The 144,179-nt window shown below is 40.4% G+C and overlaps 1 protein-coding gene across 2 annotated transcripts; it reads right to left on the reverse strand.

Annotated features, from left to right (window-relative positions):
* Window positions 1-390: 390 nt before the first annotated feature.
* Window positions 391-119,033, reverse strand: LOC141131890 (integumentary mucin B.1-like). Of its 2 annotated transcripts, XM_073619679.1 has the most exons (16): window positions 118,943-119,033; window positions 117,980-118,015; window positions 109,332-109,367; window positions 108,246-108,269; window positions 69,092-69,112; window positions 67,185-67,205; window positions 66,056-66,091; window positions 45,491-45,523; window positions 33,366-33,386; window positions 31,532-31,563; window positions 29,860-30,028; window positions 21,251-21,288; window positions 20,603-20,710; window positions 19,794-19,833; window positions 14,249-14,390; window positions 391-1,041 (listed from the first exon to the last, which is right to left on the reverse strand). In XM_073619679.1, exons 1-16 carry the CDS (start codon window positions 119,016-119,018, stop codon window positions 885-887), a joined length of 990 nt encoding a protein of 329 aa, XP_073475780.1. In that variant the 5' UTR covers window positions 119,019-119,033; the 3' UTR covers window positions 391-884. The 2 variants fall into 2 exon arrangements, with proteins under 2 accessions (XP_073475780.1, XP_073475781.1); XM_073619680.1 differs by lacking the exon at window positions 45,491-45,523.
* Between the last annotated feature and the right edge of the window lie 25,146 nt (window positions 119,034-144,179).

Raw genomic sequence — 144,179 nt, forward strand, 5'->3', positions numbered from 1 at the left:
TTCGCAAACAGACAGCAACACACTTGTGTACACTCTGAGAATGTAGTGAGCTTTGAATTGTGGGGATATTGCTGTATCTCCCTATTTTGCCTCATCTTGTGCATTGTCAAGTGTACTTCAGCAACATGCATGGTGGCATCTGCTTCCTCCTGCTCCTTTGAGGTTTCTTGGATCACAGTTGAGCGTCTTCTGAAGACAAATGTGTTCCCAAAAAGTTGACCTGTCAGCTTAGAAAGCTGGAGGTCTCATTTGCCGAGAATACAAAAGGGTTCCTGGCTTATCCTTACTATTTAAAGACATATAATACAAGTTTCAATAAGCCAAGATCAGGCAAATTTAATTATTTTTTAAGTGACCAGAGTTAGGTTTCTATTCATTAAACAGGCTGACTTTTAGCTTGTTAATAACTTATTTATTTTTTCCATAGAACATCAGGGTAAATTATTAATTGGCATTGTTATTGCCATGCTAGCTTAATAATTATCTTTAGATTTTGTTATTTTTAAACTGTACTTATAGCACATAATGGTACTTTGCAAAAAAGTTAATTCAAATGCAGATCTTTTGTTTTGTGTCTAATTGGTAAACCACATGGCCATCTTTTTTCAACTTTCTTTATTGAGAAATTTTTCATAATACAACATATATTGTAAATTAAGCAAATAATGTACTATTAAAACATCATATGTATGAGCAATAATATATTCTTAGTGTACTTTTTTCTAAATACAATCATGCAAACTGCTGGAATTTAATGATAAGCAAGCTTTGTAGATATATGGTAACAAAAGGTTAGTATTACCAGTTACATAGATCATTTTTTTTTAGATCTGAACATGTATTTAAAGACACAGTTAAACTGTTTAGTAGAGTGATACTTAAAATCAGTTACAGCTTTTGCAAGCACAAGATGCTATATCTTTGAAAGTATGTTTTTCTTTGGTTCCATCTGAACAATCCAACTGAATACTCCTCTCTTTATGTTTTTCTTCTTGGCAGCATTTGCAATCAACCCTCACTTCTGTACTTTGGTCGTCATAGCTGAAAAATAAAAAAAATGCATGTTTTTATGGTAGTGAAGGGTGAAGTCTATTACACTACTATCTGCCCTTCCTATCCTGATGGAACATCATAAGATACAGTCATATTTATCTATGTGCCAACTTTAAAGTACCATATTTATCGGCGTATAACACGCATCGGCGTATAACACGCACCCCAAGTTTAAGAGGGAATTTTAAGGAAAAAAAAATTTTTAGGAGGGAAGTTTAAGGGAAAAAAACTTACATTTAAATGCCCATCATTGCAGCCTTCTCAGTGCAGCCTTGCCCCAGTGTAGCCATGTCAGTGCAGCCTTGTCAGTGCAGCATTGTTAGTGCAGCCTTGTCAGTGCAGCCTTCCCCAGTGTCCATTGCAGCCTGATCCCAGTGCAGCCTTGCCCCAGTGCAGCCTTGCCCCAGTGCAGCCTTGCAGCTCGCAGTTTGAAAATCCTGTGATCCCCTGCGATCCTGAGCTTCAAAATCGCCGACCGCGATTTGAAAATGGCGCCGCCGGCACCGAAATACACAGAGCCGGTCCTCGGCTCTTCTCGGCGGCTCTCGTTCACTTTCGGCTCCACTCGTAGTCCCGCCCGGGATGGGTGTGACTGTGAGCGGAGCTATCTGAACCTAGCCGAGTACACTCGGCTAGGTTCGGGCGGCTCTTGAGTGAAGCCGAAAGTGGCCGAGAAGAGCCGAGGACCGGCTCTGTGTATTTCGGCGCCGGCGGCTCCCTTTTCAAAGCTCAGGATCGCTGGGGATCGGCGTATAACACGCACCCGCGATTTTCCCCTGATTTTAAGGGGAAAAAAGTGCGTGTTATACGCCGATAAATACGGTATATCCACAGCCCAAAATTTTACTTCCAGTTTGAATAGAGTTGGGAAAGTTTAAAACCTCTTTTAGATTTTTTTTTCTAATCAATTTCCTAACGGTCTTACTGGTCCACAGACACAGGAAGTGATATCTTTAAAGTAACAGAAAACCCCCACCCCCCTAGATGGTTGTCTCTATTGAAAGAGTTTTCCCCATTAGATGTTTTCCCCCTCTATTTCTGTTTAGGTTTTGTAGTGGTTGAATCTTAGGAGCAGGGACACAGCAATGAAAACCTGACAATGGTTTTAAGCTTTCCTAATCAATACATAGATAAATCATTATTTTGTATAAAAATACTTGACAATGGATTTTATGGGTGGGCCTAATTATGGCTTAAAAGTGAATCTTTATTTTTTGTCTTTACTTTTCTTTACTAGATTTATTATGTTTGGTAATATATATATATATATATATATATATATATATATATATATATATATATATATATATATATGTATGTATAGTATCTCACAAAAGTGAGTACACCCCTCACATTTTTGAAAATATTTTATTATATCTTTTTATGTGACAACACTGAAGAAATGACACTTTGCTACAATGTAAAGCGGTTAATGTACAGCTTGTATAACAGTGTAAATTTTCTGTCTCCTCAAAATAACTCAACACACAGCCATTAATGTCTAAACCACTGGCAACAAAAGTGAGTACACCCCTAAGTGAAAATGTCCAAATTGAGTCCAATTAGCCATTTTCCCTCCCCGGTGTCATGTAACTCGTTAGTGTTACAAGGTTTTAGGTGTGAATGGGGAGCAGGTGTGTTAAATCGCTCCCACTTTCTCATACTGTCACTGGAAGTTCAACATGGCACCTCACGGCAAAGAACTCTCTGAGGATCTGAAAAAAAGAATTGTTGCTCTTCATAAAGATAGCCTAGGCTATAAGAAGATTGCCAAGACCCTGGAACTGAGCTGCAGCACGGTGGCCATACAGCGGTTTAACAGGACAAGTTCCACTCAGAACAGGCCTCATCATGGTCAACCAAAGTAATTGAGTGGACGTGCTCAGCATCATATCCAGAGGTTGTCTTTGGGAAATAGATGTATGAGTGCTGGCAGTATTGCTGCAGAGGTTGAAGGGGTGGGGGTCAGCCTGTCAATGCTCAGGCCATACGCTGCACACTGCATCAAATTGGTCTGCATGTCTCTCATCCCAGAAGGAAGCCTCTTCTAAAGTTGATGCACAAGAAAGCACACAGTTTGCTGAAGACAAGCAGACTAAGGACATGGATTACTGGAACCATGTCCTGTGGTCTGATGAGACCAAGATAAATGTATTTGGTTCAGATGGTGTCAAGCGTGTGTGGTGTCAACCAGGTGAGGAGTACAAAGACAAGTGTGTCTTGCCTACAGTCAAGCATGGTGGTGGAAGTGTCCTGGTCTGGGGCTGCATGAGTGCTATCGGCACTGGGGAGCTACAGTTCATTGAGGGAACCATGAATGCCAACATGTACTGTGACATACTGAAGCAGAGCCTGATCCCCTCCCTTCGGAGACTGGGCCGCAGGGCAGTATTACAACATAATAACGACCCCAAACACACCTCCAAAAGACCACTGCCTTGCTATAGAAGCTGAAGGTGATGGACTAGCCAAGCATGTCTCCAGACACTACTGAGCATCTGTGGGGCATCCTCAAATGGAAGGTGGAGGAGCGCAAGGTCTCTAACATCCACCGGTTCTGTGATGTCATTATGGACTCCAGTGGCCACCTGGAGTGAAAGAGGACTCCAGTGGCCACCTGCGAAGCTCTGGTGAACTCCATGCCCAAGAGGGTTAAGGCAGTGCTGGAAAATAATGGCTACACAAAATATTGACACTTTGGGCCCAATTTGGACATTTTCACGTAGGGGTGTACTTACTTTTGTTGCCAGCGGTTTAGACATCAATGGCTGTGTGTTGAGTTATTTTGAGGGGACAGCAAATTTACACTGTTATACAAGCTGTACACTCACTACTTTACATTGTTGCAAAGTGTAATTTCTTCAGTATTGTCACATGAAATGATAATAAAATTTTACAAAAATGTGAGGGGTGTACTCACTTTTGTGAGATACTGTGTATATATGTACAGTATATACATATATATAGGCCAGTATGGTGGCCTGAAATTATGGGAGGAGCCTGGGGGGTATTTAAGCAGACCACCCACTGTGGTCTTTTGTCGGTTCCAGTGCGTAGTACTACACGTCACTAGGCCGACTCCGCCCAGCTCACCTCATGTCCGTGAGTCTGTGCATTAGATCGGAAGTGCGTTGCGACTTTTCCATTCGTGGTCTTGGTCTGTGGTTCCCGCTCACTGTTGCAGGTAGGATCCAAACCTTTTCGTAACATTCGTTATGCTTCCTATACTGCATCCTTTTCGTAAAAAAACTGGCTCCGAGTTGTTGTTGGTCATGTCCCGACATCATTTGGCACAGGCGTAGTACGTTCATAGGTTTCTTCTGCCTTGTTTGTCATCCCATCTACAAACATACAATTCATTTGTAGATCCAAGCCTCCGAGCCGCAGTCAGTCGTTGTCCGATATCACTCGACATAGGCTTCACTAGTTATAGGATTCACTGTCCATGGGGTTGCCGTCTCATCCATTTGGAGATGAGCATGTATTGTTTGTACGGGTTCTGTGGCTGATTGAGGTGGTAATAGGACCCACCTGGTGCCTTGCCTGCACCTTGATTAGCCTGGGGGGGTTGGGTGGTTAGTATGTGTTCAGTTTCAGAGTAAGAGGTGGCATACACTCTACAACCAATTCATATCAGATCCATTTAATACTACTTACTACCGATTCTAATTGGATTCATTTTATACATTTATAACCGATTCGTATCAGAGTCATCTCTCTTTAAAAACCGATTTGTATCACATACATTGCATACTTTCGAACCATTGTCTATCATGTTCTCCATTTGTAAAACTGTCGTTACTGCATGTCATAAGTTCCTTACCTTATCCCCACTGCTTCATTAACTTACTGTATCGTTGGCATGTATTCGTTCCTAGTCGGTTTCTCAAAAATCACTACCACCCAGTCGTAAAATATTCTACACCCCAAGTCAAGTTGCACCGGCGAAGTAATGACACGTGTCAGCCCACTGCTCAGGCCAATTCGTATCAAGTCGTGTCGGCGGCACGAACGATACAAATGCATGCCACTCGCTCACACTTCAGCCAGTTCCGAATCTAGTCGCACCGAAGACACGTCCCAAATCCTCAGCTCAACATACCACACCATTTCAGCCCGGTCCAAATCTAGTCGCATCGATGGTACAACGCAGCGACACAACAATTTAGATCCTCGGCTCTACACACCACACCCCTCACACTCTCTTCAGCCCGATCCAGCTATGAGTAAGCACTTAGCATAAGTGCGAAAAGCGTTAGCTGATCGCCTGTACTTTCTGCCACAGTGTCCTGTATTTCATATGCTCCTGAATTTACAATAAAAAATATATCTCCTGGAGTGTGGCTGTCCGGATTTTCTCATCTACTTTCAACATGACTCAGCATTAGCCAGCACCTGGGGCTCTTGATTCTTGGAGACAACTCTAGTTTACACCTGGAGTGGATCTATAACAGTGCGGTGAGAACTTTTTCTGCTCCGATCCAAATCTAGTCGCATCGGCGTGACATCGCAGTGGCACAACGATTCGGATCCTCAGCTCTACACACCACATGATTTACTCACTCTTCAGCCTGATTCGAATCTAGTCGCATCGGCGTGACATCGTGGCGGCACAACGATTTGGATCCGCGACTCTACACACCACACCATTTACTCACTCTTCAGCCCGATCTGAATCTAGTCGCATCAGCGTGACATCGCGGTGGCACAACGATTCGGATCCTCAGCTTTACATTACTCAAATCAGGCGCATAACACACATCTCACTCCATCTATTTGTACGTTTGTTGCGGTCGGTCATTCCTACATACTCAATATCCGCTATCTTTGTTCTTGCCTTCCTGATAAGGCTGCTTACTTGCAATCATTGCAAGCACGTCCCCAGTGGCACTAAATTTGGCCACTCATCGTCTCCAGTGGCAAATCGCAATTCACCTATTCTCTGTCATTTCCCCTTTAGGTCAGCAGAGCTCTGGTCCATCTGGTCCAGAACAGCAGAAGTTGGTCCATCCTGCACCAGGTTTGGATGGTATTTCCTCAAAAAAAAAACAAAAAAGGAAAAGTGTGTTTAAAAAAAGAAACAAAAAAAACCACACACACACTGACGATAGGGCTTGCACCTTCACCAGGGGGTCAGTTATGCCCCAAACTGCTCTTTGCAACCCCTTTTTAAATCAAACTCCTATGTCACCTTACTACAGGTTCCCGGTCGAGTAGACTTAGACAGCTTAAAGCGGTTGTATAGTAATTTTTGTAACTTTTACCTACAGGAAAGCCTATAATAAGACTTACCTGTAGGTAAAAAAAAATATCTCCTAAACCTGTACGGTTTAGGAGATATTCCCCTTGCTATGAGCCACTGACTGCAGTGGCGCATGCGCACAGGGGATTCTCGGCTGAAGGCCTGGCAAATGCCGGACCTTGCCGGGAAAGATATCTCCCGCACGCATGCGCAGGAGTGATGACATCGCGGCTCCGGCCACTCACAGCGACGGAGCCGCGATACCCGGAAGACACGCCGAGGCAACATGTCAGCTACCTCGGCGTGGACCAGGTAAGATACGCCTCATTCTAAGGTAAGTATTTCATAATGAGCTAGTATGCGGTGCATACTAGCTCATTATGCCTTTTGCCTTACAGGTGTAGAAAAAAAAATGTCAGTGGGTATACAACCACTTTAAGAGTGGTATATAGTAATTTTAATGTGCCCATAGCAGAGAATAAAGTGGAAAGCCCGGCACAGTCCATCACCTTCTTGGGTGTCACGCTTAACACACGGTCCATGCAGGCCAGCCTGCCTCCCGACAAGTTGACCCGCATCAGCTCGGTCACACCTTTACCCTTACTCAAGGGTGCACCAAGAGACAGATACAATCTTTGCTGGGCATGCTCGATTTCGCCACGAGGATCATCCCTCAGGGGTGGTCCTTCATCTAGCGCCTCTTAGTTTTCCTCTTGCAGGCACAAGATCCCGACCAAATTCCTAGGCTAGACACGGCAGCAATAGCGGATTTGTCAATGTGGGACGACTTTCTCACAAACTGGAATGGCATATCAATGTTCATTCCATCAGCATCCTCTTCTTCACCTCGGGTAGCTATAGATGCTACAGCCTCTACAGGCTTTTTTTGGCCATCATTGCTTGCAGGGCCATGGTCACCAGAAATCCTCCTGATACTCGGGTTTCAGTCAGTCCTTCTCACTATTCGAACTCTTCCCCATTGTGGCTGCAGCTCAAGTCTGGGGCAGCACCTGGGCAGGGTAATCAGTGACGATTGCCAGAGACAATTAGGCCACAGCCAATATCATAAATAAAGGCAGGTCCAAATCGCTAGCCATCATGTCCTTCCAGTGCAGGCTGGTGCAACTATCCCTGCAGCATCAATTCAAAGTGCACTGCATCTATATCCCGGGCAAGTGCAATGTCTCGGCCGACGCACTATGCACTATCCCGCTTTAACTTTGCGTCATTCTTTTTGCAGGTACCTGGAACCGACCTGACCACATCTCTTATCCCACCTTGGTCACAGCTGACACTGGATTAAAGCAACACCTACATGATGCAACCCGCCTTGTAAATCAGTCATTATCCCGCAACACCCTAAAGGCCTATCGTACCACATGGAATTCCTACGACCCAGACTCGGGGGCAGTGTCGGGAAATCTTAAACATATCCTGGCTTTCATATCATACTGCCACACACAGCTGGCTCTATCACATAATACCATCAGACGTTACTTAGCTGGCATCCATCATTTTGTCTCCTTACAGGACCCTACAAAGCCATCCTTGTTCTCTGCCCACACAGTCAAAACCATCCTACGCGATATCCACAGGCAGCAACCCCAAACTAGTAGCAAGCGCCTACCCGGCACTAGCGCCATCTTCAGAGACATGTCTACCATCCTGTCACGTTCCCCCTTTGGGTTACTGCCCAGCCTGGTCATTCAAGCAGCCATCTATCTGGCCTTCTATGGCTTCTTACGTCCAAGCAAGTTCACCGGCCCCAGCTGTCAGGTACTACGTAGATCTGACATCTGACACACCATCAGAATCATGCCATCCTGCACCTCGTAGTGTTCAAAAACGCAACAGTCCGGTCCCGGGGTAGCTATTCCAGACTCACAATGCCTGGTGCCCAGTGGCCATTCTAGACCAGTCGTTATCTCATCTTCCTGACCTGTCGGAGTCTAGCCCATTGCTACCGTTCTTTATCAATCCTCTGAGTGGTAGCCAGTTCACCAGATACGATAGGATCCTCTTGCTTAACTTAGGCCTTGACCCTGGCTGATAATCTGGACATTCCTTCTGGATCGGAGCAGCATCAGCAGCATCACAACCGGTGCCGGACCATGTTATCAAGAAAATGGGCAGGTGGAAATCGGCTTGCTTTGCCCGGGACATTTCGAATCCGCAAGGAGAAATGTTGCAAGCCTCCAGCAAGCTTGCCCAGTAGAACGTTACCAGCTCAATTAAATAATTACCTCTCTATACAAGTGTTTTTGCTCCCTTCTCTTGACATACACCCAGCAGACCAGGACACACTTCAGGTCTATTTTATGTTGTTAGTCTTGTGGCGTGTTTATGTGGACATCTGTCCAATCATAGGGCTCCAACCATAAATATATATATATATATATATATATATATATATATATATATATATATATATATATATATAAAATAAAATATTGCACCAAGATGCTATGCTAACTTGGGTGGAATATCATACTAGAACCAACTTAGACTGTAGCCAATTAATCTACCAGCATGTCTTTGGCGTGTGGGGAAAAAACCCATGCAAGCACATCGAGAACATGCAAACTCCATGCAAATAACATCCTGACTGAGAACCAAGGGACCTATTGCTAAAAGGCAGAAATGCCAACCACTTGGCCACTGTGCTGATTCCTCCAACCTCCACGTATTCCTATTGACTCCTTAGTATAATGGGCTGCCTTGTAATCTAATATAAAATGTTCAGGAGGCAAGAAGAGATGGGCAAACTTCAGCATGAGATAGTACAGGAGCTTTTTATTCAGAATGACCCAATATTCAGCTGTAACTTCAGACTGTTGAAGGTTCAGACACCTCCTTTTGTCACTTTATACCTGCAACACTTTTTTTCCTGACAAATTCCTTTTGCAGAGACTTATGCCCCGTACACACGGTCGGATTTTCCGACAGAAAATATGTGATAGGACCTTGTTGTCGGAAATTCCGACCGTGTGTGGGCTCCATCACACATTTTCCAATGGATTTTCTGACACACAGAGTTTTAGAGCAGGATATAAAATTTTCCAACAACAAAATCCGTTTTCGGAAATTTCGATCGTGTGTACACAAATCTGACGGACAAAGTGCCACGCATGCTCAGAATAAATAAAGAGATGAAAGATATTGGCCACTGCCCCGTTTATAGTCCCAACGTACGTGTTTTACGTCACCGCGTTTAGAATGATCGGATTTTCCGACAACTTTTTGTGACCGTGTGTATGCAAAACAAGTTTGAGCCAACATCCGTCGGAAAAAATCCTAGGATTTTGTTGTCGGAATGTCCGAACAAAGTCCTACCGTGTGTACGGGGCATTATACCTAATACTTTCAGCAGGGCAGGAAAAAAACATGCAATGCTGAGGAATAAGGGCAAGTCAGCACTCCAGGTCTGCATATTTGTCAGGTTACTTAAGCCAAGTACACACGTACCGATAGTTGGCCAGAGAGATCCCTGAAATAAACTGTGTGCACACCCAGCTTTAATCAGAAAATACTAATAATTTTGGATCACCATAGCAGACAGGCAACTAGTAATCTTAAAAGAAAAGCTACGTAAGGGCATCCTTCAAAATGTGTTTAGGCTTTCTTTAGCTAGTCAACTCACAGCGCTTTGCAAATCGAACTTAAGGAAAATGCATTGTATTTATGAACCTAAAAAAAACTGACAAAAAAGTCATAATTTTTAAAATAGAGCTATAGTCGTTAGGACCTCTTTAACCGCTTGCTGACCAGCCGCCGTCATTATACTGCGGCAGGTCGGCATGATCCCGCTTGCCGTCGTAGCTATACATCGGCTCCTTTAAGCGGCATAGCAGGCGCGTGCCCGCTGCACTGCAGGGGTGCTGATGCTCGTGGCCGGCGGTCATTGCGATCGCGGCGCGAGAGGTAGAACAGGGACGTGTGTGTGTAAACAGATTGTGAGTTCCTAATAGCTAGGAACCACAATCTGTTATCCCCTCTAGTCAGTCCCCTCCCTCTACAGTTAGAACACACAATCAGGGAACACAGTTAACCCCTTGATCGCCCCTAGTGTTAACCCCTTCCCTGCCAGTGACATTTATACAGTAATCAGTGCATCTTTATAGCACTGATCGCTGTGTAATTATCAATCGTCCCAAAAATATATCAAAAGTGTCGGATGTGCCCGCCATAATGTCGCAGTCATGATAAAAATCACAGATCACCGCCATTACTAGTAAAAAAATAATAATAATAAAAATGCCATAAATCTATCCCCTATTTTGTAGACGCTATACATTTTGTGCAAACCAATTAATATATACGCTTATTGCGATTTTTTTTTTTAACCAAAAATATGTAGAAGAATACATATCAGCTTAAACTGAGAAAAAAATTATCTTTTTTTAAAAAAAATTAGGGATATTTATTATAGCAAAAAGTAGAAAATATTGTGTTTTTTTCAAAATTGTCGCTCTTTTTTTGTTTATAGCGCAAAAAATAAAAACCGCAGAGATGATCAAATACCACCCAAAGAAAGCTCTATTTGTGGGAAAAAAAAGGACGTCAATTTTGTTTGGATACAGCGCCGTACAGCTGCGCAATTGTCAGTTAAAACAACGCAGTGCCGAATCGCAAAAAATGCTCTGGTCATTGAGCAGCCAAATCTTCCAGGGCTGAAGAGGTTAAAAATGTTTGTAAAGGTTTAGCTTTTTTTCTTTTTAAATATCATATCATATTTACCTGCTCTGTGCAATGGTTTGGACAGGGAAGATAAGTATGACATGTTTGGACACCTCTTCTACGAAGTCCCCCACCGGTGCTCCTGGCTCCTCCCCCTACTGAGTACCCCATAGCAAATTTCTTGCAAATTGTCTGTGCTCTATGAGACACACAGAGCATGGCTCAGCAGCCCGGCCCCCTGCTCACTCCTCACTAGCTGCTACTGACAGCAGAAGGAGCCAGTCCTGCTGCTGTGTCTCAACCAATGAGGAGGTAGAGACCCGGGAAAGCTTCTGATCTTGTGTACATCGCTGGATTGGGATTGGGATTGGGATCAGATGTGTATAAGGGGGGGGCTGAGGGGGAAGCCGCACACTGAAGGTCTTTTACCTCCATGCATATGCATGGAGGTAAAAAACCTTCAGTCTTTACAACCACTTCCACAATCCGCACTCCAGAAGTTGTCTTGTACAACTTACATTGGTCCAGTTTGGTTGATTAATTCCTAATGTCTCAGATTCAGCAGGCCACTGGGTATGCCGAAATTCACTGTAGTAGTCTGTGCTACATACAGTCAGTGCTGGTCTCTTCCAGGTGTTGCTGGAGTAACTTGCAGTCTGAATACTGAATACAGGGAGTTGCTTGCTTGGCACCTTGGCCATTCAGAGATCGTCTGGTATTTTTTTAAATTTATACAAGGTGTTTTCCCGATTGGCCAAGGCAGAGATTGTGACTTTATCTGCTCCTCCTGCCTCGTCCAATAAGAGAACATCTTGTATTCATTGAAGTAATACCAATTTTTCTCTAACTGGCAGAGGTGCCATGTGAGTGGCCTCCCAGTGTTCAGTATACAGAAGCCAAGTCGCTTTAGGAACACTTGGAAGAGACTAACACTTACTGTTTTAGCACAGTGAATTTCTGCTTCCCCAGCAACCCTCCAGATGTCAGATATAAGAAATCAGGCATAATCGAGCTGGACCATGGTTAGGTTTTACACAAAAAATAGTCCAGTTTTAATAAGCCTTGGTTCACACCGGTGCATCTACTTCAGCATGATTTCAAAGCTGCACATTAGTGCGATTTGCACTGCCAATTTCATTGTGGCTTGCATCTTCATTTAACAGAAATCTATGCAAGTTGCAATAAAATTGGTAAAAAGTAGAAAAGGAACCATTTTTTATAATGCTGCGACATGAGTCGCGGCGATGTGAACGGTTTTATTGCTGGCAATGACTTGCCAAGCAATTTGGAACTGTCAAATTACATAAGTCACACTGGTGTGAATGGGAGCTAATACAGCAAAGTAAGCAAAACCTTAAAAATAGGCCCTAAATTATACTTTCAGAACATACCTATATAGGAGACAGACAGGAGACTGTTAACATGTAACAGCAGCACAGAGACACCGGTATTGACATTTTTATTTCCCTCTCCCTCCGTCCTCTCTCACATGGGATGACACAGGACACGCAGCTGATCTGCTCTCCCTTCTCCCCCCTCCACTCTCTCCTCTCCTGTGTGCTCCACGGGAAATGTGAGCTTGTTAGCTTCACACTTGACTGCCCACGGAGCACACAGGAGAGGGGAGGGGGGAGAAGGGGGAGCAGATCAGCTGTGTGTCCTGTGTCATCCCGTGCGAGAGAGGACAGATGGAGAGGGAAATAAAACTGTCAATGCCGGTGTCTCTGTGCTGCTGTTTCATGAGAGACACGCTCTCTGCTCAGAGCCGTGCTGTCCTGAGAAGACAGAGGACTCTGACGGACACTGATAGAAGGCACTGATGGACACTGATATAGGACACTGATGGGCACTGATAGGGGACACTGATAGAAAACACTGATAGGGGGTACTGATAGAAGGCACTGATGAACACTGATAGAGGACATTGATGGGCACTGATAGGGGACACTGATAGAAGGCACTGATGGACACTGATGGGCACTGATAGGGGACACTGATAGAAGACACTGATAGGGGACACTAATAGGGGACACTGATAGGGGCACTGAGAAGACACTAGGAGGCACTGATAGGGGACACTGATAGGGGGCACCGATGGGAGGCACTGGTGGGCACTGATAGGAGGCACTGATAGGATTTACTGATGAGTACTGAAGGGAGGCACTGATAGGGGTACTGATAAGGCACTAGGGGCACTGATAGGGGACACTGATAGGGGGCACTGAGAAGGCACTAGGGGCACTTATAGGTGGCACCAATGGGAGGCACTGGTGGGCACTAATAGGAGGCACTGATTAGCACTGATAGGAGGCACTGATAGGCTGCACTGATAGGATGCACTGATGGGCATTGATGAGCACTGATAGGCAGAACTCATAGGCTAGAGTACTGATAGGTGGCACGGATGGACGCTGTTAGGCGGCATTAATGAGCACTGACAGGTGGTGCTGATTTGATGGGCACTAATAGGCAGCATTAATGAGCACTGATAGGTAACACTTGTAGGTGGCATTGATGGGCATTGATAGGCGGCATTGATGGGCACTGATAGGCAGCATTGATGAGCACTGATAGGCGGCATTAATGGGCACTGATAGATGGCACTGATGATTGTGGCACTGATTATCAGTATAAACTATTTACTGACATTCTTGACAGTTAATGGCAGTCCTTTCCTAACATAGACACAGCGTGGGAGGAAAGGGTTGCGGATAACCGGCAAGTCTGTTTACATGTGATCAGCTGACATCACATTGTAAAGGGCCACTGTGATTGCCCTGGATGCACATTTTGGGAGGATGTCCATGGACACCCTCCCAAAATTTGAAACCCGGGGCTCGGATGGAAGGGGGGCCCATCATGGTTTCTTGCACCGGGGCCCTGAAGGTTCTAGTTACTCCTCTGGGATCATTTACACAGATTCTTTTGTCTCAGGTTCTGTCACAGAGGTTCTGCTTTTTTTTAACATTTATTGTTAACATATACCCCATCCAAAAACTGACATTGCCGTTATAGGTGGACACCAATGAGCTAAATCACAGTGACAGAATTTTCCTATGGCTCCAGGGAAAATAAATTATGTTCCTATTTAGAATTGTAATAGCCTCTGTATTCAGCAGAACTAGGAATTCTGGTAGAAATAGTTCAAGATGGAGGTAGTTAAGTTAGCATGTGATTCAACTTGTTAGTAAACACATATAAAGGAATGATCATTCTTATGTGGCGTTGGCCTTTCACAAAATGATTTTATGACTTTGCAAGTGTGTAAAATCTTACCGAGTGCTTCTTTCGCATTGTCCAGTGCACGTTGAAATGCTCACTTTAGCTTTACATGTTTTGTATATTTGTGTTCTTGCAAAACTTCTAAAAGGTTTTTCTATGAATAATATTGCTGGTGTTGGTCTACAATTAGTGTCACCTGTAATGAAGGAAAACAAATATTAGCATGCTCACACAATTCATTACCAGATATTTTTGTTTTAGCAGTTCTTTAAGGAAGTTATATTGCCTCTCTATTTCCTGTCTTATTTTGGATTAGAAAAATAGGTGTAGATCAATTCAATTAACAATATATATCTGTGGTGATACTGACACGCCATAAAACCCTGTGCAGATATAAAAGTAAAACACGCAATTTACCACGAATTACATTGAAACGGTAATGACACAGATGCTCGTGGTGCGGCTTATGAATCAAGTTTTCAGGCTGCGTCTCCAGGCTGCCTGGCCTACACAGACAGGCCATCAAGCGAAACAAGCAAAATGTTTGAGAGTTGAAGATTTTGAAGGACTGGAGGTAGTCTCCATCTGAACAGACACGTGTGTGTAAGCAAAGCAATTAGTGTTGCCAACCAATCAGATTGAAATTTACTGGCACAGTCAAGTTTTTACTGCCTTGTCCAAAGTTACAAAATTACACTTTTAAGTGCAAATTTGAGTATTTAGGCTACAAACAAGTACAGTATGCAATTAGCAGTGTGATTAAAGGTAGATATTAAGGAAAAAAAACATATTCCTTATTTTATTTTTGATAAAGTAATTAGGTAGCTCAGGGGCAGGACACACATGCACACATGAAATTGACTCTCACAGTGATGGGGCCTAACACAGCAGCAATAGAAGACTCTGCCCAGCCTCAATCACCAACTTTGCCAGCTGCCTCACAATCCAGAGGTGGACTGACAGCTCATGGGGCCCCCAAGTTTAAAGATGGCTGACATGTGGTAGCCATCTTTATGATGCAACATTAATATGGCAAGCCCAAGCAGAGGGGTGCCGAGCTTGGCGACATGCAGAGTGGTAGGAGACTTAAAGGAGTTTTAAAGGAAGAAGGTTTTTTATCTTAATGCATTCTATGCTTTAAGACAAAAAACCTTCTGTGTGTAGCAGCATCCCCAGCACCCCCTAATTACTTACCTGAGACCCATTTCTCTCCAGCGAAATCCACAAGTCCATTTGTTTTCTTTTTCGTTTTTTTTAAAGACGAGACTTTACAATCACTTTAAAGAGGATGACCCAATAAAGGTAATAGGAGCCTTTCATGAGCAGTGGCACCTTAACAGCATTATGGGGTTCTTGGCAAAGCAATACACTGGAACCTCTACCAGGGAGATGGTGACCTGTGGCACTTGTAACATGCCTCAGCACACAGTGAATTCTTTTACACATTTTTTTTTTTCAATTTTAAACTTTTTAAAAATGTTTAAATTAATTTTAATTTAATAATTGTTTTAATTTTTTTCACAACGCTGTTGGGGGGGGGCTGGGTTGGTGAGATATCAGGGCTCTAGACCCAAAGGGCCTGGTAATAGACTGGGGGCATCCCATGCCGTTTTTTTCAATGACTTTTATCTGTGTTCCCGGGACCCGACAATTCATTATAGCTGCAAGTACTTTTAAATGACTTTTTTCCTTTAGAAATGTCATTTTGTGCAGGGACTGTTCTTAACATGGGAAAATGCGCCACTTCACAAGCATACTATAGACACCCCCCAGGTATGAAATTTAAAGGAATATTTCACTATTATTGTTTCACTTTAGGCATTATTAAAATCACTGCTCCCGAAAATGGCCATTTTTAAAACTTTTTTTTGCATTGATACATGTCCCCTGAGACAGGACCCAGGTCCCCAAACACTTTTTATGACAATACCATACATATAAGCCTTTAAAATTAGCACTTTTGATTTCTCCCATAGACTTTTAAAGGGTGTTCCGCGGCTTTCGAATTTGCCGCGAACACCTCAAATTGTTCGCTACTTGGCGAACAGGTGAACACCCGATATTCAAGTCGAACTTACGTTCGACTCGAACATCGGGCTCATCCCTATTATCAAGGATTACCTTAATCACATTATACCAAAGTTAGCTGAAGACATCTGGATTTCAAGGAATAACCGTTCCACCTTTTGTTATCCTTTCTTCATCTGCTAGTTTCTTTGGTACTTTATTTAAGAAGCCAGACAATTTGAATATAATAGTTTTAATATTGTTCTTTTCATGTTTTGAAATTCTTAATGGCCTATGGGTTGAGGAGACAGAAGGGAGTGAGCCTGACATAGGAAATACAGTGCCAGTTCTCTACCCTTCTGCTGACCTGTTCACATAGGTCTTTGTGATTGGGTTAATATCTTATTGAGCTTGAATCATACTGTGTTTATCTGTTTTCACTTAGAGTTGAAAGAGCTTTAAAGCACTATATTGCCTTTTTCATAAATATAGCCACAGTGTTCAAATAAGTGTGTCTTTTTCATATTGCAGTGTTGAAATATACTTATTTCTGTGTTCTCACTAATACAATAAACAGTAAACAAACTGTTTTGTTAATATTGTGTGAGTCTCTCATTATTAGTACAGTTGGTAAGATGACTGCACCCAGAGTATCAGAGGTGATGGAGGATTTGCAGAGTCGAGGCAACCAGTGGGGTACAGAGTCTATTAGCAGCCCTCATGGGGGTACCACTACACAGTGAATTGTATGTGCAGGAGATGAGTGTGAAGGGTATAACAGTGAACTGTATGTGTAGGGGAGGAGTGTGGAGGGTATGACAGTGAACTGTATGTACAGGAGAGGAGTGTGGAGGGTATGAAAGTGGACTTTATGTACAGGAGAGGAGCATGGAGGGTATGACAGTGGCAGAATGGGGAGGGTTTTTTTTAGAAAATAAGGGAAGGAAGGTGACCATTGAATGATGTCCCTCAGCTAGGGGTTAGGAAGCAGTTCCGAGTGATGTCCATCAGCTGGATGTATGAAGTGGCCTGGGGGGGGGCGATGAAAGCAGAAGGAAGTTGGGGGCTGAGAAGTGGTCAAATAGTGATGTCACTAATAAAAAAAACTATAAATAACTAACCAAAAAACTAAAAAAAAACTAAAATAAACTATTGCGCTCATCTACTAATATATAACAAAAAATCATACAATAGTATTACTAAATGAAAACAACCTCCAGTTATAAGATGTAAATATGTATCTTTACAAGCCAGCCCCTAGCACTCTGTATGTCCAGATGATGTGAAGTTAATTTATGACCATGCATTTAACCCTGTGTTATCCAAGCTTTGAGTCTGTACAATCAAAAGTGTAAACTCACCACATTAACACAAGGTTAAATAAATGGCCATAAATTACTTCAAATTCACATATAGTTATGTGTAGCAGCAGACTCCCCCCCCCCCCCCCAAACACACACACACACTCGCTGTCTCTTACAATTCTCCTTTTCAACGTAACCCTTCACTGCAATACCTGCAAAACAAATCCTCCTGAAATTTTGGTAGCTTTCCACCCAAGGAGACTTTCCTCAGGAAAAACTCAGCTCACCTCCTCCCTGCCTGTAGTATGAGCAGCAGCCAAGGGGGGGTGGGGGGGATTGACAGAAAGGAGCTTCAGAGATCCCAATACATACACTGCAGCACAGCAGTGCCGCTGACTGCCAGAAATGAACAGCATGGTGTCCCTGCTCTGTTGCTGGCTGCATATGGCACCCGTAACAAGCAGCACAGCAGGGACACCATGGAGTTGATTTTCAACAGGATGCTCTGGGGGGGGTTTGAACACCCCTGGCCCTCCCCCCTATCTACATCCCTGCTCAAAGTAAAAGTGAATGGACGTAGCGGCACAGAGTTCTGCTTATTAACATACAACAGGGAAACCAAGTCACCAAGAGCTCTTTGTCACTTTGCTAGGACAGACAGTGTAAAACCTAATTTTTGGAGTCTTCAGAAAAAAAGCAAGTAAAATGTAAAAAAATATTTTTAGATATTTTTTTAAATTATGTTATGGGAATGGAAGCATTCAACAAATATAACAGATGTTATCTCAATTTGGCTGAAAATTAAATTAAACTCAACACTACACTCTGGCTTTTAAATTAAGTGGATTTCAACATTGTAATCTGTATCTTATAAGAGAATTAATCTTTTAAAATGTAATCCATTAGAGTATTTTTTGAGTAAATGTATCTAATGTACATCAAAAGAAAATATATTGGAAAGGAATAACATTCATGGGAATGTTCACTAAGATTTCAACAAAAATTTTGAGAAAATACTTCACATAAGAGATTAGACTGAGTATAAAAAAATCAAAATCAATATTTGATTGGTCTGCTTAAAGTGAATTTCCACTTGTATAGCCAAATTGGGATAACACCTATTTTGTATTTGTCGCATATTCCTAGCATTACAAAAAAACAACAATTAAACATTGCAGTTTACCATTACCTTTACAGTTTATCATTACTCTATTAAGCAATCAAACAATCTGCGATTAATTAGTAGATCATTATATGAAACTCTTTGTAAATACATAATACGGTTCAGTCTTGGAACAAAATGATCAACAGGTGTATCAATGTTCCCACACCGCAAAGAATATGTCAGTCATGAACCCTTTACAGTTGATATAGGGTTAATTTATATAGGATCTACTAATTAATCGATTCCAGATTGTTTGATTGTTTAATAGATTATTTATGAGCTATATATTCTACCATGTATGTGGTCATTTGTAGGCATGAGGTTTTGAAGAAGGGCGTTATCTGTACTAGCCCGAAACTGTTAACCGCAACTGCCTTAAATTTTTTATGTTATTCATATTTCTTTATTAAAACATTTTTATGCTATATATATATATATATCTATATATATTAGATATATATAGATATATATATATATATATATATAGATATATATATAGATATATATATATATATATATCTATATATATATCTATATATATATATATATAGATATATATATATATATATAGATATATATATATATATATATATATATATATATATATATATATATATAGATAGATAGATAGATATAGATATACATATATACATATATATATAGATAGATAGATAGATAGATATAGATATAGATGTATATCTATATCTATATCTATCTATCTATCTATCTATCTATATATATATATATATATATATATATATATATATATATATATATATATATATATATATAATTTTTATCATATTTGACTGCAAAATGAAAATACACTTTCAGGCAAACTACTGTAAATAGTAATATAAATGTCTTATTGCATTCCTCTCTATGTGCATTAGAATCACACTGAAGTTATTTAATGAGCAGCTAAAAGACTAGTGGAGCTTAAAGCTATATGGTATGTGCAGGGAATGCAAGATGCTGATACCATGTCAAATTCAGGTATCCGCACTGCTTTCATTTAACAATATAAATTTTAAGATATAATAATGGTTAGAAAGCTGCATCGACAGACTTCTGACACAACAAGCTTCTGACACATAAATTGTGCCATGATAACATCACTTACATTTATAGCAGCATCCATCTGCATCATAAGTTCTCCTTTCCTATAAAGACAAATGGTTATACGGTATAGTTAGGAATCAAACATTTAAATAAATAAAAAAGCAACGTAACGAAACACAAAAAGTAATTGTATCTCTAAACCACAAAGTGCATCATTACCGATATGAACAGTCCACCTGGATTGGATAGTTTGTCTGTCTATTTAATTTATTTGTATGGCAAATTGTATTATACTGGAGTAATCTAGAAGATCTGGATCATGGAAAATTTCTTCTGAAATGTACATTGATATCCAAAAATGCTAACTAATTTCAATGATTTTGTAAATGAATTCTATTTTATTTAGTTGGAATGTAATGTAATGTAACTTAGGTATGTTAATGTAAAAAAAACGGAGCAGATTCACGTAGCTGCATTATGAGTTCACACACAGGAGGAGGTGTAGGAAGACCACCATGAACACAAATGATGGCTTTGACACTTTTTCCTTCAAACTACAATATGGGTACAAACAGTAAGAACTAAATATGATGCAGTCTCTCATAGTTCCACAGAACAAATCAGATGGATAGTGGGTCTTTTGCCTACTTCTTTAAAAGGGATCTACCTGAAGGGGTAATATAACTGTCCCTAAGCACAGAAGGGTTGCCATTCTCACAAACAGCTATGTTGTCAACCTTTGTATCTGACTTTAACTCAGAAAGAACATTATAAGGGTTATGTAGTGTCTCGCTCATGTACAAGACCCCACTACTTGCTTTGTCCTTTATTATTTGATTGTAATTTGATTTGATAAAATGCGCATATTACCGGTGTGCACGCTTGTGGAGGACATCTTTTGGCTTCTGCAGTCAAGCCAGCTTCACTGCAAGTGTAAACCAGACACTGATCATTCGGGTCTCTAAAGGATTCATTTATCTAGAATAATAACAGAAAAGTACCTTTCAATTGCATAACTAACACCAAGCTATAAAATGCAATCTAATACATAAAATGAAAGTACATAAGTAGAGTAAATATCTCAGAATTAGTGTATGAAAAATTACTTTAACTCCACAACCACAATGTAACATCTGTTTATTCTTTATTAAAGTGGTTATAAAGCCTAAACATTTTTTACTTTAATGCATTCCTTACATTAAGGTAAAAATTATTTAGGTAGTAGTATCCCCCCTTTTACTTACCTGAGCCCAGGGCTGCTCCTGTCTGCAGCTCTTCTCTCCCCTCAAGCTGTTTGTGTCAATAGACAGCAGACTAGCCAGAGGGGAGGGGCCAGGAGCACCAGCAGGGGACCTGAGAAGAGGAGGTTTGGGCCATTCTGTCCAATTCCATTGCACAAAGCAGGTAAGCATAAACCGCTATTTATTTTTTTATTACATTTACAACCGCTTTAAGAATACTATACACCTTACTTAAATCCTTATTTTTTTTTAAATAAAGCTACTTTATTGACTTTACCTGATAGTATGTTCCATTGTGTTTGCAAGTCAGTGGTGCTGTAAGAAAAGAAGAAAAAATCCTTGCAATTTATAGTGAATCATGATACATGACCCGTATCCATAAAATAATGCAGGCAAATACTGTATGTTAAAAAAAAAACAGAAAAAATACGGAGCTGATTATCACAGAAAAAAATGTGATCCACATTTCCATTTAGTGGTCATAATGCAGTATTTCACTATTCACATTATTTTATTTAAAAAAAAATTATAAACAACATCAGAATATAGCCTAGGAACTTTCAATTTTGCCCCATTCAAAGAGAATGAATTCACTTGCAGCTTTGATGGACAAACAGCTATGCATTTTGTTTTTATATAAATGCTCTGCTTAGTGTTCTGTGACCCTACTCTCTGTAGCAAACTTCCATCCATGTGTGCAATATTTTTAACCACTTCAGCCCCGGAAGGATTTACCCCCTTCCTGACCAGAGCACTTTTTACAATTTGGCACTGCGTCGCTTTAACTGCTAATTGCGCGGTCATGCAATGCTGTAACCAAACGAAATTTGCGTCCTTTTCTTCCCACAAATAGAGCTTTCTTTTGATGGTATTTGATCACCTCTGCCGTTTTTATTTTTTGCGCTATACACGGAAAAAGACCGAAAATTTTGAAAAAAAATGATATTTTCTACTTTTTGTTCTAAAAAAAATCCAATAAACTCAATTTTAGTCATACATTTAGGCCAAAATGTATTTGGCCACATGTCTTTGGTAAAAAAAATGTCAATAAGTGTATATTTATTGGTTTGCGCAAAAGTTATAGCGCCTACAATCTAGGGTACATTTTCTGGAATTTACACAGCCTTTAATTTATGACTGCCTATGTCGTTTCTTGAGGTGCTAAAATGGCAGGGCAGTACAAAACCCCCCCAAATGACCCCATTTTGGAAAGTAGACACCCCAAGGAAATTGCTGAGAGGCATGTTGAGCCCATTGAATATTCATTTTTTTTGTCCCAAGTGATTGAATAATGACGAAAAAAAAAAAAAATTACAAAAAGTTGTCACTAAATGATATATTGCTCACACAGGCCATGGGCATATGTGGAATTGCACCCCAAAATACATTTAGCTGCTTCTCCTGAGTATGGGGATACCACATGTGTGGGACTTTTTGGGAGCCTAGCCGCATACGGGGCCCCGAAAACCAATCACTGCCTTCAGGATTTCTAAGGGCGTACATTTTTGATTTTACTCCTCACTACCTATCACAGTTTTGAAGGCCATAAAATGCCCAGATGGCACAAACCCCCCCCAAATGACCCCATTTTGGAAAGTAGACACCCCAAGCTATTTGCTGAGAGGCATGTTGAGTCCATGGAATATTTTATATTTTGACACAAGTTGCGGGAAAGTGACAATTTATTTATTTATTTATTTATTTTTTTTTTTTTTGCACAAAGTTGTCACTAAATGATATATTGCTCACACAGGTCATGGACATATGTGGAATTGCACCCCAAAATACATTCTGCTGCTTCTCCTGAGTATGGGGATACCACATATGTGGGACTTTTTAGGAGCCTAGCCGCGTACGGGACCCCGAAAACCAATCACCGCCTTCAGGATTTCTAAGGGTGTACATTTTTGATTTCACTCTTCACTGCCTATCACAGTTTCGGAGGTCATGGAATGCCCAGGTGGCACAAACCCCCCCCAAATGACCCCATTTTGGAAAGTAGACACCCCAAGCTATTTGCTGAGAGGCATGGTGAGTATTTTGTAGCTCTCATTTGTTTTTGAAAATGAAGAAAGACAAAAAAAAAATTTTTTTTTCTTTTTTTAATTTTCAAAACTTTGTGACAAAAAGTGAGGTCTGCAAAATACTCACTATACCGCTCAGCAAATAGCTTTGGGTGTCTACTTTCCAAAATGGGGTCATTTGGGGGGGTTTGTGCCACCTGGGCATTCCATGGCCTCCGAGACTGTGATAGGCAGTGAAGAGTGAAATCAAAAATTTACGCCCTTAGAAAGCCTAAAGGCGGTGCTTGGTTTCAGGGGTCCCATACGCGGCTAGGCTCCCAAAAAGTCTCACACATGTGGTATCCCCGTACTCAGGAGAAGCAACAGAATGTATTTTGGGGTGTAATTTCACATATTCCCATGGCATGTTTGAGCAATATATAATTTAGTGACAACTTTGTGCAAAAAAAAAAAAAAAAAATTTGTCTCTTTCCGGCAACTTGTGTCACAATATAAAATATTCCATGGACTCGACATGCCTCTCAGCAAATAGCTTGGGGTGTCTACTTTCCAAAATGGGGTCATTTGGGGGGGGGTTTGAACAGTCCTGGCATTTTATGCACAACATTTAGAAGCTTATGTCACACATCACCCACTCTTCTAACCACTTGAAGACAAAGCCCTTTCTGACACTTTTTGATTACATGAAAAAATTATTTTTTTTTGCAAGAAAATTACTTTGAACCCCCACACATTATATATTTTTTTAAAGCAAATGCCCTACAGATTAAAATGGTGGGTGTTTAATTTTTTTTTTTCACACAGTATTTGCGCAGCGATTTTTCAAACGCATTTTTTGGGGAAAAAACACACTTTTTTACATTTTAATGCACAAAAACACACTATATTGCCCAAATGTTTGATGAAATAAAAAAGATGATCTTAGGCCGAGTACATGGATACCAAACATGACATGCTTTACAATTGCGCACAAACGTGCAGTGGCAACAAAATAAATACATTTTTAAAAGCCTATAAAAGCCTTTACAGGTTACCACTTTAGATTTACAGAGGAGGTCTACTGCTAAAATTACTGCCCTCGATCTGACCGTCGCGGTGATACCTCACATGCATGGTGCAATTGCTGTTTACATTTGACGCCAGACCGACGCTTGTGTTCGCCTTAGCGCGAGAGCAGGGGGGACAGGGGTGCTTTTTTTTTTTTTCTTTATTTTTTTTGCTTTTTTATCTTATTTTAAAACTGTTCCTTTCATTTTTTTTTTTTAATCATTTTTACTGTTATCTCAGGGAATGTAAATATCCCCTATGATAGCAATAGGTAGTGACAGGTACTCTTTTTTGAAAAAATTGGGGTCTATTAGACCCTAGATTTCTCCTCTGCCCTCAAAGCATCTGACCACACCAAGATCGGTGTGATAAAATGCTTCCCCAATTTCCCAATGGCGCTATTTACATCCGGCGAAATCTAAGTCATAAAATGCTCGTAGCTTCCGGTTTCTTAGGCCATAGAGATGTTTGGAGCCACTCTGGTCTCTGATCAGCTCTATGGTCAGCTGGCTGAATCACCGGCTGCATTCTCAGGTTCCCTGTTGAGACAGGAGAGCCAGAGAAAAACACGGAAGACGATGGGGGGGGGCATTCTCTCCCACTGCTTGTAAAAGCAGTCTAGAGGCTAATTAGCCGCTAGGATTGCTTTTACATGAAAGCCGACCGCTGGCTGAAAAGAATGATACCAAGATGATACCTAAACCTGCAAGCATCATTCTGGTATAACCACTCAAAGTCGTGAATGCTGTACCTGAAGACAAAAAAATGGTTAACAATAAAGCACAGTAAACGGTAAAGTATAAAAAATTGCATACCTGAAAAGCAAACATGATAAAACATAATAACAATAAAACATTGCAGAATAGAATACAGTAAAAAAGAGCAGAACAATAGAGAGAATAGAGAGAGAGAGAATAGAGAGAGAACAATAAAACGACAACTATTATTTTTTATTTTATATTTTTGTTTGTGCTTTTTTTTTTTTTTTTTACACTTTTTTTGTAACTGTAACTTTTATAACTGTAACCGGTTCCAGGTTCGGGTCTCTCAAAATGCAATGGCATCTTGGGAGACCCTGTGAAAGTGTGTCCTAGTTTGTGCAATGCTGTACCCTACGCTAATACTCAGCTAGTGAATGGTAGCGTTCAAAACATTCACCAATGCAAAGACCAGGATTGTCAGGACAGGAGGGACAATAATAGCGGGTGTCACGCCTATATCCGCGCTTGCTGCAGACACAACATCTTTTTTGGGGGGGTTCGCTGGGTAGGGGTACTCGGGAGGACATAAAGAAAATGCCTCTCATGCAGCCGACTGCATTTGGTTGGGGATGTGAATGGGGGAAGTACGGGCGCTGCAGAAGTGGTGGGTTCCCAATTAGGATTGGCGAATGCAGCAGGAAGGGCATTATGGGCACGACGGGCCTGTGTTTGTCTTTTTGGTGACAGCGGGACACTATTTGTGCTTGCCACCTCACCAGCTTGAACTGCACTTATGGGACTCGCCACGTCACCAAGTGTTACTGCAGTGCTGGTTTGACTACGACCGGGGTGTACTAGGCCGCTGGCGCTTGCCAGTTCACCAAAACGCTACCAAAAAAACTGTTAACGATCGCAGGGATCAGGCATGACTCTGCGAATGCTGCAGTTATGCATTTAGTGTTTTGTAAGTGACAGTGATCGATCGATACTGCACTTGGGTGGGCTGGGCTGGGCCGGGCGGAGGGGCAAAACGCAGGTGCTAGCAGGTATCTGGGCTGATCCCACTAACACTGCGTTTTTGGGAACCCTAAACTGTTGGGGACGCCAGTATAGATCTGATCGGATCAGATCAGATATTGATCCGTTCAGATACTATACCACTAAGGGAGGTGTACGATACATGCGTGGGTGTTAGCGCTACTGGCACTAACCTGACGCTGCCTGGGGCTGGTGCTTGCCAGTTCACCAAAACACTACCAAAAAAACTGTTAGCGATCGCAGGGATCAGGCCTGACTCTGCGAACGCTGCAGTTATGCGTTTAGTGTTTTGTAAGTGACAGTGATCGATCGATACTGCACTTGGGTGGGCTGGGCTGGGCCGGGCGGAGGGGCAAAACGCAGGTGCTAGCAGGTATCTGGGCTGATCCCGCTAACACTGCGTTTTTGGGAATCCTAAACTGCTGGGGACGCTAGTATAGATCTGATCGGATCAGATATTGATCCGTTCAGATACTATACCACTAAGGGAGGTGTACGGTGCGTGGGTGTTAGCGCTACTGGCACTAACCTGACGCTGCCTGGGGCTGGTGCTTGCCATTTCACCAAAACGCTACCAAAAAAACTGTTAGCGATCGCAGGGATCAGGCCTGACTCTGCGAACGCTGCAGTTATGCGTTTAGTGTTTTGTAAGTGACAGTGATCGATCGATACTGCACTTGGGTGGGCTGGGCCGAGCCGGGCGGAGGGGCAAAACGCAGGTGCTAGCAGGTATCTGGGCTGATCCCGCTAACACTGTGTTTTTGGGAACCCTAAACTGCTGGGGACGCTAGTATAGATCTGATCGGATCAGATATTGATCCGTACAGATACTATACCACTAAGGGAGGCGTATGCTGCGTGCGTGGGTGTTAGCAGTACTGGCGCTAATCTGACGCTGCCTGGGGCGACGCATATCACCGCCGGGCAATCAGGGGGCTAAATCTTTATTCGGTAATAAACGGCGGGTGCCCTGACACTACAAAAAATAAACAAACTAACCAGCGTCACCCGTAACGGTTATACAGTGATCAGTGGTGAAAGGGTTAACTAGGGGGCAATCAAGGGGTTAAAACATTTATTAGGTAGTATATGGGGGTCCCTGTCGCTATAAAACGCTGACGGCGAACCTAAATATTTACCTCACTAACTAGCGTCACCAGCGACACTAATACAGCGATCAGAAAAATGATCGCTTAGCGACACTGGTGACGGGGGGTGATCAAGGGGTTAAAACTTTATTAGGGGGGGTTAGGGGGGTATCCTAGACCTAAAGGGGGCCTAACACTCACTGCCCTAACACTGTAACTGTCACAAACTGACACCAATACAGTAATCAGAAAAAAAAAAACCTGCTTGGTGTCAGTTTGTGACAGGGGGGGGGGTGATTGGGGGGGGGATCGGGGGCGATCGGGGGGGGGGGGGTCGGGGTGTTTTGTGTGCCTGGCATGTTCTACTGTGTGTGTGTGTGTGTTGTGCACTCACATTGCAGTCTTCTCTCCTCGGCCCGGAACGGAAAATACCGAGCCGAGGAGAGATGACATCATTTCCTCTGCCTCTGTGTACAATACAGAGGCAGGGAAATGATCCCATTGGCTGGGAGCGATCGCGAGGGGGGGGCCACGAATGGATGGCCTCCCCCTCACCACCGATCGCCGGGGGAGATTTGCCGACCGCCGCAGGCACCGGGGGGGGGGTCCGATCGGACCCCCCACCCGCGGGCAGGCAAGGACGTACCTGTAAGTCCTTTTGCCTGCCCGTGCCGCTCTGTCGACGTATATAGTCGTGCGGCGGTCGGCAAGTGGTTAAGGAAGAAGTTTGTCAGTGCAGGACATTTTTCCTATTTTCTTGTTATTGCTGTAAATGGTCCTTGCTTTACAACTTTCCGTAATGTACAACAGTACAGGATTGGTCTGGCTGTTTAATCCCCAGGGCTGCTGTTAGAAATCACGGGGGCCGGTACAGCCTACCTGACAGGGCCCCCCTGAAAATATAAAATTATATTTTTACTAAAATGCCACACTATGCTATGCTTTGCAGCCATGGCAAAAATTTAACAAGACCCATTCACGTAAATAGTGCTGTTCTGCAAGTGCCCCGCAACTTTGTGCAAAGCACACTGTTGTGGTGCATTAGCTTGGAGTTAAAGCAGGTGGTGAGGTGGCACATTGCCTCCCTCAGCTGGAGGGAGAAAGCCGGCATTGCTGCAGGGGGATCCACAAGAGTCACAATGCAGTACAGCCAGCCCTCCTGCTTGGCAGGTATCCGAGCCCTCCTTTTGAACTGATGGATTCCGGGCCCAGGAGGGTGAGCTGTACTGCCTTATCAGCAGTCCTGCTGATCTCCTGGAAAAGTCAAAGAAAGTCTTTAGGTACAGAAGGCTGGTATCCCCTCTTTTCTAATTACTGTGCAGCCACGTGCAAGGTCAGTCAGCTTCTGTACTCTAGACGCCTGTGTTCTGGATCCTTAGGAGGTATTCTGTAAATGTTCCAGGAGGATAGAAAAGAGGTCCCCCGGCCAAGCAGTAGCTGGGACGCCACAAAAGGTGCTCGTAGTTCCAGGCAGATTTCCCAGAGATGCCACAGCCCTCATGCTGAGTCTTGCTCCCCCAGAAACAAGAGACCTCTGTTCTGGGTTCCAGCTTATTTATACCCCCTCAGCCCCCCGTTGTTCACCTGTCACATTGACCAGGGATTGGCTGGGGAGATAGTAACATGCAGGGTGGGGTCATGATTGTTCCACTTACTATGTCCTAGGGTCTCCTGGGAGACAAGGGGAAGTAATTGAGCCCATACCAACAGAGCCCAGAGCATACCTAACTAATAAACTTAAGCTCTCCCTACCTACACAGAGGCTAAAAACTAAGTGTCAACAACCGTAGCTACATGGGGCACTGCATGTTATTGCATATTGTTTGTATTGTCTGCACTACATTATTTGTATCACCTACATTATGCAGTGCTACACCTTAAAGTGGTTGTAAACCTATAATAAGGCTTACCTGTAGGATACTGTGAATATCTCCTAAACTCCTAACACTTTTGGAGATATTCAGAGTGCATGCAGCCGATGACATCTTCAGCGCATGTGCTCTGTGGGTCCGGCTTACAGTGCCGGACCCTCTAGAGCCCTTTAGAGCCTGTGCCAGAAACGGTGGCTCCTGCACGCATGCATGGGAGTGACGTCATTGCGGCCCCGGCCACTCACAGCGCCGGAGCCTGTGAACCCAGAAGAAATACTGGGAGAAGATGTCGCCTCAGCAGTGAGCGGGTGCCACTGGAAGGGCTTCATTCTAAAGTAAGTATTTCATAATGTGCTAGTATGCAATGCATACTAGCACATTATATGGTTGTCTTACAGGTTTTAAATTGGCTAACATTCAGACTTTTTATTGGGAGCAACTGATGCTTTTATCTGATGATTTGCTCTGATAGAAAACAAAAGGGATGAAACGCATGTTGACCTTGTCTTTGTGTATATCTGATTATTATGAAATTGTTTATAGTACCCCTGCAGTTCAGTGGTATGATTCAGAAATGACGTGTAGTTGCAAAATTACTGAATCACTAAAATGCTTCCTGTATTTCATATAGAACTGGTTTGAGGGACTTAATTGATACTCAAACACAAGCTAGTAAAATGAGTTTTGTCTGTGTCAGTAGGTGAGATTTCTCATTATTGTCCATCCTGATTAGAAGCAAGGGAACTCTACCAACAGACAGCAGTAAAAATCTAACAGATGTTCTAAACACTTCTCTGCTATATCCGTAACAAAATATAGCATTTGGGCTAGATTATTCTTTACCCTCATAGGTGAGAATTCAAATATCTTTTAAGATCCTATGTTTGCCTAACATCTCTCACCAATGCCAGAGAAAGCCTTGATGGATTTCCCATTTACATTTTGTTATGGAGAATAAAGTAACAGACGTTAGATTCCCCATAGTGTAAAAAAAAAGTGAGCCATTTATGGGAACAGAATTCAGAAGTACAGAAGAATATACATTTTCAAGGGTTAAGAGAAGCTTGTGCATGAATGGATTCAACTTGCAATTTGCATTAACTACAATGGCACTTACCACAGTATCCACAGCATGATTTTCCAGACTGATTTGATGGATCTCCAAATACTTTGACTTCATTTGCACCACAGACTACTTCTTCACATGGATAGGATCCACATTCCATCTGTCCAGTGTTTCCATTACAAGTGCACATAATGCAACCTGTTCCCCAGGAATCTCCATGCTGTTTATACAACAAACATTTAAAGTAGTTGTAAAGTCAGAAGGTCCTTAATTCTTATGCATTAAAAGCCTTCTGTGTGCAGTAACCCCCCTCAGCCCCCCTAATACTTACCAGAGCCCATCTCGATCCAGCGAAGTTGCAGAAATGTCTCGCTGCCCGGGACTCCACTCCTCTTAGGCTGAGACGGCAATACAGTGCCATTGGCTCCTGCTGCTGTCAATCAAAGCCAGTGAGCCAATGAGGAGAGAGAGGGGATGGGGCCGGGCCACTGCTCAGTGTCTGAATGGACACACAGAGCTAAGCTGCTTGCTGTGGGGGTACTCAACAGGAGGGAAGGGCCAGGAGCACCGAAAAGTGACCTGAGACGGGGAGAATCTGAACTTTTCTGTGCAAAATCACTGCACACAGCAGGCAAGTATGACATGTTTGTTATTTTTAACAAAAAAAAACCTGAGACTTTGGTATCACTTTAAGAAATGTGTCTGGCATTTAACCGGTTCCCGAGTGGTACACGCTGATGTACGTCGGCAGAATGGCACGGCTGGGCAAATGGGCGTACCGTACGTCCCTTTAAATTTGGCGCTGTGCCATTGCGTGCGCCCCCCGGCCTGGAGCTCCGTGAGTCAGATTGCAGGTCCCACGGACTCGATCGCTGCAGGGATACCTGTGATCGCCTCACGGAGAGGAAGAATGGGGAGATGCTAATGTAAACAAGCATCTCCCCGTTCTGCCTAGTGACAGTGTCACTGATCTCTGCTCCCTGTGATTGGGAGCAGAGATCAGTGACGTGTCACACGTAGCCACGGCCCCCCACAGTTAGGAACACTCCCCAGGACATACTTAACCCTTACACTGCCCCCTAGTGGTTAACCCCTTCACTGCCAGTGTCATTTACACAGGAATTAGTGCATTTGTATAGCACTGATTGCTGTATAAATGACAATGGTCCCAAAAATGTGTCAAAAATGTCCAATGTGTCCGCCATAATGTTACAGTCATGATAAAAATCGCTGATCTCCGCCATTACTAGTGGAAAAAAATGTATCAATAACAATGCCATAAAACTATCCCCTATTTTGTAGACGCTATACCTTTTGCACAAATCAATCAAACGCTTATTGCTATTTTTTTTACTAAAATATGTAAAAAAATACGTATCAGCCTAAACTGAGGAAAAAAATTTTTTTTTAATATTTTTTGAGGATATTTATTATAGCAAAAAGTAAAAAAAATGCGTTTTTTAAAAAATTGTCGCTATTTTTTTGTTTATAGTGCAAAAAATAAAAACCGCAGAGGTGATCAAATACCACCAAAGGAAAGCTCTATTTGTGGGAAAAAAAGGACGTCAATTTTGTTTGGGAGCCACGTCGCACGACCGCGCAATTGTCAGTTAAAGCGACGCAGTGCCGAATCGCAAAAAACGCACTGGTCAGGAAGGGGGTAAATTCTTCCGGGGCTGAAGTGGTCAAAATTTCTTTCTTATATATATATTATAGGACTTACCCCGAGATGCTCTCCTGAAGGCCCACAGCAGCCTAGAAATTAAATTAGAAAATTAAAACCCAGAAAACCCAAATAAGAATAGGATGCTGCTGGAGTGTTGATAGACCTTGATCACACAGTTATGCCAAAAAACAAAACAAAAACAAAAAAAACCACCATACTAATATAATAGTACAACACTTTGACGGGTGTAACAAGTACAAAAAAGGTGCCTATTTTAGACACATATAATATTTGGTATAACAAATATGGATTATCTATGACTGGGACTTTTCAGGTGCCACAATGATTTACAATTGTCATAAATTCTTTATAGTTAAAATATCTATTTATTTATACAGATTTATTAAAAAAAAAAAAAAACATGACCCCAAAATAGTACAAAACACAGGATAGACTAATGCCCTGTACACATGGTCGGACATTGATCAGACATTCAACAACAAAATCCGTGGATTTTTTCCGACGGATGTTGGCTCAAACTTGTCTTGCATACACACGGTCACACAAAGTTGTCGGAAAATCTGATCGTTCTGAACGCGGTGACGTAAAACACGTACGTTGGGACTATAAACGGGGCAGTAGCCAATAGCTTTTGTCTCTTAATTTATTCTGAGCATGCGTGGCACTTTGTGCGTCGGATTTGTGTACATACGATGGGAATTTCCGACAACGGATTTTGTTGTCGGAAAATTTTATAGCAAGCTCTCAAACTTTGTGTGTCGGAAATTCCTATGGAAAATGTATGATGGAGCCTACACACGGTCGGAATTTCCGACAACAAGGTCCCATCACACATTTTCCATTGGAAAATCCTATCGTGTGTACAGAGCATTAAAGTTTTAATGGAAAATCATCACTGACAAGGCCAATACTGCTTAAAACTCTCAAAACCCCACTATTACTCTTTACTGTATAGATACATTGAAGTGGGTAAGTTACATTAGAATCAATGACGTGGTGGGGGGGGGGGGGTGTGCTGGATTGATTTAACATTTAATCTGCTTCATCAGAAGTTGCTGTAAGCTTGTGTAATTTTGAGTACTTTGTGACTATAGCGATGTGGTGCATGTCCAGACACAGAAAAAAAAAACATATAGAAATATATTTGGTAGCTTACTATATTTTTATATATCTATATTTTTTCTGAGCAGCATCATCAATTTTTGTATATGATTTAATTTAGGTAAGGCTGAACTCCGGGCACAAACACAAGACTGATCACTTTTCACAAAAGTAAAGCGGAACAATTATTTATAACAGGAAACTACTGCACAGTTAAGGCTAATCAGCTGATGAGGCAAAGTGAATCAGTTGTTTCATGCTCTATTACTGCACAAACCCAAAAGAAATGCACCATGGACACCAAGATTTAAACAAGAATGCTGTACATATAGCTCTAGTATTAAGGCCTGGTTCACACCCATGCAGGTTGCAGTTTGTATATTCCAGGTGCATTTTGCGTTTTTCAATACACATTTTTGATCCATTAAAGCCTATGGAACCAAAAACCAGAAAAAAGTCCCTGGCCCTTTCCATAAATTGCACAGATGTGAACGTGACCTGTAGGAAACCATGTGAAATGAACTGTAGTGTGTTTCTGCAAAACTGAAAATGCACTAAAAAATTCCTGGATTTTAACTTTAAAGTTGCCCACTCAAGCTTCAGTATGCTTACTTCTATTATCTGACCCTCAAGAGAAACATCTGTCAACAAGTATTTGGATTTTTTTGTGGGGGTTCTATAAAAGTCTGTGTTGCATGATAGATTCTCCAGTGCACTAGTGTCATATTTCAAATTATAATTTAAGAGTATATTCATTTGAAACACTTACCTTTTTTTGGTGGTTTTGTGGCTATTATGGGGAGAAATGGAAAAAAAGGGAAAGGAAGAAAGTCAATGTAACAAACACAAATGGAACCTGCCCTCTATACACATACACTACACACAAATATACACACACACACTACTGTACAATAGTTTAGGGAAAAAATACAATGCATTCATTGCATACAATGAATGTTTTTTTATATAAATTAAAAACCCAGAAAGTGCATGCATAAACAGGAACAATTAGAATATACAAAATAAATGCAGCGCTAGCAAAATTAGTGATCAATTAAACAAGTGATGAGAAAACTAAAGCAGAGTCCCATTGAAATTAAACAAGTGATGAAAAAACTAAAGCAGAGTCCCATTGGAATTCAAGTCTCTTTTTTTAAATGATGAACACCCATCCATATAGGTAAAGGTGATATTTTGCAGTGGAGAAAAACGTGAAAAGATCCTTCATATAAAGTGAAAAAGAGGGGGGAAGGTTGGGACTTTGAATGAGGTGCGCATGATGCAGCCCAATCACACTCACAGAGGTGCAAACATATGTATGTTTATTAAGGACCAATGATCAACATGGCATAAAAACGCATTGCATACATTAAACATAAAAAAATAGCATATAGAAAATCTATGTATATACAATCATAGGACATGGGTAGGTACAATTATGCATCTTAATCCCACAAGCAATTTTGCTCCACTGTGTCGTGCCTGCGTGACGCTGAGGGGGAGCTGATGTTCAATGCTGGGGCTGCATCTCACTCCCTGCTTCATGAGAATGGCACTGATACAACCTATGCAACCCTGATCCTCTCCCATCTATGTGGCTTCAGACACCACATGTATCTTTCAAGGTAATCTTCCAGGTGCTTTTTTCAATCACCTTGGTGATATCTGCAGCTTATATCATCTCATTTTTTGTTACTTGTATCATCATAGATACATTTTATATATTTCCTACATTATAGAAGTCCCCTCCACTGCAGTGTGTTGGTGTGTGTGGTCTAGTGTTCCTCGTTGAGGTCCCCCTCTCAGCTCCCGGAACAGGCTCCATGGCTCACCCCTGGCTTTGTTTTGTCGCACGGTCCCAGTTTTGGCTATCATGTGAGTAACTTTTTTGGCATGGCCCATTATGCCCAAATTTCCCCCTTTTCTGCTGATCTTGTTAGACCCTGAAACTATATTGCTTTTCATACATTTTTTATAGAATTTAGATGCATCTGGCTCCTGAAGAGTGGATTGAAGTCCATGAAACGCAGCGTCGGGCCTACCTTTGATGCATCAAACACACATTGACCAATTTTCAGATGGTTTTTTTACTTCACATGACTTTTATCTTGCTTGGGGGATTAAGATGCATAATTGTACCTACCCATGTCCTATGATTGTATATACATAGATTTATTGTCTATATGCGATTTTTTTATGTTTAATGTATGCAATGCGTTTTTATGCCATGTTGATCATTGGTCCTTAATAAACATACATATGTTTGCACCTCTGTGAGTGTGATTGGGCTGCATCATGCGCACCTCATTCAAAGTCCCAACCTTCCCTCTCTTTTTCATGATATTAAGGATGGGGGCGCAAACTTTCCCTTGCTTCCCATTTAAAGTCCTAAGTTCGCTTTTCCCCCCCATTGCTTCATATAAAGTGCATCCAACTCCACACCTGCTTACCAGATCGCCGTGACCACTAATCAGTGATCTCACCAAGCTCAGGGATAAAATAGGTCTCCCCAAGACCTTTTAAAAGGTCTGGAACTGCAGCTGGGACCAATGATACACAAAAAACATAAAAAGAAATACTCCCATAGCGTAATACTGAATCGGTTGTTTAACTGATCACTAATTTTACTAGCGCTACATTTATTTTGTATATTCTACTTGTTCGAAGTTTTTGTATTAGACTTTAAAAGGCTGGCATGTGTATATTTTCTACTCGCATATTACAAATATCAATTTACTTTCACAAATTTTCGAGCGCTACGTTGGCCCTTGGTCTTCCTTTTTTTATAAACAGAAACAAAATTAATCAAAATCAATATTTGGTCCACTCTTTGCCTTTAAAACAACATAAAATCTTCTCTGTATACTAGCACTGTGGGTAGGTTGTTTTAGACAACTAGAACTAACCACCGCTCTTCTGTGGATTTAGACTATCGCAGTTGCTTCTGTCTCTTCTATAATCACAGACACTTAATGATGATGAGATCAGGGCTCTGTGGGGGCCATAGAATCTCTTCCAAAACACCTTGTTCTTTATAGTCCAGGTGAATTTATCTACAGATAGGAGATTTTTTTAAAACCACAATGCACTCCATTGCCTTTGAATTCTGGCCAACAGGCTGACAATGGCCAGTGAGGGCTTTTTTCTGTTTTTTTTTGGGGGGGGGGGATAAAACTGCCCATCACTATCAAAGGGGGGTGGCACAGTGCAGTCATAGTGTCAGTGTACTGTGTATTGGATGCTGCTGTAGGAAAATGATAGGGAAGGCTGACAGATTGCATAGAAAGTTATTTTATTTTGTAGTAGTCCGTGGTCACTTTTAGCTGCTGTGCTATCTGTAGCTTTTCTTGGGTTTCTCTTAAAAAAAAAAAAAAGACTTATTTTGGGAAGACGGACATATTTTAAGATTTCCATTTACTTTGGGGGTACATTTTTTTATTTTAACTTCTTTATAAAGGTACAGCGGTACTCTCATAAATTTGAGTACCTACCCTACAGTCAAAAAAAAAACACAGTGTAATCATCTATTGTCAAATAAGGACGCTTGTATGAAAATAAATTATTTAGCCACAATAGACCGCACTTTGCATAATAATAGTATATGGGGTACCTGCCTTTCAGCAGAGGCATTGCACATTAAAATTGCCCTGCTGCTACTGTATTGTCTGTGGTAGTAGTAGTAAATCACCTGCCTATGATCTTTATCGCTAGTATATTTCGGCCACTTCTAACTCATTAAAAATGTTGCTGAAACTATCTGTACAAATCCCACTGCACCATAACACCACAAACAGCTTCACCCCCCAAGCATGTTATTTGCCTTTGAAGCTTTGAGGTCTCATGAAAAGGTCCTCTCCACTCTGTATGTTATTATTTTTTTTTAATAACATGTTACATGTTTTCTATAGCAGTGTCCAGCACTCACTGCATTTTTGACAAAGCTTTGCCTGTTGGTCCAAAAAATGGCGAGAATTTACTAAGCTTTGCCAACCATAGACTTCAGTTTATATTTATTTATTTATTTATTTATTAAAATGCTTAACCTATGCAGTCTTACCCGAAGGCCTTGATGCACAAAAACAAAAGGACATTGACATTAAAAGACCTTTAAAAAAAAAACCAACAAAAAAAACCAACAAGCCAACGTAGCAAGATACAGAATAAAAGCCAGAGACTCTGTCCATCACACCCCAATTAAAAATTAGGTGACTCCGAAAGCTTGTACAAAAAGTACGGTTTTCAATTTCTTTTGAAATTTCAAAAAATCATTCTCAAGTCTCAGTTTCAGAGGCAAGGAGTTCCAAAATTCAGCTCCTTGTACTTCACTCGTTCTCCTATGTTTTCTTTTTAAATTTTGGAATCTTCAGTATGGCCAAGTTCACCGATATCAAGGATCGGGTAGGCACATACTTGACAAATTTTTCTCTCAGATACTCTGGGCCACATCCATGCAGTGCCTTATGGACAAGACATCCGGTTTTAAACAGAACCCGTTCTTTCATGGGCAGCCAATGCAGGGCTCTAAGGGATGGAGTGATGTGGCCACAGGGACCAACACCTGTCAGTAACCTTGCTGTGGCATTCTGAATCAACTGGAGCTTGTAGATGGTACAAGCAGGCAAACCCAAATACAGGGCATTACAGTAGCCTAATCGACTGCTGATAATGGCATTGACCATGGTGATCTTGTCAGAGTCTGCGATATAGCGAAAAGTCGACCTCAGGAGTCTCAGGTAGAAGTGACATGAACTCACCACCTGATTTACCTGAGGGCGCAGGTTCACCCTAGAGTCAAAGATGACACCCAGGTCCCTGACCTGAGTGACCGGAATCGGAAAAGGTTTGAAAGATTCTGGCCATGACGGAAACAAGTTGGAATACACACCTGGTTACCGAAGATGATACATTCAGTTTTGGTGCCATTTAGCTTTAGATAATTGGCACCCATCCATGATTGGATTTCCCCCAGACAAGAGGCCAGCATGACCAGATCCCCCCCTTTCTTGGATAATTTGAAGTAGATCTGGGTGTCATCAGCATAGACATGGAACGGAGATTGTGATGACGAATGATGTACAGCAGCAGCCTCACATAGATGTTAAAAAGGATCGGAGATAAAGCCGATCCTTGTGGGACCCCGCAAGACAGGGGACTATCGGAGGAATAAAAATGATTCCAACTTTACCCTTTGAACCCTGTCTAGCAGGAACGAGGCTACCCATGCTAGAGCTATACCATCCATTCCTGCCACCATCTTCAACCTATCCACAATTATAGAGTGGTCGATGGTATCAAAAGCTGCCGACAGATCCAGAAGTACCAAGTCTAAATTCTTCATTCTCATCCAAGGCCCAGAGCAAATCGTCCAGGGCTTTTTCCAAACCTCTCCCAGGACGAAATCCTGACTGGAAGTCATCAAAAATTTTATTAGACTCCAGGTGAGGTTGAAGTTGCCATAACGCAGCTCGCTCCATGATTTTTGCCAAAAACGGCAGGGTGGAGATAGGGCAATTGTTGCTCAACACGGTGCGCTCCACGTTAGCTTTCTTTAGCAGGGGTATAACCATCACCTGCTTCAGAATACATGTAATAACACCGGTCGCAAAAGACATGCTGACAATGTCTGCAATGAAAGGCGCCAGGGCATCTGAGGAGTCCTTCACCAACTGCGCAATGCAGGGATCAAGTGATGAGGACGAGGCTCTGAGAGATTTGAGGATGATTTTAATACCTTCTGGAGTCATTGAATAAAATACCGAGAAGCGGGTCCCTACATACGGTGGGCATGTTTCTTCCACCTCCACAAATGAAATGTTTTTTCTGATAATTTCTACTTTGTCTGTAAAATAACAGGATAAAATTTTGCACAATTCAACAGAGTTTTTCTCTTCAGATTGACCACATGTGGGATTAAGCAATCACCTGGCCACACTGAAGAGCTCTGCCGATGAGTTAGACGCATTTTTATTTTGCTTGTAAAAATTTTTTTTTGGGCATTTCTGATGCCTTCCTTATAATTTTTTTAATTAACCATATAATTTTTTGATGATTAATTTGGGGATTTTCTCCATGCTGTTTCAGCAGCCCTACATTGCCATTTTAATTCTCTTGTTTCCTGAGAGAACCAGACCTAGTTTTTCTCAGGTTCCCTTATTATAGAAGTTGGAAATCAAGGGTTTTTATAAAAGCAGCGTTGAAAAAATCAACCGACTCAGATTTAAAAAAACTAGATTATCTATATTTTTCACAAATTGTCTGCCAAAATCATCTGCACTTTGTATATATTCGGTATCATTTTTACAGAGATGTTTCTATTAGGAAAATAGGGCATTAATTAATCCTTCCACTAACCTAAGTATTTTTTTTTTATTTTCAAACTTGTCTGTGCTGCTTTCAGCTGCTTCTAGAGCATTATTAAAAAAATTTAGGCATGTAGGCTCAGAAACTATGGATAAACCAAATTTCTGTAGTTTGTCAGCTACCCTCTGTGAGATCTGACCAGTTGTATTCAACGTCTTTAGCTGATTAGATGAATAAACAATCATGATTAAAAAACTGCCCTCAGAATAGGTTACCTATAATAAAATACTAAGGTGCCCGCCTGCACCACCACATCCTGCCATGGAGGGGCACAGACGGGCTTCCCTCTGGCACGCCTCTGGTGCACCGCCTGCGCCCCGCCTGCACTTGCTGCGCTCCGCGCAGCGGTGTCAGGAGGATATAGCGGCCAAACTCCGCCCAAAGAAGAGTTAAACTGAGTCAGTTGAGTGCGGCTTCCTGCTGGATTGCACTTGTCCAGGAGGGACTCTGAAAGCTCTGAGGTAAGTGCAAAGGTATTGTTGATGTAGATATCAAAAGAGCACAAGGGGATCCTGCAACTGTAAACTGTCCTGTGCTGGTGCGATTTCCTTTAGGTAGTCAAACGTCCTTCTAGCTCCGCGCAGCGGCGTCAGGAGGATATAGCGGTCAGACTCCGCCCAAAGAAGAGTTAAATTGAGTCAGCTGAGTGCGGCTTCCTGCTGGATTGCACTTGTCCAGGAGGGACTCTGAAAGCTCTGAGGTAAGCGCAAAGGTATTGTTGATGTAGATAGCAAAACAGCACAAGGGGATCCTGCAACTGTAAACTGTCCTGTGCAAGTGCGATTTACTTTAGGTAGTCAAATGTCCTTCTAGCTCCACACAGCAGCGTCAAGAGGATATAGCGGGATTCACTGCTAAGTTTAAATTGAGCATGGACAGTTTTGCACTTTCATATCCATGAAAACTACTTCTGACAAGACTACTTTAGACTGTAGATGGGTGTCTCAGGGTCCCACTGGTTTCTCCCAGGGCTGAGCTGATCGTGGCACTGGATATCTTCTGAATGCAAAGAGAAGTCTGCATTACAAGGTTTCTTTGGCCAAGCACTACCTTTTCAGTCTTCAGTAATGCCTGTTTCTTTGCCCTTCTGTAGAATAACATGGACAGCACATCTTCCTTAAGATTCCTGCTAGGAGAGATCTAGTTGGTACAGTAATGCTGCGTACACACGAGCGGAATGTCCGAAAGGAAAAAGTCTGACGGAAGCTTTTCATCGTCTATTCCGATCATGTGTATGCCTCATCGGACTTTTTTTTTCGAAAATTCTGACGGACCTAGAAATAGAACATGTTCTAAATATTTTAGATGGAACCAATTCCTATCGGGAAAACCGATCCTCTGTATGCTGTTCTGAAGGAACAAAAACGACGCATGCTCTGAAGCAAGTACGAGACGGAAGCTATTGGCTACCGTCCTTTTTCTAGTCCCGTCGTAAGTGCTGTATGTCACCTCGTTCTGGACAGTCGGACTTTGGTTGGACTTTGGTTTGACCATGTGTAGGCAAGATCGCTTGAATGGAATTCCGTCGGAGTTCCGTTGGAGAAACCTTCAGAGTTTATTTCGACGACAAACGTGTGTACAGGGCATAAGACTACCCTGTGTCATATTTCTGTGCTCGGTTTTGCCTCTGTTCAAGATTTTTTCATTAAACTTCAGCAACCTCAACTTTTTACTAGAGCATGGCATTTCTTTACACAGTTTTATTCTTCGCATGTAGCTGATTCTGTTTGATTTCAGACTTATTTATACCAGCCTGCTTGGTGAGCGGTAGTGCCTTGCATTTTTACAACAAAAAGCACTGTTTACCTTTTTATAACTATATTGAAGTGTCACAACCTTCACATACTGTACATTCACATCAGTAACCACCCCCAAGGAGCAATCTAATGACACTACTCCGCATCCATACATACAAATAATTAGCCTACCAGAATGTCTTTGGAGTGTAGGAGCATAATTATGCAAGCACAGGGAGAGCATGCAGATTCAATACAAGTAGTGTCCAACTGGCGTTCAAACAGAAAACTCTAGGGCTGCAAGGCAGCAGCACGAACCACAAAGCCACTGTGCAGCTACTTGGTATAATTGTTTAAAGGGTTAGTCCACCTATCAAAAAAAACTTTCTATGCAGATAAGGGGTATCTGTAGATAAAAACAAGCTCTGCAGTTTTGACCAGAGTTTAATAACTTTTATAACGTGTTACTGGATTTGGTGCGGGGATAAATTGGATGCTTTCAGCTTCCATCATGCTCTTGCTGGGTGTCCAATGTGTCCCTGTGCCTTTAAGGAGGAATGCTTTTCCACAGCTATTCCTCCTAGAGACCTTGGAAGTGTGCTAGAACCCCTGAATAGGGCTGGAAGACTAAAAAGCTCTGGATGAGTTGGGTGTTACTGAAGTGGGGATGGGGGTCCTGGAGAGGGCTCTGTAGAGGGTTGGAGGAACTGTTGGAAACCACATCTCTAGAGGAGCTGGGGGTCTTTCAAGTGGACTGGAGGCTTTTGTGAGGGCACCGTGGAAGGCAGTGTGGGGGGTTGGGGGCCCTGTGGCACACTGTTGGGGGTTGAAGCACTATGGGGGTGGTGGGCTGAGGGCCTTGTAGAAGGCTGGGGAGCACTGTGAGAGATTGGGATCACTGTTGGAAGCTATGCAATAGGCAGGCAGACACTATGGTAGGTGGGGCATAATATAGGAGATTGGGGGCACTGTGGGGGCTGTGAGATCTCAGGAGGCCTAGGGGCACTGTGTTGAGGAGCACTGTAGGAGGTTCAGTGATCTGCAGCTGGCTGAGGAGAAGCCAAGGGGCTAATTGCAGAAGATATTGCACCCTCCCTTCCCCAACTTACCTAAGACTTGCTATCAGTGCAGGCACTGCTGGGAAGGAAAACATCTTTCTCTCCCCAGTCATTTAGTCCATTCTGAGTTTGTTTCTTTTTTGCCTTTTAGCTGCCTCTGGTGGTGGCTAGAAACAGCTACTGGAGAGAAGGGGCTATAGGTGAAAAGGGATATAAACCAACTGCTTCTTGGTTGCAGTGCTTATGTTTGAGTTCTTGACTGCTGAGGTGCAATGAGCCCACGTACCATTAACTATAACATCTCTGTTTGCCAACTTTTATTCCTTGCCCCTTCATCCCATCAAATAAAACACTTACAACCATTAAGTTGGAAAGGGCAAGGCCACAGCTTTATTAAATCCAACACATAACATATGAATATTTTCAAACAGTGCCGGTCACAGATGTACTGTGAGCACACAATTCCAAAAGGGGAGGGAGATGACGGAGGGGACTGTCCTTACCAAAAGTGCTGGTCAGGCCGTCTACTTCCCAATTACCATCAAGGGCATATCCCATTACAGCCATTTTATGCTGACAAGGTCAAGAAGACCACAGCAAGCTGTGACATACCAACGAAAAATAGGGTGGGAGGGTGGGCAGCTCTTCCAACCACGCTTCCAGAAAGACCCAGAATCCCCTGGGGCACCACTTTTACCAAGCTCAGGCCCAGCCCGTCCCCCCTAACAACCAATCCTTAGTGACCCCTTGGTCACCTTGACCCGCCCTGGCCATGCTCTATCAGTCAAGGCTCTCTTTCCCTAAAGGGCTCAAGAGGCCTTCATTTGTAGTTGACTTTTCCATTTACAATATCTCACAAAACTATTTTGTGAGATGCTGTAAATGAGATATTTTATTATAACTTTTCATGTGACAACACTGAAGAGATGACACTTCGCTACAATGTAAAGTAGTGAATGCACAGCTTGTATAAAAGTGTAAATTTGCTGTCCCCTCAAAATAACTCAACACACAGCCATTAATGTCTAAACGGCTGGCAACGAAAGTAAGTACACCCCTAAGTGAAAATTTCCAAATTGGACCCAATTAGCAATTTTCCCTCCCCGATGTCATGTGACTTGTTAGTGTTACAAGGTCTCAGGTGTGAATGGGGAGCAGGTGTGTTAAATTTGGTGTTATCTCTCTCACTCTCTCATAGTGATCACTGGAAGTTCAACATGGCACCTCATGGCAAAGAACTCTCTGAGGATCCAAAAAGAAGAATTGTTGCTCTACATAAAGATGGCCTAGGCTATAAGAAGATTGCCAAGACCCTGAAACTGAGTTGCAGCACGGTGGCCAAGGCCATACAGCAGTTTCACAGGACAGGTTCCACACAGAACAGGCCTCGCCATGGTCGACCAAAGAAGTTGAGTGCATGTGCTCAGCGTCAAATCCAGAAGTTGTCTTTGGGAAATAGACGTATGAGTGCTGCCAGCATTGCTGCAGAGGTTGGAGGGGTGGGGGGTCAGCCTGTCAGAGCTCAGCCTATAGGCCACACACTGCATCAAATTGTTCTGCATTGCTGTCATCCCAGAAGGAAGCCTCTTCTAAAAGATGCACAAGAAAGCCTGCAAACAGTTTGCTGAAGACAAGCACACTAAGGACATCCATTACTGGAACCATGTCCTGTGGTCTAATGAGACCAAGATAAACTTATTTGGTTCAGATGGTGTCAAGCATGTTTAGCGGCAACCAGGTGAGGAGTACAAAGACAAGTGTGTCTTGCCTACAGTTAAACATGGTGGTGGGAGTGGCATGGTCTAGGGCTGCATGAGTGCTGCCGGCACTGGGAAGCTACAATTCATTGAGGGAACCATGAATGCCAACATGTACTGTGACATACTGAAGCAGAGCATGATCCCCTCCCTTCAGAGACTGGGCCATAGGGCAGTATTCCAACATAACGACCCCAAACACACCTCCAAGATGATCACTGTCCTGCTAAATAAGCTGAGGGTAAAGGTGATGGACTGGCCAAGCATGTCTCCAGACCTAAACCCTACTGAGCATCTGTGGAGCATCCTCAAATGGAAGGTGGAGGAGCGCAAAGTCTCTAACATCCACCAGCTCCGTGATGTGGAAGAGTGGAAGAGGACACCAGTGACAACCTGTGAAGCTCTGGTGAATTCCATGCCCAAGAGGGTTAAGGCAGTGCTGAAAAATAATGGTGGCCACACAAAATATTGACACTTTGGGCCCAATTTGGACATTTTCACTTAGGGGTGTACTCACTTTTGTTGCCAGCGGTTTAGACATTAGTGGCTGTCTGTTGAGTTATTTTGAGGGGACAGCAAACATACACTCACTACTTTACATTGTAACAAAGTGTAATTTCTTCAGTGTTGGCACATGAAAAGATATAATAAAATATTTACAAAAATGTGAGGGGTGTACTCACTTTTGTGTGATACTGTATATGTTAGTTTATTTCTAAAGTACATATATATGTTTTATTATCTACTGTATATACATCATTTTGGGATTCCCACGTTACTATGGGATAGCAAAACAAACAGCACAGCAGAACAGTCTGTCTTGAGACACCTTGTCAGGTTGAAACTATGAACTGAACAGTAATTCTCAGAACAAAATGAATAAAGAAAATATGGTGGTAAAACAGATGATATGTATGTACTTAAACATCTGTAGTTAGCAGTTTGTATAAAGTACTACTAATACCAGTAATGATTTTATTGCAATTTAGGAAGCCTTCTATCAACTTATTGTTGATCAACAAACACATGGAATTGAATGGTGTACAGAAATCTGTCACCAATGGTTTTGATTGTTTCCCTGTTTCAAATAACCAGTTAAAGAAAAGTAAGTGGCTTTTAACTGGCATTGCAGTTGTGTCAATTGCATTTCACAGCAATTTTAACAATCTTTCCAATTCAAATGTTGTAGAATGCTTCAATGTGATCTTCTTCCACATAAATCATTGATGGTTTACTTACTGGATTCTCCTTTACCACAGGGCTACTGGTTGTGGTGACAAAAGCAGCAATTTATAGTAAAATACCTGAAGATGAACTAGAAGTGCAGGAACAAAAAAGGCGTAGTATATATGTAGACTGCTTTTTCGAGTAGTGAAATGTGGCACTCATAATTACAGCACCACCTAACTCCCATGACACACCAAATCTCATTGGTTGGTCAGGTATGTCTAGAAACACAGTGGTCCACGCCACTGTCCTTCTATAGTAACCTGTGTCAAAACAGGTAATTTTAGGCACTGCCGAGCTAATTTTTAATTTTGTCTACAGTGGAGTTGGGATTTATATTCTACAGGCCTGGTTTTGTTTACAGCGTACTCTGTTCAAGATTAATTTGATTGACATCTAGGTTGTGCTGTCAGATATTATGGTGTATGAACAAATAAAACAGGGCTACATACCAGAAGAAGAAATATTAATGTAAACTTTACCAATTATCTGAATTTGCAATACAAAAAACACACTTCATGTGCATCTTATAGGAAAAGTCAATGTACAATTCTATCACATGTCCTGGCACAAATCAGTGTTGATAGAAATATTTGCCTATTACTGTACGATTTAGGTTCACATTGATACAGCCATTGCTCTTTTACTAATTACCCTTGTTTAGATCCTTTATTATTAGAGAAAGAGCTGTATTTTAGCACCTGGCACTTCAATTTGAAGCCTCTTAGCAAAAACATGAAAACTATTATAATGTACCTGATGGAATCGGTGTTATATAGTGACTTAAATCTAGTGAACAAATGAAAAAAGAATAGTTACTTTCTTTTAGAATAATTTAGATTTCACAATTATATAACATTTTTTTTTGGCATACTTCAAGAACTATCGGAGATTCTTTTTGCCTCAACGATCAGTGGTACACTGTATTATAGGTTATGTAAAAAAACTGATCTACTTTATAGTAGAACACTAGGCAAAATATTTTTTTCCAGGTTCAAATGAATGTGGATGGGTTATAACTGCTGTCAGGTTTATATTTATGCCTGTTTTGACACTGAATAGATTTCCTCTAACTTCCTGTTTCTACAAATCCTACAAACTGAGGAAAAATCCCAATGTGGACAGTTGACACTAAAACATACAGATACATTTTGAGATTATATTGTACCTTTACTTCTGTGTGGCAGCTATACATTTTTTGGTTCTCTTTTAGTTGAAGCGCACTACCCCCGTAGGAGCTGCTGGGTAGTTGATTCTTTCCTGAAGTGTGTTCCTGTTACCCCCTTTCTCCTCAAAAATTGACACGGCAGACAGTCCATAAACATTTAAACTTTAAACTTTATTTCGCTTCCGGTATTCGTTGCGGTATTGCATTAAAGAGCCACTCTGAATAACTCCCAAAGATTTATGTAATGAGAACACAACGCTCAATCCAGAACATGTAAAGCCTCTTGTGAATAACTTCCATCTTGCACAGGTTCCAAATGTGTAATGCAGCTTTCCTTCCTCCTGTTAGTTACTATTTCCTGACTGCACAGCACTTCCAAGCTAAGCTCTAAGGACGATACTCTGAATAAAGTCCAAAGAGATGACTGATTGGATTCCTCCAGGGTGTTATGTCTTTAAAGTCAACTTCTGTACCTTTTCAGAGGTACAGAGGGTCCTCTCCCAGTCCTGGTATCTGTCAGTAGTAACAACCTTCTCATGAAATCACCTTCTGAAGTCTCCTCTCCATATGGCGTATCCCCTCCCCCGAAGGGAAGAGCACCCGAGCTGCACCAGCCTCTTCTTCTCTAGATCTCCAAACTCCAACCACCCCCCGGAAGCATGTGACCTTGTCTTTAATAGAAGTCCCGCCTCCGCCCAAGCAAACCAATGATTGGCTCAGAGGGGTCTCCAGAAGACTACCTGCCACTCTATTCCTCCCACTTTCCAGATCAGGTCACAGAAAATGAAGGAAATTACACAGGCAGAGTGTAGGTGGCCACACCTTCCTCTACTCTAACCAACCTCCTAAACAAATTAAACCCACCAACTTACACCACAGGGTAAAACACTGGTAATTTGGCCTAGCTTTAAACCTAACTATCTAATCTTAGCACACACCTAAGTAGGTGGGCGCTACATATACCCCCTCCTTAAATCACAACTGTCCCCAGTTGTGGAAAAAAAAAGGATTCCACAGACCAGGAAACAGTCCTACCTACCCAACATTTCCCTACTTTGTGATGATGTGTGCGAAACATGAAGAAAATAAACATAAGTGGATTCACAAAATTTCACAATTACAATGTTGTGCAATTCCTATCTATGAGTCCCTATCACTACAGGTATTAAAAGAAAAATGAATACACCGCTCCCGAAGGAGAAATGCCTTAATTACTTCAGGTCTTCATCTGTATCATCACAGACAGCCGTCTTTTCCCAAAGATACCTGCAAAAGAGAAAACATAGACACACATCCTAATCTATATTCTATCTTCACATCCATAATTCTTATTGGCAAGTGTGATACTACCAGAACTGCTGTTCCCTCAAAAGGAGTCTGAAGACTCCAACAGAACAGAGCCTGAGTAGACACGCCAAACAGAGACATTTAAATCCATAAGCACAAACGCTTTGTGAATGACTCCAAACGGGAGTTCATAACATTTTACTTAAACCAACTAACAAAGGGACAGACAGGGACAGCAGCAGAAGGGTGTCCTTACTGATCAGGTAGGCACTGAGGCTGTTGCCCTGTATAGGCAAAGACTGGGAAAACCCACCCTAGCCCAGCTACACACTTGTAGTCATTGGTTATAACTTTAAACATATTTTATGGCGAGTCTTTACACCAGAGTCCTGCTCACAGATAAAAGCGAGGATTGGGTAGTCTTTTGCGAGAATCCCCTGTTCCTTCACAGATATGGAATAACTGCAGGTGTGTTGTCCAGCCTTAAGGACCAAAACTCTGTCCTTGTAAATAGCCCTCCCCAGTTTCCATTCTTTATAAATGTCTTGAAATCTGACCCACACTTCACTATCTGGGGTGCGTTGAGGCTTAAGCACATGCAAATAGTCCCACACCAAATCTCCTTCCCATTGTTCTCGAGAAGCTTCCACAATATCCATTATTTGTTCAGGAACATAGGGGTAATCAAATCCCCACTCTTGTGCTACCCTCTTCTGGACATCTCTCCGGAATCTGGATAAACGTAGCAGTTCTTTTGGCCTTCCCCGTCCGGGCAGAACATACGAATCCGGGGCCTTGATAGCCTTTTGCTGATTTGAGGATGATACAGAAGAGAGGGTCTTTGTGAATTTAGATGAAAGTCTGATGGAGGGTACGGAAGGTTTTTTGAAGACAGATGTGTTCCCTGTAGCTCCTGTAGAAGCCTCCATCGACGTAGAGCTTTCTAAGAACAATTCGTCCTCCTCACTAGAGTTACCTTCCTCTGGGGATGACCACTCAAAAAGGCGTTCAACGGACCCATACTTGTCCAGCATTTCTGGGGATCCTCAGTCCACAGCCCGGCCCTTATTTGTCCTGTCCGGCTCACCTGAGGGGTCCCCCTCTATTAACTGCGGCTCCTTCCGAACTGGTTTAACAAGGGGCTTATTTAATCTGACCGGTTCTTTAGGGGATACCTCCGGGGATTTCCCAAACACGCTCTCAGTCCCCGGGTCCCTGGCCAAGTCACAGGCTTCCCCAACAGGTCCTACCTGAACCTCCAGCACCTCCGATTCCCTTCAACTAGACTGGAACTCCACTGTTGCAGGTATAGGCGACACTCGGCCCTCTCTGGCCCCTCCGGTCATCTGTACTTGAGGCAGACAAAGTCCGGTTGTAGAACTAGCGAAGTAGTACTGGACCTCCTGCTGCAAAGGTCCCAGGCGTGTTAACTGTGATCTGCAATGTGAACAGCGGGCCCAGGCGCAGACTCCCATTGTAGGCTTCTGACATCCAGGGCACAGCATACAAATCCTCTCCATGCCCTCTACCATTCCAAGCGCCAGTCCTCCAGTGATTTCCAGATGAATGCCGGTGTCCACGAGGACTTGGTCCTGCTGATCAGTTGATCGCTGCATAGTGGGTGTGCTCTGAACACGCGCCGCCGTCTACCTCCGCCTTGTGTATGGCGCGTGGCACGCTGAACGCTGACACTCTTTCCTCCTGGGCGTGGCTCCACCCATCAGCTTGTTGGCTCAGCGCGTGAGGAACTGTAACACAACATTTGTTTGATGCACCATAGCGACACCTGGTGGCAGGCACAGTAGAACTGCAGGTTACAGCAGCAATAACTATTGTCACAGTGCAAATATTATTTGTGATGCCCCAACTGAGAAATGGTCCCTGCATAATCTCCGGCACCACACCACCCCCTGTGTCCATGTTTCCAAGGGCAACAGCAGCACCCACAACTCTCATCACATTCCCAACTGTATAGCAGGACAAATTGTAGCAAACAGCGGTGCTGTACCCACGCCAGGCATCTCTGTACTATGGCAAGGTGCCGCCAGCAATGGTCCTCTGGGACTATCCGGGATACAGTCACTGTATTGCTGGTACCATCTGCAAGGTTGCTAGGGGTAACAGACTTGCAGAAAAGTAAAAAAGTAAAATCTTGGTGGGACCTCCATGAAGCACACTACCCCCATAGGAGCTGCTGGGTAGTTCATTCTTTCCTGAAGTGTATTCCCGTTACCCCCTTTCTCCTCAAAAATTGACATGGCAGACAGTCCATAAACATTTAAATTTTAAACTTTTTCGCTTCCGGTATTCGTTGCGGTATTGCATTAAAGAGCCACTCTGAATAACTCCCAAAGATTTATGCAATGAGAACACAACACTCAATCCAGAACATGTAAAGCCTCTTGTGAATAACTTCAATCTTGCACAGGTTCCAAATGTGTAATGCAGCTTTCCTTCCTCCTGTTAGTTACTATTTCCTGACTGCACAGCACTTCCAAGCTAAGCTCTAAGGACGATACTCTGAATAAAGTCCAAAGAGATGACTGATTGGCTCAGAGGGGTCTCCAGAAGACTACCTGCCACTCTATTCCTTTATTCCTCCCACTTTCCAGATCAGGTCATAGAAAATGAAGGAAATTACACAGGCAGAGTGTAGGTGGCCACACCTTCCTCTACTCTAACCAACCTCCCAAACAATTCAAACCCACCAGCTTACACCACAGGGTAAAACACTGGTAATTTGGCCTAGCTTTAAACCTAACTATCTAATCTTAGCACACACCTAAGTAGGGGGGCGCTACAGTTCTCTTTGCATATCAAGAGTCGCAAAGATAAATAATGCGCATCAATCTTTCTCATTAGGGACACAGATGACAATAAATACCTGAAAGAGGCTTTAATCTTTCCCCACTTTACCCAAAAGCAAAAAATTTTGACAGGAGTTACACTTTAAAGTAGATGTATGACCACATCATACACTTTAATTTTATATCATCAACATTATAAATGCAATACAAAAATAGTTATTTTTGACAATACAATACAAGCTTACTTGAAAAATCTCCTTTCAGGGCGTGTGGTTTGCCATCGCGGAGGGTGGCAGAATAAGCCCTGAGCTCTGCTGAGTCTCCAGCTTTTTTACAGTGAAAGAAAGAGTGATGCTTGCAGTGAAACGGGCCTGCAGGATGCCCGAACCCTGCTCTACCATTAAATTGTATGCTGATCTGTCTAAGGCGAAAATGGTACATCGCAGGCATTTAACCACTATTATCAAGGTGCTACAAAACCACAAGATTGTCTGCAAATGGGGTTTCCCCACTAAACTGACGGTGACTCACCAGGGCAAGTCGCACACCATATATACTCTTGCAGCGGGCCTCCACCTTCTGAAAACCTGGCATATCATACCAGAAGAAGAACCTGTTCCTACTCCTCCTTCTACTTCATACATGGAAACAGAATGGGCCACTCAAGACACCTGAAGGTACTCCTCTTTGCCTTTACACTTCCAGACCCACCAATAATCTGGGTGACTGCAGCATATTATGCAAGTGCCTTAACACCAGCCTTTCTACAGCCTTTCTTAGGATTTCTAGTATTTTTTTGACACATTGCCTCCCTCCAGAGTAATAGCAGTCAGTTTTGCTCATTGTGTTCGTATTCTGCAGGAGCCTCCCTTTTACTTGTTCAAATATTTTATTAAAGTCTTATTACACTTGCCAGGTAGATACAGAAAAGCATAACAAAAGAGATTCAAAGTAAATGCCATCAACAAAAGGTTTGTTATAAAGAGCGAGCCTCCCTTTTTTATCTTGTTTTGCTTTGATTTTTTTTTTCCTCTCTACCGACACTCTTTTAGTTGGTGAACTAGCCTTTTCCGCCTTTAACACACCTTGAGGACTGAAGACTTCTCCCTGCAACTAATTTACGCCAGGAACTTAACCTTGCACAGTAAACTGCTAGACCTATATTACACGCACTTGCTCCTATACAGTGAGTGATTTGCATCATACTCCACATCAAACCACAATATGAACCTTAACCACTTGCCGACCAGCTTACGCAGATATACTGCGGCCAGTCGGCTCTCTTGCGTGAACTGAGGTACCAGTACATTGGTCTGTGCAAGGAGGATACCCACGATCGCTGTGTACAGAGGCAGAACGAGGAACTGCCTATGTAAACCAGTGATCGGGAACAGTGATCTCTGTCATGTCCTAGGCAGCCCAACCCCCCCCTACAGTTAGAATACACCCAGGGAACACGCTTAACCCCTTGATCGCCCCTAGTGTTAACCCCTTCCCTGCCAGTGTCATTTTTACATTGATCAGTACATTTTTATAGCACTGATCAATGTAATAATGTCACTGGTCCCCAAAAAGTGTCATTTGGGGTCAGATTTGTCTGCCGCAATGTCGCAGTCCCGCTAAAAATCGTAGATCACCACCATTACCAGTAAAAACAATGAAAAATAAATAAAAGTCCCTAAATCTATCCCGTAGTTTGTAGACGTGAAAACTTTTACCAAAAATATGTAGAAGAATATATATATGCCTAAACTAATGAATACATTCGTTTTTTTTATATATATTTTTTGGAGATATTATAGCGGAAAGTAATTTTTTTAAAATTGTTGGTCTTTTTTTATCTATAGCGAGAAAAAATAAATAAATCGTAGAGGTGATCAAATACCACCAAAAGAAAGCTCTATTTGTGGGGAAAAAAGTATGTAAATTTTCTTGGGTACAGCATCGCACGACCGCACAATTGTCAGTTAAAGAGACATAGGCCATATTGCAAAAAATGGCCTGGTCATTAAGGGGGCAAATCCTTCCGGGGCTGAAGTGGTTAAGATCGTGTCTATGAATGTCAGGGGTCTTAACAGTCCCCAAAAGAGAGCGGCATTACTGAAAGAAAGTTACAAGCTCCATGCAGATATTGTGCTGGTACAGGAAACACATTTCACTAAACTTAAAAGTCCTGCTCTCACGTTCAAACACTATGACAAGCTTTTTCTAGCTTCTAGTCTTGACGGCCATCCGTGATACCCTCCACTTCAAGCCTCATCAAGAATGTTGGAATGCACTTTGGACACTGTCTCTAGGAAAAATCTTCATCCCCCTGCCCTGATTTTTTTCCTACAAACAAATGACCTGTTTGACGTTTGGCAGTGCCAACATGGAACCTATTTCTCTGCCTCTCAGGCAACCTATTCATGAACTGACTTTTTTGTCGTGGACAAATGGACTTTCCAAAAAACATCCACATCATCTATCGGAGACATTTCATGCTCGGATCACACTCCTGCCCTAACTGAAATATTGCTCCACGTCTCTTACAGGACTAACCCTTTTATCCCCCCACAAGGAGTACACAGGCCTCTTTGACATTTGCTTGAACACTTAATAATTCAGTTACCAGTTGTTCCCTTTTTGTGCAGTAATAGTGATTTTGTTAAGCATATTAATTGATTGTGCTCCTTGATGGACCCACTGTCCTACTGATGTACAGTTCTATTGTACCTACTGTTTGGTATCTATAAAACTCCAATAAAAACAGTAAAAATCTCCTTTTCGTTTTGTGAGTGCTGCCTGTCTGTTGGCCATCTTTTTCCACAACTTTCTGGATTCCCTGCATGCTATATGGTATGATGGTATTCAGGAATGTCGTGTTATGCTGCCCCTTCAGGAGACTGGACGCTAGCAAAGCAAAGCTGGTAGGACAGCCCTGCGTTACCTCTCTTCTCCCAGACAGCCTCAGTTTTTTGCTACTGTCCTTAGGAGACAGACAGATTTTCTTAGTTCTATGAGAAGCAAAACCTTTTTAATTTCAGGAACATGATCCCCAGGGTAAGATTGTCTCTCAATCAACATTCTGAGCTCAGAGCTTATCCCTTTAATGCTGGATGGCATGACTGTGGGGAAATCTGACAAAATTTCAGCAGCGGCTTACATCAGCTACCAACGAGAACCAGAAGTCTTGCAGGCCAAAGTCAGAACAAATTGTGGCTTGGGCATAATATTATGGTACCAGCGCTGTCTGCTGCCTGCATTCCAGGAGTGGAAAATTGGCAGGTGGACATCCTAAGTTGTCAATGTCTAGTCTCTTCATTGGGAAGATCTCGGGGGACCCCAGACATGTACTTCCTGGCTTTCAAGTTAAACAGCAAACTGGAAAGGCTTTTGTCAATTTCCAGGGTATCCACTCTCTCTCTGCTGAGAGAGCCATAATTAGCCAAAGGCAGGGTGCCTTTGGCCAACCATGGCTCACAGGGTCTAAGTCCATGCCCCACACTATATAAGGCTGCCTACACGGCGGCCATGTGTAGTGTTGTTGGCGTAGAGATAGCTTGAGTTAAGCAGGCAGGTTATTCAGTTAGTGGCAGTGTATTTGATATACATATAGTCAGTCTAGTATATATATATATATATATATATATATATATATATATATATATATATATATATATATATATATACCATTATACTCGAGTATAAGTCGATCAGAGTATAAGTCGAGGCCCTAATTTACCACAAAAAAAAATGGGAAAAACTTATTGACTCGAGTATAAGACTAGGGTGGGAAATGCAGCAGCTACCGGTAAATTTCCAACAGCGTGTCCCTTAACATAAAATTTGCCCATGGACACATTTTATATTAAGGGACACTCTGATGGGCAAATTGTATGTTAAGGGGCACCCTGATGTGCACATTTTATATTAGGGGCACTCTGATGGGCACAACAAAATGTGCCCCCTAATGTAAAAACTGCCCATCAAAGTGCCCCTTAATACAAAATGTGTCCATCAGTATTGCTCTTAAAATAAAATATGCCCATCAGAGTGCCCCTTAACATAAAATGTGCCCATCAGCGTGCCCCTTAACATAAAATAAGGGTCACGCTGATGCGCACCTTTTATGTTAAGGAGCACTCTGATGGGCACATTTTATTTTAAGGGGCACGCTGATGGGTATATTTTATATGTGCATGCTGATGGGTACATTTTATGTTAAAGGGCACTCTGATGGGCACAACAAAATGTGTCCATCAGTGTGCCCCTTAAGAAAATATGCCCATCAGTGTGCACATTAAAAATATACACATCAGCGTTCCCCTTAAAATAAAATTTGTCCATCAGAGTGCACCTTAACATAAAAAAGGTGCCCATCAGCGTGACCTTTAACAAAATAAAATATGCCCAGCCATTAGTGATTACTAGTTGGCCCACATACCTTGAATGCAGGAGGGGAGGATTGCGGAAGCTGCACGTGCCTAAGCCGGAACCGCGAGTAGCAGGGGGTGGGGCACGCCCCTACTCACGGCCAGTGAGTGCGAGCTGAGTGTGAGCTCGTCTTCATCTGCGGTGAGGAGCAGGGGGCGGGTGCATGCACGCAGTGTCACTGGTTGCTGGGGAAACCCGCGGTCCCAGCAAACTAGTGACAGCATCGGCGAACCCAGCGGCACAACCCTGCCCCCTTTTCTCCTCCATTACTTGGATTTTTAGTTAAATGACTCGAGGATAAGTCAAAGTGGCTTTTTTCAGCCCAAAAAATGGGCTGAAAAATGCGACTTATACTTGAGTATATACGGTATATATATATATATATATATATATATATATATATATATATACTCTGCATTTAGCATAGACTATATATTCAGTGTTTACTCGATATTCAGTCAGTGCAGGCAGTGTATTAATATACATATACAGTCTTGTGTGTGTGTGTGTATATATATATATACAGTCTTGTGTATGTATATATACATATACATTTTCTTTTTTAATAAATCTGCAAAAATGTCAACAATTCTGTGTTTTTCTGTCAATATGGGGTGCTGTGTGTACATTAATGAGGAAAAAATGAACTTAAATGCATTTACCAAGTGGCTGCAATATAACAAAGAGTGAAAAATTTAAGGGGGTCTGAATACTTTCCATCCCCACTGTGTATATATATATATATATATATATATATACTCTGCATCCAGTGTAGCCTATATATAATACAGTGTGTACAGTTTCTACTATACTTCTGTTGACCTGCACCTACTTCTACTATACTACACAATACAGTGCAGCTGTAGTACAGTTTCTAATAAAGTGCAGGTGGTGTACACAGTATCTAATACAGTATAAATGTAATAGTGATCAGCGCAACTTCCTATAATTTGATAACATACACTGAAATGATTACTGTGACAAAATGCATCAAAAAATGCACAAAAATTATAATGATAACGATCGGTCAATTGCTGTGAAAGAAAGTCCTTTTCAAACAATGTGCCAAAATTTCTGTGATCTACAAATCTTGTGAAAAACAATACTTAATGAATGATTCTTCTATATGTGATCTTCGTGTGAACTTAATGCTCCCAGAACTCTTACCATTAGACACCTCTTACAGTACATCACCTCCTGGTTTGTTACGTATATCCAGCCACTCCCTAGGCCACTCCCCAGGATATACCGAACACCATTTGAGCACCATTACTGCTGTTTTTTACTGCTTTTAATGTAAGAATCCATTTTGGCCTTTAATAAATTGAGTTTAGTTAAACGTTTTTACGCTATGGAAGGCTTTTTCTTTATCCCCTTATAACATCTGACAACATTGGAACCATCATATAATCGGGAACCTGGAAAGTCGGAGACACTGATGGAAAACCTGTAGCCGTGTCCACCATTATCAGAAACCGCAGTGTCCTTGTGGGATCAAGAGATGGAGATTTGATCTGTCCCAGGGAGATCGTTAAGGCGGTTTATATTCCTCATTGAGGTAAGAGCTCTGGGAGCATTAGTTCACACGAAGATCACATATAGAAGAATCATTCATTACAAGAATTGTTTTTCACAAGATTTGTAGATCACAGGAATTTTGGCATATTGTTTGAAAAGGACTTTCTTTTACAGTAATTCACCGATCGTTATTATATTTTTTGTGCATTTTTTGATGGATTTTGTCACAGTAATCATTTCAGTGTATGTTATCCAATTATAGGAAGTTGCGCTGATCACCATTAAATTTATACCCATTTTTTTGTGCACTATGTACACTAAAGGGCTAGCAGCAATTTTCACGTATATTCTATTCACTTATATTTGATTATATTCTATTCACTTATATTTGGTTTTATTTGTTTGAGCAATTTTCATGTATATTCTATTCACTTTTATTTGATTTTATTTGTTCACTTAGTGGCGCGAGGGATTACACTATTTTCTATCTAATACAGTGTATACAGTTTCTACTACAGTTCTGGTGGTGTACACAGTATACAATACACTGCAGCCATTGTACAGCTGCTAATACAGTGCAGGCAATGCACACAGTATCTAATGCAGTGTGTACACTTTCTACTACACTTCTGGGGGTTTACACAATATAGTGTAGCACAGTACAGTTTCCAATACAGTGCAGGCGGTATACAGAGCATCTAATACAGTGTGTACAGTTTCTACTACACTTCTGGTGGTGTATACAGTATACAATACAGTGCAGCTGTTGTACAGTTGCTAATACAGTGCAGGCAGTGTACACAGTATCTAATACAGTGTGTACAGTTTCTACTACACTTCTGATGGTGTACACAGTACACAATACAGTACAGCCATAGTACAGTTTCTACTACTTTTCTAGTGATGTACACAGTATCTAATACAGTGTGTACAGTTTATACTACACTTCTGGTGGTGTACACAGTATACAATACAGTGCAGCCATTGTACAGTTGCTAATACAGTGGAGGCAGTGTACACAATACCTAATACAGTGTGTACAGTTTCTACTACACATCTGGTGGTGTACACAATACAGTGCAGCCATAGTACAGTTTCTAATACAGTGCAGGCTGTGTACACAGTATCTAATACAGTGTGTACAGTTTCTAATTCACTTCAGGCGGTGTATACAGTATCTAATACAGTGTAGTGTGGTGTTGCAAAACAAAAAATACATCATGCCTGGAAGGCCATCAAGGAGAGGCAGACGCTCACAGGCCACTAAAAGAGGGCAAGCAGCCTCTGTGTCTACAATCAACAGTGGTGGTCGTGGACATGGTGCATACTCTGCAAGTGGCCGCGGGGCATGCTTGTCCTTTTTCTCTGCTGCTGGCCATGTTATTGAGCCAGAAAATGCAGAAGAGTTGGTGGAGTGGATAACAAAGCCGTTCTCATCCTCCGCATCCTCTGTCACCCAGGCTCAGAGTAGTTCACCTTCCAACGCAGCTGCGATGGCAGCCTATTCCATCAGCTCCTTGTACACAGTCACTCCTTCCGTAGCCCCACCATCATGCACGGAATTCCCCAGAATTTTTCAACCACAGTGTCGGGTACATGGTACTGGAGGATACATAGCGATTTGAAGGCTCCGATGTTGGTTCCCAGGTTGAGGAAGGGAGTAACGTGAGCCTAGAGAGAGGGGGTGCCCAAGAAGGACAAAAAACTGGCGGTCATGTTCCCCCAGCTGCAGCATACTGCCAAGTTTGCTCCAGTGATGAGGAGGGAGAGGATGAGGAGGTCACTGACTGTACTTGGGTGCCTGAGAGAAGAGAGGAGGAGGCACAACTCCAATGAGGTATGATGTCCTCTGGGGGCAGCTTAAGGGCAGCCACCCTATTGCATCACACCGCAGAGCTCCGCAGGTACAGGGCGCTGCTGACTCCCCACTGACTTTTAAAAGTTCCTTGTGGGCCTTTATCAACACGTGTGCAGCAGATTGCACCATTGCTGTTTGCAACCTATGTCTGAAGCGGCTCAAACGTGGCCAGAACACGCATGGAACCACATGCTTAAACATACATATGACGACCTGCCATGCAGTCCATTGGCAACAGCACTTGAAAGACCCACATCAAAAAAAAGGCAGACTTCTCCTTGCTCCTCATCTGGGATCTCCAACCCTACTATACCTCCAGTCCTCTCAAAAACCTGCTCTGAGAGGCATGAAGGTATAGCAATTGGTGTCCCAAGTACTTGCAGCCAATCTGCTAGCAGTACACCACCATCTGATTTTAGCAGGCAAATTTCCCTACCCCAGTTGCTGAACCGTAAAAAGAAATTCGATCCCAGCCATCCACATGCTCAGTGTCTAAATGCTAGCTTGGCCAATTTGCTAGCACTGCAACTGCTGCCTTTTTAGCTGGTAGACTCTGCCCTCTTTCGTGAATTTGTGGAATGTGCTGTACGTTCCAAAACGCCATTTCTTTTCACGTATGGCCATTCCGGCTCTCTACCGGCATGTGGAAGGCAATGTTTTGGCCTCGCTGAACGGGGCGGTCAGCGGTAAGGTTCATATTACTGCTGACTCATGGTCCAGCAGGCATAGGCAGGGACGTTACCTTTCCTTCACGGCACACTGGGTAACTCTGCTGGCAAGGATACAGGTCAGGGTTCAGTGCTGGAGCTTGTTCCACCACCACTCCTCCAAAATGCTAGTGGTGATTCTGTCACAGCTCTCTCCTCCACCCCCTCCTCCTCTTCTTCCTCTATGGTCTCTTCTGCAGATTTGTCCTCTGAACCAGCGGTGCTCTGTAAGCGTTCAAGGGGCTACGCAAGCAGTCAAGCTAAAAGATGCCATTCTGTGCTAGAATTGGTATTGGAGCCACACTGGGGCAGAGATTCTGTCAGCTCTGCAGGGGCAGGCTCAGAGGTGGTTGATGCCATGCCAGCTTCAGCCAGGAATGGTTGTATGTGACAATGGCACCAACCTTCTCTCCGCCCTCTGACAGGGATACTTGACCCATGTTCCATGTTTAGCACACATCCTGAATTTGGTGGTGCAGCAGTTCTTGAGCAGGTACACAGGCTTACAGGATCTCCTGAGGCAGGCCAGAAAAGTCTGTGGTCATTTCCGCCGGTCATACAATGCCAGTGTTCGGCTGGCTGACATTCAAAGGGAATGCAACCTGCCCCCCAACCGCCTCATTTGTGACTCAATGTTGAACTCAATGTTGGCAATGCTGCAGTGACTGAACATGCAGCAGAGGGCCAACAATGAGTACCCTGGCACCAGGGCAGGGTCAGGGGAGCTTGGTTTCTTTTCACCACGGCAGTGGCGACTGATCAAGGATACATGCAATGTCCTGTCACCATTTGAGGAGGCCACAAGGATGGTGAGCAGCGACACTGCATGCATCAGTGACACTGTCCCTCTAGTCTTCCTGTTGGAGCACACGCTTTGTGGAATCATGGACAGGGCACTTGAGGCAGAACAACAGAAGGAAGAGAAGGACTTTCTTACCTCTCAAGGCCCCCTTTATCCAGATAGCATACCCGCGGGCCCGCCAAACACATAGAAAGAAGAGGAGGAGGATTGTGTCAGCATGGATGTAGAGGATAACACTCAGCAGCAGTCTTTAAGGGATGGTTTTCAGTCCCCAGAAACCCAAAGAGTTGTTCGTGGCTGGGAGGAGGTAGTTACGGATCATGTGATCCCTAGTGACCCAGAGGACTCAGAATCTAATGCTTTTGCAAACTTACACTGCATAGCCTCGCTGATTCTGCAAAGCCTGCGAAAGGACCCTAGGATTCGTGGTATCAAGAAGAGGGATCATTACTGGCTGGCAACCCTACTTGATCCACGTTAGGGTAAGGTTGCAGAACTTATCCTGCCTTTGCAAAGGGAGCAGAGGATGAAACATCTTCAGGAGACCTTGAAGAAAGGTTTGTGCAACACATTTCCAGACTCTGGGAGGTTACCATTTCCTGATGCTGGACAATGTGTTGCTGAGGCTTCGCTCAGTCAGAGGAAGAGCTGTGGATAAGGTGACCGGCTGACCGACGCCTTCAAACAATTTTTCAGTCCTCAGCGCCAAGGTCTGATCAGTTCAAGCAACCATCACCAGCGTCTACATTACATGGTGCAGGAATATCTAGGGGCAAGAGCAGACTTGGAGACCTTTCCAACAGAGCATCCACTGGGTTACTGGGTCTTGAAGATGGACCACTGGGCAGATCTTCCTCAATATGCAATTGAGCTACTGGTCTGTCCTGCATCCAGCATGCTTTCTGAACGCACATTCAGTGCTGCTGGAGGGTTTGTAACGGATCAAACAATTCGCCTGTCCACAGACTCCGTCTATAGGCTCACATTCATAAAAATGAATCAGTCTTGGATCAGCAGCTATCAAGCACCTGATGCTGATGTAACTGATTGAATTTGCTATGGGTGTGGGATCCCTTGAAGACTGCCTATGCTGACTTTCCTATTCCTCCTCAATCTTGATGATGCTAGCTTCCAACAATATTTTTGGTTTAGGGCACCACCACCAAAGGCCCAATTTTAACAGGGGCATATAATTACAATTTTTAATCTAATATTTCACAGCAGGGCCCGTTCCAGCGCCCAACAAGAGTATCTGTGAGGGGTTACAGTGTTGTAGCACCACCACCACCAAAGGCCCAATTTTTCTGCCTCTGTTTAACAGGAGCATGTTATTACAATTTTGATACAATATTTCCCAGCAGGGCCCATTCCTGTGCCTAACAAGAGTAACTGTGAGGGCTTACAATGTTGTGGCACCACCACCACTGCCCAGGGCCCAATTTTTCTGCCCCTGTTTAACAGGGACATGTAATTACAATTTTTGACCTAATATTTCACAGCAGGGCCCATTCCTGCACCCAACAAGAGTAATGCCCCGTACACACGGTCGGATTTTCCGGCGGAAAATGTGCGATCGGAGCATGTTGTCGGAAATTCCAACCGTATGTGGCCATCGAACATTTTCCATCGGATTTTCCGACACACAAAGTTTGAGAGCAGACTATAAAATTTTGCGACAACAAAATACGATCGCGTCAATTCCGACCGTGTGTGGACAATTCCGACGCACAAAGTGCCACGCATGCTCAGACGAAATTCCGAGACTGAACAGCTCGGTCTGGTAAAATTAGTGTTCGAAATGGATAGAGCACTTTTGTCACGCTGCAATGTTTTAAATTGTTTAATACAGCGCACTCTCTTCTTTATAATGCAGGAAGAACGAAGTAGGTTTGCTGCTGATATTCACACAGAGTTCTCACAAACTTCTTCCTTTATTATTTATCATGATTCCTTCAATATATTTTGATTTGTCACATCTGACCAAATTTCTTTTTTTGTTGTTTTATTTTTGTTTTGTATTTTTTTCAAGGCTGATTTTTTTTTAGCTTTGTTTTTTTTTTTTCAAGGCTGATTTTTTTTTGTGGGTTTGTATTTTTTTCAAAGCTGATGTTTTTGGGTTTTTTTTGGGTTTTACGCCATAATATTTTTGTGTGTGTTTTGTGTGTCAAGTTACCACCACACCATTATTATCTTGTATTATTTAATCTCAAGGAGATTGCTTGGTGTTGGTGTCCCTTGTTAATTTCACATTGTATCTTTGAAATGTACCTGCCTACTCACAAACAAACTGTCCTTTTTGAAGGAAAACACACATAGGGGAGTATAATTGAAACAAAAATTCCTTTATTAAGGGCTCAGAACCAAACAAAGAGGGAGGCAACGCTGGAGAAACAGCAGAAATTGGCGAAGCCTTTGACCCCCAGGGCAGACATCAATTCTTTTCCAGCAAAATTGGTGGCCTGAGGAGTCCATATCTAAGGGAGTGCAGTCTGGTCCAGAAGTCCCAGAGATCATGAAAGCAGCAGATGACATCTGTGTCCCCAGGCTGTGGTACTACAAGAGGCTGCATATTTTGCCAGACCAGACTGAACCTAGGGCCATCACTCTCTGGTCTTCCTTCCACGCTTCCTTCCCGGCTGTGGCTCTGGTGTTGGAGATGTGGCAGGAGGAGGAGTAGGACCTGGAGGAGGAGGAGGAGGAGGAGTAGGGCCTGGAGGAGGAGGAGGAGGAGGAGTAGGACCTGGAGGAGGAGAAGGAGGAGGACTATATGTGAGGTCACAAATGTGGGTAGCACATGTTATTTAGCCCCTCAACCCCTTATTGAGAGCTTCCAAAATTAAAGACCCACACAGGAGTCATTGGCCCTCCTCCATCTGCAGCATTTTGCAGGCAGTTATGCCAGTAAAGTCCTCCTCCACACTGTGGAGGGTTCTCAGGGCCTCTGTAGCCTTCCAAAAGAGGCATATGGCAGCCTCCTCCAGGTTACTCCTCTTCCTGCCACTTTGTCTTTGAAGGTGTAGGGGAGGGAACTGGATATCAGGCAGCCTGCTTGGCCCGGCCACCTCCTGGCTGAGACTTCCCTGTGTATGAAAAAGGGACATGGTTTTAGTTTTTGCATCATCAATCACAATCATAAATTAGTACTCCAAACTAACATCTAGTTAGCATCATTGATTGGACAACCATGAAGATTTAGAGGAATGCTATACCTGGCTCAAGCTGGGCTCCTCCACATGTTGCTGCCTGGAAGGCCCAGGTTGAGCGTCAGAAGCCTCAGCTGGGGGGGAAGGAAGCGTGGAAGGAAGATTGGAGAGTGCTGGCCTGGGTTCAGTCTGACCTGCCAGAAAATGCAGTCTGTCATAGTACCACAGCCTGGGGACATAAATGTCATCTGCAGCTCATGATCTCTGGGAATCCTGGACCTTCTTGAGCTCCCTTAGATAAGTGCTCCTCAGGCCACCAATTAGGATCTTCAAATAGGTGATGTCTGCTGTGGGGATCACTGTCTTCACAAATTCCAACAAATTATCCAGCCTGCCTTCCTCTTTGTTTGGTTCTTATATTCCGGGTGGTTTATCTCCCATAGACAGGGCAGCTCCCTGAACATATCAATGAAGATTGGCATAAAGTCCTTATCTTTCAAGATATCCATTTTCACTGCAAGACACAACACAAGACAAACCCTAATGTCAGCCTAAAGTCTTCTAAACTTGTGCAAATACAGGCCTCAATCTAGAAGCAGTATAGGCCCAATGTTAAATCTTACCTTCGCAATCACGATCGGCACCTCCGTTACTCCTTCCTCCGCTCACAGATCGTACGTACTACGCACGCCTGTTACGCTTTATAGACACTGCGCATGCGTGAAACTCCGCCCGCCCCTGATGTTCTTTCTAGTCTATTCCCCAGCCCTTCTCGTTCGACGCAGTGGGGAAGAGCACATGGCGGAGACACAGCAGGTGTCAGATAATTACACCAACGAGGAGGAGGAGGAGGAAAGCCCGGAGCCTGAAACATCTGGATCAAGAAGGAGACGATTTAAGGCATCAAATATGTCCTTTAGGGAGATGTTAGAGATGGTCGACATCCTGAAGAGGGCCGACTATGACGGGAAGTATGGACCTTACCCCAACCCCAATGTCAGAAAGGCCAAGATCATGGCGAAAGTGGTCAAGAGTCTGCACCGGAATTTCGGGGTACAACGATCGAAAGATTAGCTCAGGAAACTGTGGTCAGACCTCAAATTAAGAGAGCACGAGCAGTACAGAAAGATCCGGAGAGTTCTGCAAAAAAGTAAGTAGTTGTGCTGTGTTCATATTCTTTATGTTTATTACGTTCGTGCTGCTCCATGTGCTTTTCTTAACTGTTATCCAGCTTAAAATGTCAACTTTCATGTTCATAGGCACATTATTCGTTCGTATCAAACATTTTTTGTTCGGCCTAGAAAACACCATTGTTTTGGCCATATGCATTTGCTCACATTTTTTAGGGCCTACTTGTCTAAAAATAATTTGGTTGTGTAGATGGGCTTGTTACTAGAATGAAATGCAAACTAGATTCTGTGTAAGGAGAGGACACTGAGCAGCTGTTTACACATCTGGATGCTGGAGCACTAGTGTGGGACACCAGAACACCCTTTTTATTAAGGGGCCCCACACAGGTGCTGCAGTGTATACTATAGAGATGTCTCCATCTGTGAAGCTTGTACAAAACAGGTAAAGTATTGAAGCTTGACAAAGGACAATAAAAATGCAACATCTTGGAACTCTGCCAAAACAGACAATTGTACCCCACTTCCAAGCAATGTTTCATATTTATAGTTCTGCCATCAAATATCTATGTGCTAAGTATACCTATTTTTTTTTACATAGGGGATAAAAGACTCGGAGGACACCCCTCATCCGAGGAGACCAGAGACCCCCCACCTCTGGAAGAAGGGGAAATCCACCCAAGCCAAGCAGAGCAGGAGGAGGAAGACGTGGTGGAAATTGGCAGCACAAAAGGTGAGTGTCTGCGACCACAGGCTCAGGTAAGAGATGGATGGCGGCATATTTATAATACATGATGTTTTTTGGTTTCTATCTTTTTAGGTGATCGTGATGTTGTGGATCCAGATCCTTTCACCTCGGAAAGTGCACAGATCCTGATCGGGAGATCATGGGGTGTAATAGGGACTTGGAAAACATCCAGAAAAACATCAATAATGTTCAACAAAAAATGAAGAACATCATTGATGTTTTAGGGAGAGTTTAAAACCCCTCCAAAATTATTGACATTATTTGAGAAAAGCCAAATTTTGAAGATGTACACAGTGTGTCAACATGTGCTATCAGCCATCACAGGAGATCAATGTAGGCGTTTTGGGGGTGCAGCCCCTACCTCAATAATAAAGTAGCTGTGAGGAAGGGGTTGCACCCCCAAAACACGTCCCTTGATCCCCCGTGATGGCAGGTAGCACATGTTGACATTCGTAAATTTGTGTGCATCTTCAAAATTTGGCTTTTCCTGGGGTGACTTCACCCCATCTGAATGCAATATCAAACACAGTTTGTAAATACTCAGGTCTGATATTGCCTTCAAGTTCTACCAAATGTGAACTTTGTAAGTTCAAGATTTGTGTCTTTCTTGTTGGTTTTAAACATGCCTGTTTTATCTTAAATGGACATTTCTACTTTTTCTAATGTGACCCCAAAAATTGTTATACAACAAACATGTTGGTTTGTTTTAAAAACCTTTTCTAAATGCACATGTAATTGTGCTGGTTTAAAAAAGATTGTTAATTAAGAATGTGTGGATTATTGTTTCAACGCTCCAACACTTTTGTTGTGCTCTAATTGGTGTTTTCTGTGACAATGGGTGTTATTTCCTAAGGACAAATCCACTTTGCACTACAAGAGCAGTTTCAAGGCATTTCCGTTTGCTGTGTTGTCCACTCCTCTGTTTTATTGCTTATGGACATCACTATATTCCTTAATACCATCCTGTGTCCTCTAATGTACAAACACAGTAAAACTAAAAATTAACCTCAAACAGGGTAAAGTCCTGTTTACAATAGTCTGTTGTGATTAAAATTATAACTATTTCTATAGTATTCACTATACATAATTTCTGGAGTTTATTGTTGTCTGTATATAGATAGATATACAGTTTTTCCATTCTAATGCCCCGTACACATGGTCGGATTTTCCGATGGAAAATGTCCGATCGGAACGTGTTGTCGGAAATTCCGACCGTGTGTAGGCTCCATCGGACATTTTCCATCGGATTTTCTGACACACAAAGTTTGAGAGCAGGATATAAAATTTTCCGACAACAAAATCCGTTGTCGGAAATTCCGATCGTGTGTACACAAATCCGACGGACAAAGTGCCACGCATACTCAGAATAAATAAAGAGATGAAAGCTATTGGCCACTGCCCCGTTTATAGTCCCGACGTACATGTTTTACGTCACCGCGTTCAGAATGATCGGATTTTCCGACAACTTTGTGTGACCGTGTGTATGCAAGGCAAGTTTGAGCCAACATCCGTCGGAAAAAATCCTAGGATTTTGTTGTCGGAATGTCCGAACAAAGTTCGACCGTGTGTACGCCCTATAATAAGCAGAATATTAAAGAATCTATTAATATTCTTCGGTTATGATTTGTTAATGCAATGATAAATACGGTCTATGGCATTCACTATGCAAAATTGCTAGAGTTTAGGTGTCTTATATATACATAAAACAACATTTTGTTTTTTTTTTTTATTTCTTTTTACCAATTGTTGGTTGCGCTGGTAGCACTGGGCCAGGTACTACAAAAGAAAACACAAATTTGCATTGTTAGTTAAGAATATCTGGGTAAGATCAATGTGAGTGTGGTTCAGAAATGTGCCTTGTGCACATGCAAACAACATTTTGCTGATTTAAAATAGAAAGTCGGTTTGTAAAATAAGTTTTGTAAAGTTTAAAATTGTTAAAGTGGTAAACTTCCACTTCCACAATCACCACTGTTCCAGTGTCCAGTAAGTCATGATCTCATCAAGGCCCCTGTCATTAAATTATAACTAAATTCAAAACTCTTTTTTTAGTTTTGAACAGAGTGGAGAGGGATTAGAACATCCACTAGGTTTATACTGTTGTCTGTGTCCCCTTCTCTATTTGTCCTGTTTATTATTATTATTGCTTTATCAAATAAATATTGCACCGTAAAGTTTTTCTGCATATACTGTATATTGTGATCCTGTGCTGGAATATGTGGAGGTTATTTCTATAATGCAGTGAATGTGACATTCACCAAACATTCACAAGTGTTGGATGATTTCCTGTAATTTATAAGACATGCACCAGGAAGAATCACCTGCAGTGAATGGCACATTTGATGCTTTATAAATATTCCCCTATTTGTACCCACTCTGTAGATGTGTGCAGAGCATGTAAAAATTACATGGTGTGCCCGCTGTTTTTGTGCAGGCATCCTGTAGTTACCCATACACTTTCTATTGGATCGCCCATTTTTGGCACATTTTCTGAAAGCGCACCAACGATGCTACTTTCAAGAAGTATACCATAAACAAGTGACCTAATTAAAAGTATATAGGAAAGTATGGGTTAACCGCATGAAAACCATGGATACACCCAAAAACATGTCAAAAACATGTGACCTAATAGAAAAACAATGGGAAACCATGGGTTAACGACACGAAAGTCATGGGTACACCCGCACCACACTGCAGCAGTGTGAAACCAGTATTATGGTTGAACTGATTTGACAAAGCTTTGTTATATTAAAAGTCTAAATAAAGATACATTTTTTAGATACATTATAATTCAAATCAAACAAATTCACTGTTTTAATCTGCTATCTTTAATGAGCTGCAGTCATACAAAGTATTCATAACAACTTACATGGAGTTCCAAAGGTAAAGGCTAAAACAGAAAAAAAACAACAGTAGTACCAAATATAATTAAATGATTTAGAAAAAAAATACAATAAATATATAATACACTTCCGGGAGTCTGCGCCCCAGCCCATGACGTCACCGTGGGGCTCCCTCCTCTTCCCCCTGTCGCCGGGCCAGAAAGAGAGAGGAGCAGGGCCTTGCGCATGCGCAGTTGGGTTTCACACATGAAGCCGTATGGCTGCACTGCCTGGTTCCCTCACCCGCAATGGAGACGGCAGCACCCGACAGGTGATGGAAACATCAGCTGCAGTGCCGACATGGCTGGACTCCAGCACAGGTAAGTGTCCTATTATTAAAAGCCAGCAGCTGCAGTATGTGTAGCTGCTGGCTTATATTTTTATTTTTTGGATGGACCTCCGCTTTAAATGTATACAGTATATATACACTATATTGTCAAAAGTATTGGGACACCAGCCTTTACACGTGCACAAACTTTAATGGCATCCCAGTCTTAGTCCGTAGGGTTCAATATTGGGTTGGTCCACCCTTTGCAGCTATAACAGCTTCAACTCCTCTGGGAAGGCTGTCCACAAGGTTTAGGAGTGTGTCTATAGGAATGTTTTACCATTCTTCCAGAAACGCATTTGTGAGGTTAGGCACTGATGTTGGACAAGAAGGCCTGGCTCGCAGTTTCCACTCTAATTCATCCCAAAGGTGTTCTATCAGGTTGAGGTCAGGACTCTGTGCAGGCCAGTCAAGTTCCTCCACCCTAAACTTGCTCATCCATCTCTTTATAGACCTTTCTTTTTACACTGGTCCAAATCATTTGGTGGAGGGGGGATTATGATGCAGGGTTGTTTTTTAGGGGTTGGGCTTGGCCCCTCAGTTTCAGTGAAGGGAACTCTTAAGGCATCAGCAAACCAAGAAATTTTGGACAATTTCACACTCCCAACTTTGTGGGAACAGTTTGGGGATGGCCCCTTCCTGTTCCAACATGACTGGGCCAACTCTATATTAAATCCTACACTGGGGTGCCATTAAAGTTCAAGTGCGTGTAAAGGCAGGCATCCCGAAACTTTTGACAATATCGTGTGTGTGTAAACTCTTTTGCAGCTTTCTCTGGGTTTTGGTATTCCTTCATGGAGCTCTGTAGTTTGGAGATTCCTAGTGTCTTGAGCGGCAGGGAATCTCCAACCTGTGTGCAGGTTTTGTGGAGGACCAGCAGGGTGTGTGCTCAGGTGAGCACAGCCCATATAATGAAGGTATAGGAATACCTCAGGGCTCCCAATTGGAGACTGCTCCACCCAAGGGAGACAGGAGGTCTCCAGGAGTCAGAGAAGATGCAGGTGGCAGCCAGAGCCTGTTTGTCTGCAAGAGATAGTAAATGGCCTGAGGACTGAGGCCAGAGTAGCTGTATGTTTCAGTGTGAAGCTGCCCACACTAGTGGAGCTGAATGCAGTAGTGAGAAGCCACCCGCACTGAAGAACCTGTATTCTGTGTGACCAGCATAAAGAGCAGAGGTACTGCTAAAGAGAGCCAGGTGGGCTAGCATTTTCTGTTTATGTATTTTTACTGGGGAAGAACCCTTGTGTTAGAGACATTTTATGTTGGTGTTTTGCTGTTTCCAATAAACATGGGCTGCCTGGCCCATAAAATATAGTTCCTGACTGATGTGAATCGCTTGAAAATGCATCTACCACTAGTGCTAATGGTCCCTCATGTTACACCTTCTAAAAACAAATTAATTCCCTTCAATGCACTATTTACAAATATCTTCGTATAACATCCCCAGCTCATTAGGGGAGTTTTGTGGACAAAGATAAAAAAAGATTTTTTAATCTACACTCTCCAACAACAAACACTACAAAGGGCTGAGACATTAGTAACTGTCAGTGAAAGTGAAATTATTACCTGGTGTGCTCCATGTGCTTACTAAATAAACGAGACAAAACATGGGAGTTAAAACATGTCAAATATTGCAGAAATCCAATGTTTAGCAGACCTCATAATAGAAAATAAAATACAAATGAAGCTAATAAAGAACCGTCAGTGTAAATATAACTCTTACCAGGTGGGCCAAGTGAGGGTCCTACATTCAAAAATAAAGGGATGGCAATGAAAAGAGTTAAACAATTGCGAGGGGGCGTGGCTTAGCGCTCAGCAGGAATGGCTAGAAGAGTTCCTCACACCCGCGGCTCTTAATCCCCATCCAGCCCGCTCGTTTTGGATGTGGGCAAAAAGGACAAGTACACTACAGGTCCCAGCCAGCAGCGCTCACTTTCAGTGCCCGGAATTCACAGTATAACGGAGTGCTTCGGCTCACAAACCCCACAAACGAGAGGCCACACTAGACCAAAGATGGGATGCTGCAACACGAGGCAAACCCCAGTGAAGACTCCCTGTCAGCTGCGGAGGATCTGGTAAGGGATACAGACTGCACAGAACACCCAGTACAGCTATCAGAGATGACACAGATAGCAGCTGACATCAAAAAATACCTTCTCTTCAGCTATAACTAAACTGAAAGCTGACCTGCTCCCCCCTAATGAGCGGATGGCTAGCACAGAGAAAACAGAAGCTAAAAGGGACAGGGCTATAGAGCACCTGGGATCTGTAGTATATGCCCATCCTAATCACTTTATTCAAGTAAACAGACATATGGAGGACCTTGACAACAGGGGGAGGAGACAAAATATTAGAGTCAGAGGGATCCCTGAAACCATAGAATCTGCCCAGATAAAACCAGCACTACAAGCTGTTTTTAATGAACTCCTGGAACACCCCAAAGATACGGATATAGAATTTATCAGGGCTCACAGGGCACTGAATCCGCGCCCTGCAGACACAGCCCCTCCGAGAGACATTGTATTCTGCTTACAAAGCTTCTCACTTAAGGAGAAAATCCTAAACGAATCCAGAAAAAATGATCACATCTTCTTTAATGATCAGCCTATATCCCTATTCCAGGACCTTTCTCATATTACCCTCAAAAACAGTCCAGCACTGTGTCCTCTGCTGGAGGTCCTGAGAGAGAAGGGTATTCCATATAGATGGAAATTTCCTTTTGCCCTCAATGCCACATATCAAGGCAGACAATATTATCTGCGCTTATCAGAGGACATCGCATTATTCTGTGAGCAATTGCACTTACCTCCCTGGTGGTATCATCATCACATGGCTCAACACCACCTCACTCCCCTCAGGCTTCATCGACAAAGCCACCTTCTTCCAAGAAATCTAAATTTAACAAACGCACAGGCCCAAATCACGGCAAGTTCCCGTATTCGGCCAAAGGATTCAGGTTCCAGGAAGAGACCTGAACAGCGTAACTATGCTTGAAAGTCCACTCCTGCAATACTGCGGAGGCTATCTACGGATGCAGATATGCTCCTTTTGTTTCAACCGTTCATTGAGAAAATTACTTGTTTTTTTTTTTTTTGGATTCAGTTCTTTTTACGGTTAGATACTGTTGATCTCATGACGATCAGATGAACACATCTCATCTTTTCTCTTTCTTTTGTTTTGCACTTATACTCGGAAACTGACATTCTATAATGGATGCCGTTTATGCATTGTAAATACCAGCAGTTGTTCCTAATGGGATGTTCTATCCACTGATGACACCTAGTGACACTTATGGGTAATGCATTCAAAGCTGTTCAATCAAACACAGGAGTTTTTTCTATTACAGCAAATAACTATGCTGCTTGACTGTTTGAAGAATAGTGTCACAAGAGATTGTTTGATATTTAGTCAGGAGGAGATGCTTACTCATAAGCATAGCATGAGGAGCAATATCATATGGAGACATTTCAGGAATTCTCCCAATTTGCAGTTTTTCAATCAGAGTCCTTGGGAAAGGATCAGAGGGGGATTTCAAGTTTGGAATCCAGATGTTCACGGGGTGTAGGACAATGCTCTCACTAACCCATATTGTCGACATTATCTTGTTTCTTTTCACAGGGTGGTGCTGTTGTCATCCTAAGGACTGAACTGCTTAGGTAAATCAATAATAGTGAACGCAAGGAAAGCAGGTATGTGTTAGCTGTGAACATTACAGACAATGTGTATTACTATATAACGCTACCCAGGGCCTAGGTACAAGATTATATGGATTTTGAAATTATAATAAGCTTGGGCTGGCGGAAATCCTTGTTGTCATGTTTTTTCAAAATGTTTTTTGCTATTTTTCAGTTATTACATTTAAAGTGGGGATACTTGTCCATATTATTGTTATTGCTACATTTAGGGCTGGAAGGGGCACATTCGCTCCTTTAAGACACTTTTATATAATGGCCGCGGGAGGTGTTTGGAGAATTTTCGGTTATAGACACATATTCATACTATATAGATTGATATTTAATTCACACTCTTTACATTTACGCTGTAGCACCTCCCACAGCCTCTACCTGAGGATTACATTCGGCAAATTAGCTGAGTGAGTAATCCCCTATTTCTCTCTTTAGGTTGCTAACCAGAGACGTACACTACCACTCGTTTCTTCTTTTCCTACTCTTATTTCTCTTAATAGGAGTTCAAGCTTTCTACCTTCTTTTTCTCTCTCTCACACTATCTACCTGAGATAGCTGGGTCTACCTTCATTCACATACATGAGCATTGCTAGGGGCATTAGAGTTAGATTCAGATAAGCAACTATCAAATCTGTCATGGCCTACTCCAGGCTGGATAAAAGACCATTTCTAGTCCCTCATAATGTGAGAGGCCTAAATACACAGAAAAAACGTACCTCCATACTTAACCTCCCTGGCGGTATGATTATTTCTGATTTTAGGTGCTGAAAGCGGTACAATTATTTTGCACAGAAATTTGGCATTTTATATTGTAGGCCTGTAATTCTTAGGAATAGTTCACTTAAATCTGTCCAAACAAGAGTCTAGTAGACATCCCGGGTATGATAAAGTTTTTGAAAAACGAAATAAAAAATTATAATAATAACTATAAATAATTATAACAAATAATAATATAATAATAATAATAAAAATTATATAATGTAATCAAATCAAAAACACTGAAATTTGCTCAGTTGCAGAATTTTAGCTTTTGTTACTTTTAGTGTTTGATGACGGATCTCCTCACAAATCACTATCGCTCAATTCTGCAAGTGATTATAATTTATTATCGCTTTTTTCTAGCTGCTCTAAAACCACTTTTGATGTAAAGAGACAGTTTTGGTTGCTATGGACAATCTCCAGTTTCCTGGCAGAAAGAACAGTTTTATATATATATATAAAACTGCATGCAGGACACTGGGCAGACCACTAGGGACAAAGGGGATGTGTAGTTATTTGATACAGTACTGTAATCTGTAAGATTACAGTATGCTGTATCTATACTGTGTGTTTCACTTTTGAATTTACCGCCGAACTCCGTCCCCGTGCGTCGCAACGCTCGCAGGGAACGGAGCTCGGCACTGTGAATCGAGCGAGACACAGCGGCTCGCCGATCACAGCGGGGAGACATCGCAGGATCCAGGGGACAAGGTAAGTAAACTCTTCCTGGATCCTGCGATGCAAGCCCGAGTCTGGCTCGGGGATACCGCTTTTGGTATGTAAAATCCAACCCGAGCCAGACTCGGGAATACCGCCAGGGAGGTTAAAGGAATAAAGAAAATCACCCAAAGATAGTTTGCCTGCAAGAAACGCATTTTAAATCAGGGACAATCCAAATAATTGGAGACAAACATTATCCCCAGGTTTTTCACGCCACAAACCCTGACTCTAAGTCCAAGAAGGTTTCTATCATGTTACATAAGACTGCAGGGATAGATATTTCACAACATCATGCAGATGCACATGGGAGATTTCTGTTCCTCAAAGGCCACTGGGCAGGGATTCCCATAACACTGGCGAATGTGTATTTTCTGAATACCGCTCAAGTGTCGTTTTTCCAAACTATGATTGAGGAACTAAAGAGTTTTGCCCAAGGTTGTATTATTCTAGGCGGGGACCTTAATCTACCATTAAATCCATCTCAAGATACGTCAGATGGCACATCCAGTGTACCATATAAAAAAATTAAGAAAATAAAGTTGTTATTGTCTTCCCTCACATTAGTAGATACATGGCGCACAGCCAATCCTACAGGTAGAGATTTCTCATATTTCTCAACCTTACACAATAAACACATGCGCATAGATTATATTTTCTTATCACTAAGAGATCTTCTGTTATTATGATCAGCAAAGATTGGCATCAAATCCCTTTCAGATCATTCACCCATCTCTCTGTCTCTTCACTCCCCAACAAAAGGTACATAAAAAAGTACATGGAGATTGAACCCATCTTTACTCACAGACACACTAGCCCAATACGAAGGTGTCAGAGGCTATCAAAGCATATTTTAATGAAAACACTTCAGAGGAAATATCCCCATTAACCACATGGGCAGCTTATAAGTGTGCGATCAGGGGGGAATTAATTAGATTGGGGGCTAAAAAGAAATGGGAAGCAGAGAAAGAATTAAATGACCCAGTGACTAAGATAAACAATTTAGACGCCCAACATAAACAATCAATAGCCATGAATGTAGCTGTTGAGCTATTGGAGCTATGTAAACAGTTGCAATCTATATTAAACCTGAGAGCACAGAGAATTATTTTTCTTAAAAGAGGCTTTTTCTATGAACATGGTGATAAAACAGGGAAATTTCTAGCGAGAGCATTAAAAGAGACACAACTTTCTACAAGCAGCAATTAGAAACAACAACAATCAATTGATACATGAGACAGACAAGATAGCCCAAGTTTTTCACAATTATTACATAAAACTGTATAATCTACCACATCCACATAAGCCAGCTGAATTGATTGGAACATGTTCCCAATTAGTCAAGCAATTCCTAGTAGAAAGTGGTTTACCTGTCCTGGAAGAGCAGGATACACTACAGCTAGAACGACCAATTACGGAACATGAATTACTACAGGCAGTTAAATCACAGGGAAAAACCCCAGGCCCAGACAGTTTTACTGCACACTACTACAAAGCTTTTCCGTTGCTTTTGCTCCCAAACCTCCTGAAAGCCTTGAATTATCTTAAAGATACCAGAAACACCCCTGATGACTTCTTAAGGGCTCATGTCACGATATTGCCTAAACCTAATAAAGACCCATTATTACATTTATTGATTGGCCCAGAGCAAGTAGGCTTCATGCCTGGGAGAGAAGCTAGGGATAACGTGACAAAAGCCTTAAATCAAATTCACAGGGCGCACTCCGATGGTCTCGAAGGTATACTTCTCTCCACCGATGCGGAGAAAGCCTTCGACCGAGTGTCGTGGGATTATCTGCATGCCACCTGCGAACATATTGGTCTGAAATCTCACATGCTGTTGTGGATCTCGACCTTATATCATAATCCGATGGCAAGAATTAAGGTAAATGGCTCACTATCGGATACAGTGTCAATTAAAAATGGAACACAACAAGGGTTCCCTTTGTCAGCTTTACTGTTCATTCTTACCCTTGAACCGTTAATCCGGACAGTGAATAATTCACCATCAGTTCGGGGTTTTCAGGTGGGAGCAAAAACATATAAATCAGCGACATATGCAGATGATTTGTTGTTTTTTATCACTCAACCACGTATCTCACTACCTAACTTATTTAAAATCTTCACACATTACAATTATCTTTCAAAGTAAACTATAAGAAATCTGAAGCATTAAACCTAACATTATCAGGGAAAAATTTAGTTACCACACAGGACAATTGCACCTTTAAATGGGAAGACAAAGCCATTAAATATCTTGGCATATGGCTCACCCCAAAAACAGACTCAATATACACAACAAATTTTAAACCCCTCTTACAGAATATTAATAAGGATCTGGACAAATGGTCTATGAAATATTTTTCTTGGTTTGGGAGAGCTGTCATAATAAAAATGACACTTTTACCTAGAATCTTAGTCCAGTCCAGCTGCCAATGAGATTTTTCCAAGCATTGATCTCCATGACTCCAAACATCCGCGTATAAATCTTAAATTACTCACCAAAACATGTCGGAGGTATGGGTTTTCCAGATTTTAAAAATTACTATTTAGCCTCACATGTGAACTGTATAATTGATTGGCATTGTGATGTAGACAATAAGGAATGGGTGAGTCTGGAAGATGATACAGGGCCGATTCCGATTAAATATACACCTTGGATTGCATGGGCCGCATGCCCTACGCAACTTTAAAAATCATCCAACAATAGGTGCCACACTAAAAGCAGTGCAGATAATCAGTAAAAACACCAACCTGATCTCCTCACCGGGTCCATTTACCCCAATACATAACAATCCTGAGTTTCCTCCTGGCCTAACAGCACGAACAGAACAGACGGGGTGAAACAAAACCACTATTAGCAATTCATTGCTTTGACAAGCATAAAGTGAAAACATTACAAGAGCTTCAACAGGTTAACGGACAAGAAACATTATCTTACTGGGAATATCGCCAAATTCACAGCTTTGTCTCAAACCCCAATAAATGCACTCACTGTATTAGGCTCTTATCTTCACTAGAGGAGGTTTGTTTAACAGCTGAAAAAATGGAGAAAACTATTTCTCTGGCATACACTTGGTTACAAGCTCCAGGACTTACTGAAGCAAAAGAAACACAAAAGGTTTTGGGAAGATACGTTGAACACCACCTTTAGCGATGACCAATGGCTTCATGCTTATGTTTTCGCACACAAATGCTCGATTAGCACACAACATCAAGATACTTCTGTCAGGGCTGGGCTCAGCCCTTCCTTCTCTGAGATGGCCGCTCAGCTGTCGGCTAATTGCCATCTCCCATCTCTCTCCACAGTTACCCAGCTGTTGTTGATTCTGCTCATCAGTCCTGCCTACTTAAAGTCGTCCAGCTCACTTGATCTCTGACTTTGTGGCCTTCTTTAATAGGGTATTTGACGTTCCCGCATGCTCCGCTTCTGCTGCCAAGTGCCTAATGTCCATCAGAGTACGAGAACTGTTGCCGACTACGCCATTAAAGTCCGTACTCTGGCAGCAGAGGTTGCTTGGAACAATGAGGCCCTCGTGGCTGCTTTTTCTCATGGTCTCTCAGATTCCATCAAGGATGAGATAGCAGCCCGAGATATACCCACTGAGCAGGAGAGGTTGATCACGTTTGCCATCCTCATTGACTCCAGACTCAGACTCTCTTTTAAGAAGCGCTTGCGGAAACCTCCTGTACATTTGCCTCCGAGCTTTGCAGTCCCACCCATGCCTCCTTCACCTCCCATGTCTCCTGGTACTGAGTCGGTCAGTGAAGATGAACCCATGCACTTGAGCTTCACGCGTCTCTCTGCGGATGAGAGAGCCTTTAGGAGGAGAGAGAGATTGTGCCTTTATTGTGGCCAGGCATTTCACTTTTTGACCTGAACGCCCGAACCTTGAGGTTCTGTCATGGAAAGACCTTAGGTGGCGTTGTTTCATCCCCAGTTATCCAGAAGGATAATCCCCTGGTTTCGGTCACCCTTTCTTGGGCTGAGTTGTCCATCGAGATACAGGCTCTAATCAACTCTGGGGCTGCAGGCCTGTTCATTGATACTGCCTTTGTATCACAGCAGTTGATTCCGCTGCAGTTGCGTAACACTCCACTTGCCATTGAGGCTCTTGACGGGAGACCTCTACAGCCTGCCCATGTGACTCATGAGATGGTTCCCGTGTCCAAGGCCGTAGGGGCTCTTCACCATGAGATAATCCAATTCCAAGTTATTTCTTCACCTAGGTTTCCCCTGGTTATTGGTTATCCTTGGTTACAGAGCCACAACCCCTCTTTTGATTGGCTCCATGCTGAGGTTCTCTCCTGGTCACCACAATGCAGTCAGACATGCTTCCAGAAGGTAACCGAGGTCCTGTGCACCTATTCACTCTCCTCCCTGCCGGAGGAGTACCGTGATTTTAGCGTTGTCTTTGAAAAAATAATTAACAAGTTAATTAAACCGTGTTCTCTATAAAGTGCAATTGCAAAAAACAGTTAATCTCTTAACACAAAAAACTGATAATATCTGAAATCATAAATACATTCTCAACTAAAGTCCAAACATGAAACACCAACATAGGTGTTTCGTAGTGTGTGTTCAAAAAATATATATAGATCCAAATCAAAAAGTCAAAATTGTGAAATAGTGTTCAAAATTAGCAAACAAAATCTGGATAACTTCTAGATAAAATGTCTTTTGCGATGTCTTAGCGATGTCTTTGACAAAGGTCAAGCCAGTAGTTTGCCTCCACACCGGCCTTATGATTGTGCTATTGACCTTCAACCTGGTGCCATACCCCCTCGTGGCCGGGTTTACCCTTTGTCGGTCTTGGAGGATAAGGCCATCTAGAAGTATGTTGCAGACGCACTTTCTTGAGGTTTCATTCGCAAATCCTCGTCTCCTGCTGGTGCTGGTTTCTTCTTTGTGAAGAAGAAGAGCGGTGAACTGAGACCTTGTATTAATTTTAGGGGTCTCAATAGTTTCACAATTAACCACTTCAATACCAGGCACTTAGACACCTTCACGCCCAGGCCAATTTTAAGCTTTCAGCGCTGTCGCAATTTGAATGACAATTGCGCGGTCATGCTACACTGTACCCAAACAATTTTTTTTATCATTTTGTTCCCACAAATAGAGCTTTCTTTTGGTGGTATTTGATCACCTTTTGTGGTTTTTATTTTTTGCGCAACAAATAAAAAAAGACCGAAAATTTTGAAAAAAAACACGTTTTTCTTTGTTTCTGTTAAAACTTTTTGTAAATAAGTACGTTTCCTTCTTCAATGATGGGCACTGATATGGCTGCAATGACGGGCACTGATACAGCAGCACTGATGGGCACCGATGAGGTGGCACTGATGATGGGCACTGATAGGTGGCACTGATGGGCACTGATAGGTGGCACTGATATGCGTCACCGATGGGCACTCATAGGCGGCACTGATGGGCACTCATAGGTGGCATTGATGGGCACTGGTAGGTGGCATTGATGGTTACTTATGGGTGGCACTGATAATTGGCACAGGTGGGCATGGATGGGCACTGATAGATGGGCACTGATGGGCACAGATGGGCACTGACAGGTGGCACTGATGGACACTGATGGGTGGCACTGATGACACTGGTTGTTTGCAGTGATGCCCCTAAGGGTGGCATTGCTGGGCACTGATTGGCACAGATTGGGCACATGTGGATGGCCATGGGGTACATACCTGGCCATGCACATGTTGCTCCTTCCCTGGTGGTCCTAGTGGCGATCCCTGGTGGTCCAGTGTGGTGATCTGCGGGGGGGCTGCGCTGATAAACTATCAGCGCAGACCCCCCCCCGCCAGGAGAGCCGCCGATCAGCTCTCCTCTACTCGCGTCTGTCAGACGCGAGTGAGGAAGAGCCGATCAACGGCTCTTCCTATTGACAGCGTGATTGGACACGGCTGATCACGTGGTAACGAGCCTCCACCGGAGGCTCTTTACCAAGATCGGTGTAGCGGTGTGTCAGACTGACACACCGATCCAGCGATCGCCGCGATGCGCGCCCCCGGGGGCGCGCGGCAGCATGTTATCCTGCTGGACATCATATGACGCCCAGTCAGGATAACTGAACCACTTCCCAGACGTCAATCCACTATAGGGCGAGCGGGAAGTGGTTAAGAATGCCTACCCGATTCCGTTGATTACAGAGTTATTTGGCCGCCTCAAGGGAGCAAAGGTTTTCACAAAGCTTGGTCTGAGAGGGGCATACAATCTTGTGCGGATTAAGGAGGGCGACGAGTGGAAAACTGCGTTTAATACCAGAACAGGCCATTATGAGTATCTTGTAATGCCTTTTGGCATTTGTAATGCCCCGGCAGTTTTCCAGGAATTTACTAACGATGTCCTCCGAGATTTCTTGCAGGTATTTTTGGTGGTTTATCTCGATGATATCCTCATATTTTCCAAGTCCCTGGAGAGCCACCACACAGATGTCTGTCGCATGCTTCAGAAACTAAGAGAGAACAATCTCTATTGTAAACTGGAGAAGTGCAAGTTCCATCGTGAACAGGTTAAATTCCTGGGCTATGTCATTTCCACTTTCGGCAGTCCTACAGTGGCGCCGACCCATGGGTTTAAGTCCTCTGCAGTGTTTCCTGGGCTTTGCCAACTATTATCAGAAGTTTATTCGTAACTTCTCGTCTCTGGTCAAGCCCCTGACTGATATGACCAGAAAGGACGGTAACCCACAGAGTTGGTCTCTGGAGTCCATTAAGGCCTTTGAGAGTCTCAAGGCTGCCTTTGTTTCTGCTCCTGTGTTGGCACATCCTGATCCTATGTTGCCTTTTATCCTAGAAGTTGATGCTTCTGAGACTGGAGTTGGCTCCCTTCTGTCTCAACATCCTAACTCTGAGAGCGCTATGCATCCGTGTGGCTACTTTTCCAAGAAATTGTCACCTGCAGAGTGCAATTACGAGATTGGTGACAGAGAGCTGTTGGTGATCATTTTAGCCCTGAAAGAATGGAGACATCTCCTTGAAGTTACCACTGTGGCGGTTCTCATTCTTATTGACCATAAGAATCTCACATTCTTGTCTGAGGCTAAGCGCCTCTCTCCCAGAAGGGCGTGATGGGCTCTTTTCTTGTCGAGTTTTAATTACATTGTCTCATATCCGGTACTAAGAATGTAAGGGCTGACACCTTGTCACGACAATTTTCCTCCACTTCCAAGTAGGAGTCGGTTCCGGTTCCTGTGATTCCTCCAGATCGTATCCTGGCTGCGGTTCGCATCAGTCTTGCTTCTCCTTTGGGTGACAAAATTCTTGCTGCTAAGATCCATGCTCCTCCTGAGAAAACTTGTGACCGCTGCTTTGTCCCAGAGAGTCTCCGTACTGCCATGCTCCAGACTTACCATTCTCCCAAGGCAGCTGACCACCCTGGGAAGAATCAACTCGTTTGGGCCATTTCCCAACAATTCTGGTGGCCTAGGGGCTGATGTAACTGCCTTTTGTAGCTGCCTGTTCCGTGTGTGCTCAGTGTAATAGGGCGTACACACGGTCGGACTTTGTTCGGACATTCCGACAACAAAATCCTAGGATTTTTTCCGACGGATGTTGGCTCAAACTTGTTTTGTCTACACACGGTCGCACAAAGTTGACGGAAAATCTGATCGTTCTAAACGCGGTGACGTAAAACACGTACGTCGGGACTATAAACGGGGCAGTGGCCAATAGCTTTCATCTCTTTATTTATTCTGAGCATGCGTGGCACTTTGTCCATCGGATTTGTGTACACACGATTGGAATTTCCGACAACGGATTTTGTTGTCGGAAAATTTTATCTCCTGCTCTCCAACTTTGTGTGTCGGAAAATCCGATGGAAAATGTCTGATGGAGCCCACACACGGTCGGAATTTCCGACAACACGCTCCGATCGGACATTTTTCATCGGAAAATCCGACCGTGTGTATGGGCATAAGACTCCACAACACCTTCCAGTGGGCCTCCTACAACCCATACCCAATGGAGAGAGGCCCTGGACCCACCTGTCTATGGATTTCATTGTGGAGTTACCCAACTCCCAAGGCAACACTGTTATGCTTATGGTGGTTGACTAGTTCTCAAAGATATGTCATTGTATTCCACTTAAGCTGCCCACTTCTAAGGAACTGGCTTCCATTTTTGCTCAGGAGATCTTTTGCTTACATGGACTACCCAAGGTGATTGTCTTGGACAGGGGTAGTCAGTTTGTCTCCCAGTTCTGGCGAGTCTTTTGTGCACAGTTGGGAATTCAGCTTGCTTTCTCCTCTGCGTATCACCTGCAGTCTAATGGGGCCGCAGAACGAGACAATCAGTCCTATTTCTGACCATCATAACAACTGGTCAGACCTATTACCGTGGGCAGAGTTTGTTCACAACAGCGGCTTGTGTTCATAGTCACAATAGGAAGTCACCAAGCATCTAAGAATTATAAAAGACTCTTGTTTTGTTGGTCTTTGAAGGAGTTTGAATGTTACAACTCGGACTTGGTCGATTTATATCTCACATCTATTTTTTACATATATTGGGACTGGATTCCTTTTTGTTTTTTGTTTTTTTGGGTTTATTTTGAATAATTGTATATGTTTTTGAGTATCACTTTTTCTGGATATAGTTACTTGTATTTATCACTGCCATTATCACTTATGGTTAGTGTATTACACTTCCGTCACATGCTTTTTCTATAATATTAGTAGTGGTATTTATTACCACGGTAGCACATTTCACTACATAGGCGATTTAGGCTTGTCGCCTTTTTACTGCTAGCGATTTTAGCGATTTAGGCTTGTCGCTGATCACTGTTTAGTAGTGGTTACTATTTGTTATCACATTCATTAGTTGCACATTTTTATCGTTTCACTACATAGGCGATTTAGGCTTGTCGCCTTTTTACTGCATAGTGATTCTAGCGATTTAGGCTTGTCGCTGATCACCATTTTCATCGCATTTATTAGTTGCACATTTTTATCTTATCACCTAGTGGTATTTCACACCACATTAATAATATGGGTCTGTTGTTTGTTTATTTTATATAGGTAGCGCCATATTACTCTTAATTTTATTTTTATTAACAGTGCCTTGAATTCTGCTTCCCGATTGTCCCCGTTTATGGCAAATTATGGCTTCCAACCTTCCATGTTGCCTGACTCGTTTGTTTTGCAGAGTATTCCTGCATTAGAGGAGCATCTCTGTGGTCTTCGTTCCACTTGGGCACAAGTTCAGGAGGCTTTGTAACATGCTAATGATAGGTACCGTCTCCATGCTGACCGCAGGTGCCTGCCTGCACCTTCCTACCAGGTTGGGGACAGAGTCTGGCTGTCGTCTCACAACCTCTGACTTCGTGTTCCTTCTTTGAAGTTTGCACCTCATTTTATTGGGCCTTTCCTTATCCTTGGCAGGATTAACCCAGTGGCCTACGCCTTGGACATTCCTCCTAGTATGCGCATCTAAAATGTGTTTCATGTCTCCTTTATTGAAACCTTTGGTCTGCAATCGCTTTACCACCTCGGTGCCACATCCTCACCCTATATAGGCTGAGAACCATAAGGAGTATGAAGTACAATCCATTGTTGACTCCCGTAGGTTCCGTGGGCGCATACAGTACCTGGTGCATTGGAAGGGGTACGGTCCGGAGGAACGCTCTTGGGTCTCATCCTCGGATGTACATGCCCCTGTCCTCCTCCATGATTTTCATAGATGTTTTCCCCTCAAGCCCAGTGGTCCTATGAGGGGGAGGGGCCATTGAGGAGGCGGTACTGTCAGGGCTGGGCTCAGCCCTTCCTTCTCTGAGCTGGCTGCTCAGCTGTCGGCTAATTGCCAGTTCCCATCTCTCTCCACAGTTACCCAGCTGTTGTTGATTCTGCTTGTCAGTCCTGCCTACTTAAAGTCATCCAGCTCACTTGATCCCTGCCTTTGCCTTTGTCAACATCACAGAGACTTTCTCCTGCGTTCCTGTTGAAGACTTGCTCAGGCTGACGTTCCTTCTGGCTCCTGATCCTGCTTGCTGTACTACTACGTTTATCTCTGGCTCTCTGACATTTGCTTGGCTGACTACCCGATCCGATTCCTGAACTCTGGCTTGTTTTGACTACGCTTACTCTGTTTACCTTATTATTATTATTATTATTATTATTATTATTATTATTATTAAACAAGTGTGATTTAACTTTACTTCTGTCTCGGTCTGATTCATGGTTCCTGATAACTTCCTACAAACTTTCGACAATCTGGTACAATATTGCATCTAAGCTGCATAAATGGTTCCCCATGGTATCAGACCTATGCTGGAGATGCAATGGGGCAAAAGGTTCGACATACCATATATGGTGGGAATGTTATTTGATACGTCCATTTTGGCAAAAGGTTTGTGACTTTATTAAACATATCACTGAGAATTCAATTTTCGCTAACAGCTGCTTGCTGCCTATTAAATATTTCAAAAGGTACAATGAAAAGATACAAACGATCCTTAACAAGATTTCTTCTTACAGCTGCAAAAGCCCTGATTCCCAGATACTGGAAGACCACAAAAACACCCTCTATCAAAGAGTGGTTGCTTAACATGCACAACATATACGGCATGGAGGAATTGAGAGCCATAGCACACGGAAATATAGAGAAATTTAACACTCTATGGAGAGTATGGGTAGTCTATAAATATTCTGAAGATTATAAGACCCTTACAAATAAATACCTGAACAATAAGTGAAAGCCTAGCAATCTCATGGTATTCCTGAAACGCATCTTTCTTTGCTATTCCTTTTCTACGTTTCATTTCTATTTCTACATTTCCTCTACCAAACCTACATGGTTACTTTAATCGTACTTAAGACAGGCTTAACAGTGTCTAGTTGCAGCATACTTTTTTTGTTCTTTTATGTTCTCTTTATGAGCAAAATACAGAACAAAGGAAATCAAACATGATTGAGTGACCCAACCGGGTTATTGTTTTACACATATATATGTATAATGAACAAACGTAAGTGTTGGATGGTTGACTTGAAACATGTTCAATTACTATGTTTGTAATGTGTTTGGCATTATATTGTTGTAATACGACCACTGTTTTTTAATAAAACTTTATTGTGAAAAAAAACAAAAAAAAACAATTGCAGCAAAATAAAGCTTTTTATTGACTGACTTCTGCTAGTTAAAGGATAAGTTAAAGGATAAGTTCAACTTTATTTAATAAAAATAAATGCAGAATTTCATTTTTGCAGGTAAAAATTTTTTATTTTTTTGAGCAGCCGAAAAAGCATTGCTTTCGCGATCGGTAGATGATGGGGGCAGTGTCAGGATCCTGCAGACTGTCTGTGTAGTTGTCTACCCATACCTCTGGTATGGGCAGGCAGTTACTGAATTACAGGAAGATCAATGAACTACCAGAGTGTTCATCAGCACCCTAGTAGTTTATTGAGAACAACAAGCTGTTAGCCGCAATGAATGAGGGTACTTGTAGTGAATGAATGAATCAGTCGTGTGGGTGGAGCCCTACATGGTCATGCTCTTTTTGAATTGTAACAGCAGGTGCGGGGAGGGGGAGGAGGCAGATGCCAAACATATTACATGTTACTCCCTAAATATGGTTGTAACATGATCACAAAGGTAAACTTGTACTTTAAATCATTTTTTTCCCCACAATATCTTACTTTTCCCATGTTGTCTATCCCTTTCCTCTTTTTTATGTTTTTAACACTATGGTGATTTATAATGGATTTTCTGGTAGAAATGTCAAATGTGGCACAAGTAATTTTAAAGGGAGTTGTAAGGAGCACACATGTGAAAGAATTACTTGTAAAGGAGCCATAAGAGCTGTGAATTGTAGCATTTCATATAATGAGGTTATTTACTAAAACTGGTGTACACAGAATCTGGTTCAGCTATGCATAGTAACCAATCAGGTTCCAGGTTTTAGGCTGGGTTCACACTGGTATGACATACCCTCCGACTTTGGGAGCACACGTCACATGAATTGTGTAAATCAATGATTCACTATGAGAGTTGTCTTAGCTGGTCCGACACAAGTTGGTCCGACTTTGAAAAGGGTTCCTGCACTACTTTGGTTCTACTTCAGCCAATTGAATATCATTAAAGTTGGAAAAAAGTTGGATCCTTGTCCTAACCATCGGACTTGTGACATCTGACATGGTGATTACAGCAGCAGTAAAAAGAATTTATGTGACACTGGGTTTGCCTTGATTGGTCAAAGGGCATGTCAGACTATCTCAAAGTCAGGGCAAAATCTTATCCTGGTCATACAAATCGGATGGAAGTCAAATGGAAGTAGGACCAATGTAGGACTGATGTTGCAGGGCAAAATAGGATGACAGTCGTACAATAGTCGTGTCATACCAGCATGAACCCAGCCTTACTGCCAAACCCTAATTGAACAAGCTGAAGTTAGATGGTTACCAGATTTTTTGCACCAGTTTTAGTAAATCCCCCCTAATGTTTCTATAGTCTATGACTGAAGCATCAACGGTTATCTCTTGTTGTGTCACAAAACAGTAAGTGAAGTTAAATCTCCTCAAACCAACACAGACAGCAAAAAAAAAAACCTCTATCCAATCCCAAAAAGTTCCTTAGATATATTATAACTGAATAGACAGTATCTAGAATATTAAAAGACTAAATTAATTACGCCATAGTTGAACAATTATAAACCAGGAACATTTGCAGCTTATAGCATTCACATTTAGCATCAATTCTGTTGTTAATCCCTAAAGGACGGAATATGTAAATTATATTTTATTGGCGAATGTATGAAATTCCTACACATGGTTTATTCACTTCTTAAATTGGACCCTTACTATGTAGCATAATTAGATACCTGGATTTCTTATTTTACAAATGGCAAATAAAGGATGTCTACATACTTACAGAAATGTACCTTTCCTGGCTATCTCCATGGCATCACACTAACAGGTCAACTCCCAACTCCTCTCATTCATTAGGTCCACATATGAACAAATTGAACAGCCCTTTCAGAGACAGAATTTCATAACCAGACAATCCTCAATTATAAGGGTGGGAATTGTGTGATGCAATGAAGATAGTCAGGAAAAGAAAATTACAGTAAATATTTGGACATTCATTGTTTGTTTTCCCAACATCTGTTATCTGGTATTGCACTAATGAGAATTAACCAGACAAACAGGGGATGGATGCTTATGTAACTTTAATCTGAGAAGCTGGCTCTGAGAACATTTTGGCCAAACTTCAACAGTGATCAACAAGGTAGTGAGAAAGGAAAGTATGCATAGAGGACCACAAAGCTACCCTACAGTTGGTCCCAGCTGATACTCATTAAGAAGCTGCTTAAGAAGTTGAAATACTGTGTGGAGTGAGAGATCACCTCCTCTAGCACCAGCAGAAATGTAGCTCTGTAGGTCTGGGTAATCACATTAATGATGCATGAAATGAGAATTCTGGAAGATGCTTTCTGCTCTTTATTCTTCCCCCATGGGATGATTTATAAAGGCCCGTACACAGTTTGATTTTCAGATGTCAATTGTGTTACGACGACCGATCGTTCACAAATCTTACTGTTAGTACGATGCTTTCGACAGCCGATTTAAATTTTTCGTCAGACAAAAGCTAGATGTGCAGACTATAAAATTTTTGTCGGATGTGAACTCAACGTCTGATTTTCGTTTCATTAGTATGGTTTTCTTACAAAAAAAATCATAAGAGCAAGACTACGCATGCTCAGAAACGAAATATTACATACAAAACTATTCAACACTTTACGTCACTTAGTTACATAGTTACATAGTAGGTGAGGTTGAAAAAAGACACACGTCCATCAAGTCCAACCTATGTGTGTGATTATGTGTCAGTATTACATTACATATCCCTGTATGTTGCGGTCATTCAGGTGATTATCTAATAGTTTCTTGAAGCTATCAATGCTCCCTGCTGAGACCACTGCCTGTGGAAGGGAATTCCACATCCTTGCCGCTCTTACAGTAAAGAACCCTCTACGTAGTTAAACCTCTTTTCTTCTAATTGTAATGAGTGGCCACGAGTCTTATTAAACTCTCTTCTGCAAAAAAGTTTTATCCCTATTGTGGGGTCACCAGTACAGTATTTGTAAATTGAAATCATATCCCCTCTCAAGCGTCTCTTCTCCAGAGAGAATAAGTTCAGCGCTCGCAACCTTTCCTCATAACTAAGATCCTCCAGACCCTTTATTAGCTTTGTTGCCCTTCTTTGTACTCGCTCCATTTCCAGTACATCCTTCCTGAGGACTGGTGCCCAGAACTGGACAGCATACTCCAGGTGCGGCCGGACCAGAGTCTTGTAGAGCGGGAGAATTATCATTTTATCTCTGGAGTTGATCCCCCTTCTAACGTTGTATTCTGTCAAACGAAAATCCTTGTATTGTTAGTAACCTCTTCACTTTCGACATGAGACTAGCATGCCACAAAAATCTGATGTTCTGTCATCCGAAAATCAAAGCGCGTGTACAAGGATTTAGTGTACCGAATACCTATTTGAAGCTGTGGCTTCCAAAGAGCCCTTGAGGATTCTAGCAATGTCAAGCGGATAAGGCTCTATTCCCTGAAACAGCTAGAGAACAGGTAGAACCAATTCACAATTCACTTGGAGGGTGAAGGCTTTTGGAACAAATAATACCAGTGGCTTCTAAATAGGCTTTGAGGGTTCTAGCAATTTCCAGTGGATGGGGATCCATACTATTGGTACTAGAACCACCGGGTATTGGTGGAATAGCATGTAAGGTTTATAAAGGGCATGCGAATTAAAATACTCTGGAGGCTGAGGGTATTACAATTAGAAAAACACTTTTTAAAAGGTACTGTAACAGCCAAAGACTGCAAGTCTAGAAGAGCTCAAAGGGTGCTCCCATGAGACAGCCCAGCACCACAGGTAAATGCCACTTGGGGAGTTCTTCTGGGGGGTCTGATGCAGAGTGCTGCTTTTAGTAACTGAACCAATAAAGGGTTGTAATTCCGTTTTACTTTGGTGAGTGCATCTAGAACAGATACCTGCACTTTGAGAGAACTCAAACTGAGGCCCCTGTTTAGTACAGCATGTAGAAATGCCAGTACAGTCTGTTGCTTGGGCTCCGCAGAGTCAAAGCTACACCCAGGGAAAAACTGAATGAAATGGTTCCATGTGGTAGTTGTGATTTTTACCTGGTTTTCTTTCTTTTAGCATAGTCTCTACTACTTTCTCTTTACTGCCTTACCATGCTAGCTTCGCCCTTTACATAGCCAAGCCACTAGCCTCAACCTGACAAGAAAAGGATGAACAATGACGCCTCAAAAGAGAAGGTCTGGAATCCTTGGCAATTGGATTGGCTGCTTGATGGTGAGTTGCAAAAGTGGGAAACATGGGCATCTTGACCAAAATGGCAAGATCAGACCCATTATGGAATATATCTCCTGAGGAACTCGGTTGTTAGCATAGTCAGAGTAAAAGCATATACCATGCAAACATACCTTTCTTTGTGGAATGGAATCTTTGTGGCAATGAACCTGTCTTTCAGTGAATGGTGAAATTGCCATTCATTGCCCCGGGTGACTGTCCTGCTCACCCATGGCTCTGAGAACACCTCCACCCAGAACTGGGACAAGCTGGCCCCCAAAGAACAAGACTGAGCATATGTGTTCTAAAGATGACTGCTGCTTTTCCTGTTCACAAAAGGGGAAGATTTTATTGACTTGGAAATAAGGAATATTGAAAATAAGGACTACATGTTCACCTGAACTCTTTCCCGAAATGGGAATTCTAAGCGTCTCTACAGCGTTCTAGAGGAGGGCAGTAGGATGGAAACCTTCTCACCTAAAGGGGTATGGTTTGTGGAATAAGACCTGATTTTCCACCTGTGGGTTTGAGCAAGCTTTTCAGTGAAGAACAACTGACCTCCAAAAGGACTGAGTATAACAGGAGAAGAGGCCCAAAGGATATTGGTTGCCACCTCACCTAAAAAATCTGAGGAAAGTTTCAGCATTTCTATTGCAGCCATTATGTCTTCCTTGTCATTATCTGAGTGAAGAGACCTTTTCAAGATCAAAAACAATACTGCAGTCTATGGTATCCTGGAGTGATACCGTCACCTCCAATGGGAAGATGGCATGCTTAGCAAGGTGCATCAAAGTGCACCTTGAATAGAGGTGAATACACTAGTGGAGCTGTACGGAGGTGCTTGACCTCATCTTCAATAAAAATAGGATAACATTTTGCCAGGATATTCTGCATGGAAATCTTTCTGTCAACCTTCCCTGACTCATCCCATACCAGTTTCTTTCTTTCTTTCTTTCTTTCTTTCTTTCTTTCTTTCTTAGAGACTGCCTTTAGGTGTTTATGCTGCTTTTGGGCACACTGTGGTGACTCCTCCCATTGGAAAGCTTTCTCCGCAAAGTCAATACCCCCTCGGGGAGATCTTCTGCCTCCTCTGATGAGGAACCCTCTGCAGACTCAGGATCCTGCTCCAGGAATGCCTGAGTAAAAGAGGCTGATGGCTGTGTTGTGGTGGTGGGGGAGGAGGTGTTGAGGTTAAAATAAATTTCTGCAAAGCGTTGCCTACAATCTGCTTGATGAAAGTAACTGTCAGGGCTGACAGGCTAGCCTTGCATGGGGGGACACTGTAAAAATGCTAAAGGCTGTCAACTGTGCTCCACCGCTGGGCACAGTGTCAGCGAGCTTTAAATAGAGTGCTGGGCAATCACATGACAGGCCCTCTAGCTCAACTGCTCAACCTAGGAACTATAATCAGGCTGCACATGTGCAATACCTGCTTTCCTGAGCTTCAAATTATTTCCTACATGCTCTAGCTGCCTGCACCATAGATGAGCCAAAAGAAACAAATGCTATACAGCCACCTAAAAGGGTCACAATTCTCTCACCATTCATTTAGCAGGGCATCTCACCTGCATCATCAAAAAGGGTAACTCCATAACTACTATAATTAGATGTCATCCTTTGGGACATCCAAGACTCCTGCAGTCAACTTTAGCTTTACTACAGCAAGGTGAGGAGAGACAAAAAAAAAGCAAAGTAAATCTCTCCAAACCAACACAGATAAAAAAACATCTGGGTTTTAGCCATTTATTATACTATCCAACCCTAGATACAATGCCTTAGATATACTTTAACCTAGACCCCTTTCACACTGAGGCATTTTGCAGGCGCTATAGCGTTAAAAAACAGCGCCTGCAAAGCACCCTGAAATAACGGCTCCATTCACTCCAGTGTGAAAGCCTGAGGGCTTTCACACTGGAGCGGTGCACTGGCAGGGCATCAGAAAAAGTCCTGCCAGCAGCTTCTTTGGAGCGAATAGTGCCGCAAAAGCGCCTCTAAAAATAGCGGTGTTTTATCACCGACACCTGGGGCAGTTCAGTATGAAAGGGCTCTAAATGAAGTGCAAAAACACAGTATCTAGAACAGGGGTCTGCAAACTTTCTAAATAAAGGGCCAATTTATTGTCCTTCAAACTTTAGAGGGGTCAAACTGTGGCCAGTGGGAGTGAAAACTTTCCTGGCATCAGTGGGAGTAAATATCACTACATTTGATATTGGGAAGGAATAGTGCTCTAAGTGCTCTGTCATTGGTATCTTTGGAAGGAATAGTACCCCATCATTGGTGTCAGTGGGAGGAATAATGTCCCATCATTGAGACCACTGCTCTAGAACATTACAGAACAACATGAATTACACCATAGCCTAAACATTATAAAACAGGAAAGCTTTAGCAATCTAAAGCTTGAGTATGAGCCAGTTGCTCCCACCCCCTCCACAGCCCGGGCTCTTTTGAGTGCTGGAGGGACAGAGCAGGGAGCCAGTGACTGACAGTCACTAGCTCTCTGCCCACTGAAGACTGAGAACTGAGCTATCAATGGTCTTTGATCGCTTGGTTCTTGGTGTAGAGGCAGCGGGGGACAGATGCAGCTTTGCATTCACTTAGGTTAGTATGTGTGTTTTGTTTTTTCAAAACCTGCACTTCTCTTTTAACTACTTCCCGTGGTAGGTCACTGGATTGGAAGGGTGATATCCCAGTCATCTCTGCAGCAATGACCAAGATATCATTTTTTTTTCAGCCGGCGATTCCCTTCCCTAGCTGCAGTAGTAAAAAACCACTGCTGTCGTTACTGGGCTTTCCTGGGTGATCGAGGCACCTCATAAGGATTCAACCAGTGGTATTCAGTTCCCACTGTGTGATGTGAGAACTCGAAAGGGAAGAGGACATCGTGATTAATGGTATATTTATCAGTGTGGATTTAATAATATTTTTTGCAAATAATGCACAAACAACACTGTCTTAGTATATATAAAAAAAAAATATGTTTTTAAGAAAATTTCATCTAAACAACTCAGTTATCCAAATTTAGAGATTCTAACAGTGATATAAATAATTCCATGCCAAAACCATGTTCACCAATATCACTCTGCTTGAAAAATTAACTTATACTCCTGCACTCATGGTACCCCTTTAATACACACAGTATATTCAACTTGGACTAACTGCTGTGCTTCTGGTAATGAAATGGTTTCAATTGCCAATGTCCATAACACTTGTAAATGGCATACTTAATATATTGTATTCCATACACAAAACAATTGTAGCTTAATTGATCACACCTCCTATCCTTTAAGCCGGGTACTACAGTTTTTTTTGCGAGAAACCTAGCGAGTTGCATAAAAAAACCTGACAGCTCCGATCGGAGCTGCTGTACTAATCATGCAAGGTTAGTCCAGCAATCTCCCCCACTGAGCTGTTGTGTTCTGACAGGGGGATGCCTGACCCCCCCGCCAGAACACTTTGATTAGCGCTCTCTGCCATTGGCTGAGAGCACTGATTAGAAGTTGGTCACCTGCTGGTTTTCCAGCACGCACGTGCGACAGAAGCCCACCGAATGGCCAGCTTCTGTCAGACAGACCGACATACACATGGGCCGAATGTCGGCTGTTTTTTTTTGTGAACCGGCTGTTGTCTCCCAACATTCGGCCTGTGCGTACAGAGGCTTAACAATGCACTGTTCACATGTTTCTTTGTCGGAATATAATCAGTGATTATTTTGTGTATCTGACAAATCAGAGTACACAGTGCTGTGTGCAAAATAAGAAAGGTGATCACTAAGCCATATGTGGTATTATTATTGCTTGCAAAGATAGTGGTTACTTTGTGTATATTTGCATAAACATCTGAGTGAACAGTGTTGTGTAAAGGATAGGAGGGGTGATCACTAGGGATGATGTTAGAGAGGTTACCTGGTTGGGCGTCGGTGCGCGCCGGTGCGCGTTGGTGCGCGCGTTCCTATGTGTGCTGGGGCGTGTGCTTCTGTGGACACTGGTGTGGCTAATCCGGCTGGCCATGGCATGTGCGGTGGTGCCCGGGCACGAGCGCGTGCGCTTTAGCGTGCGTGCGCCTATGAGCGCTGGAATGTGTGCGCCTGGTGGTGCTGGTGTGCGCGCTGGTGTCCGGGGGCGTGCTCTGGGCGTGTGCAGGTGCGCGGGCGCTTGTGCGCATCGGCGCGCACACGTGCGCGACGTTTGGCACCAATCGGCCTATTTAGGCTTGCTGAAATCTCTGCTCAGTGCTGCCTGATCAACAGCTCCTGTACCAAAGTTCCCGTTACCTACCCTGTGTTCCTGAGTTCTGATCTGTTAACAACCCGGCTTGCCTATTGGACTTTCCTAAATGCTGCCTGCATCTGACCCCGGCTTGTTTGACCCCGCTCTTCTTGTACCTCTGTTGCCTGCCTGTTGCCGACCTCTGCCTGTGTGTGACCAGTCTAACAGCTCCTGCTCAGCATCTGTTGCCTGTGCTCCTGATTACTACCTGCTGTTGCAGGACCACCTCTCTTCCGGCATCCGGACTCCTGCACCAGGCTCTCATATCACTCCGCACTTGTGGGCTCCCTGTCTGCTCTACCAGGGGCCCCGAGTTGGATACGTAAGGGAGCCTACCCTCTGCCCAAGCTGACTCACTGGTCTCGTAAGTAAGAGACCTGACAGATGAGCTCGATGTTCGAGTTGAACGTAAGCTTGACTTGAATATTATGGGGCGTTCACGGGAAATTTGAGCGCCGCTCCTCTTGTAACTCTGCTGCCTGCCTGTTGCTGTCCTCTGCCTGTGTGTGACCAGTCTAACAGCTCCTGCTCAGCATCTGTTGCCTGTGCTCCTGATTACTACCTGCTGTTGGAGGACCACCTCTCTTCCGGCATCTGGACTCCTGCACCAGGCTCTCATACCACTCCGCACTTGTGGGCTCCCTGTCTGCTCTACTAGGGGCCCCGAGTCGGATACGTAAGGGAGCCTACCCTCTGCCCAAGCTGACTCACCGGTCTGGTAAGTGAGAGACTTGACAGATGAGCTTGATGTTCGAGTCGAACGTAAGCTCGACTCAAATATTATGGGGTGTTCACGGGAAATTTGAGCACCGCGGAACACCCCATAATGCACTGCGAAATTGCAGTGCATTGCTGTATGATGATTGGCCAAAGCATGCACCTGACCTGCATACTTTGGCCAATAACAGCGTGCTCTGCTGAGAGACCCATAATGGGCCAAAGGTCTTTGGCCAATAATGGCTCAGGGGGACTAAGTCCACACCCCACACTATATAAGGCTGCTTGCATAGCAGCCGTGTATAGTGTGTGGACGGAGATAGATTGAGCTAGATTAGGCAGGCAGGTTAGTTAGTGGCAGTGTGTTTGATGTAGATATACAGTCAGTCTAGTGTGTGTGTGTGTGTGTGTGTGTATATGTATATGTATATGTGTGTGTGTATATATATATATATATATATATATATATACATATACACAGTGGGGACGGAAAGTATTCAGACCCCCTTAAATTTTTCACTCTTTGTTATATTGCAGCCATTTGCTAAAATCATTCATTTAAGTTCTTTTTTTTTCCTCATTAATGGACACACAGCACCCCATATTGGCAGAAAAACACAGAATTGTTGACATTTTTGCAGATTTATTAAAAAAGAAAAACTAAAATATCACATGGTCCTAAGTATTCAGACCCTTTGCTCAGTATTTAGTAGAAGCACCCTTTTGATCTAATACAGCCATGAGTCTTTTTGGGAAAGATGCAACAAGTTTTTCACACCTGGATTTGGGGATCCTCTGCCATTCCTCCTTGCAGATCCTAGATCCTTAGATGGTAAACGTTGGTGAACAGCCATTTTTAGGTCTCTCCAGAGATGCTCAATTAGGTTTAAGTCAGGGCTCTGGCTGGGCCATTCAAGTACAGTCACGGAGTTGTTGTGAAGCCACTCCTTCGTTATTTTAGCTGTGTGCTTAGGGTCATTGTCTTGTTGGAAGGTAAACCTTCGGCCCAGTCTGAGGTCCTGAGCACTCTGGAGAAGGTTTTCGTCCAGGGTAATCTTATACTTGGCCACATTCATCTTTCCCTCGATTGCAACCAGTTGTCCTGTCCCTGCAGCTGAAAAACACCCACACCACCATGCTTCACTGTTGGGATTGTATTGGACAGGTGATGAGCAGTGCCTGGTTTTCTCCACACATACCGCTTAGAATTAAGGTCAAAAAGTTCTATCTTGGTCTCATCAGACCAAAGAATCTTATTTCTCACCATCTTGGCGTCCTTCAGGTGTTTCTTAGCAAACTCCATGCGGGCTTTCATGTGTCTTGCACTGAGTACTCTGCCATAAAGCCCAGACTGGTGGAGGGCTGCAGTGATGGTTGACTTACTACAACATTCTCCCATCTCTCGACTGCATCTCTGGAGCTCAGCCACAGTGATCCTTGGGTTCTTCTTTACCTCTCTCACCAAGGCTCTTCTCCCCCGATAGCTCAGTTTGGCCGGACGGCCAGCTCTAGGAAGGGTTCTGGTCATCCCAAACATCTTCCATTTAAGGATTACGGAGGCCACTTTGCTTTTAGGAACCTTAAGTGTAGAAGAAATTTTTTTGTAATCTTGGCCAGATCTGTGCCTTGCCATAATTCTGTCTCTGAGCTCTTCAGGCAGTTCCTTTGACCTCATGATTCTCATTTGCTCTGACATGCACTGTGAGCTGTAAGGTCTTATATAGACAGGTGTGTGGCTTTCCTGATCAAGTCCAATCAGTATAATCAAACACAGCTGAACTCAAATGAAGGATGATCAGAAGAAATGGACAGCACCTGAGTTAAATATATGAGTGTCATAGCAAAGGGTCTGAATACTTAGGACCATGTGATATTTCCATTTTTCTATTTTAATACATCTGCAAAAATGTCAACAATTCTGTGATTTTCTGTCAATATGGGGTGCTGTGTGTACATTAATGAGGAAAAAAATTAAACTTGAATGATTTTAGCAAATGGCTGCAATATAACAAAGAGTGAAAAATGTAAGGGGGTCTGAATACTTTCCGTCCCCACTGTATATATATGTAATTGTCATCATAAGTATACCTCAACTACGAGAGACAAAATGTGGAAACAAATCCAGACAATCACATTGTCTGATTTTTGAAAGAATTTATTTGCAAATTATGGTGGAAAATAAGTATTTGGTCAATATCAAAAGTTCATCTCAATACTTTGTTATATATCCTTTGTTGGCAATGACAGAGGTCAAACATTTTCTGTAAGTCTTCACAAGGTTGTCACACACTGTTGCTGGTATGTTGGACCATTCCTCCATGCAGATCTCCTCTAGAGCAGTGATGTTTTGGGGCTGTCACTGGGCAACACGGACTTTCAACTCCCTCCAAAGGTTTTCTATGGGGTTGAGATCTGGAGACTGGCTAGGACACTCCAGGACCTTGAAATGCTTCTTACGAAGGCACTCCTTCGTTGGCCAGGCAGTGTGTTTGGGATCATTGTCATGCTGAAAAACCCAGCCATGTTTCATCTTCAATGCCCTTGCTGATGGTAGGAGGTGTGCACTCAAAATCTCGCAATAACCTCGCAATCCTCAGATGGGCCTGGACATGTACTGGCTTAAGCAGGGGGACACATCTGGCACCGCAGGATCTGAGTCCCTGGCGGTGTAGTGTGTTACTGATGGTAGCCTTTGTTACGTTGGTCCCAGCTCTCTGCAGGTCATTCACTAGGTCCCCCGTGTGGTTCTGGGATTTTTGCTCACCATTCTTGTGATCATTTTGACCCCACGGGAAGAGATCTTGCCTGGAGCCCCAGATCAAGGGAGATTATCAGTGGTCTTGTATGTCTTACATTTTCTAAATATTGCTCCCACAGTTGATTCCTTCACACCAAGCTGCTTGCCTATTGCATATTCAGTCTTCCCAGCCTGGTGCAGGTCTACAATTTTGTTTCTGGTGTCCTTCGACAGCTCTTTGGTCTTCACCATAGTGGAGCTTGGAGTGTGACTGTTTGAGGTTGTGGACAGGTGTCTTTTATACTGATAACAAGTTCAAACAGATGCCATTAATACAGGTAATGAGTGGAGGACAGAGGAGGCTCTTAAGAAGATACAGGTTTGTGAGAGCCAGAAATCTTGCTTGTTTATAGGTGACCAAATACTTATTTTCCACCATAATTTGCAGATCTTTGAGTTCAGGTCATGATAAATAGGGGCAAACACAAAAGTGTTGCGTTTATAATTTTGCTCAGTATATATATACAGTGGGGCAAAAAAGTATTTAGTCAGCCACCAATTGTGCAAGTTCTCCCACTTAAAAAGATGAGAGGCCTGTAATTGTCATCATAGGTATACCTCAACTATGAGAGACAAAATGTGGAAACAAATCCAGACAATCACATTGTCTGATTTTTGAAATAATTTATTTGCAAATTATGGTGGAAAATAAGTATTTGGTCAAACAACCTCAAACAGTCACATTCCAAGCTCCACTATAGTGAAGACCAAAGAGCTGTCGAAGGACACCAGAAACAAAATTGTAGACCTGCACCAGGCTGGGAAGACTGAATATGCAATAGGCAAGCGGCTTGGTGTGAAGAAATCAACTGTGGGAGCAATAATTAGAAAATGTAAGACATACAAGACCACTGGTAATCTCCCTCGATCTGGGGCTCCACACAAGATCTCACCCCGTGGGGTCAAAATGATCACAAGAACGGTGAGCAAAAATCCCAGAACCACACAGGGGACCTAGTGAATGACCTGCAGAGAGCTGGGACCAACGTAACAAAGGCTACCATCAGTAACACACTACGCCGCCAGGGACTCAGATCCTGCGGTGCCAGACGTGTCCCCCTGCTTAAGCCAGTACATGTCCAGGCCCATCTGAGGTTTGCTAGAGAGCATTTGGATGATCCAGAAGAGGATTGAGAGAATGTCATATGGTCAGATGAAACCAAAGTAGAACTGTTTGGTAGAAACACAATTCATCGTGTTTGGAGGAGAGAGAATGCTGAGTTGCAACCAAAGAACACCATACCTACTGTGAAGCATGGGGGTGACAACATCATGCTTTGGGGCTGTTTCTCTGCAAAGGGAACAGGACGACTGATCCGTGTAAATGAAAGAATGAATGGGGCCATGTATTGTGAGATTTTCAGTACAAACCTCCTCCAATCAGCAAGGGCATTGAAGATGAAACGTGGCTGGGTCTTTCAGCATGACAATGATCCCAAACACACTGCCTGGGCAACGAAGGAGTGGCTTCGTAAAAAGCATTTCAAGGTCCTGGAGTGGCCTAGCCAGTCTTCAGATCTCAACCCCATAGAAAACCTTTGGAGGGAGTTGAAAGTCCATGTTGCCCAGTGACAGCCCCAAAACATCACTGCTCTAGAGGAGATCTGCATGGAGGAATGGGCCAGCATACCAGCAACAGTGTGTGACAACCTTGTGAAGACAGAAAATGTTTGACCTCTGTCATTGCCAACAAAGGATATATAACACAGTATTGAGATGAACATTTGATATTGACCAAATACTTATTTTCCACCATAATTTGCAAATAAATTCTTTCAAAAATCAGACAATGTGATTGTCTGTCTGGATTTGTTTACACATTTTGTCTCTCATAGTTGCGGTATACCTATGATGACAATTACAGGCTTCTCTCATCTTTTTAAGTGGGAGAACTTGCACAATTGGTGGCTGACTAAATACTTTTTTGCCACACTGTATATATTTACTGAGCAAAATTATAAACGCAACACTTTTGTATTTGCCCCTATTTATCATGACCTGAACTCAAAGATCTGCATGGAGGAATGGGCCAACATACCAGCAACAGTGTGTGACAACCTTGTGAAGACTTACAGAAAACATTTGACCTCTGTCATTGCCAACAAAGGATATATAACAAAGTATTGAGATGAACTTTTGATATTGACTAAATACTTATTTTCCACCATAATTTGCAAATAAATTCTTTCAAAAATCAGACAATGTGATTGTCTGGATTTGTTTCCACATTTTGTCTCTCATAGTTGAGGTATACCTATGATGACAATTACAGGCCTCTCATCTTTTTAAGTGGGAGAACTTGCACAATTGGTGGCTGACTAAATACTTTTTTGCCCCACTGTATATATATATACTGAGCAAAATTATAAACGCAACACTTTTGTGTTTGCCCCTATTTATCATGACCTGAACCCAAAGGTCTAAGACTTTTTCTATGTACACAAATATTGTTCACAAATCTGTCTAATCTGTGTTAGTAAGCACTTCTCCTTTGCCGAGATAATCCATCCACCTCATAGGGTGACATGTCCGGTGAGTATACTGGCCATGCAAGAACTGGGATGTTTTCAGCTTCCAGCTTCCATATCAAGATGCTAATTAGACAGCATGATTATTGCACAGGTGTGCCTTAGGCTGGTCACAATAAAAGGCCACTCTAGTCGCAAGTTTTGAGGGAGCATGTAACTGGCATGCTGACTGCAGGAATGTCCTCTAGAGCTGTTACCCTTGAATTGAATGTTCATTTATCTACCATAAGCCATCTCCAAAGGCGTTTCAGAGAATTTGACAGTACATCCAACCGGCCTCACAACCACAGACCATGTGTAGCCACACCAGCCCAGGACCTCCACATCCAGAATCTTCACCTCCAAGATCATCTGAGATCAGCCACCCAGACAGCTGCTGCAACAATCGGTTTGCATAACCAAAGAATTTCTGCACAAACTGTGAGAAACCGTCTCAGGGAAGCTCATCTGCATGCTTGTCGTCCTCATCGAGGTCTCGACCTGACTGCAGTTCGCTGTCATAACCGACTTAAGTGGGCAAATGCTTACGTTTGATGGTGTCTGGCACTTTGGAGAGGTGTTCTCTTCAGGGATGAATCCCAGTTTTCAATGTACAGGGCAGATGGCAGACATCGTGTATGGCATTGTGTGGGTGAGCGGTTTGCTGATGTCAACATTGTGGATCGAGTGGCCCATGGTGGCGGTGGGGTTATGGTATGGGAAGGTGTATGCTATGGACAATGAACACAGGTGCATTTTATTGATGCCATTTTGAATGCACAGAGATACCGTGAAGAGATCCTGAGGCCCATTGTTGTGCCATTCATCCACGACCATCATCTCATGTTGCAGCACGATAATGCATGGCCCCATGTTGCAAGGATCTGTACACAATTCCTGGAAGCTGAAAACATCACAGTTCTTGCATGGCCAGCATACTCACCGGACATGTCACCCATTGAGCATGTTTGGGATGCTCTGGATCAGCGTATATAACAGCGTGTTCCAGTTCCTGCCAATATCCAGCAACTTTGTACAGCCATTGAAGAGGAATGGACCAACATTCCACAGGCCACAATTAACAACCTGATCAACTCTATAGTGCCTTGCAAAAGTATTCACCCCCTTGGCATTTTTCATGTTTTGTTGCCTCACAACCTGGAATTAACATTGGATTGTTTGAGGATTTGTATAATTTAATTTGCAGAACATGCCCACAACTTTGAAGATTTTTTTTATTGTGAAGCAAACAACAAATAGGACAAAATAACAGAAAAAGTCAATGTGCATAACTATTCACCCCTAAAGTCAATACTTTGTAGAGCCACCTTTTGCGGCTATCACAGCTCCAAATCACTTTGGATAAGTCTCTATGAGCTTGTCACATCTTACCACTCAGATTTTTACCCATTCCTCCTTGTAAAACTGCTCCAGCTCCTTCGAGTTGGATGGTTTGAACTTGTAAACTGTATTCTTTAAGTCTGACCACAGATTTTCTATTGGATTGAGGTCTGGGTTTTGACTAGGCCATTCCAACACACTTACATGTGTCCCCTTAAACCACTCAAGTGTTGCTTTAGCAGTGTGTTTGGGGTCATTATCCTGCTGGAAGGTGAACCTCCATCCTAGCCTCAAATCACACACAGAGTGGTACATGTTTTGCTCAAGAATATCCCTGTATTTAGCACCATCCACCTTTCCCTCAACTTAGACCAGTTTCCCAGTCCTGACTGCTGAAAAACAACCCCAGCATGATGCTGCCACCACCATGTTTCACTGTGGGGATGGTGTTCTTTGGGTGATGTGAAGTGTTGGGTTTGTGCCAGACATAATGTTTTATTTGATGGCCACAAAGTAAAAAAATAGTCTCATCAGACCAGAGCACCTTCCTCTATACATTTTGGGAGTCTCCCACATACCTTTTCACAAACTCAAAACATGCCATTTTGTTTTTTGCTGAAAGTAATGGCTTTCTTCTGGCCACTCTGCCATAAAGCCAAACTCTATGGAGCGTACGGCTTATTGTCGTCCTATCTAAAGATACTCCAGTCTCTGCTGGAGCTCCTCCAGGGTTATCTTAGGTCTCTGTGCTGCCTCTTTGATTAATGCCCTCCTTGCCCAGTCCCTGAGTTTTGGTGTGTGGCCGTCTTTTGGCAGGCTTGCTGTTGTGCCATGTGCTTTTCATTTGGTTATGATAGATTTGATGGTGCTCCTAGGGATCATTAAAGATTTAGATTTTTTTTAGAACCTAACCCTGACTTGTACTTCTCAACAACATTGTCCCTTACTTGTTTGGAGAGTTCCTTGGTCTTCATCACAGTGTTTGGTTAGTGGTGCCTCTTGCTTAGTTGTTGCAGCCTCTGGGGCCATTCAAAAAGGTGTGTATATGTAATGACAGATCATGTGACACATAGATTGCACACAGGTGGACATCATTTCACTAATTATGTGACTTCTGAAGGTAATTGGTTGCACCAGAGCTTTTTATGGTCTTCATAACAAAGGGGGTGAATACATACGCACGTGCCAATTATCCTTTTTTTATTTCTGAAAAATAGTTTTACGTATATATTTTTCTAATTGTACATCACCAACTTAGACTATTGTGTTCTGATCCATCACATATAATTCAGATTAAAAAAACATTGAACTAAAGGCTGTAATGTAAAAATATAGGTAAAAAGCCAAGGAGGGTGAATTCTTTTGAAAGGCACTGTAAGTTAGCTCCATCTAGACCCAGTTTTCTTTTTCAATTTACTCAGAGTTAGAAAAGATTACAACCTCTTTCAGGTTTATATTATTGTCTAGATCACCAGTGGGGAGATTACCCTTTCTATTTGTCCTAGTGACCATTGTCCCTGGATTGAAAGTAAGGGAGGAGCTCACATTTATAGTTATAACTAGAACAGGAATAAAATGGAAATCTTCCAAGGGGAGGGAACACTTATTTTGGCAACAACTTGCTAAGATAGGATTTCTCTCACTTTGGAGAAATTCTCACTCATATTATGTTGATACACAAGACAGGAAAGTAAAGGGAAATCTACCCAGACAAACACAGAAAGCTAAGAAAATAATTGGCAGGAGAGGACAAACTATTTTAGGAATATCATGCTATCACCCTTAAATGGAAATTACACATTCTGTACTTTTAATGATCACCTACAGTGTTGATATTAAAAGGGACAACTATACCCTGGTTAAGTTAACTCAGAACTCTATGGGAACAAAAACAAATGTTTCTTAGACTATTTCTCTTTTGAATAAATATTGTATTATTATGGCCACTAGAAATGCCAAAAGGGACATTCTGCAGCTTGGTGGTCCTGTGTGCATGGGGCCTCAGTATTCTAAAAACACATTTGTTTACATCTGCTTCGCTTTTTCTGATCTGTGTTCCCAGATTCACTGTGCAATAAGTTGTCATAGAATTGAATGGAGTTCAGTAAAGAATGGAACAGAACATTTGAAAATAAATGTCATTGAGGAGGCGGAGTCTAGCGGAGCAGACATGCATTGTTAGAGCTCCGCACCGCTGAGGAGAGAAGAGAAGGACAAAGCGGAGCCTGCAGGCTCAAAAGGTATCCATTTGAACCTTTTTGCCCCAGGGAACAAACTGTGAAAGTTTGGGCAGGAAATATGGTACTGGGAGGAAGCCGTGGCAGAAATAAAAATCACCTCACAAAGAGCTCACAGGCACTCACTGCAACTAAAGCAGCTCCAGTCACCTCACAATATACAGCATCAGGGCGCTCTCACAGACAGAAAATGTCACAGCAAGACTCTCCATTTGAGTCAGATACAGAACAAATCCTCTCACAAACTTCTCCACAAGCCTCCTCAGCATCCCCAGTAATATTATTACAATTTGAAAAGATGCTTCATAAGGCTTTAAAACAAACCTCAGACCAAATAACAAACAGCCTAACCAAAGAAATAAGAGAGCTGGGAAACCGCACCGCAGCCTTAGAAATAAAAATTGATGAAGTTGAAATTACAACCCAAGAAAATATAAGAGAATTGGAACAATTAAAAGAAGAGAATTTAATACTTCAAACTAAGCTCGAAGATTACGAAAATAGAGCCAGACGTTCAAACTTGCGCATAAGGGGAATACCTGAAACTGTGACAGACCTGCAATCTACTATTACTGCTCTATTACAAGAACTAAAGCCAGATATCCCTATTGAACGTTTAGAACTGGACAGAGTACACAGAGCCCTCACAGCCAAAAAAAAAGACGGACCCCCACGTGATATAATCACAAAATTTCATTATTACAGAACGAAAGAACAAATACTAATTGCTGCAAGAGAAAAAAAGGAACTTAATTTTCAAGGACACAATTATCAAATTTTTGCTGACCTATCCCAACTTACTATTACTAAAAGACGATCCATGAAACCCCAACTAATGGAACTGCAACGCCACAACATTATGTATCAATGGGGCTTCCCCTTTTCAGTCAGATTTAACTACCAAGGTACAATTTACAGAAGCAGATCAGCAGATGAACTACAACAAACCCTTTTAAAATTAAATCTGACAGAACTCACAAGCAGCAACACTCCCACACGCAGAAGAATGGCATCATCTTCACCTTCAGGCAGCACCCAGAAAATTTCAGAACAAAATGGGAATCATCATTCTCACAAAAGAGGCCGTTATGCCACATCATCCATGGACCAAGAAGATTCAATGGACTGACATCCTAATTCCTGATATCTCCATTTATTATACTAAGAGATGGTTCTCTATAAAAAAACCTGTATTTATAACTGAATGTAACTGCATTCTGATAGTCACACACTGTATGGGATCAAGTTACATTCCAGTTATATTTCTTATTACTTCTGATTCATATAGCCTTAGAATATATAAGTGAAATAAGGAACTTCTTGTTCAGTTATATATTTTCAGGTAATAACAATAGATTTATTACTTTTTAGGACAAATATGTTCAATAATCCAGAAGTAATGGAAGCTTTTTCTTTCTTTTCTTAAAACAAATATATTATTACCTAACTAGTTCCTAGAACTATGTTTTTGTTTATTCTAATCTGAAGCAATACAACCTCAATTTTATGAGTTAACATATCTAAACAGTTACATATGAATAAAATATGTAATTGTTTACTCTAAAAGGGTTAAAATCCCAAAATAATTCAAACTATCTTCATCAATACCAAAGTTATTAACAGTACCTTTCTAACTGAATTATTTAGCCTAGGGCAAGACTAACCATATACAACCACCCTGGAATAAATAATTTCAACAAAAACTATATTCTGCACTCCAATTAATGAATCATCATTTTGATGTCTTTTGACATAGCACTTCTCTCCTGTAAGCGGAAGATCCATGTACCCCCATTAGCCCTCCTCATTCTCCCAACCATATTATGTGGGAGTGTGACGAAGGCACTTATTCCCCTGAGAGAGATATTTATTCTCTTTCACGGGTAAATTGTGATTACTTGCAAAAAATAATTTATACAATGTATCATCTAATCTCATATGTTTTTTGTTTACTCTTTACTCCAGAATTCACTGGTTTCTTTTCTATCTTTTCATCTCTTCAGTCCACACAGGTTGATCTGCGCAGTCAGCTCTGCATAACAAAAAGTAAGTCAAAACTATTTGATCTGTTGCCATGGCACCACTGAATATACTTTCCCTGAATGTTCAGGGAATAAATGTCCCTCAAAAAAGGACCAAAGCCTTCCGTACTTTCCATAACAAGAAGGCTCACATAGTATGCCTCCAAGAAACACACTTCACCAAAGATTCTACTCCAAAATATATTTCTCCTTTTTATCAACAAATTTACACGGCTTCTGCCTGTACCAAACAAAGGGGTACTCTAATTGCATTTCACCGATCCACACCATTCACCTTATCATCAGAAATTAAAGACCCAGAAGGTAGATACCTGATACGCATGGGTTATATAATGGATACAGCAATCACGGTGATTTCCTACTATGCTCCTAACAAACAACCTACACCATTCCTCTCACATATATTACAAGTGATTAATACACACAAAATAGGAACAGTGATAATGTGCGGGGATTCGAACCAGGTCCTCCTCCCATTTCTAGATAAATCACCTTTTACACCATCCAAAATAACCTCTAGATTACCTTTTTCTCAACTTCTTTCCAAATACAATCTGGTAGATTCGTGGAGAGAAAGTAACCCAATGAAAAAGAAATTCACTTATTTCTCGCACCCTCATCAAACCTTCACCAGAATAGATCATATTTTTCTAACAATAGGAATGATACCAGAAATTATTGCATCAGATATAATTTCCGATTCCGTGGTCTGACCATAATGCAGTATACACTTCTATAGCCTCAGCCATACCAAAAGCGCATGATCCAACGTGGTACTTACCGGACATAATGCTCAAACACCCACTACATCAGATGGCCATTGAACAAGCTTTAAAGGAATACATATCAATTAATAATACAACAGACATTTCCCCATTAACACTGTGGGAAGCTCATAAGCCTGTCTTGCGTGGTACAATACAAAGACAAATAGCACTATTTAAACGGGAACGCAAAAATCTAGCAAAAAAACTAGAACTCAATTTTAATGCAGCCTACATATCATTCCAAGATAATCCATCTCAGAGTACAAAATCTCATCTGGAAAAATCTAGATTGGAATACGATCTATTTCTCACTGAGTCAGTTGATAAATCCCTCAAACGCTCCAAACACAATTTCTACATGAATACAAACAAACCAGGTACATATTTGGCTCGGGCATTAAATTCAACTAACAAATCTTTCAAACCAATACGTTTGAAATTATCAAAAAATGTTTATGCTTGTAATCCAGTTAAAATAGTCCATAAATTTCACTCACATCTCGCAACTTTATACAAGACAAACAATGAATTTAATCCTACAGAGGCTGAATCCTTCTTCTCAAAAATAACCTTACCTGAGTTGTCTCAGAATCAAAAAAGCAGTTTGGATGAGCCTATAACTATAGATGAAGTTGCTAACGCCATAAAAGACCTAAAACTTAACAAAAGACCAGGCCCAGACGGCTACTCGGCTTTATACTATAAAACATTCTCAGAAATACTCTCTCCCATTCTCACTGAAACTTTTAACAAACTTCTAGAAGGACATTCTTTTCGGCAAGAAACACTAATGGCAATTGTTTGTATGATCCCAAAACCCCTTTCTGATGATACTTCCTGTGTGAATTATCGGCCTATCTCTCTGTTAAACCTTGATATTAAATTATTAGCAAAAATAATAGCAAAACGCCTCAATAGCATTATTGGCACATATTGCTAAAAAACGTAAAATCCCTTTATGTTTTCTATCTCTCGATATTAAGAGGGCATTTGACACAGTATCCTGGCAATATATGCAATATTCATTACAAAAATGGGGTTTTAGACCTCACTTTTTAACATGGATCAAAGCATTATATAATAAACCCAAAGCCTATATAAAATACGCTGGATACAAATCTGATGCCTTTAATATCGAAAGAGGTACCCGACAGGGTTGCCCATTATCTCCCTTATTATTTGCCCTTATACTCGAACCCATGGCCCAATACATCAGAACAAACCAAACTATAACTGGCATTGAAGTAGGAGGTATTACACACAAATTATGTATATTTGCAGACGATATATTACTTTTTCTATCATCACCACAGGTCTCTGGTCCTAACTTAATACTAGCTCTTGATGGATTTGCAGCCCTATCCGGCCTTATGATTAATCCTAAGAAATGCCTAGTGCTTAATATTTCGCTCACAAATATGGAATTGATCCTGGCTAGGGCTGCACTCCCATTCACATGGGCAGAAAAATCAATCCCATATCTTGGAATTCATTTAACAGCATCTCATTCTGACTTATTCTCAACCAATTATCCTCCTGTATTAAGACAGATCACAAATCTAATAAAACAATGGTCGCAACTTCCTTTATCCTGGATAGGGAAGATTAATGCAATCAAAATGACTATTCTACCCAAATTGCTTTATCTATTCAGAGTCCTCCCTATTTCAATTCCTTCCTATTTTTTGAGAATAGTACAAAAAAGAGCAACTTCGTTTATATGGGGCTCTTCTAAACCACGTATACCTATATACACACACTACAGCTTCCCAAAAATAAAGGAGGCCTGGGATACCCTAATTTTACTAACTACTACAGAGCAGCACATTTGGCCAGTCTGTCCAAATACCATGCAAAACAGGAAATCCCATTATGGGTATTTATAGAGGCTTCAGAAAATGACCCTCTATTAATATCAAATTTATTATGGCTTGATCCTAAAGATCGCTTTTAAAATTCATAATCCCATAACTAAACACTTCTTATCTCTCTGGGATAAACCAAACCAAATATCAGTTACAATCTCCACACAATCCTCTCCTTTCTTTTATCAGAAATCCGGCCTTTTATCCGGCATGGATCTACCCAAATTCTTTTAAAGCTTGGACAACATCAGGCATTCAGACACTAAATGACTTCATAGCATCTAAATCATTCCTTTCATTCCCATCGCTTAGAGAAAAATATGATCTACCAAACTCTGAGATATTTAGATATCTCCAAATCAAAAATTTCTATACACCATTCCTAAAGGGGGATACACCATTATCCCAATTATCCATTTTTGAATCAATCTGTACAAAAGATCCATTTGCTAAAGGTACAATTTCATCACTTTATAATCAATTATATAGAGTAGTAAATCTTAATAGACCCTCTTACGTTCAGAGATGGGAGGAGGACCTGGGACGAACTTTAGAAGACACGGACTGGTCTAACATATGGCTCACATCTAAGTCATCTTCACCCAACATCTTAGCACTGGAGACAAATTATAAAGTCCTAACTCGCTGGTACCTTGTACCCGCTAGAGTGGCAAAATATTCACCTAATACCTCAGCTCTTTGTTTTCGAGGATGCCCAGAAATAGGCACACATTTACACATATGGTGGACGTGTCCAGTAATCCAAACCTTCTGGAAGGAAGTCTTCGTGATTGCATCTAAAATATTTAAAAAAATAATACAACCAGATCCATATATAACTTTACTTAATCTAAAACCGGAATGGTTAACACTCTCTCAATTCAAACTTATGATCCAACTAATAACGGCTGCAAAACAAACAGTGGCCAAGGCATGGAAATCTCCTACGTTGGTACTAGCAGAAACAATTCACAGAATGAATAATACAATGTCCCATGCTAAGATGGTAGCCATCGATCAAAATCAAATTCCAAAATTTGAAAAACTTTGGCATCCTTGGATAAAACAACAGTTCCTGTCAAATTTCAATGACTCTGTCTTGTTGCCATGGTAACAGATTAAATGACTTACAGAGACACCCATTCTAAGGCTTCAAAGAGAACTAAAAAGAATAATAAACTGACGAGCGGGACAACCTTGTGGACCATACCTCTGCCTTTCTACCCTTTTTCTTCCTTCTCTTTCCTTTTCTCCACCTTACGATTAAAGCTCATTATCAGAATTTATATGACCTATATACACTCTACCTGTAAACAATATGTATAGTAGGTATAAATCATTTAAATACCTACAAAAGTAACTAAGGAAATGATATATATCTTTAATTTAGGTTTACGTGAACCCAATGTTTAATATTTGAAATTTCATGATATTTACCTATATATTCCCTACTGTAAAACAATGAGCTTACTTTATAGATCCTTGTAAACTTACTTTATGTATCTTTATAATATTGTATACTCAATAAACTTCTTTTGACAAGGAAAATAAATGTCATTTACCTTTTAATGGTGAAGACATGAACTTTCTATAAACAGCCTGTTTACTTTTTAGCCAAACTGGACCCTCTCCATGTAGCAGAATGAAGATGGTATGAATAGCAATAAAATAAAGATTTATTTGTGCATAAATGATTGAGTACCTGCTTCAGATGATGGCGGTAATCCTTTGTTTGAAAAGTAAAAAAATTGCATTGTTAATAAATGTCATAAAAGGTTAAAATAATCAATAACAACAAAAAATAAGAATAATCTTTATTGGAAGAACACAAAAGCAAGAAGTTACAACAAGCAAACCTACTTTTAACAAAGGATATTTGGAGTTGAGTTTTTCTGAAAATCTTATATTTCTGGTACGTCTGAGTAAAACTATACTATGAAGATTTTGGCAGATGCATTTCTAGGTCTAAATGTGGTTTAGGGCTAAAGAAAACTTGTGCCTCTGCATTATATTGCAAATGATACAAAATTGCTGATCGAACTTTTAAGGTACACGCTATTACTATGCCGTGTAGCTGTAAGGACTTGCCCATTTGATAAGCTTGCAAGATAACTGGACTTTATAATTTAAAGGTCAATAGCAATAAATGTAAAATGGTGAAGGTTAAGGGTAACCAGGGCATACTGTGAAGTTTTAATCATATGTGTTGTAAAACCTACAGTATAATTGGTGGTGTTATTGCATTATTTCACCAAATAGCCACCTGGAGGCTTACGAATAAGATTTTTTTAAGGATCAAGAGATCAATTCTAACTAACTAAAATAAAACTACAAAGATTGTATATACTTGTTTGTGTTAGAAAACTATAGTGGCACCTTCAAAGTCCCATCAACAATTTTGTATTTTTTGTAGTTTGATATAGCATAGAGGATGCTGTGCATCATTGTGCAGTTTCACCATGATTGTAAATGGGTAAATTCAGAATTATGTTAAAGTGCTAGTAAACTCATATTTAAAGTTTTTACCTACAGGTAAACTTACAGTAAGTCCTACCCAAAGATATGGTTCATATCTCCAAAATGTGTGCCATTTAGAAGATATTCAATATTGGCTCTAGCTGATGACATCACTGCACATGAAATGATCTTTTGAATGCTGAAAGCATTTAATTCCTATAAATAGTTTGTTCCCTTTTTAGTTATATTGGACCCTGGCCATGTAGAAGAATGATGAAAGTTTAATTCTCCTTGTCCAATGCCAAAATAAACTTTTTTTGAACATAAATACCTGCTGATGACTTGGGTGTTGATTTATCTTTATCCACTGCAAAGAAATAAATTATTCTGCTATTAAATGACATAAAAGGGTTGATTTGTTAACAAAAATTCACAATGCCATACATCATCTCAATCTGCATGTTCATTCTTTCTGTGTCAATTTGAGAAATGCTCATTTTCTTAAGTTTATTTTCTCTTCTCAATGAATGTTCTTTTATTATGGCAGTAGTAAAATACCACATCATGGCCACTAGTTGTAGCTGAGGAAATACAGAAAATACACATGGCCTTTTTAACAAGAGAAACAATGTAACAATTGTAGGGAATACTAGAAGAAATTAGCAAATAAATGTTACCAATAGTGCTAATTCCCTTTAGTATTCTCTAAAATCCATGCATTGAACCTCTTATTAGAAACATGCATATTTTTCTTCTTCTCAGCTGAATCAAGTGGCCATAATGCTGGGATCAGCAATAATTGGTGTCCGTATTGAAAGACTTTTCGTTCAGAAGAGAAAACACATAGAGAACATTTGTTTTAACCCCATAAAGTTTAAAAAGGGAAAACTTTATTAGAAGAGGAAAGCCTGAAGATATAGAATGAAAAACTCCTGGCTTTTGACAAGGAAACTACGTAAAGATTTGCTAAAGATTGTTTGTTTTTGTGGGAAGATTTGTAAAAACTTTTGTGAGGAAATAAAACATGATCTTGACCACATTTGCCCTAGGTCTGAATGTGTTTTGGACATGTTGTGGTAGTTGTGTTCCTTTGTTTGAAAAGTGAAAAAAATTGCTTTGTTATCAAATGTCATAAAAGGTTCCAATTTTCAAAAACAACAAAAAATAAGAATAAGCTTTATTGGAAGAACAAGAAAGCAAGAAGTTACAACAACCAAACCTACTTTTGACAATGGATCTTTGGAGTTGAGTTTTTTTGAAAATTTTATATTTCTGGTACGTCTGAGTAAAACTTTACTATGAAGATTTTGGCAGATGCACTTCTAGGTCTAAATGTGGTTTAGGATTAAAGAAAACTTGTGGGTTGTGAAAGCCTCTGCATTATGTTGCAAATGATACAAAATTGCTGATCGAACTTTTAATGTAAACGCTATTACTATGCCTTGTAGTTGTAAGGACTCGCCCATTTGATAAGCTTGCAAGATAACTGGACTTTATATTTTAAAGGTCAATAGCAATGCATGTAAAATGGTGAAGGTTAAGGGTAACCAGGGCATACTGTGAAGTTTTAATTGTATGTGTGGTAAAACCTACAGTATAATTGGTGGTGTTATTGCATTATTTCACCAAATAGCCATCTGGAATGGCTATTTGGTGAAATACCCTTACGAATAAGGTTTTTTTAAGGATCAAGAGATCAATTCTAAGTAACTAAAATAAAACTACAAAGATTTTATATACTTGTTTGTGTTAGAAAACTATAGTGGCACCTTCAAAATCCCATCAACAATTTTAATTCCCTTTTAGTATTCTCTAAAATCCATGCATTGTACCTCTTATTAGAAACATGTATATTTTTCTTATTCTCCTCAGCTGAATCAAGTGGCCATAATGCTGGGATCAGCAATATTTGGTGTCCGTATTGAAAGACTTTTCGGTCAGAAGAGAAAACACATAGAGAATATTTATTTTAACCCCATAAAGTTTAAAAAGGGAAAACTTTATTAGAAGAGGAAAGCCTGAAGATATAGAACGAAAAACTCCTGGCTTTTGACAAGGAAACTACGTAAAGATTTGCTAAAGATTGTTTTTTGTGGGAAGATTTGTAAAAACTTTTGTGAAGAAATAAAACATGATCTTGACCACATTTGCCTAGGTCTGAATGTGAGGTTGCGGACATCTTTGGAGGGGGCGTTTGGAGGGATGTTCAGTAGTACTGGTATGCTAGTAGGCCCTGGCCATTAGGGTGAAAATACCCCCCATGTAACATCTTGAGTCCATGTTGAACAGGAAGCCCTGTATTTCTATAGACCTCCCCCAGGGGACTCATTTATATCGTAGCTATACTGCTTAATGAAGGCTCGCTAGACTGGGGGACAGTAGGTGGACACGGCGAGTTGTTCAGTGGTTCAGTGTCAACAGGGCGCCCTGTCTATTAGGCAATAGACACCCCCCGCTGCAATTTCCGGAGTCCGTGTTAACTGGGGAGTAAACTGCCTGGCGGCACCTTTATCGGAGACACTGTGTCACTGAGCAGGGGGCATATTGTGTGTGGCCCCACTTGGTGTAAATAGCGGAATATACTGAGGAAATAACATCTAATACATTTAGTACTTGCATCCAGGTTCCTTTTCTCCTCTGCACTCCGCCTTTAAATAAGTGCGGGGTGTGTGCTTAGGCACAAGGTTAAGAAACGCACAATGCAGAACCTGCGATCTGCTAAAGACAAAGACCCGCAACTCTCAGCAGCAGCGTCAGCAGCTGCAAAGTTAGAGCAATATGCTCATGCCTCAGCTGTAACCCCTCCAAAGAAGGGGGCACAACTGAAAACACACCAGGGGGGGTCCCCGATTGGAAAAGCCAGGGTCAGCAACAAGCTATGCCAATAGGTGGGTCTCAGGCGACCCATTCATCCAAAACCCATAATCCAAAAGGATCAGGGTCAAATGATCAAAACATAAATACGGAGACTAGTACTGACGCAACCTTGCCCTCAGAGAAAGAACCAACACTTACGGATGTATTTATGGCAGTAGGGGTGTGTAACACCTCGTTTAAGGAACTCTGCGACCAGATGAGGGGAGTAAAAGTGGACCTGTTATTGGTCAGGCAAGACCTTCAGAAAACCGCGGAGAGAACAACAGCCCTGGAAGAAAGAGTAGGCCTGCTGGAGGACGATTTACATCCTCTGATCAAAGAAATGAAACTATTGAAGGAGCAGTTATCCAGACAAGCTTCCAAATTAGATGAAATGGAGAACAGGAGCCGAAGGGATAATGTGAGATTGGTGGGACTCCCGGAAAAAAGCGAGGGTTCTGACCAGCCTGAATTTATTGAAAACTGGCTGGTGGATTTATTTGGGAGAGAATAATTTTCTGCTTCTTTTTCGGTTATAAGGGCCCATAGGGTGCCCTTCAGAGCTCCTCCAGCAGGGGGATTTCCCAGACCTCTGCTCATAAGGTTTCTTAACTATAGAGACAAAGTGATGCTGCTTCGAAAGACTAGAGAGGCAGGGACTGTTTTTTTCAAGGAGGCCAGAGTTTCTTTTTATGCCAACTTTTTACCGGACTTGCAGAAAAGAAGGGCAGAGTTCATCCAATCAAAACGCACCTTACAAAAACTCAATCTTCCTTATGCCCTTCTGTACCCGGCAAAACTATGTGTATCAGCTTTGGGGGGAACTCTGTTTTTTGATTCCCCTCTTGGGGTGGAGAAGTGGCTGGAGGAGAATAGAGAAAAATTTATAAATCCAGTATAAGAGATATAGATGGCTTAGGAAACTTTTTTTGTTATGTGGGTGGGGGGTGGGGGGAGGAGGGTTACACAGGCATTGGAGAGGAGAAGTGAATGGGGAAGGAGTATGGGATGAAGCGGATGGTAGTAGCTGGAGTTAGATGGGTATTGTTCATGGTTAACCCCCAGGGGGTTCACCTAGGTAGGTGGTGGGAGGGGGGGTGGTGGGGGGAGGGGAGGGGGGTGGTGGGGGGAGGGGGAATGGGAGCGGTAGTTTGCTTGAAAAAATCAACACAGATAATCTACACACATGTGGAAAACACCTGGGCTGTAACCAGGGATTCAAATTTAGATATACACCTAGACACAATGACAGGAAACTGGCTCCTAAAAGTATCTACACACATGTTTAAAGTTCACAATTTTATTAAGTTGGAATTATTACGGTTTTTTGGTTTTTATATGTGGTACGCAAGGTGCAAAACACACTTAATAGTAACTAAGTTAAGTTCTTGCAGTAAGTTTTGTATGGGCTATTTCCTGTTCCTCCACTATATCTTTTTAAATAATGTCGGATGCAGGCTGAAATGGTGAAAGTCGGTTCCTGGAATGTTAGAGGACTAGGGACCCCTCTTAAAAAGCTGGCAGTGCTCTCTGTGTTGGAGAATTATGGGGTAGACCTGGTTTGCCTGCAGGAAACTCACCTCACCAGGGATACAATACAATCTTTACAGATGCATAAATTTCAACACCAATACCATGCGGTTCACTCTTCTTATAGTAGAGGGGTGAGTATCTTGGTGAGAACTGGGGTTAAATTTTCCTGCAGGCAAACCAGGATCGATGAAATGGGTCCATGGATTTTTTTTATTTTGCTCTATTAATAGTGTCATGTATGTACTGGCAAACATATATACCCCCCCTTTTAATTTAGATGTCATGCTTAAGTTGAATGATTTCCTGATAGATAAAAAGGAAGTCCCTATCATAGTAATGGGAGACTTCAATGAGGTTCTAGACAGAAAGTTGGACCGCTTCCCGATGAGAACCTTTTTGGAGTATACCGCTAAGAGCCGTCTGGGTCAGTTCATGGACGAAGTGGGGCTGGTGGACCTATGGCGGGTGCGGAACCTGGGGGTGCTTCAATATTCATGTAGCTCAGCGTCACACTCAACCCTCTCGAGGATAGATATGGCCCTGGGGAATGATAGAACACTCCAGCTAATAGGTAAGATTATGTATGGGCCAAGAGGGGACTCAGACCATTCTCCCATAGTAGTCTCACTGAAGGTAGGGAGACATAGCCCACGGAAGGAATGGAGAATAAGTCCGCATTGGTTTGAGGTAATTAGGAAGGAGAATGGAATTCTACCTGCATTGAGGGAGTTTGTAGGTCTCAACCAGGGAACAGTGACATCTGATGTTCTTTGGGATGCTTGCAAAGCATTCCTTAGGGGGGTTTTAATACAGCAGATGGCCAAATTTAATAAAGAAGAGAGGCGGGAGGTGGAGAACTCATTAAGGGATGCAATGGAGGCTGAAAACAACAACCCCTGAAAAGGAAAAGATTTGGCAAGAGAAACAACAGGGGTACAAACAGATTACTATGCAGAAGGCTGAGACCAGGCGGCTCCTCCAGAGCCAGGTATCTTTGGTGGAGGGCGAGAGAGTGGGAAGAGTGTTAGCTCAGTTGGTGAAATCCAATAAGGCCCCATCAACGGTCCTCGCTATCAGAGCGCAAAATGGAGAGATCCTCTCGAGCTCCCCAAAAATAGTGCAAACTTTCAGAGACTACTATAAAAAGTTGTACACTTCTCAGAAAAAAAGTAAAGAGATAGTGATGGAGGATTTCTTGGGGAAGCTATCAATCCCGATCCTATCGCAGGAGGAAAGGGATTGGTTGGAATCCCCAATAACAACTACAGAATTACAAAAAGCAATTAAAAGCATGGCGTGTCTTAAATCGCCTGGCCCAGATGGAATACCAATCGAGGCCTATAGGCACCTTGGGGAGGTGCTTGTCCCTGAACTACTGAAGGCTCTGGGCGATGCGTATGAGGGGGGCGTCAATCAATGCTAGAAGCAACAATCATAGTCCTGCAGAAAGAGGGGAAAGATCCTCTCGACATGGCTGCTTATAGGCCAATTTCCCTAATATGTACAGATGCTAAAATCCTGGCCAAGGTCCTGGCTGCCAGATTGAGCAGGGTCATACATGAATTAATACATGAGGACCAGGCGGGATTTATGGCCAATAGATCTACAAGCCTAAACATTAGAAGGGCCTTCTTGAACCTACAGTCTCCTATGGAAAATGAGAGCTCAAGAGCCTTGTTGACTTTAGATATTTCTAAAGCTTTCGATAGTGTGGAGTGGGATTACATGTGGTATGTGTTGGGTAAGTTTGGTTTCGGTCCATCCTTTATTGGATAGATTAAGATGCTTTATAACAGTCCTAAGGCAAGAGTAAAAATGAACAATGAGTTTTCAGAATGGTTTGTGTTAGAGAGGGGGACAAGACAGGGGTGCCCATTGTCCCCTTTGCTTTTTGCTTTGGTAATGGAGCCCCTGGCTATGTCCATTAGAATGAGCCATGAGATAAAGGGGTTCCAGAGGGGGTCGATTGAGGAAAGAATTGCGCTATACGCAGACGACATTTTGTTATTTTTAGACGATAGTAAGAGTTCAGTGGCAGGCGCAATGAGAATAGTGGAGGAATTTGGCAGTTTTTCCAGTTTGGAAATAAACTGGGAGAAATCTGAGCTTCTACCGCTAGACCCCTTAGGAGCACCAACTGTACCTGGACTACCCCAGGTGGCAATCGTGGAAGCACTGAAGTACTTAGGAATTGTCCTAACGAAGGACCCCAAACAATATACTAGTAAGAATTTAGTACCCCTTCTGGCCAAATTTAAACAAAAGATAAGTATTTGGAGACGCCTCCCCTTATCAGTAGCAGGAAGATGCAGCTTGTTTAAAAATGATTTGGATGCCTCAACTGCTGTACGTTCTGCACAACTCCCCAGTTTGGATCAGTAAGAGCTGGTTTAGGAAAATAGAGACTCTATTTAGAGACTTGATATGGAAAGGTGGGCAGGCTAGGCTATGGCTGCAAGTTCTTCAGCTTCCCACTAAAGAGGGGGGGTTTGCTCTTCCCCACCCGGAGCGTTATTTCCTCGCATCTCAACTACAGCACTTAATGGGCTGTGGAACCCCAGAGGGTGGCACTCCGAATGGCAGGTCAATTCTGTTAAGTGCTTGGCATAATACGCTTATCGAGGCATTGGAGGCAGATATGTTTTACCATGAATTCCCAACAATTAGGTTGCTAATTAAGCTTTGGAAATATGTTAAGAAATTAATGGGGTATGAGGGTTTTACAGATTACACCCCTATCTGGAATAATCGGAATTTACAGGAAATTCTAAAAATCGGAAAGAGTAGAGGGTGGGAGACTGGTGGTATTAAAAAGCTAAGACCGCTCTACTCAGGTAATACTCTTAAAGAATTCCCCGAGCTGGTTAGGGAATTTAAGATCCCTCAGAGCTCCCTGTTCCTCTACAGGCAGATAGAACATGCTCTCAGGGCCCAATTAGGTGATCAGCCCCCGGGTTGGGTGGAAATGCCCTTTAGTTTGTCAGCTGCTACAAGTAGTACCCACTAGGGGGCTAATAACTAAAATCTATGATCAACTAAGCAACTCAGAGAATAGAATGGGGATGCTTCAGAAGGTAAGAGCTAAATGGGAGGAGGAACTGGGGGTAATTTCTAAGGAACAATGGAGGAGAATATTTGAAATGGCGCCTCTGGTGTCAGTATCCCCCTCGCAGAAGATTTCTCATTTGATGCTGCTTAATAGGGCCTATTATACTCCAAAACGGCTTTTTAGGTTTGGTAGAAGGCCTAATGATAGTTGCCCTAGGTGCCAGGAGTCTGGGGATCTCATTCATCTACTTTGGAGATGTCCCAAGCTATTCCGATACTGGGAGGGAGTAGCTAGTATTCTGGGAGATATCTACTGCGCGTCAGTAAAGAGGGAGGCGGTGGAATGTATCTTGGGTTATAGAAGGGTAAGGGGGGGAGGAGGTGTATTACCCAGGCAATCCTGAGAGGTTTATTTCAGGCTAGAAAAATGATAATGCTAAGGTGGCAATCAAAGGACCCCCCAACAGTGAACGATTGGATAGATACACTTGATGCCTCTATTGGCAGGGAGAGATTGGAGTACATTAAAAGGGGGAATTCTCAGGAATTCGACAAAATGTGGAAGCCATGGATGGATAAGGTGGCCTGCTTAAGGGGAAAGCTTGGAGTGTAAGGGACCAGGTTAATAGCCCAGATATACATGCACTAGAGAAATACAGAATCGGTTGGTTACACGAAGAAATTTAGGGTTGTTGTGGTTTGATTTAGGTAGGTAATAATAGAAAACACTAAATTTTGTGTTTGGGTAGGATCTCGCATAGAAAAGGGTATGGGAATGGAGGGGGGGTGGGAGTAGGGGAATAGGAAGGGGTGGGGGGTTATTATAAAATATTTAATAGTTCACTATTGGCCCTAATAGGGGGCTATGGGTGTGGGGACCCCATTAGCCCAGCTTCTTATAGGCGGTCTTCTCCTACTTCACTTTTATGGGTTTTTTTCTTTTTGTATTTATTTCTTTATCATTTGCCTCCTCTCTACGCAGGGCTGCCTATGCTAATGCCACCCTGGGTATCCCGGGGTGGGAGGAATAGGATTTATATAACATGTTTAGCTCATGTGGGGCTATTTAAGCAGCCGAGAATAAGGAGGTCAAGAACTCCTTTAGGAGAGTATTTAATAAAGTCGTATATAACTGTTTGTCCTATATTTGATAAAAGTAAGAAAAAAGAAAAGAAAACCACAATGATGTGAATCTAAGTTGGCGACAATAAATGATTATTACGCTGATTAGGCCAGGTGGTGGCGCTTGCTGAGGTGGTCAAAAAAAAAAAAAAGTTTTTACCTACAGGTAAACTTACAGAAAGCCCTACCCATAGATATGGTTAATATCGCCAAAATGTGTGCCATTTAGAAGATATTCAACTTGGCTCTAGCTGATGACATCACTGCACATGAAATGATCTTTTGAATGCTGAAAGCATTTAATTCCTATAAATAGTTTGTTCCTTTTTAGTTATATTGGACCCTGGCCATGTAGAAGAATGATGAAAGTTTAATTCTCCTTGTCCAATGCCAAAATAAACTTTTTTTGAACATAAATACCTGGAGATGACTTCGGTGTTGATGAATCTATATCCTCTGCAAAGAAATAAATTATTCTGCTATTAAATGACACAAAAGGGTTGATTTGTTAACAATAATTCACAATGCCATACATCATCTCAACCTGCATGTTCATTCGTTCTGTGTCAATTTGAGAAATGCTCATTTTCTTAAATTTATTTTCTCTTCTCAATGAATGTTCTTTTATTATGGGAGTAGTAAAATACCACATCATGGCCACTAGTTGTAGCTGAGGAAATACAGAAAATACACATGGCCTTTTTAACAGGAGAAACAATGTAACAATTGTAGGGAATACTAGAAGAAATTAGCAAATAAATGTTACCAATAGTGCTAATTCCCCTTAGTATTCTCTAAAATCCATGCATTGAACCTCGTGTTAGAAACATGCATATTTTTCTTATTCTCCTCAGCTGAATCAAGTGGCCATAATGTCGGGATCAGCAATAATTGGTGAACTTTTCGTTCAGAATAGAAAACACATAGAAAACATTTGTTTTAACCCCATGAAAAAAAGGTGTTTAAAAAGGGAAAACTTTATTAGAAGAAAAAGGCCTGAAGATATAGAACAAAAAATTGGCTTTTGACAAGGAAACTACGCACAGATTTGCTAAAGATTGTTTTTTGTGGGAAGATTTGTAAAAACTTTTGTGAAGAAATAAAACATGATCTTGACCACATTTGCCCTAGGTCTGAATGTGTCCTACCCATAGATATGGTTAAGATCTCCGAAATGTGTGCCATTTAGGAGATATTCAAATTGGCTCTAGCTGATGACATCACTGCACATGAAATGATCTTTTGAATGCTGAAAGCATTTAATTCCTATAAATAGTTTGTTCCATTTTAGTTATATTGGACCCTGGCCATGTAGAAGAATGATGAAAGTTTAATTCTCCTTGTCCAATGCCAAAATAAACTTTTTTACACATAAATAAATACCCTCTGGTGACTTCGATGTTGATGATGTATCTATATCATCTGCAAAGAAATAAATTATTCTGCTATTAAATGACATAAAAGGGTTGATTTGTTAACAAAAATTCACAATGTCATACATCATCTCAATCTGCAGGTTCATTCTTTCTGTGTCAATTTGATTTGATTGTAGCCGTATTAATGCAATTGTGACAGAGAAAATTGAGTACTGTCCGTGATACTTTTTTTATTTGCACTAACATACAATTTTTCAGGACAAGCTTTCGGGGTATGTCCCCTTCTTCAAGGTCCAAGCAGTACTGATTCACAAATTTTTAAGCAGAATTCTGCTTAAAAATTTGTGAATCAGTACTGCTTGGACCTTGAAGAAGGGGACATACCCCGAAAGCTTGTCCTGAAAAATTGTATGTTAGTGCAAATAAAAAAAGTATCACGGACAGTACTCAATTTTTTCTGTGTCAATTTGAGAAATGCTCATTTTCTTAAGTTTATTTTCTCTTCTCAATGAATGTTCTTTTATTATGGCAGTAGTAAAATACCACATCATGGCCACTAGTTGTAGCTGAGGAAATACAGAAAATACACATGGCCTTTTTAACAAGAGAAACAATGTAACAATTGTAGGGAATAATAGAAGAAATTAGCAAATAAATGTTACCAATAGTGCTAATTCTCTTTAGTATTCTCTAAAATCCATGCATTGAACCTCTTATTAGAAACATGCATATTTTTCTTATTCTCCTCAGCTGAATCAAGTGGCCATAATGCTGGGATCAGCAATAATTGGTGTCCGTATTGAAAGACTTTTCGTTCAGAATAGAAAACACATAGAGAACATTTATTTTAACCCCATAAAGTTTAAAAAGGGAAAACTTTATTAGAAGAAGAAAGCCTGAAGATATAGGACAAAAAACTGGCTTTTGACAAGGAAACTACGCACAGATTTGCGAAAGATTGTTTTTTGTGGGAAGATTTGTAAAAACTTTTGTGAAGAAATAAAACATGATCTTGACCACATTTGCCCTAGGTCTGAATGTGTCCTACCCATAGATATCTTTAAGATCTCCGAAATGTGTGCCATTTAGAAGATATTCAAATTGGCTCTAGCTGATGACATCACTGCACATGAAATGATCTTTTCAATGCAGAAAGCATTTAATTCCTATAAATAGTTTGTTCCATTTTAGTTATATTGGACCCTGGCCATGTAGAAGAATGATGAAAGTTTAATTCTCCTTGTCCAATGCCAAAATAAACTTTTTTTGCACATAAATAAATACCCTCTGGTGACTGCGATGTTGATGATGTATCTATATCATCTGCAAAGAAATAAATTATTCTGCTATTAAATGACATAAAAGGGTTGATTTGGTAACAAAAATTCACAATGCCATACATTATCTCAATCTGCAGGTTCATTCTTTCTGTGTCAATTTGAGAAATGCTAATTTTCTTAAGTTTATTTTCTCTTCTCAATGAATGTTCTTTTATTATGGCAGTAGTAAAATACCACATCATGGCCACTAGTTGTAGCTGAGGAAATACAGAAAATACACATGGCCTTTTTAACAAGAGAAACAATGTAACAATTGTAGGGAATACTAGAAGAAATTAGCAAATAAATGTTACCAATAGTGCTAATTCCCTTTTAGTATTCTCTAAAATCCATGCATTGTACCTCTTATTAGAAACATGTATATTTTTCTTATTCTCCTCAGCTGAATCAAGTGGCCATAATGCTGGGATCAGCAATAATTGGTATCCGTATTGAAAGACTTTTCGTTCAGAAAAGAAAACACATAGAGAACATTTATTTTAACCCCATAAAGTTTAAAAAGGGAAAACTTTATTAGAAGAGGAAAGCCTGAAGATATAGAACGAAAAACTCCTGGCTTTTGACAAGGAAACTACGTAAAGATTTGCTAAAGATTGTTTTTTGTGGGAAGATTTGTAAAAACTTTTGTGAAGAAATAAAACATGATCTTGACCACATTTGCCCTAGGTCTGAATGTGTTTTGGACATGTTGTGGTAGTTGTGTTCCTTTGTTTGAAAAGTGGAAAAAATTGCTTTGTTATCAAATGTCATAAAAGGTTCCAATTTTCAAAAACAACAAAAAATAAGAATAAGCTTTATTGGAAGAACAAGAAAGCAAGAAGTTACAACAACCAAACCTACTTTTGACAATGGATCTTTGGAGTTGAGTTTTTCTGAAAATTTTATATTTCTGGTACGTCTGAGTAAAACTTTACTATTAAGATTTTGGCACATGCACTTCTAAGTCTAAATGTGGTTTAGGGCTAAAGAAAACTTGTGTGTTGTGAAAGCCTCTGCATTATGTTGCAAATGATACAACATTGCTGATCGAACTTTTAATGTAAACGCTATTACTATGCCATGTAGCTGTAAGGACTCGCCCATTTGATAAGCTTGCAAGATAACTGTTCTTTATATTTTAAAGGTCAATAGCAATGCATGTAAAATGGTGAAGGTTAAGGGTAACCAGGGCATACTGTAAAGTTTTAATTGTATGTGTGGTAAAACCTACAGTATAATTGGTGGTGTTATTGCATTATTTCACCAAATAGCCATCTGGAATGGCTATTTGGTGAAATAACCTTACGAAAAGGTTTTTTTAAGGATCAAGAGATCAATTCTAAGTAACTAAAATAAAACTACAAAGATTTTATATACTTGTTTGTGTTAGAAAACTATAGTGGCACCTTCAAAATCCCATCAACAATGTTGTATTTTTTGTAGTTTGATATAGTCTAGGGGATGTTGTGCATCATTGTGCAGTTTAACCATGATTGTAAATTGGTAAATTCGGAATTATGTTAAAGTGCTAGTAAATTCATATTTGAAGTTTTTACCTACAGGTAAACTTACAGAAAGTGCTACCCATAGATATGGTTAATATCTCCGAAATGTGTGCCATTTAGAAGATATTCAAATTGGCTCTAGCGCATGACATCACTGCACATGAAATGATCTTTTGAATGCTGAAAGCATTTAATTCCTATAAATAGTTTGTTCCATTTTAGTTATATTGGACCCTGGCCATGTAGAAGAATGATGAAAGTTTAATTCTCCTTGTCCAATGCCAAAATAAACTTTTTTTGCACATAAATAAATACCCTCTGGTGACTTCGATGTTGATGATGTAGCTATATCATCTGCAAAGAAATAAATTATTCTGCTATTAAATGACATAAAAGGGTTGATTTGTTAACAAAAATTCACAATGCCATACATCATCTCAATCTGCAGGTTCATTCTTTCTGTGTCAATTTGAGAAATGCTCATTTTCTTAAGTTTATTTTCTCTTCTCAATGAATGTTCTTTTATTATGGCAGTAGTAAAATACCACATCATGGCCACTAGTTGTAGCTGAGGAAATACAGAAAATACACATGGCCTTTTTAACAAGAGAAACAATGTAACAATTGTAGGGAATACTAGAAGAAATTAGCAAATAAATGTTACCAATAGTGCTAATTCCCTTTAGTATTCTCTAAAATCCATGCATTGAACCTCTTATTAGAAACATGCATTTTTTTCTTATTCTCCTCAGCTGAATCAAGTGGCCATAATGCTGGGATCAGCAATAATTGGTGTCCGTATTGAAAGACTTTTCGTTCAGAATAGAAAACACATAGAGAACATTTATTTTAACCCCATAAAGTTTAAAAAGGGAAAACTTTATTAGAAGAAGAAAGCCTGAAGATATAGGACAAAAAACTGGCTTTTGACAAGGAAACTACGCACAGATTTGCGAAAGATTGTTTTTTGTGGGAAGATTTGTAAAAACTTTTGTGAAGAAATAAAACATGATCTTGACCACATTTGCCCTAGGTCTGAATGTGTCCTACCCATAGATATCTTTAAGATCTCCGAAATGTGTGCCATTTAGAAGATATTCAAATTGGCTCTAGCTGATGACATCACTGCACATGAAATGATCTTTTCAATGCAGAAAGCATTTAATTCCTATAAATAGTTTGTTCCATTTTAGTTATATTGGACCCTGGCCATGTAGAAGAATGATGAAAGTTTAATTCTCCTTGTCCAATGCCAAAATAAACTTTTTTTGCACATAAATAAATACCCTCTGGTGACTTCGATGTTGATGATGTAGCTATATCATCTGCAAAGAAATAAATTATTCTGCTATTAAATGACATAAAAGGGTTGATTTGTTAACAAAAATTCACAATGCCATACATCATCTCAATCTGCAGGTTCATTCTTTCTGTGTCAATTTGAGAAATGCTCATTTTCTTAAGTTTATTTTCTCTTCTCAATGAATGTTCTTTTATTATGGCAGTAGTAAAATACCACATCATGGCCACTAGTTGTAGCTGAGGAAATACAGAAAATACACATGGCCTTTTTAACAAGAGAAACAATGTAACAATTGTAGGGAATACTAGAAGAAATTAGCAAATAAATGTTACCAATAGTGCTAATTCCCTTTAGTATTCTCTAAAATCCATGCATTGAACCTCTTATTAGAAACATGCATTTTTTTCTTATTCTCCTCAGCTGAATCAAGTGGCCATAATGCTGGGATCAGCAATAATTGGTGTCCGTATTGAAAGACTTTTCGTTCAGAATAGAAAACACATAGAGAACATTTATTTTAACCCCATAAAGTTTAAAAAGGGAAAACTTTATTAGAAGAAGAAAGCCTGAAGATATAGGACAAAAAACTGGCTTTTGACAAGGAAACTACGCACAGATTTGCGAAAGATTGTTTTTTGTGGGAAGATTTGTAAAAACTTTTGTGAAGAAATAAAACATGATCTTGACCACATTTGCCCTAGGTCTGAATGTGTCCTACCCATAGATATCTTTAAGATCTCCGAAATGTGTGCCATTTAGAAGATATTCAAATTGGCTCTAGCTGATGACATCACTGCACATGAAATGATCTTTTCAATGCAGAAAGCATTTAATTCCTATAAATAGTTTGTTCCATTTTAGTTATATTGGACCCTGGCCATGTAGAAGAATGATGAAAGTTTAATTCTCCTTGTCCAATGCCAAAATAAACTTTTTTTGCACATAAATAAATACCCTCTGGTGACTGCGATGTTGATGATGTATCTATATCATCTGCAAAGAAATAAATTATTCTGCTATTAAATGACATAAAAGGGTTGATTTGGTAACAAAAATTCACAATGCCATACATTATCTCAATCTGCAGGTTCATTCTTTCTGTGTCAATTTGAGAAATGCTCATTTTCTTAAGTTTATTTTCTCTTCTCAATGAATGTTCTTTTATTATGGCAGTAGTAAAATACCACATCATGGCCACTAGTTGTAGCTGAGGAAATACAGAAAATACACATGGCCTTTTTAACAAGAGAAACAATGTAACAATTGTAGGGAATACTAGAAGAAATTAGCAAATAAATGTTACCAATAGTGCTAATTCCCTTTTAGTATTCTCTAAAATCCATGCATTGTACCTCTTATTAGAAACATGTATATTTTTCTTATTCTCCTCAGCTGAATCAAGTGGCCATAATGCTGGGATCAGCAATAATTGGTATCCGTATTGAAAGACTTTTCGTTCAGAAAAGAAAACACATAGAGAACATTTGTTTTAACCCCATAAAGTTTAAAAAGGGAAAACTTTATTAGAAGAGGAAAGCCTGAAGATATAGAACGAAAAACTCCTGGCTTTTGACAAGGAAACTACGTAAAGATTTGCTAAAGATTGTTTTTTGTGGGAAGATTTGTAAAAACTTTTGTGAAGAAATAAAACATGATCTTGACCACATTTGCCCTAGGTCTGAATGTGTTTTGGACATGTTGTGGTAGTTGTGTTCCTTTGTTTGAAAAGTGGAAAAAATTGCTTTGTTATCAAATGTCATAAAAGGTTCCAATTTTCAAAAACAACAAAAAATAAGAATAAGCTTTATTGGAAGAACAAGAAAGCAAGAAGTTACAACAACCAAACCTACTTTTGACAATGGATCTTTGGAGTTGAGTTTTTCTGAAAATTTTATATTTCTGGTACGTCTGAGTAAAACTTTACTATTAAGATTTTGGCACATGCACTTCTAAGTCTAAATGTGGTTTAGGGCTAAAGAAAACTTGTGTGTTGTGAAAGCCTCTGCATTATGTTGCAAATGATACAACATTGCTGATCGAACTTTTAATGTAAACGCTATTACTATGCCATGTAGCTGTAAGGACTCGCCCATTTGATAAGCTTGCAAGATAACTGTTCTTTATATTTTAAAGGTCAATAGCAATGCATGTAAAATGGTGAAGGTTAAGGGTAACCAGGGCATACTGTAAAGTTTTAATTGTATGTGTGGTAAAACCTACAGTATAATTGGTGGTGTTATTGCATTATTTCACCAAATAGCCATCTGGAATGGCTATTTGGTGAAATAACCTTACGAAAAGGTTTTTTTAAGGATCAAGAGATCAATTCTAAGTAACTAAAATAAAACTACAAAGATTTTATATACTTGTTTGTGTTAGAAAACTATAGTGGCACCTTCAAAATCCCATCAACAATGTTGTATTTTTTGTAGTTTGATATAGTCTAGGGGATGTTGTGCATCATTGTGCAGTTTAACCATGATTGTAAATTGGTAAATTCGGAATTATGTTAAAGTGCTAGTAAATTCATATTTGAAGTTTTTACCTACAGGTAAACTTACAGAAAGTGCTACCCATAGATATGGTTAATATCTCCGAAATGTGTGCCATTTAGAAGATATTCAAATTGGCTCTAGCGCATGACATCACTGCACATGAAATGATCTTTTGAATGCTGAAAGCATTTAATTCCTATAAATAGTTTGTTCCATTTTAGTTATATTGGACCCTGGCCATGTAGAAGAATGATGAAAGTTTAATTCTCCTTGTCCAATGCCAAAATAAACTTTTTTTGCACATAAATAAATACCCTCTGGTGACTTCGATGTTGATGATGTAGCTATATCATCTGCAAAGAAATAAATTATTCTGCTATTAAATGACAAAAAAGGGTTGATTTGTTAACAAAAATTCACAATGCCATACATCATCTCAATCTGCAGGTTCATTCTTTCTGTGTCAATTTGAGAAATGCTCATTTTCTTAAGTTTATTTTCTCTTCTCAATGAATGTTCTTTTATTATGGCAGTAGTAAAATACCACATCATGGCCACTAGTTGTAGCTGAGGAAATACAGAAAATACACATGGCCTTTTTAACAAGAGAAACAATGTAACAATTGTAGGGAATACTAGAAGAAATTAGCAAATAAATGTTACCAATAGTGCTAATTCCCTTTAGTATTCTCTAAAATCCATGCATTGAACCTCTTATTAGAAACATGCATTTTTTTCTTATTCTCCTCAGCTGAATCAAGTGGCCATAATGCTGGGATCAGCAATAATTGGTGTCCGTATTGAAAGACTTTTCGTTCAGAATAGAAAACACATAGAGAACATTTATTTTAACCCCATAAAGTTTAAAAAGGGAAAACTTTATTAGAAGAAGAAAGCCTGAAGATATAGGACAAAAAACTGGCTTTTGACAAGGAAACTACGCACAGATTTGCGAAAGATTGTTTTTTGTGGGAAGATTTGTAAAAACTTTTGTGAAGAAATAAAACATGATCTTGACCACATTTGCCCTAGGTCTGAATGTGTCCTACCCATAGATATCTTTAAGATCTCCGAAATGTGTGCCATTTAGAAGATATTCAAATTGGCTCTAGCTGATGACATCACTGCACATGAAATGATCTTTTCAATGCAGAAAGCATTTAATTCCTATAAATAGTTTGTTCCATTTTAGTTATATTGGACCCTGGCCATGTAGAAGAATGATGAAAGTTTAATTCTCCTTGTCCAATGCCAAAATAAACTTTTTTTGCACATAAATAAATACCCTCTGGTGACTGCGATGTTGATGATGTATCTATATCATCTGCAAAGAAATAAATTATTCTGCTATTAAATGACATAAAAGGGTTGATTTGGTAACAAAAATTCACAATGCCATACATTATCTCAATCTGCAGGTTCATTCTTTCTGTGTCAATTTGAGAAATGCTCATTTTCTTAAGTTTATTTTCTCTTCTCAATGAATGTTCTTTTATTATGGCAGTAGTAAAATACCACATCATGGCCACTAGTTGTAGCTGAGGAAATACAGAAAATACACATGGCCTTTTTAACAAGAGAAACAATGTAACAATTGTAGGGAATACTAGAAGAAATTAGCAAATAAATGTTACCAATAGTGCTAATTCCCTTTTAGTATTCTCTAAAATCCATGCATTGTACCTCTTATTAGAAACATGTATATTTTTCTTATTCTCCTCAGCTGAATCAAGTGGCCATAATGCTGGGATCAGCAATAATTGGTATCCGTATTGAAAGACTTTTCGTTCAGAAAAGAAAACACATAGAGAACATTTGTTTTAACCCCATAAAGTTTAAAAAGGGAAAACTTTATTAGAAGAGGAAAGCCTGAAGATATAGAACGAAAAACTCCTGGCTTTTGACAAGGAAACTACGTAAAGATTTGCTAAAGATTGTTTTTTGTGGGAAGATTTGTAAAAACTTTTGTGAAGAAATAAAACATGATCTTGACCACATTTGCCCTAGGTCTGAATGTGTTTTGGACATGTTGTGGTAGTTGTGTTCCTTTGTTTGAAAAGTGGAAAAAATTGCTTTGTTATCAAATGTCATAAAAGGTTCCAATTTTCAAAAACAACAAAAAATAAGAATAAGCTTTATTGGAAGAACAAGAAAGCAAGAAGTTACAACAACCAAACCTACTTTTGACAATGGATCTTTGGAGTTGAGTTTTTCTGAAAATTTTATATTTCTGGTACGTCTGAGTAAAACTTTACTATTAAGATTTTGGCACATGCACTTCTAAGTCTAAATGTGGTTTAGGGCTAAAGAAAACTTGTGTGTTGTGAAAGCCTCTGCATTATGTTGCAAATGATACAACATTGCTGATCGAACTTTTAATGTAAACGCTATTACTATGCCATGTAGCTGTAAGGACTCGCCCATTTGATAAGCTTGCAAGATAACTGTTCTTTATATTTTAAAGGTCAATAGCAATGCATGTAAAATGGTGAAGGTTAAGGGTAACCAGGCCATACTGTAAAGTTTTAATTGTATGTGTGGTAAAACCTACAGTATAATTGGTGGTGTTATTGCATTATTTCACCAAATAGCCATCTGGAATGGCTATTTGGTGAAATAACCTTACGAAAAGGTTTTTTTAAGGATCAAGAGATCAATTCTAAGTAACTAAAATAAAACTACAAAGATTTTATATACTTGTTTGTGTTAGAAAACTATAGTGGCACCTTCAAAATCCCATCAACAATGTTGTATTTTTTGTAGTTTGATATAGTCTAGGGGATGTTGTGCATCATTGTGCAGTTTAACCATGATTGTAAATTGGTAAATTCGGAATTATGTTAAAGTGCTAGTAAATTCATATTTGAAGTTTTTACCTACAGGTAAACTTACAGAAAGTGCTACCCATAGATATCTTTAAGATCTCCGAAATGTGTGCCATTTAGAAGATATTCAAATTGGCTCTAGCGCATGACATCACTGCACATGAAATGATCTTTTGAATGCTGAAAGCATTTAATTCCTATAAAAAGTTTGTTCCATTTTAGTTATATTGGACCCTGGCCATGTAGAAGAATGATGAAAGTTTAATTCTCCTTGTCCAATGCCAAAATAAACTTTTTTTGCACATAAATAAATACCCTCTGGTGACTTCGATGTTGATGATGTAGCTATATCATCTGCAAAGAAATAAATTATTCTGCTATTAAATGACATAAAAGGGTTGATTTGTTAACAAAAATTCACAATGCCATACATCATCTCAATCTGCAGGTTCATTCTTTCTGTGTCAATTTGAGAAATGCTCATTTTCTTAAGTTTATTTTCTCTTCTCAATGAATGTTCTTTTATTATGGCAGTAGTAAAATACCACATCATGGCCACTAGTTGTAGCTGAGGAAATACAGAAAATACACATGGCCTTTTTAACAAGAGAAACAATGTAACAATTGTAGGGAATACTAGAAGAAATTAGCAAATAAATGTTACCAATAGTGCTAATTCCCTTTAGTATTCTCTAAAATCCATGCATTGAACCTCTTATTAGAAACATGCATTTTTTTCTTATTCTCCTCAGCTGAATCAAGTGGCCATAATGCTGGGATCAGCAATAATTGGTGTCCGTATTGAAAGACTTTTCGTTCAGAATAGAAAACACATAGAGAACGTTTATTTTAACCCCATAAAGTTTAAAAAGGGAAAACTTTATTAGAAGAAGAAAGCCTGAAGATATAGAACAAAAACTGGCTTTTGACAAGGAAACTACACACAGATTTGCTAAAGATTGTTTTTTGTGGGAAGATTTGTAAAAACTTTTGTGAAGAAATAAAACATGATCTTGACCACATTTGCCCTAGGTCTGAATGTGTCCTACCCATAGATATCGTTAAGATCTCCGAAATGTGTGCCATTTAGAAGATATTCAAATTGGCTCTAGCTGATGACATCACTGCACATGAAATGATCTTTTGAATGCAGAAAGCATTTAATTCCTATAAATAGTTTGTTCCATTTTAGTTATATTGGACCCTGGCCATGTAGAAGAATGATGAAAGTTTAATTCTCCTTGTCCAATGCCAAAATAAACTTTTTTTGCACATAAATAAATACCCTCTGGTGACTTCGATGTTGATGATGTATCTATATCATCTGCAAAGAAATAAATTATTCTGCTATTAAATGACATAAAAGGGTTGATTTGGTAACAAAAATTCACAATGCCATACATTATCTCAATCTGCAGGTTCATTCTTTCTGTGTCAATTTGAGAAATGCTCATTTGCTTAAGTTTATTTTCTCTTCTCAATGAATGTTCTTTTATTATGGCAGTAGTAAAATACCACATCATGGCCACTAGTTGTAGCTGAGGAAATACAGAAAATACACATGGCCTTTTTAACAAGAGAAACAATGTAACAATTGTAGGGAATACTAGAAGAAATTAGCAAATAAATGTTACCAATAGTGCTAATTCCCTTTTAGTATTCGCTAAAATCCATGCATTGTACCTCTTATTAGAAACATGTATATTTTTCTTATTCTCCTCAGCTGAATCAAGTGGCCATAATGCTGGGATCAGCAATAATTGGTGTCCGTATTGAAAGACTTTTCGTTCAGAAAAGAAAACACATAGAGAACATTTGTTTTAACCCCATAAAGTTTAAAAAGGGAAAACTTTATTAGAAGAGGAAAGCCTGAAGATATGGAACGAAAAACTCCTGGCTTTTGACAAGGAAACTACGTAAAGATTTGCTAAAGATTGTTTTTTGTGGGAAGATTTGTAAAAACTTTTGTGAAGAAATAAAACATGATCTTGACCACATTTGCCCTAGGTCTGAATGTGTTTTGGACATGTTGTGGTAGTTGTGTTCCTTTGTTTGAAAAGTGGAAAAAATTGCTTTGTTATCAAATGTCATAAAAGGTTCCAATTTTCAAAAACAACAAAAAATAAGAATAAGCTTTATTGGAAGAACAAGAAAGCAAGAAGTTACAACAACCAAACCTACTTTTGACAATGGATCTTTGGAGTTGAGTTTTTCTGAAAATTTTATATTTCTGGTACGTCTGAGTAAAACTTTACTATTAAGATTTTGGCACATGCACTTCTAGGTCTAAATGTGGTTTAGGGCTAAAGAAAACTTGTGTGTTGTGAAAGCCTCTGCATTATGTTGCAAATGATACAACATTGCTGATCGAACTTTTAATGTAAACGCTATTACTATGCCATGTAGCTGTAAGGACTCGCCCATTTGATAAGCTTGCAAGATAACTGTTCTTTATATTTTAAAGGTCAATAGCAATGCATGTAAAATGGTGAAGGTTAAGGGTAACCAGGGCATACTGTAAAGTTTTAATTGTATGTGTGGTAAAACCTACAGTATAATTGGTGGTGTTATTGCATTATTTCACCAAATAGCCATCTGGAATGGCTATTTGGTGAAATAAGCTTACGAAAAGGTTTTTTTAAGGATCAAGAGATCAATTCTAAGTAACTAAAATAAAACTACAAAGATTTTATATACTTGTTTGTGTTAGAAAACTATAGTGGCACCTTCAAAATCCCATCAACAATGTTGTATTTTTTGTAGTTTGATATAGTCTAGGGGATGTTGTGCATCATTGTGCAGTTTAACCATGATTGTAAATTGGTAAATTCGGAATTATGTTAAAGTGCTAGTAAATTCATATTTGAAGTTTTTACCTACAGGTAAACTTACAGAAAGTGCTACCCATAGATATGGTTAATATCTCCGAAATGTGTGCCATTTAGAAGATATTCAAATTGGCTCTAGCGCATGACATCACTGCACATGAAATGATCTTTTGAATGCTGAAAGCATTTAATTCCTATAAATAGTTTGTTCCATTTTAGTTATATTGGACCCTGGCCATGTAGAAGAATGATGAAAGTTTAATTCTCCTTGTCCAATGCCAAAATAAACTTTTTTGCACATAAATAAATACCCTCTGGTGACTGCGATGTTGATGATGTATCTATATCATCTGCAAAGAAATAAATTATTCTGCTATTAAATGACATAAAAGGGTTGATTTGGTAACAAAAATTCACAATGCCATACATTATCTCAATCTGCAGGTTCATTCTTTCTGTGTCAATTTGAGAAATGCTCATTTTCTTAAGTTTATTTTCTCTTCTCAATGAATGTTCTTTTATTATGGCAGTAGTAAAATACCACATCATGGCCACTAGTTGTAGCTGAGGAAATACAGAAAATACACATGGCCTTTTTAACAAGAGAAACAATGTAACAATTGTAGGGAATACTAGAAGAAATTAGCAAATAAATGTTACCAATAGTGCTAATTCCCTTTTAGTATTCTCTAAAATCCATGCATTGTACCTCTTATTAGAAACATGTATATTTTTCTTATTCTCCTCAGCTGAATCAAGTGGCCATAATGCTGGGATCAGCAATAATTGGTATCCGTATTGAAAGACTTTTCGTTCAGAAAAGAAAACACATAGAGAACATTTGTTTTAACCCCATAAAGTTTAAAAAGGGAAAACTTTATTAGAAGAGGAAAGCCTGAAGATATAGAACGAAAAACTCCTGGCTTTTGACAAGGAAACTACGTAAAGATTTGCTAAAGATTGTTTTTTGTGGGAAGATTTGTAAAAACTTTTGTGAAGAAATAAAACATGATCTTGACCACATTTGCCCTAGGTCTGAATGTGTTTTGGACATGTTGTGGTAGTTGTGTTCCTTTGTTTGAAAAGTGGAAAAAATTGCTTTGTTATCAAATGTCATAAAAGGTTCCAATTTTCAAAAACAACAAAAAATAAGAATAAGCTTTATTGGAAGAACAAGAAAGCAAGAAGTTACAACAACCAAACCTACTTTTGACAATGGATCTTTGGAGTTGAGTTTTTCTGAAAATTTTATATTTCTGGTACGTCTGAGTAAAACTTTACTATTAAGATTTTGGCACATGCACTTCTAAGTCTAAATGTGGTTTAGGGCTAAAGAAAACTTGTGTGTTGTGAAAGCCTCTGCATTATGTTGCAAATGATACAACATTGCTGATCGAACTTTTAATGTAAACGCTATTACTATGCCATGTAGCTGTAAGGACTCGCCCATTTGATAAGCTTGCAAGATAACTGTTCTTTATATTTTAAAGGTCAATAACAATGCATGTAAAATGGTGAAGGTTAAGGGTAACCAGGGCATACTGTAAAGTTTTAATTGTATGTGTGGTAAAACCTACAGTATAATTGGTGGTGTTATTGCATTATTTCACCAAATAGCCATCTGGAATGGCTATTTGGTGAAATAACCTTACGAAAAGGTTTTTTTAAGGATCAAGAGATCAATTCTAAGTAACTAAAATAAAACTACAAAGATTTTATATACTTGTTTGTGTTAGAAAACTATAGTGGCACCTTCAAAATCCCATCAACAATGTTGTATTTTTTGTAGTTTGATATAGTCTAGGGGATGTTGTGCATCATTGTGCAGTTTAACCATGATTGTAAATTGGTAAATTCGGAATTATGTTAAAGTGCTAGTAAATTCATATTTGAAGTTTTTACCTACAGGTAAACTTACAGAAAGTGCTACCCATAGATATGGTTAATATCTCCGAAATGTGTGCCATTTAGAAGATATTCAAATTGGCTCTAGCGCATGACATCACTGCACATGAAATGATCTTTTGAATGCTGAAAGCATTTAATTCCTATAAATAGTTTGTTCCATTTTAGTTATATTGGACCCTGGCCATGTAGAAGAATGATGAAAGTTTAATTCTCCTTGTCCAATGCCAAAATAAACTTTTTTTGCACATAAATAAATACCCTCTGGTGACTTCGATGTTGATGATGTAGCTATATCATCTGCAAAGAAATAAATTATTCTGCTATTAAATGACATAAAAGGGTTGATTTGTTAACAAAAATTCACAATGCCATACATCATCTCAATCTGCAGGTTCATTCTTTCTGTGTCAATTTGAGAAATGCTCATTTTCTTAAGTTTATTTTCTCTTCTCAATGAATGTTCTTTTATTATGGCAGTAGTAAAATACCACATCATGGCCACTAGTTGTAGCTGAGGAAATACAGAAAATACACATGGCCTTTTTAACAAGAGAAACAATGTAACAATTGTAGGGAATACTAGAAGAAATTAGCAAATAAATGTTACCAATAGTGCTAATTCCCTTTAGTATTCTCTAAAATCCATGCATTGAACCTCTTATTAGAAACATGCATTTTTTTCTTATTCTCCTCAGCTGAATCAAGTGGCCATAATGCTGGGATCAGCAATAATTGGTGTCCGTATTGAAAGACTTTTCGTTCAGAATAGAAAACACATAGAGAACATTTATTTTAACCCCATAAAGTTTAAAAAGGGAAAACTTTATTAGAAGAAGAAAGCCTGAAGATATAGGACAAAAAACTGGCTTTTGACAAGGAAACTACGCACAGATTTGCGAAAGATTGTTTTTTGTGGGAAGATTTGTAAAAACTTTTGTGAAGAAATAAAACATGATCTTGACCACATTTGCCCTAGGTCTGAATGTGTCCTACCCATAGATATCTTTAAGATCTCCGAAATGTGTGCCATTTAGAAGATATTCAAATTGGCTCTAGCTGATGACATCACTGCACATGAAATGATCTTTTCAATGCAGAAAGCATTTAATTCCTATAAATAGTTTGTTCCATTTTAGTTATATTGGACCCTGGCCATGTAGAAGAATGATGAAAGTTTAATTCTCCTTGTCCAATGCCAAAATAAACTTTTTTTGCACATAAATAAATACCCTCTGGTGACTGCGATGTTGATGATGTATCTATATCATCTGCAAAGAAATAAATTATTCTGCTATTAAATGACATAAAAGGGTTGATTTGGTAACAAAAATTCACAATGCCATACATTATCTCAATCTGCAGGTTCATTCTTTCTGTGTCAATTTGAGAAATGCTCATTTTCTTAAGTTTATTTTCTCTTCTCAATGAATGTTCTTTTATTATGGCAGTAGTAAAATACCACATCATGGCCACTAGTTGTAGCTGAGGAAATACAGAAAATACACATGGCCTTTTTAACAAGAGAAACAATGTAACAATTGTAGGGAATACTAGAAGAAATTAGCAAATAAATGTTACCAATAGTGCTAATTCCCTTTTAGTATTCTCTAAAATCCATGCATTGTACCTCTTATTAGAAACATGTATATTTTTCTTATTCTCCTCAGCTGAATCAAGTGGCCATAATGCTGGGATCAGCAATAATTGGTATCCGTATTGAAAGACTTTTCGTTCAGAAAAGAAAACACATAGAGAACATTTGTTTTAACCCCATAAAGTTTAAAAAGGGAAAACTTTATTAGAAGAGGAAAGCCTGAAGATATAGAACGAAAAACTCCTGGCTTTTGACAAGGAAACTACGTAAAGATTTGCTAAAGATTGTTTTTTGTGGGAAGATTTGTAAAAACTTTTGTGAAGAAATAAAACATGATCTTGACCACATTTGCCCTAGGTCTGAATGTGTTTTGGACATGTTGTGGTAGTTGTGTTCCTTTGTTTGAAAAGTGGAAAAAATTGCTTTGTTATCAAATGTCATAAAAGGTTCCAATTTTCAAAAACAACAAAAAATAAGAATAAGCTTTATTGGAAGAACAAGAAAGCAAGAAGTTACAACAACCAAACCTACTTTTGACAATGGATCTTTGGAGTTGAGTTTTTCTGAAAATTTTATATTTCTGGTACGTCTGAGTAAAACTTTACTATTAAGATTTTGGCACATGCACTTCTAAGTCTAAATGTGGTTTAGGGCTAAAGAAAACTTGTGTGTTGTGAAAGCCTCTGCATTATGTTGCAAATGATACAACATTGCTGATCGAACTTTTAATGTAAACGCTATTACTATGCCATGTAGCTGTAAGGACTCGCCCATTTGATAAGCTTGCAAGATAACTGTTCTTTATATTTTAAAGGTCAATAGCAATGCATGTAAAATGGTGAAGGTTAAGGGTAACCAGGGCATACTGTAAAGTTTTAATTGTATGTGTGGTAAAACCTACAGTATAATTGGTGGTGTTATTGCATTATTTCACCAAATAGCCATCTGGAATGGCTATTTGGTGAAATAACCTTACGAAAAGGTTTTTTTAAGGACCAAGAGATCAATTCTAAGTAACTAAAATAAAACTACAAAGATTTTATATACTTGTTTGTGTTAGAAAACTATAGTGGCACCTTCAAAATCCCATCAACAATGTTGTATTTTTTGTAGTTTGATATAGTCTAGGGGATGTTGTGCATCATTGTGCAGTTTAACCATGATTGTAAATTGGTAAATTCGGAATTATGTTAAAGTGCTAGTAAATTCATATTTGAAGTTTTTACCTACAGGTAAACTTACAGAAAGTGCTACCCATAGATATCTTTAAGATCTCCGAAATGTGTGCCATTTAGAAGATATTCAAATTGGCTCTAGCTGATGACATCACTGCACATGAAATGATCTTTTCAATGCAGAAAGCATTTAATTCCTATAAATAGTTTGTTCCATTTTAGTTATATTGGACCCTGGCCATGTAGAAGAATGATGAAAGTTTAATTCTCCTTGTCCAATGCCAAAATAAACTTTTTTTGCACATAAATAAATACCCTCTGGTGACTGCGATGTTGATGATGTATCTATATCATCTGCAAAGAAATAAATTATTCTGCTATTAAATGACATAAAAGGGTTGATTTGGTAACAAAAATTCACAATGCCATACATTATCTCAATCTGCAGGTTCATTCTTTCTGTGTCAATTTGAGAAATGCTAATTTTCTTAAGTTTATTTTCTCTTCTCAATGAATGTTCTTTTATTATGGCAGTAGTAAAATACCACATCATGGCCACTAGTTGTAGCTGAGGAAATACAGAAAATACACATGGCCTTTTTAACAAGAGAAACAATGTAACAATTGTAGGGAATACTAGAAGAAATTAGCAAATAAATGTTACCAATAGTGCTAATTCCCTTTTAGTATTCTCTAAAATCCATGCATTGTACCTCTTATTAGAAACATGTATATTTTTCTTATTCTCCTCAGCTGAATCAAGTGGCCATAATGCTGGGATCAGCAATAATTGGTATCCATATTGAAAGACTTTTCGTTCAGAAAAGAAAACACATAGAGAACATTTATTTTAACCCCATAAAGTTTAAAAAGGGAAAACTTTATTAGAAGAGGAAAGCCTGAAGATATAGAACGAAAAACTCCTGGCTTTTGACAAGGAAACTACGTAAAGATTTGCTAAAGATTGTTTTTTGTGGGAAGATTTGTAAAAACTTTTGTGAAGAAATAAAACATGATCTTGACCACATTTGCCCTAGGTCTGAATGTGTCCTACCCATAGATATCTTTAAGATCTCCGAAATGTGTGCCATTTGGAAGATATTCAATTTGGCTCTAGCTGATGACATCACTGCACATGAAATGATCTTTTCAATGCAGAAAGCATTTAATTCCTATAAATAGTTTGTTCCATTTTAGTTATATTGGACCCTGGCCATGTAGAAGAATGATGAAAGTTTAATTCTCCTTGTCCAATGCCAAAATAAACTTTTTTTGCACATAAATAAATACCCTCTGGTGACTGCGATGTTGATGATGTATCTATATCATCTGCAAAGAAATAAATTATTCTGCTATTAAATGACATAAAAGGGTTGATTTGGTAACAAAAATTCACAATGCCATACATTATCTCAATCTGCAGGTTCATTCTTTCTGTGTCAATTTGAGAAATGCTCATTTTCTTAAGTTTATTTTCTCTTCTCAATGAATGTTCTTTTATTATGGCAGTAGTAAAATACCACATCATGGCCACTAGTTGTAGCTGAGGAAATACAGAAAATACACATGGCCTTTTTAACAAGAGAAACAATGTAACAATTGTAGGGAATACTAGAAGAAATTAGCAAATAAATGTTACCAATAGTGCTAATTCCCTTTAGTATTCTCTAAAATCCATGCATTGAACCTCTTATTAGAAACATGCATTTTTTTCTTATTCTCCTCAGCTGAATCAAGTGGCCATAATGCTGGGATCAGCAATAATTGGTGTCCGTATTGAAAGACTTTTCGTTCAGAATAGAAAACACATAGAGAACATTTATTTTAACCCCATAAAGTTTAAAAAGGGAAAACTTTATTAGAAGAAGAAAGCCTGAAGATATAGGACAAAAAACTGGCTTTTGACAAGGAAACTACGCACAGATTTGCGAAAGATTGTTTTTTGTGGGAAGATTTGTAAAAACTTTTGTGAAGAAATAAAACATGATCTTGACCACATTTGCCCTAGGTCTGAATGTGTCCTACCCATAGATATCTTTAAGATCTCCGAAATGTGTGCCATTTAGAAGATATTCAAATTGGCTCTAGCGCATGACATCACTGCACATGAAATGATCTTTTGAATGCTGAAAGCATTTAATTCCTATAAATAGTTTGTTCCATTTTAGTTATATTGGACCCTGGCCATGTAGAAGAATGATGAAAGTTTAATTCTCCTTGTCCAATGCCAAAATAAACTTTTTTTGCACATAAATAAATACCCTCTGGTGACTGCGATGTTGATGATGTATCTATATCATCTGCAAAGAAATAAATTATTCTGCTATTAAATGACATAAAAGGGTTGATTTGGTAACAAAAATTCACAATGCCATACATTATCTCAATCTGCAGGTTCATTCTTTCTGTGTCAATTTGAGAAATGCTCATTTTCTTAAGTTTATTTTCTCTTCTCAATGAATGTTCTTTTATTATGGCAGTAGTAAAATACCACATCATGGCCACTAGTTGTAGCTGAGGAAATACAGAAAATACACATGGCCTTTTTAACAAGAGAAACAATGTAACAATTGTAGGGAATACTAGAAGAAATTAGCAAATGTTACCAATAGTGCTAATTCCCTTTTAGTATTCTCTAAAATCCATGCATTGTACCTCTTATTAGAAACATGTATATTTTTCTTATTCTCCTCAGCTGAATCAAGTGGCCATAATGCTGGGATCAGCAATAATTGGTATCCGTATTGAAAGACTTTTCGTTCAGAAAAGAAAACACATAGAGAACATTTGTTTTAACCCCATAAAGTTTAAAAAGGGAAAACTTTATTAGAAGAGGAAAGCCTGAAGATATAGAACGAAAAACTCCTGGCTTTTGACAAGGAAACTACGTAAAGATTTGCTAAAGATTGTTTTTTGTGGGAAGATTTGTAAAAACTTTTGTGAAGAAATAAAACATGATCTTGACCACATTTGCCCTAGGTCTGAATGTGTTTTGGACATGTTGTGGTAGTTGTGTTCCTTTGTTTGAAAAGTGGAAAAAATTGCTTTGTTATCAAATGTCATAAAAGGTTCCAATTTTCAAAAACAACAAAAAATAAGAATAAGCTTTATTGGAAGAACAAGAAAGCAAGAAGTTACAACAACCAAACCTACTTTTGACAATGGATCTTTGGAGTTGAGTTTTTCTGAAAATTTTATATTTCTGGTACGTCTGAGTAAAACTTTACTATTAAGATTTTGGCACATGCACTTCTAAGTCTAAATGTGGTTTAGGGCTAAAGAAAACTTGTGTGTTGTGAAAGCCTCTGCATTATGTTGCAAATGATACAACATTGCTGATCGAACTTTTAATGTAAACGCTATTACTATGCCATGTAGCTGTAAGGACTCGCCCATTTGATAAGCTTGCAAGATAACTGTTCTTTATATTTTAAAGGTCAATAGCAATGCATGTAAAATGGTGAAGGTTAAGGGTAACCAGGGCATACTGTAAAGTTTTAATTGTATGTGTGGTAAAACCTACAGTATAATTGGTGGTGTTATTGCATTATTTCACCAAATAGCCATCTGGAATGGCTATTTGGTGAAATAACCTTACGAAAAGGTTTTTTTAAGGATCAAGAGATCAATTCTAAGTAACTAAAATAAAACTACAAAGATTTTATATACTTGTTTGTGTTAGAAAACTATAGTGGCACCTTCAAAATCCCATCAACAATGTTGTATTTTTTGTAGTTTGATATAGTCTAGGGGATGTTGTGCATCATTGTGCAGTTTAACCATGATTGTAAATTGGTAAATTCGGAATTATGTTAAAGTGCTAGTAAATTCATATTTGAAGTTTTTACCTACAGGTAAACTTACAGAAAGTGCTACCCATAGATATGGTTAATATCTCCGAAATGTGTGCCATTTAGAAGATATTCAAATTGGCTCTAGCGCATGACATCACTGCACATGAAATGATCTTTTGAATGCTGAAAGCATTTAATTCCTATAAATAGTTTGTTCCATTTTAGTTATATTGGACCCTGGCCATGTAGAAGAATGATGAAAGTTTAATTCTCCTTGTCCAATGCCAAAATAAACTTTTTTTGCACATAAATAAATACCCTCTGGTGACTTCGATGTTGATGATGTAGCTATATCATCTGCAAAGAAATAAATTATTCTGCTATTAAATGACATAAAAGGGTTGATTTGTTAACAAAAATTCACAATGCCATACATCATCTCAATCTGCAGGTTCATTCTTTCTGTGTCAATTTGAGAAATGCTCATTTTCTTAAGTTTATTTTCTCTTCTCAATGAATGTTCTTTTATTATGGCAGTAGTAAAATACCACATCATGGCCACTAGTTGTAGCTGAGGAAATACAGAAAATACACATGGCCTTTTTAACAAGAGAAACAATGTAACAATTGTAGGGAATACTAGAAGAAATTAGCAAATAAATGTTACCAATAGTGCTAATTCCCTTTAGTATTCTCTAAAATCCATGCATTGAACCTCTTATTAGAAACATGCATTTTTTTCTTATTCTCCTCAGCTGAATCAAGTGGCCATAATGCTGGGATCAGCAATAATTGGTGTCCGTATTGAAAGACTTTTCGTTCAGAATAGAAAACACATAGAGAACATTTATTTTAACCCCATAAAGTTTAAAAAGGGAAAACTTTATTAGAAGAAGAAAGCCTGAAGATATAGGACAAAAAACTGGCTTTTGACAAGGAAACTACGCACAGATTTGCGAAAGATTGTTTTTTGTGGGAAGATTTGTAAAAACTTTTGTGAAGAAATAAAACATGATCTTGACCACATTTGCCCTAGGTCTGAATGTGTCCTACCCATAGATATCTTTAAGATCTCCGAAATGTGTGCCATTTAGAAGATATTCAAATTGGCTCTAGCTGATGACATCACTGCACATGAAATGATCTTTTCAATGCAGAAAGCATTTAATTCCTATAAATAGTTTGTTCCATTTTAGTTATATTGGACCCTGGCCATGTAGAAGAATGATGAAAGTTTAATTCTCCTTGTCCAATGCCAAAATAAACTTTTTTTGCACATAAATAAATACCCTCTGGTGACTGCGATGTTGATGATGTATCTATATCATCTGCAAAGAAATAAATTATTCTGCTATTAAATGACATAAAAGGGTTGATTTGGTAACAAAAATTCACAATGCCATACATTATCTCAATCTGCAGGTTCATTCTTTCTGTGTCAATTTGAGAAATGCTCATTTTCTTAAGTTTATTTTCTCTTCTCAATGAATGTTCTTTTATTATGGCAGTAGTAAAATACCACATCATGGCCACTAGTTGTAGCTGAGGAAATACAGAAAATACACATGGCCTTTTTAACAAGAGAAACAATGTAACAATTGTAGGGAATACTAGAAGAAATTAGCAAATAAATGTTACCAATAGTGCTAATTCCCTTTTAGTATTCTCTAAAATCCATGCATTGTACCTCTTATTAGAAACATGTATATTTTTCTTATTCTCCTCAGCTGAATCAAGTGGCCATAATGCTGGGATCAGCAATAATTGGTATCCGTATTGAAAGACTTTTCGTTCAGAAAAGAAAACACATAGAGAACATTTGTTTTAACCCCATAAAGTTTAAAAAGGGAAAACTTTATTAGAAGAGGAAAGCCTGAAGATATAGAACGAAAAACTCCTGGCTTTTGACAAGGAAACTACGTAAAGATTTGCTAAAGATTGTTTTTTGTGGGAAGATTTGTAAAAACTTTTGTGAAGAAATAAAACATGATCTTGACCACATTTGCCCTAGGTCTGAATGTGTTTTGGACATGTTGTGGTAGTTGTGTTCCTTTGTTTGAAAAGTGGAAAAAATTGCTTTGTTATCAAATGTCATAAAAGGTTCCAATTTTCAAAAACAACAAAAAATAAGAATAAGCTTTATTGGAAGAACAAGAAAGCAAGAAGTTACAACAACCAAACCTACTTTTGACAATGGATCTTTGGAGTTGAGTTTTTCTGAAAATTTTATATTTCTGGTACGTCTGAGTAAAACTTTACTATTAAGATTTTGGCACATGCACTTCTAAGTCTAAATGTGGTTTAGGGCTAAAGAAAACTTGTGTGTTGTGAAAGCCTCTGCATTATGTTGCAAATGATACAACATTGCTGATCGAACTTTTAATGTAAACGCTATTACTATGCCATGTAGCTGTAAGGACTCGCCCATTTGATAAGCTTGCAAGATAACTGTTCTTTATATTTTAAAGGTCAATAGCAATGCATGTAAAATGGTGAAGGTTAAGGGTAACCAGGGCATACTGTAAAGTTTTAATTGTATGTGTGGTAAAACCTACAGTATAATTGGTGGTGTTATTGCATTATTTCACCAAATAGCCATCTGGAATGGCTATTTGGTGAAATAACCTTACGAAAAGGTTTTTTTAAGGATCAAGAGATCAATTCTAAGTAACTAAAATAAAACTACAAAGATTTTATATACTTGTTTGTGTTAGAAAACTATAGTGGCACCTTCAAAATCCCATCAACAATGTTGTATTTTTTGTAGTTTGATATAGTCTAGGGGATGTTGTGCATCATTGTGCAGTTTAACCATGATTGTAAATTGGTAAATTCGGAATTATGTTAAAGTGCTAGTAAATTCATATTTGAAGTTTTTACCTACAGGTAAACTTACAGAAAGTGCTACCCATAGATATGGTTAATATCTCCGAAATGTGTGCCATTTAGAAGATATTCAAATTGGCTCTAGCGCATGACATCACTGCACATGAAATGATCTTTTGAATGCTGAAAGCATTTAATTCCTATAAATAGTTTGTTCCATTTTAGTTATATTGGACCCTGGCCATGTAGAAGAATGATGAAAGTTTAATTCTCCTTGTCCAATGCCAAAATAAACTTTTTTTGCACATAAATAAATACCCTCTGGTGACTTCGATGTTGATGATGTAGCTATATCATCTGCAAAGAAATAAATTATTCTGCTATTAAATGACATAAAAGGGTTGATTTGTTAACAAAAATTCACAATGCCATACATCATCTCAATCTGCAGGTTCATTCTTTCTGTGTCAATTTGAGAAATGCTCATTTTCTTAAGTTTATTTTCTCTTCTCAATGAATGTTCTTTTATTATGGCAGTAGTAAAATACCACATCATGGCCACTAGTTGTAGCTGAGGAAATACAGAAAATACACATGGCCTTTTTAACAAGAGAAACAATGTAACAATTGTAGGGAATACTAGAAGAAATTAGCAAATAAATGTTACCAATAGTGCTAATTCCCTTTAGTATTCTCTAAAATCCATGCATTGAACCTCTTATTAGAAACATGCATTTTTTTCTTATTCTCCTCAGCTGAATCAAGTGGCCATAATGCTGGGATCAGCAATAATTGGTGTCCGTATTGAAAGACTTTTCGTTCAGAATAGAAAACACATAGAGAACATTTATTTTAACCCCATAAAGTTTAAAAAGGGAAAACTTTATTAGAAGAAGAAAGCCTGAAGATATAGGACAAAAAACTGGCTTTTGACAAGGAAACTACGCACAGATTTGCGAAAGATTGTTTTTTGTGGGAAGATTTGTAAAAACTTTTGTGAAGAAATAAAACATGATCTTGACCACATTTGCCCTAGGTCTGAATGTGTCCTACCCATAGATATCTTTAAGATCTCCGAAATGTGTGCCATTTAGAAGATATTCAAATTGGCTCTAGCTGATGACATCACTGCACATGAAATGATCTTTTCAATGCAGAAAGCATTTAATTCCTATAAATAGTTTGTTCCATTTTAGTTATATTGGACCCTGGCCATGTAGAAGAATGATGAAAGTTTAATTCTCCTTGTCCAATGCCAAAATAAACTTTTTTTGCACATAAATAAATACCCTCTGGTGACTGCGATGTTGATGATGTATCTATATCATCTGCAAAGAAATAAATTATTCTGCTATTAAATGACATAAAAGGGTTGATTTGGTAACAAAAATTCACAATGCCATACATTATCTCAATCTGCAGGTTCATTCTTTCTGTGTCAATTTGAGAAATGCTCATTTTCTTAAGTTTATTTTCTCTTCTCAATGAATGTTCTTTTATTATGGCAGTAGTAAAATACCACATCATGGCCACTAGTTGTAGCTGAGGAAATACAGAAAATACACATGGCCTTTTTAACAAGAGAAACAATGTAACAATTGTAGGGAATACTAGAAGAAATTAGCAAATAAATGTTACCAATAGTGCTAATTCCCTTTTAGTATTCTCTAAA

The sequence above is a fragment of the Aquarana catesbeiana genome, linkage group LG03 (assembly GCF_042186555.1).
Source record: "Aquarana catesbeiana isolate 2022-GZ linkage group LG03, ASM4218655v1, whole genome shotgun sequence".
Classification (NCBI taxonomy): domain Eukaryota; kingdom Metazoa; phylum Chordata; class Amphibia; order Anura; family Ranidae; genus Aquarana; species Aquarana catesbeiana.

Excerpts from the sequence above, each read along its gene's own strand:
- LOC141131890 (XM_073619679.1), bottom strand. The coding sequence starts at position 119,018 with ATGTCATTTAATAGCAGAATAATTTATTTCTTTGCAGATGATATAGAT. Across the intron at positions 109,368-117,979 it reads AACACCGAAGTCATCTCCAG|TGGATAAAGATAAATCAACA; the intron begins GTATTTATGTTC and ends ATTTCTTTGCAG. Across the intron at positions 30,029-31,531 it reads CTTCAGGAGAGCATCTCGGG|CATGGAGATTCCTGGGGAAC; the intron begins GTAAGTCCTATA and ends TTGTATAAACAG.